The 108,589-nt window shown below is 51.9% G+C and overlaps 9 protein-coding genes across 12 annotated transcripts; 4 read left to right on the forward strand and 5 right to left on the reverse strand.

Annotated features, from left to right (window-relative positions):
- The first annotated feature begins 10,221 nt into the window (after window positions 1–10,221).
- On the forward strand, window positions 10,222–27,908 carry PLTP (phospholipid transfer protein). 2 transcript variants are annotated; one of them, XM_081865324.1, is made up of 16 exons: window positions 10,222–10,303; window positions 13,629–13,759; window positions 14,017–14,116; window positions 14,309–14,437; window positions 16,441–16,596; window positions 18,561–18,624; window positions 18,799–18,862; window positions 20,181–20,272; window positions 21,114–21,290; window positions 21,429–21,488; window positions 22,964–23,128; window positions 25,207–25,274; window positions 25,370–25,412; window positions 25,775–25,838; window positions 27,189–27,265; window positions 27,597–27,908. In XM_081865324.1, exons 2-16 carry the CDS (start codon window positions 13,642–13,644, stop codon window positions 27,702–27,704), a joined length of 1,485 nt encoding a protein of 494 aa, XP_081721450.1. In that variant the 5' UTR covers window positions 10,222–10,303; window positions 13,629–13,641; the 3' UTR covers window positions 27,705–27,908. The 2 variants fall into 2 exon arrangements, with proteins under 2 accessions (XP_081721450.1, XP_081721449.1); XM_081865323.1 differs by lacking the exon at window positions 10,222–10,303 and adding an exon at window positions 11,409–11,540.
- Window positions 27,909–30,596: 2,688 nt separating this feature from the next.
- On the reverse strand, window positions 30,597–41,692 carry CTSA (cathepsin A). The gene is made up of 14 exons (XM_081867862.1): window positions 41,504–41,692; window positions 40,679–40,793; window positions 38,980–39,030; window positions 38,475–38,561; window positions 38,234–38,389; window positions 36,906–36,997; window positions 36,342–36,426; window positions 36,097–36,188; window positions 35,757–35,835; window positions 34,798–34,946; window positions 34,590–34,665; window positions 34,322–34,411; window positions 31,598–31,702; window positions 30,597–31,168 (listed from the first exon to the last, which is right to left on the reverse strand). Exons 1-14 carry the CDS (start codon window positions 41,680–41,682, stop codon window positions 31,085–31,087), a joined length of 1,440 nt encoding a protein of 479 aa, XP_081723988.1. The 5' UTR covers window positions 41,683–41,692; the 3' UTR covers window positions 30,597–31,084.
- A 6,658-nt stretch (window positions 41,693–48,350) lies between these two features.
- NEURL2 (neuralized E3 ubiquitin protein ligase 2) lies at window positions 48,351–55,232 on the forward strand. The gene is made up of 2 exons (XM_081868040.1): window positions 48,351–49,072; window positions 54,294–55,232. The coding sequence occupies exons 1-2, from the start codon at window positions 48,385–48,387 to the stop codon at window positions 54,407–54,409; spliced, it is 804 nt and encodes a 267-aa protein (XP_081724166.1). The 5' UTR covers window positions 48,351–48,384; the 3' UTR covers window positions 54,410–55,232.
- Window positions 55,233–56,037: 805 nt separating this feature from the next.
- Window positions 56,038–57,756, forward strand: SPATA25 (spermatogenesis associated 25). The gene is made up of 2 exons (XM_081868213.1): window positions 56,038–56,173; window positions 56,913–57,756. The coding sequence occupies exons 1-2, from the start codon at window positions 56,053–56,055 to the stop codon at window positions 57,686–57,688; spliced, it is 897 nt and encodes a 298-aa protein (XP_081724339.1). The 5' UTR covers window positions 56,038–56,052; the 3' UTR covers window positions 57,689–57,756.
- A 398-nt stretch (window positions 57,757–58,154) lies between these two features.
- On the reverse strand, window positions 58,155–63,095 carry ZSWIM1 (zinc finger SWIM-type containing 1). Of its 3 annotated transcripts, none has more exons than XM_081867832.1 (2): window positions 63,027–63,095; window positions 58,155–60,266 (listed from the first exon to the last, which is right to left on the reverse strand). In XM_081867832.1, the coding sequence occupies exon 2, from the start codon at window positions 60,133–60,135 to the stop codon at window positions 58,606–58,608; it is 1,530 nt and encodes a 509-aa protein (XP_081723958.1). In that variant the 5' UTR covers window positions 60,136–60,266; window positions 63,027–63,095; the 3' UTR covers window positions 58,155–58,605. The 3 variants fall into 3 exon arrangements, with proteins under 3 accessions (XP_081723958.1, XP_081723960.1, XP_081723959.1); XM_081867834.1 differs by lacking the exon at window positions 63,027–63,095 and adding an exon at window positions 61,776–61,880; XM_081867833.1 differs by lacking the exon at window positions 63,027–63,095 and adding an exon at window positions 60,387–60,746.
- Window positions 63,096–65,556: 2,461 nt separating this feature from the next.
- On the reverse strand, window positions 65,557–68,797 carry LOC309345120 (uncharacterized protein). Its single transcript, XM_081868180.1, has 7 exons — window positions 68,545–68,797; window positions 68,268–68,384; window positions 67,361–67,454; window positions 66,953–67,027; window positions 66,326–66,430; window positions 65,990–66,041; window positions 65,557–65,809 (listed from the first exon to the last, which is right to left on the reverse strand). Exons 4-7 carry the CDS (start codon window positions 66,992–66,994, stop codon window positions 65,784–65,786), a joined length of 225 nt encoding a protein of 74 aa, XP_081724306.1. The 5' UTR covers window positions 66,995–67,027; window positions 67,361–67,454; window positions 68,268–68,384; window positions 68,545–68,797; the 3' UTR covers window positions 65,557–65,783.
- A 9,596-nt stretch (window positions 68,798–78,393) lies between these two features.
- ZSWIM3 (zinc finger SWIM-type containing 3) lies at window positions 78,394–82,152 on the reverse strand. The gene is made up of 2 exons (XM_081866711.1): window positions 81,866–82,152; window positions 78,394–81,275 (listed from the first exon to the last, which is right to left on the reverse strand). Exons 1-2 carry the CDS (start codon window positions 82,018–82,020, stop codon window positions 79,214–79,216), a joined length of 2,217 nt encoding a protein of 738 aa, XP_081722837.1. The 5' UTR covers window positions 82,021–82,152; the 3' UTR covers window positions 78,394–79,213.
- Window positions 82,153–82,813: 661 nt separating this feature from the next.
- Window positions 82,814–88,121, forward strand: ACOT8 (acyl-CoA thioesterase 8). The gene is made up of 6 exons (XM_081868041.1): window positions 82,814–82,990; window positions 84,686–84,822; window positions 85,671–85,896; window positions 86,830–86,987; window positions 87,440–87,631; window positions 87,757–88,121. Exons 1-6 carry the CDS (start codon window positions 82,836–82,838, stop codon window positions 87,873–87,875), a joined length of 987 nt encoding a protein of 328 aa, XP_081724167.1. The 5' UTR covers window positions 82,814–82,835; the 3' UTR covers window positions 87,876–88,121.
- On the reverse strand, window positions 88,027–93,496 carry SNX21 (sorting nexin family member 21). The gene is made up of 3 exons (XM_081868015.1): window positions 91,439–93,496; window positions 90,474–90,628; window positions 88,027–89,341 (listed from the first exon to the last, which is right to left on the reverse strand). Exons 1-3 carry the CDS (start codon window positions 91,707–91,709, stop codon window positions 88,670–88,672), a joined length of 1,098 nt encoding a protein of 365 aa, XP_081724141.1. The 5' UTR covers window positions 91,710–93,496; the 3' UTR covers window positions 88,027–88,669.
- Window positions 93,497–108,589: the final 15,093 nt, after the last annotated feature.

Genomic DNA, 108,589 nt, shown 5'->3' on the forward strand with positions numbered 1-108,589 from the left:
AAATGTTGCAGCCCTGGTCGTCCTCGAGGAAAGAACAGCTGCAGGCGGACTGCAAGTTGGCAGAAAAAGCGGAGCTTCCACAGTCTGTTTATATTTGGGTCAGTAAACAGTCCAGGAGTCACTGAGCTCTTGGTTTCCGTTTATTGGCGAAAAGAAATCAAGAAACGAGATGTGGGTGGGGGGTATCACGCAGAGCCTTCCCAGTACCCCGCCCGTTGTCACGATAGCTTAAGGCAGGGGTCAGCAAACTTCTTCAGCAGGGGGCTGGTCCACTGTCCCCCAGACCTTGTGGGGGGCCAGACTATATTTTTTGGGGGGGGAATGAATGAATTCCTATGCCCCACAAATAACCCAGAGCTGCATTTTAAATAAAAGGACACATTCTACTCATGTAAAAATACGCTGATGCCCAGAACTTCCTCGGGCCAGATTGAGAAGGCGATGGGGCCGGATCCAGCCCCCGGCCTTAGTTTGCCTACCCATAGTTTGACCTTGCCCTGCATTGGTAACCTCATGGTTGAATTCCTGCACTGTGCTCTTTGTGGGGCTACCCTTGGGCTCGATTCGGAGCCTGCAGCTGGTCAGAACGCAACAGCTAGCATGTTGGGGGGGGGGGATTACCACCAGCATATTCTTCTTCTGCGATCCCTTGTAGCCAAGTAAGATTGTCTTCCATAAACACAGTTTTAACAATGAGTCTGTTAGTGACTGGAGGCCAATTCTGGACCCACAAATCCTTCCACAGTGGGGACATTGGTTTCCGGGTGGGAGTTGATCACGGTGTGGATTTGCCAAGCATGCCTTCCTCTTAGCACATTTCTCCTTTGCGTCCTGAGTTCGAGTGTCTTCAAAGCCCATGACCCCTTTGGTAAAGGCTGTTCTCCAACTGGAGCACTCGCAAGCCAGTGTTTCCCAGTTGTCAGTGTTTATACTGCATTTTTTTAGATTTCCCTTGAGAGAGTCTTTAAACCTCTTTTGTTGACCACCAGCATTATGCTTTCCATTTTTAAGTTCGGAATGGAGTAGTTGCTTTGGAAGACGATCATCAGGCATCCGCACAACATGACCAGTCCAGCGAAGTTGATGTTGAAGAATCATTGCTTCCACACTGGTGATCTTTGCTTCTTCCAGTACACTGGCATTAATTCGCCTGTCTTCCCAAGTGATGTGTGAAATTTTTCGGAGACCCCGTTGATGGAATCTTTTGAGGCATATAACTCCCTACTTGCGGGATTTGCAATGGCTGTCAATGCACACCGCTTGCCATGTTCAAGTGCCTATGCAGCTCAGGACCTGATTGCTGGGGAGAGAGAGAGAAAGAGAGAGAAACTGCCTTGTCCCATACACACCTAGTTGATCACTGCAGTCGGTCGGCAGGCGAGGCTTCTCTGCCAAAGATGTCAGAAGCCCAGTCCTTAGCAGGGCTTGTAGTGTAGCTGCCCCTGTTCTGTGGAGCCACCGGCATCCATAGCCTGCAGTTTCGGGAAACAATTGAAGATATTTTTGTTCCTAAGGGGATAAATTTGCTGAATAAAATTATAACCAGGAACGCAGGAGCGGGAGATGTGAGGGAGTCCAAAGAAGTGAAAAGATCTATGTTAAGAGATGTGATATTGTATTGTTTTATTGGCATTGTGATTTAAACAAAAAATTGTTAATAAAAAATATTTAATTAAAAAAGAAGAAGAAGAAGAAGATATTTTTGTTCCAAAAGGTTTCCCTGGCTGGATAAGCAGGTCCTCTGGCCTGGGTTTTAGTCTTGTTAGAAGCCTATTTATTGTTTGCCTCTTACTTTATTTATAAAGGCGTTTATATACTGTATCGCTCAATCGCAAAACACGTCAAAGCAGTTTACAACGTTACAAAAAATAAAAGCATGAAAAAATAAAAATAATTTAAAAGCAAAAGGGTTTTTGATGGATGCAAACTGCCTTGAGAGATGGGCGTTTAGAAGGAGATTAATGAATCAATGGTCATCCCCCGGTAGTAATAAAGTTACTTTAGGAAGAGGGAGAAAATACTGACCCTTCTCAGCTGCTGCTGCTGCTGCTGCTGCTTCTCTTCAGGCACGCTGGACGCTGCCTTCGCCCGTTGACCCATCCAGCTCAGGATTGTCTACATGGAGTGGCAGTTGCTCTCCAGGATTTCTTGCCCAGCCCTGTCTGGAGATGCCACGGACCGGGTGGACCTTCGGCTGGCAGTGGTGGCTTTGCCCCTGAGCTGCGAGGGCCCTTCTTTAAGGGGCCATCTTGAAAGCACCCAACTTGGCGGCTGCATCCCCCTGTGTGCACTGCTCTGCAATCTGCTAAAGCTGTTTCCAAAAGAGCTAAAACATTGGATGTGACTTAGAAATGTCTCCCTATTATTATTATTATTATTATTATTCCTTATGGGTTTTGAAATTTGCTTGGGGCAGCCATGAGGCAGAGAATCTGCTTAGCCCTCTGCCTAAAAGCCGTATCCCCAAATTGTTACAGTAATACTTAATAGTCATACCTCGGGTTACAGATGCTTCAGGTTGCGTTTTTTCAGGTTACAGACGCTCCCAAACCCGGAAGTACTGGAACAGTTACTTCCTGGTTTCGGAGGTCACACATGCGCAGAAGCGCTAAATCATGCTTTGCGCAGAAGCACCAAATTGCAACCTGCATGTGTGCAGAAACGCCACTGCAGGTTGCGAACGTGCATCCCGCACGGATCACGTTCGCAACCCAAGCATCAATAATAATAATGGGAGTCCAGTATCTCTTCCACCACCTCCATGGGCTGGAAATCAGCTGGTGGGGATTTTGATGGGGGAAATGGCTTCCATTAATTCCCCACTCTTTTGCTCTTGGCTCAGCCTCATCCGCAGCGGTTCCTCCCTCCCTGTTGCTACATCCAAACGAAGAAATTGAAGCCCACGGGGACCCACCTGCATCAAATCTGGCTCTTGTGGTCAGAGCAAGGCTGGTGAGAATGGGCTGTTCCCCCACTGGCCCTCCCAGAGTGAGTCATTTCGTCCACAGCTATTTTGGTTTGCAAAGCCTTTCATCTCTCTGCCCTGCTGTGGTCCCTGCACCCGCAGCCGGTTTGCCTTGGGCTCTCCTTTGCCTCCTGCATCTCTTCCAGCTGGAGGCGTCTTGCAGAAGGGCAGCCCTCAAGAAAACGCTCCAGGCTTGGCCAGTACTTTCCAGGGCGGGGGCCTCTGGCACGCTCAGCCTTGCCCAAACCGTAGACCTCCTGGGCTAAATCTGCCACTGGCTGAGCAAAAGCCCCAAGGCGGAAAGGCCACTGAAAAGTTGGAGGGGACAAAAAGGAGTTTTGCTTCGGTGAAAACACAGTGCTGGGGATTTTTACTGTCTGCAATACAGTGATGGTGTATTTTTGCTTGTAATGAACTAGCAGCAGTGCTTTCCAAGGTGGGCAGTTGTGCCACTGGTTGATGAAGGGAATACCTGGGGGGGGGGACGCTAAGTGGCAGGAAAAACTCAAGCTCATCAATTTTCTTGAATTAATTAAATCACTTTCATTGAATTTTGAATTAACGTACAATTACCTGTTACTGTTTTGAATGTTATTGTCTTCCCTGGTGGGTCGTGCAAACCACTATTCTGAATAATGTTTTTAATAGGGTAGGGGGCACTAGGGATGAGTTTAACCAAGGGGATGAGGCCAGATAAAGTTTGGGAATCCTTGAATGAGTTGAGCAGACAGTTCGGGTGCCCAGAAGCAAGCACACAGGCCTTGCTCAAAGCAAAGAACAGCAGAGCAGCACATGCTAGCTCTGCTGGCTGAGGCTGATCAGAGCCCAAAACTGCTGGGGGAGGCCACTTTTCACTTTGACATTTTTTTAACGTGCCATTTCAGCTTTGTACTAAAAGGAAGCAAACATTTGTCAGCCCCGACATCTCGATTATCTGCACTATTCTTAGCATGTTGGCTGACCCATATAATTGCTGGAGAATCATCTGGCTACCATTTCAAAATGCTTCTCACCTGTGATAGGGCTGTCGTCAAAAGTTTTGAAGGCTCGTCCACCACCCCACCCACCTCCGATATTTACTCTGATCTCACAAGCCCCATCCAAGGCAGGGCCTCCCCAAGACATTTTGGCACTTGAGGTTAACCACAAAATGGCACATTCCCACGCCCACCAGGGAAGATCATCTGTGTTGGGAACAAGGTGTGTGGAATCAATTCAATCCTGTGGGTCTTCCCTAGAGGTAGGAGGAGACCAGCAGTGCAGCAATGCGGGGGGGAGGGAGGGGGGACTGCCAAGGATGCAGCTTAGAATAGCATTAGCCCCCCTTTTTTTTGCTAATGCTTAGTGAGTTGTTTCAGAAGAGCCTGCTGGATGAGGCCAGTCTATTACCTATTATTCTTTTATAAAAAGTATATACCGCTCAATCACAAAACGTATCAAAGTGGTTTACAACATTAAAGATGTAAAAACCATACAATAAAAGTATTAAAAACAATTTTAAGAAGCAAAGCGGTTAAAAGCGTCATTAAACCAATTGTGGGAGATGTGCTCTTAGTCACCTACACGGACCTGGAGAAATAGGAGTTTTCTTTTCTTTTTTTGAAGATAATCTTTATTGATTTTATGATTACATACAATACGTATACACATTACATATACACATTACATTTACTCCTAAGAGTTGACTTCCCTCCTTCCTTCTTCTGGCTTTTTTATGTCGGGTCTTAAGTTTTTCGCATTGTCTTTATTGATTTTGTATATTGTTGTTCTTCGTTCAACTTTATCCGTACAGTGTCTATATACAAATAAATCTTTCTGTGTATACACGTCTTGTTGTCTGTCTATATTCATTTACAGATACAATTTGTTACCTTGATTGTAATTTACATTTTAATTCATATTGTCCTTAATAGGAGTTTTCAGCAAGCATTTAAACGTTGGCACAGAAGGTGAGGGCTGGATCTCACAGGGACCAGCAGATGCCCACATGGGAAAAGCGCACAAGACCTGAGCACCAGAGTAACTCTCCCCTCCTGCGCTTTCCAGCAACTGGGATTCAGACACATTGCAGCCTCTGACTGCGGAGACAGGAGCATGGCCACCCTCTCCTACTCCATTGTTTTGTCCAACCCTCTTTTAAAGTCATCCAAGTTAGCAGGCATCCCTGCCTCCCATTTCTCTTCAAAACTTAGCAAAAGGAGCTGGAGAAGTAAAGTGGTAGAGAGGGGGGCCGTATAACCTGCCAAAGCCATTTCTCACCCTTCAGAACAAGACACCGTTCAAGAGCAGAGGCGGCCCAGGAAGCTGCCTTGTGCTGCGTTGGAGCAGTGGTCCAGCCTTTTCAGCCTTGCCTGCTCCTCTCCCAGGTTTCAGGCAAAGGAGCCCCTTCAGCCCCCACTGGAGACACCATTGGGGACTGAATCGGGGACCACCTGCCTGCAAATGCCACACACTCTGCGGCTGAAGCGTTGCATAACAGCCCTCGCAAGAACAAATTCCAGGGTTGCTTAAAGTACTAGCAGAGATTAGCTGATTAGTTGTGGATGGAGCCGCGGCCGGTCAGAGGCACAGAGAGGAAGAAGGGGCAATTGCCCGGCCAGGCCAGGCTGCTTTCCTGCTGCCACGGAGCCACAGTCCCAAACATGCTAAGAAAGGGATTCCCAGCATTTTTCACGTTCTCCCTTTTTCACGTTCTCTCCCCCCCCCCCCACAGGCTCATTGGAAGGGTCACTGAGGGATGGGGCAGGAGACAAAGGCAGAGCCATAAGGCCATAAGGGCAGGATGAAACTGGGACTAGGGACTGTCATTCCTGCATTGCAGGGAGTGGGCTAGATAATAATTATTAATATTATTAATATTTATTATTATTTGTACCCTGCCCATCTAGCTGGGTTTCCCCAGCCACTCTGGGCGGCTTCCAACAAAGATTAAAAATACATAAAAATGTCACACATTAAAAACTTCCCTGAACAGGGCTGCCTTCAGATGTTTTCTAAATGTCAGGTTGTTGTTTATCTCCTTGACATCGGTTGGGAGGGAGTTCCACAGGGCAGGTGCTACTGCCAAGAAGGCCCTCTGCCTGGTTGCCTGGAGCTTTGCTTCTCACAATAAGGGAACTGCCAGAAGGCCCTCGGCGCTGGACCTCAGTGTTCTGGCTGAACAGTGGGGGTGGAGACGCTCCTTCAGGGATACTGGACCGAGGCCATTTAGGGCTTTCAAGGTCAGCACCAACAATCTGAATTGTGCCCAGAAACGTACTGGGAGCCAATGCAGATCTCTCAGGACCGGTGTTATGTGGTCCCGGCAGCCACTCCCAGTCACCAGTCTAGCTGCCGCGTTCTGGATTAGTTGTAGTTTCCGGGTCCCCTTCAAAGGTAGCCCCACATAGAGCACATTGCAGCAGTCCAAGCGGGAGATAACCAGAGCATGCACCACTCTGGCAAGACAGTGCGCAGGCAGGGAGGGTCTCAGCCTGCGTACCAGATGGAGCTGGGAGACTGCTGCCCTGGACACAGATGTCTCTTGGGGTTCCCTTCCAACTCCATGATTGGGTCTGGCAGACAGGCATTTTAATTCCCCCCCAGGTGTAAAATGGGAATACTGGTGACCTACAAGAGCCCTCCAAGGAGGCTCTGTTCTTTCTTATTTTGTCCCTGGCTGCGAAAAAAGAAAGAAAAGAGGGGTAAGATAAGGTCTGCTGATTTCCCACCCCATTGCCTCCCCCGCAGTGAATCACAGGAAAGGTGTGTCGCTCCTGCAAGGACCTGCGCGGGCATTTGGGTGCCAAGCAGAAAGGCGGGCATCGGAGGCTGAGCCTGGGAGCATTTCAGAGGCACTGGATGTTCAGCACAGAAAACTCCGAAGTGGTATCTCTGGAATGCAGAGCCACACAGTGACGCCTTTCGCCCCAACCTCCAGTCTGGGAGGGATGATGGGGTTGTCTCTTAAGGTTAGCAGCAAAATGAGGAAGAAGCAGAACAGGGAGAGATGCTCTTTCCAGTGCCTGGGGAGCTGGCCTGCTTTCTTGCTCTCCTTTGTGATTCGGAGATGGTGCTGGAGCCAGAAAGATGCCCTTCATGTTTCCCAGCCCAGTTTGCCCCCATGACATCTCCCCCCTCCCTTTCAGGTGGTCTATCATGCAGTGACATGCAGTGAATTTTTTCATACGGGATCAGTTAGGGCCAGAGGCGCCAGCTTGCGAGGGCAATGGGGGGGGGGCGATGTCGTGCCTGTGACGTTGCACGCATGAGCATCACGCCTCCCTCCCTAAGCCAGCCAGAAGCTTCCCGGGCCTTGGGAAGGAGGCGCCAGGCTTTAATACTTTAATACAGTGGTACCTCAGGTTAAGTACTTAATTTGTTCCGGAGGTCCATACTTAACCTGAAACTGTTCTTAACCTGAAGCACCACTTTAGCTAATGGGGCCTCCTGCTGCCGCCGCGCCGCCAGAACACGATTTCTGTTCTCATCCTGAAGCAAAGTTCTTAACCTGAAGCACTATTTCTGGGTTAGCAGAGTCTGTAACCTGAAGCGTATGTAACCTGAAGCGTATGTAACCCGAGGTACCACTGCACTCTAATTTACTGGGAACATTTAGGGGGTTGGCCTAGTCCCCCAGTCCACTGACCACACGCCACTGCCATAATGGAACCAGCAAAGTCTCTGTTCAAACTCTCCTGCTCCTTTTGCTTTGGCTAACTTCACAAGACCGACACCAGCCCAAACATATCATGGGCACTGGCAGCACGGAAGAGAAACTTATTTTTAAAAGCGAAACATATCAGTTTTGCACCTAGTAAAAGAGACAGCCTTGGCTTCCATGAATTTGTCTGTCAATGGCAACTCCTTGGTTGTTTGCATGCACCTTTATCTCCATGGAACTTAATACGGTGTACGTGGTTCCTCCTCTCCGCATTTAATCCCCACAACAACCTTGTGAGGTAGGCTAGGCTGAGGGGCAATGGCAGGCCCCAGTGAGCTTCGTGGCCAAGTGGGGATTTGAACCCTAGTCTCTGCTGACCTGAACCCTGGCCTGACACTCTAACCATGACGCCATGCTGGTTTCTAGAAGCAGATGGGCCACTGGCCTGATTTAGCAGGCCCTTCTTCCAGCCTTATGTGCTGACTTGCCGCTGGAAGGCAGAGAGCTGGCCCTTTGCGGCTTCTTCCATGCCGGGAGACGTGCTTGCAGTCGCATCAGAAGCCTGGGAGGCGACAGGAAGGAAGGCAGGGCTTCTTGAGGAAGCTGCTTTGATAAGTGGTTTCAATGGCAGGAGGGAAGCAATGGCTCCCCCCCCCCCCTCAATGTGGGATTCATCAAAGCGCAGGAGGGCCAAGCCCAGCTAGCGGCAGAGTCGGGGGGGGCACTGCTGAGGCCCCCCTCCTCCCCCAGGAGCAAAACCTGTGGGATCCAGCTTGGAAGCAGGAAAAGGGGTGGGTGGGCAGGAAGCACGGGGACTCAACCCATGAGGACCCTGGCCCTTCAGTGTCCTCTCTCATGCCCTTCCCATGCTGTAGACTGGCTCCTCCTAAATAACCCCTTCCCCCACCTTGTGTCTAGAACTCCCCACGGCTCCAGGGACCCTTCAAGGCCTTCCTCTGTGGGTCTGCCTGGTCACCTGGGAAGCTCAGCGCCCTGGGGAGATGGGGCCAGGAGAGGAGTCTGCTGCTTTCTCTGAATCCAGAGAGGGCTATGGACCCCGTCAGGATGGCCGAGTCACACTGATGTCCCAGTGTCCGAGCAGTTAGGCCACCCCAGCCCACAAAAGGAAAGACAGCCAGGCCAGCCTTGCAACCCGATTCAGAAGGTGCAATTGAAGGGGAGGGAGGAAGGGAAAAAAGGAAGGCAGGGATTGGTGTCCAAATGGAGAAAGAAGCTGAATGGTTGACCCTGCAAGAGGCTCTGGATTAAATCTCAAGCACCTCCAGATTGGGAGGGCAAGAGAAAGACCCCTGCCTCAATTCCTCTGTGGGTGGGGGCCTGATTCTCTGCCATGTGACTTCCTGTGCTCTAAATTGTTGCCTCTTTGGGCTCTGCTTCTCTGGGCATCAAAAGTGAGACCCGGATTAGGTCCTGGAAGAGACCTGGGTTCAAATCCGCTCTCGGCCATGAAGCTCACTGGCCAACCACTGCCTCTCAGCCTAGCCTACCTCACAGGGCTGTTGTGAGGATTGAATGAAGAGGGGAAGAAGAATCATGTAGATTGCCTTAAACTGGAACGTGTCCAGAGGAGGGCATCCAAAATGGTCAAAGGCCTGGAAACGATGCCTTATGAGGAACGGCTAAGGGAGCTGGGCATGTTTAGCCTGGAGAAGAGGAGGTTAAGGGGTGATATGATAGCCATGTTCAAATATATAAAAGGATGTCACATAGAGGAGGGAGAAAAGTTGTTTTCTGCTGCTCCAGAGAAGCGGACATGGAGCAATGGTTCCAAACTACAAGAAAGAAGATTCCACCTAAACATTAGGAAGAACTTCCTGACAGTAAGAGCTGTTCGACGGTGGAATTTGCTGCCCAGGAGTGTGGTGGAGTCTCCTTCTTTGGAGGTCTTTAAGCAGAGGCTTGACAACCATATGTCAGGAGTGCTCTGATGGTGTTTCCTGCTTGGCAGGGGGTTGGACTCCATGGCCCTTGTGGTCTCTTCCAACTCTAGGATTCTATGATTCTTTGAAGAAAAAGTTGGGATAGGAATGCAAAAAGTTACTCATTTTTCACACAGCAAATCTGGTTTATTTATTTCCTGATGGAGCGTGGGGTGGGGCAGAGCAAGGGCCGGTTCCCTGCTCCGGGGGCGACTTCGCTCAGGCTGACCCAGCCTACAGGGTTGTTGTGAAGATAACCAAGTCAGAGAAACCCCCAAGGCGCTTTGGGAAGGGAAGGGGCAAGAAGGTGATTGCTCAGCTCCAGCAGGCAGGAGGGCCAGGCGGTGGAAAGGAGGCCCTTCTGGGACGGAGAGCTGCTGCCGGCCAGAGCTGACAACGCTGGCCTCCCAGCGCTCATTCCGGGGCGAAGCAGGCGCGGGTGGGGCAAGCCAGGCGCGGTCCGGAGAGCCTCCAGGCCAGCTCCTCGGGGCGCGGCGAGGGATGCGCGCAGCGAGGCTCCTGTTCTGCACACCCCGGGGCGCCAACCCCGGAGCAACTGCGCCCCGTTCCCTCGCCTGCCCGGCCCCGAGTGGCCTCGCCTCTCCCGCCCGGGCTGTCCCCTCCTCCGCTGGGGCGGGCGAGGAAGCGCCAGGAGGGAGTATAAAGGCGCCGGGCGGGCGCGCAGGCGGGCAAGCCGGGACGCGGGGCGAGGAGAGGCCGGAGCAGACGCCGCCGAGGGACCAGCGCAGCCGGCAAGTGCGCGGCGCCGCGCGGGGAGGAGGTGCCGCTCTCCCGGTTTGCAGAGGGGGGCCGCTTCTCCCGCTTGCAGGACCCTCCTTCGCCAGCCTCCCGGGGAACCCCTCGTTGGGTGGAGGGCAGGCGAGGACCCCCCGGCCCCAGCTGGTCCTGCAGGCAAGCTCCCCTCTCCGTTTCCCGCCGAGATTCCGGTTGCGGGGGGTGGAAGCATCGGCTGGGAAGCGACCACCCCCATCTCCCCTCTCTCCGTCGCGCGCGCGCGGGGATGCGCCGGGAGGCTGCTGGCTTGGCCAGGGCTTCGGGGGGACGGAGGGGAGTTAGCGGGCTTCGTCCGCAAGTCACGAGATATTTGCAGCGGGAGGGGGCGGGGGAGAAAGGAGCGTTGGGTCCCCGCCGCCGCCGCCTTCACACGGTCGCGGGCAACACGCGTGTGCGGGGGAGAGCCTTCCCTTCCCCGCGAGGAAGAGACAAAGCGCGGCGTCGCCCGCCAAGCTGCTAAGAAGGGGAAGCGCGGAGCCGGGGCTCGTGATGCGCGTCTGGCGAGGAGCCTTCGGGCGTCTGCAGCGGGCACGACCGGCCCAGACCTGCCCGCGATGGGGGGGAGGAGGAGGCGGCGGCGCGTTTCCAGAGGCCCCTTCCCAGCAGGGGGCATGGAGGGGGGGCGTCGAGGGGTGCGGGAAACTGGCATCCCACCCACAGCGCCTGGGGGTCTCGGGGACGGAGGCAGTTGCGCGGGGCTGGGTAGGGGGCAAGGGCCAGGTTCGTCTGCGCCCCCGGGTCCGGGTCCGGCTTGGGGGGGGGTGTGCTCCGGCTCAGGGACCAGACAGCCCCAGGTGGGGTGGGGGAAGCTCAGGGGGCTGCTGGAGAGAGCTGCCCCTCATCCCCGGGACTGCCCGGTGGAGCTCCTCTTTCTTGGGGGGCTGTATCACCCCAAACCCCCAGTCCCGCTCCCGCGCAGTGCGCAGCGAGCGGCCGGCGGGGCTGCGCCCGATGCTGCGCCCAAGTGGAGGAGAAGCGAGCCCGAAGGGAACCGCTGGGAAACTCTGGCCCCAGCCTGACCTCAAACTCCTGATCTTCCAGCAGCTCGCCAGATTCCCCCCCCCCCCCCGCCACACACACAAAGGACAAGCATAAGAAAGAGGAGAGTCCGCAGGCTGGACTCCCCCCTCCCTCGCAGAGCCCTCTGGGCCAGCGGCCAGATCTCCACAGTCCCGTTGGCCAGACGTTTGCGTCCCTGGTGTGTATTGCCCGTCCTCTGGAACTTAGTGGATAGCTGCCACTGAACATGGAGGCTCTGCTGAGCGCTCAGGGTAGCAGCTGTTGGAGGAGGACCCTCCCCATTCCTTAGAAGAGAAAGGTGGGCTTGGTGGGGTCCCGTCTAGAAGCTCCGGCTGAGGTCAAGAGAGGATCCTTCTTCCTTCCCAGCAAGGACCCCTGTGAGCCTCACCCCATGAACTGGGTCTGGCCTCCTGTCAGTCTTTAAAAAGCTTAGAATTTTATAACTGTGAAGTTGGAGGGGACCCCAAGGGTCATGTAGTCCAACCCCCTGCAATGCAGGAGTAGTGAACATCTGAAACCACGCAAGCCGCTGGCATGCTCCGAAGAAAATGCCCAGGGAGTCCCTCCCCACCAGCTCTGACCCAAAGGTCTGTCTTCTCCCGCCCTCTCAGCGTGGCCCAACGGACGGGTGCTCTGGGCGAAAGGAGCTTTGGGTCTTTCTTCACTTGTGGACCGACTGGTGTCCCTCCAGCACTTCACGAAAAACTGTTGCAAAAACAAGGCTCCTCCTAGAGGAGGAGTGGGAGACAAAACACCCAAACCCTAGAATGGTGGAGTCAGAAGGGACCCCGAGGGTCACCCAGTCCAACCCCCCTGCAATGCAGGGATCTCAGCTGAAGCCTCCAGGACAGACGGCCATCTGTCCTCTTCAAGGAAGGAGATAAATTCAATAAATACTGATACTGTCCTTTTCTGTGTATAAGACTAGGTTTTTTTACTCTAAAATAATGTTAAAAAACGGGGGCCGTCTTATACGTAGGGATCATCCATTTTCATAAATTTGAGTCCCCCAAAAGAGGGGTCGTGTTATACATGGAAAAATACGGTAAACAATTTCAAAAAATTAATCCTGTAAAAGTGTAATGTGCAATAATAATAATAATAAATTTTATTTACACCCTGCCCTCCCTGGCCAGAGCCGGGCTCAGGGCAGCAAACACCAGTAAAAATTACAGTAAAAACATAACGGGGCGGGGTGGGGAACCCAATTTAAAATACAGGTTAAAATGCAATTTAAAGTGCAGCCTTGTTTTAAAAGTAGCCCATAAAGATATAGAAACATTAAAATTACTGTGCCCCATAAAGAACATCATCCACACACCAGCCTTTAAGAACATGAGAAAAAGGTTCTTTTTTAAATCAGGCACCTAAAAGAAGATAAGGTTGGGAGGAGAAACACTTCAGTGGGGAGGTTATTTGACAGGCACAGAGCCCCCGCCAAAAAGGCTCTGTCCCACAGGCCCCACCCACAGTTCAGCATGGAGACCCCCCATAAGAGTCCCAGCCGAGGATCACAGCGCCTGGGCAGGTGGGGGCGGGAGGTGGCATTCTCTCGGGAATTGGGGCCCCAGGTCAGTCAGGGACTTTCTGAATTGGGCCCAGGAAGTTCTTGTCTTAGACTGGCACAGAGCCAGTTGCATCCAACCCCCCCCCCATCTGGAAGTTTCTGTTGCTCTGCCTGTAATGTGGAGGAGCGTTTCCTCGGAGGACTGTGCGCAGTGAATAGCGCTCAAGATGGCAAAGTGCCCATCAAATCACTGGCCCTCAGCACTGTGGGAGGGACTGGTGCCAGTTCTGTGTCCCGCGCAGCCCCTGGCACACATCCCTTGCTGGGGCGGGGGGGCGGGGAAGGAGAGGGAGCTGCTGCCCACGGACTGTAAAAACATAAGGGCAGCCCTACAGCTGGATTAGGCCAAAGAGGGCCCATCTAGTCCAGCCCCCTGTCCTCACAGTACCCAATGCGAAACCCGCAAGTGGGATTTGAGCACAAGGGAATGGATATTATTAAAAAATACTGATGTTTTAGACCTTGAAGGTCACGACAGTAGTTTTGGTTGGCATGCATCAAAGATGAAATGTAGCCCCAGAATCTACAACGTATTTGTGGTATGAAAAGGTTAAAGCACATAGAGCTTTCTTGAATCGTGTTGTAAGAAAATCGGTTTTGTCCAGTACTGTGGGAGGGAGTTCCACAGTTTAACGATGTGCTCCTGCATGAACCATGTTCTGGGGCCAACAACTTGCTCTCCTCCACCACCTCTTGCAGGTCAAGTGCCACCATGGTCCTGTGCCACTCTCTTCTCCTCTTCCTCCTCCTGCTGCCCTTCTTGGGCACAGCGGCTGCCGCTGCCACTCCAGGCTTCAAGATCAGGATGACAGCCAAGGGCTTGGACCTGGGTAAGGAGGCGGGAGGGCCAGGGGAGGGGATCCTGCAAAGCGGTTCTCTTTGGGGTACCTGCCTGGTCCTCAGCACTGCTCCTGCCAAGGACACCTCTGGCCTTGGGGTCCTGCCCCATTCTGCCTGCCAAAGGGGTCTTGGCGGGTCTCTTGGCCGGCACCTCCTGGCCCCAAGGGATGTGGGTGGCTGCTTGACCCCCCTCCTGGGTTTGTGAGGGGAGCAGCTGGCAGTGACACCCCTCTGGGGGCTTTTGCAGTGAAGCAGGAGGGGCTCCGCTTTGTGGAACAGGAGCTGGAGAACATCACCATCGCTGATTTCCACGGCAAGGAGGGCCAGTTCCACTACAACATCAGCAAGTGAGTTTATTTGGGGAGGGGCCTGCCCCACAGGGGCTTTGCTTCCTAGCTTAGAAGATGCTGTGCTTGGCCAGGGACCAATCACCCACCCTGGGTTGAAGGCTGTCTCCTGTGGCAGGGAGTTCCATAGTTTAGTTGCAGGCTGTAACTCTGCAATTCAGTACCAGGCTGCATCTCTCCCTCTCCCCGCAGGGTGAGAGTGACCCATCTCCACCTGTCCGCCTCCGACCTGCGCTTTGAGCCCAAGCAACACCTGGCCTTCAACATCAACAACGGGTCCATCAGCCTGCGCTTCCGCCGCCAGCTGCTCTACTGGTTCTTGTGAGTCACTCGCATTCTACTCTCGCGCCAGCCCAAACAGGGAGCCTTGGAGGAGGCCGGCTTGGGGGGGGGGGGGTAACTAAGCCGCAGTCCAGTATACTTGAAGGAGCATCTCCACCCCCATCATTCTGCCCGGACACTGAGGTCCAGTGCTGAGGGCCTTCTGGTGGTTCCCTTGCTGCGAGAAGCCAAGTTACAGGGAACCAGGCAGAGGGCCTTCTCGGTAGTGGCACCTGCCCTGTGGAACGCCCTCCCACCAGATGTCAAAGAGAACAACAACTACCAGATTTTTAGAAGACATCTAAAGGCAGCCCTGTTTAGGGAAGCTTTTAATGTTTAACAGACCACTGTACAGTGGTGCCCCGCAAGACGAATGCCTCGCAAGACGGAAAACTCGCTAGACGAAAGAGTTTTCCGTTTTGGAGGTGCTTCGCAAAATGAATTTCCTATGGGCTTGCTTCGCAAGACAAAAATGTCTTGCGAGTTCCTGCAGGTTCCCCCCCCCCCTTTTTTCTAAGCCGCTTATCCGCTAAGCCGATAAGCCGCTAAAAGCCGCTAAACCGCTAATAGCGCTAATCCGCTAAGCCGTCAATGGGCTTGCTTCGCAAGACGATAAAACCGCTAGACGAAGAGGCTCGCGGAACGGATTCTTTTCGTCTTGCGAGGCACCACTGTACTTTGTTGGAAGCCGCCCAGAGTGGCTGGGGAAAGCCAGCCAGATGGACGGGGTATAAATAATAAATTATTATTATTAAGCCCCCAGGGAGCCAGCTCCTTCCCACCACAGGCAGAGGGTCCTTGCAAGGAAGCTGTGAGCCCTGAAGTGGCAAGACCTCTTGTTAACTGGGATTCGTGCGTTGCAAAGCGTTGGACTAGCTGGCCTTGCAGCTCTACAGTTTGATGAGTCTGCCTGGATAGCATGTATCATGCATGGGAATGAGGCAAATATGAATCCCTGTGACCCACGTGTGTGGGGTAAATAACAAAAGAATTGAGTGGGTGCCTGGAATCAAAGTGCGGGGCTAAGCTCACCTTCCAGCAAGGGAGAGCCCCCAGTTGCAGAGTTTAAACTCGCAAAGTCAAGCAGCTCAGTGAATGAAGCGAGAGGAATATAAGCGGCTTGCATATCTTGTTTAGTCTGTTTGCAAAGCACTCCCCTCTTTCTAGCCCTTTGCAATGAACAGACCACACACTGTTAAGTAAGTTTAAAATGCTTTACTTACAAAATGTTCCAAAAGTCGGATTAATGCATTTATCCAAGCAGCGGCAAAGAGAGCACAGGCAGAATACTGTTGGGTAGAAAATGCAGAAATATTGTTTCAATCGCACAGTCTCTAAGCTTGGAGTTTGCTTAGGCACGTCTTCCTTGATCAGTTATATGGCACAGAGAGAGAGGGAACAGGAAGAGAAGGCTTAACTTCCTCCCTCTTCAGAGAAGAGGAGGCGTGACCTAGCTGAGTCTAGGAAAAGGACTCTGTAGTCTTAACCCCTTCCTGCACTAACTAGTATTTATGCATTATTATATTTGACTGCAATCTCCCACAGAAACCTCTGTCTAATGCAGGCATCCTCAACCTTCGGCCCTCCAGATGTTTTGGAATACAGTTCCCATCATCCCTGACCACTGGTCCTCTTAGCTAGGGATCATGGGAGTTGGAGGCCAAAACATCAGAAGGGCCGCAGGTTGGGGGTGCCTGGTCTAATGGGCCAATTGTGCCCTCCCAGCCTGATCCTCAGCGCTCTCTTCTGAGACCCTGGCCTGATCCTGGCATTGAAGGCTGGGCCTGGGGTTCCAAGTGCCCTGTGGTGGGCTCCCTTTGTGGCTGAATTGTGTGGCTGCTGGCCTAATCATCATCATCATCACCATCATTTAATTCTTTATGCCCCAGCCACTCTGGGCGGCTTCCAGCAAAGTATGGCGACTTGGGGGTTGGCCTCCTGTGGGACGCCTGGAGAGTCAGCCTTCCCACCCCCATGCCTACTTTTAACCCTTTCCGCCCCAGCTATGACATCGGCTCCATTAACACTTCGGCCGAGGGGGTCCACATCCACACTCAGCTGGAGCTCTCCAAGGACAACAGCGGCCGCCTCAAGATCTCCAACTTCAGCTGCAATGCCTCCATTGCCCGCATGCATGCCGGATTCAGCGGCACGCTCAGGTAGGCCTGACTCCTCCTCCTTGGTTGCTGCTTTGGGGGGAGTCCCCAGGGGTGCCTCTGAGCAGGGCTGAGAGAGGTGGCGAGCTGCTTCAGGGACCAGGCTGGACTGCCGAAGGGTGCTGGCAACTAAGCTGGCATCATGGTGGCATGGTTGGAAGGGGCGGGAGGGAGCCCATGGCAGCAATAGAGGAGCCCATGGTGGCTGAGGATGCTTTGGGGGCAGTGGCTGGAAGGTCCAGCAAGGAGTTAGGGTGGCTCATTCCCACTGGGCAGAATAGATGAGAAGAGCTGGCTGGATCAGGCCAGTGGCCCGTCTAATTTAGCATCCTCTTCTCACAGTGACCAAGCAGATGCCTCAATGGGAAACAAACCAGTAAGCAGGATCTGACCACGAGAGCAACTCTCCCCTTCCTGTGGTTCCCAGGGGCAGGCAGAGCACAGCCGTCCTGGCTAGCAGCCTTTGATAGCTCCTTACAGTCTTCTTTTAAGGCTTCTAGGGTGGTGGCCCCCTACTGTGGGAGGGAGTTCCACAGTTTAACTATGTGCTGAAGGACTTTCTCTCATCTGTCCCGAGTCTTCCGACATTCAGCATCCTTGAAGGTCCACAAAGCCTTGTGTTAGGAGATGCTGCGACAGGGAGGGGCATCATTCTGGGACTTCCCCTTGGAAAGGATCAAGGGGCTCCACCAAGGTGGTTTTGATTTAAATCAAATCGATTTAAATCACTATTCAGTAGGACTCAATTTATTATTATTATTATTATTATTATTATTATTATTATTATTATTATTATTACAGTGGTGCCCCGCAAGACAAACGCCTCGCAAGACGGAAAACCCGCTAGACGAAAGGGTTTTCCGTTTTGGAGGCGCTTCGCAAAATGAATTTGTCTATGGGCTTGCTTCGCAAGACAAAAAAATCTTGCCAGTTCCCGCGGGGGGTTTTCCGCTCCCCCCCCTCCCTAAGCCGCTAAGCCGCTTATCAGCTGTTCCGCTGATAAGCCGCTTAACAGCTGATCGCTAAAAGCTGCAATAGCGCTAATCCGCTAAGCTGTCAATGGGCTTGCTTTGCAAGACGAAAAAACCGCTAGACGAAGAGAATCGCGGAACGGATTCTTTTCGTCTTGCGAGGCACCACTGTATTATTATTATTATTATTTTACAGAAAGACTCATTCTTGTTTGTATACTCTTAATATATACAACCAGATGAAGGTTTCATTTTTGGAACAATACATTTTTAGAGTAGTTTTTACAGTTATATCAAAAATTACTGATTTGGTTATAGTTACAGATAGGTAGCCGTGTTGGTCTGCCATGGTCAAAACAAAATAAAAAAATTCCTTCCAGTAGCACCTTAAAGACCAACTGAGTTAGTTCTAGGTATGAGCTTTCGTGTGCATGCACACTTCTTCAGATACACTGAAACAGAAGTTTCATGCACACGAAGTGCATGCACACGAAAGCACACGAAAGCTCATACCAAGAACTGACTTAGTTGGTCTTTAAGGTGCTACTGGAAGGAATTTTTTTATTTTGTTTTGATTTGGTTATACTATTAGAAATACAGAGACAGGTCATTATGAAATTATTGTTTATATTTGGACAACTTTTCTGCTGAACTTTATCAGAAGGAGAAAAACAATCATTTCCTTAATAACAATTTAAACTATTTAACACAAAAACGTTATAGCATACGTATCCATGTTTGTTAACTGATGTGGTTAAACAATTAAAAACAAACAAAAAACTTAGACTGAGTTCTAGCACATATGAAAAACTTAAAACAAATCCTTATTTCCTGAACTATAATGTAACAAATAGAAAACTATCTTTAGAAAGATTTTTCCTCCGAAAGCATTTTATTATAAATATTTCCGATTTAAATAAAAAAATTTTTTTTAAAGAAAACCATTGATTTTTATCCCTTCTGGGCTCCACTCTCACGCTTCTGGGTTCTCTCCAGAAAGGTGTATGAATTCCTCGGCACTTTCCTCACCACGGGGATCCGCTACCTTCTCAACCAGCAGGTAAGAACAGAGGTAGGTGGGGCCGGGGACCTTTGGCAGCCCCTCTCGCCGACAGGGGCCAGGAAGAGGTCCCCAAGAGGAGAGTGGGAGAGACCCTCCCTTCCCTCCGCATTGCCCTGGGGGCTGTTGCTTCCTGCTCCCCACAGACTCCCCCACTCCCTTTCTCGCTTTCAGATCTGCCCGGTGCTGAACCACGCGGGGCTGGTGCTGATCAACTCTCTTCTGGACACGGTGCCAGGTGAGGAAGGCAGGGCCCCTGCTGCCTGCCTGAGCTCGAGGGTCAATAGTGGGGGGGGGGGGGACGTAGGAGAAGGCCAAGGGCCCATCAAGTCCAGCAGCCTGTTCTTTTTTATATATAATATTTTTTAGGAGGAATTTCAACAAAACATTTGATCAAAAAACATATCATCCTTAATTCCCCTTAATGTTATTCTCCGCATGTTACAAAATTATATAGATCCTTAATTTATCTGATTGGCTATTATCAATGAAAAGTTTGTGAGTGTTTATTCAAAACCTGCCAAGGAGTCCAGTTCATTTTGTTGTTTCTTTATGTTCTTTGTAAAGGGTTCCCATTCTTCCTTAAAATCACAGTTGTCCTTATCACGTAGTTTACCGTATTTTTCACCCCATAGGGCGCACCGGACCATAGGGGGCACCTAGTTTTTAGGGGGGGAAATAAAGAAAAAAAAATTGGCTTCCTCTTTAGCCACGCGCAACCTCTCCAGCCGGCAGAAGCTGCGCGTGCCTTTGTTTATAGCCACAGGGCTGGGACAGGGGAAGCCCGAGCTTGCCCTGACACCAGCCACCAGAACAGGTCGCTATCTGCAAGCCTTCGGAGCCCGGTGGGAACTCCCGCCGGGCTCAGAAGGCTTGCAGGTAGCTGCTTGAAGCCCGGGGAGCGCAGCGGGGTTCAGGCTGCAGGCTGCTATCCGCAAGCCTTCAGAGCGCTCTGAAGGCTTGCGGATAGCTGCCTGAAGCCTGGAGAGCGAGAGGGGTCGGTGCGCACCAACCCCTCTCACTCTCCAAGCTTCAGCGAAAGCCTGTATTCGCCCCATAGGATGCACACACATTTCCCCTTCATTTTTGGAGGGGAAAAAGTGTGTCCTATAGAGTGAAAAATACGGTATATGTCAGTTTCGCGAATTCCACATAGTCCATCAGTTTCTCTTGCCACAGTTCTTTAGTCGGGATTTCTTCATTCTTCCATCCCTGTGCTATTAAGACTCTTGACGCCATTGTCACATACATGAAAATGTTTTTCAGTTTCCTTGGCAGGTCTTTTCCTACAATCCCTAACAGAAAGGCTTCAGGTTTTTTTTACAAATGTTAATTGGAACATTTTCAAATCCAGCAGCCTGTTCTTACAGGTGCCGGCCAGAGGCCTGTGGGAAACCTGCAAGCAGGATTCGAACACAATTCCCAGCAACTGGGGTTCAGAGGCATCTTCACTCTGACCGTGGAGGTGGAACATGGCCATGTGGCTCAGGCAGGCAGGCAAGGGACGCTGTGGCCATCAGCTGCGCTCACTCACTCTCTCTCCCCCTGCCCTGCAGTGCGGAACCCGGTGGACGACCACATTGGGATAGACTACTCCCTGCTGAAGAATCCCGTTGTCACGTCTGACACCATGGACCTGGATTTTGAGGTGCCTCCTGCAGCAGAGCCCAGGGCTGGGGAACACCAGGACTTGGGTGGGGGTCCCGGGCAGGGAAGAGGGCTGAAGACTGTTGGGATACTGCCGGGGAGACGGGGGCATTTGGCAGGCCCCCAGCTGTCTCCAGCCACCGGCCGGCAGCCGGGCGACACTCCGGTTCCTGGTCAGCATCAATCAGCGACACGAGCCTCAGATACATTTAGAGACTCGTGCACACTCTATCAGCAGAGTGAATAAATTTTCTCACAATGGAAGAGGCGGACAGAGACATGTGTAAGCAGTAGTTACAGCATTTTATTCAGCATAGTTCAGGAACAAAGGAAAACATGCCTGCTTCCCTTCGTGTCCAGCAAAACAGCAGAAAACACAAAAGCTATATACAAACGGAAGTTCCCAGCAAGTGCCGGAAGTAAACAGGCATGTGACACACAAGTCATGCCTGTACCCTTTTAAGGTGGAACGGAACTATATCCTAACAAAAACATGGGGTGGAGCAGCTGAACAGGCTGTGCCCAACATCTGCCCAAGGGGGACAGGAGAAGTCTTTGCTCTCTGGGATTGGTGGCAGGCAGAGCCCAAGGAACCGGGGACTGATGTGCGCTCCGGCTGCACTCCCGGAAGAAGCCTTTGCCAATATTTAAATCCTAGAGGTTTGGTACAGGAAGGTATCCAGCTTGCGTCAGAAGGAGCAGCAAGATGCGGGCAAGGGATTGAATATTTGGGGAGTCAAAACCCACCCTGTGGTCCCAGGCAGGCGTGCTTGGGCCACGGGCGAGCTGCGAGCAGGTGGCTCCTGGCAGTTGGGTCTGACCGGGGTCGTCACCCCCCCCAGGGCAAATTCTTCTACTTGGGGGACGAGAACAAGACCCTCCCCAACCTGGCCGTGGAGCCTGTCGTGCTGGAGACGGAGCGCATGGTGTACCTGGCCGTCTCCGAGTACTTCTTCGATTCCGCCCTCTTCTCCTACTTCCAGGCTGGCGTTCTGAGCATGGAGATTGCCGACGAAAAGGTTTGTTGGGCAGAGAAGCCATGGGGCCGGGGTGGTGGTGGTGGTGGAGAGATGGTCAAAAGCCGTGCCAAGCGGGCAGAGGCCAGGGAACCCACAGCCACTGCTCTGACCCGCTGGAACGCTTCGCTCTCGTTCCAGGTGCCAAAGGATTTGGAGGTTCTGCTGAGAGCCACGTTTTTCGGAAGCATCGTCATGATGGTGAGTGGCGGCGGCAGGGAAGGAGCTTGCGCTGGGCCAGCTCCTTCCTTCCTTCATCCAGACTCCATGCTTCTCGCCCACCAGAGTGGCAGCAGAGCTCTAGGAGAGAGGCTGAGGTGTGGGCAAAGGGGCACAACACAGGCTTCCGCCACTCTCTCTCTCTCTGTGATCTGATAGTCTCCCTCAGCTCCGCCCCAGGAACTTGTTGTTGTTGTTTAGTCGTGTCCGCCTCTTCGTGACCCCCTGGACCAGAGCACGCCAGGCACTTCTGTCTTCCACTGCCTCCCGCAGTTTGGTCAAACTCATGTTTGTAGCTTCGAGAACACCGTCCATCCATCTCGTTCTCTGTCGTCCCCTTCTCCTTGTGCCCTCCATCTTCCCCAACATCAGGGTCTTTTCCAGGGAGTCTTCTCTTCTCAGGAGGTGGCCAAAGTCTTGGAGCCTCAGCTTCAGGATCTGTCCTTCCAGTGAGCACTCAGGGCTGATTTCCTTCAGAATGGAGAAGTTTGATCTTCTTGCAGTCCATGGGACTCTCAAGAGTCTCCTCCAGCAACATAATTCAAAAGCATCCATTCTTCGGCATTCAGCCTTCTTAATGGTCCAGCTCTCACTTCCATACATCACTACTGGGAAAACCATCGCTTTTACTATACGGACCTTTGTTGGCAAGGTGATGTCTCTGCTTTTTAAGATGCTGTCTAGGTTTGTCATTGCTTTTCTCCCAAGAAGCAGGCGTCTTTTAATTTCGTGACTGCTGTCACCATCTGCAGTGATCATGGAGCCCAAGAAAGTGAAATCTCCCACTGCCTCCATTTCTTCCTCTTCTATTTGCCAGGAGGTGATGGGCCCAGTGGCCATGATCTTCGTTTTTTTGATGTTGAGCTTCAGACCATATTTTGCGCTCTCCTCTTTCACCCTCATTAAAAGGTTCTTTAATTCCTCCTCACTTTCTGCCATCAAGGTTGTGTCATCTGCATATCTGAGGTTGTTTATATTTCTTCCGGCGATCTTAATTCCGGCTTGGGATTCATCCAGCCCAGCCTTTTGCATGATGAATACTGCATATAAGTTAAACAAGCAGGGAGACAATATACAGCCTTGTCGTACTCCTTTCCCAATTTTGAACCAATCAGTTGTTCCATATCCAGTTCTAACTGTAGCTTCTTGTCCCACATAAAGATTTCTCCAGGAACTAGCTCAAGGGATCTCCTTCAGCCTCACTGTCGCAAGAAGGGTGCCTGGGCTCCAGGCCAGGGCTGGATAGAGCTGGGTGGGCTGAGGCACAAGAAGGACTGAAGTCCAAAAGGATGAGGGTCCCCAGCTGGAAAAGCACATGGCACCTCCAAGCCCGTTCCCTGGTCCTCCTGGGCTTTCAGCAGGTTTCCCATAGGCAACAGTCCAGCTATTGTGAGAGCAAGATGCTGCGCTAGATCTGGCCTGATCCTGCAGGCTCTCCCCCTCCTTCTCTCCTCCAGAACCCCTCCGTGGTGGATGCTCCTCTGATGCTGAGGCTCCGGGTCTCCTCACCGCCCAGCTGCGCCATCAAGGCCTCGGGGATGTCCATCTCCGTCACAGCCACCCTCAACATCTTCTTGGCCCCCGTGGATCAGCCTCTGGTCCAGCTTTCCAGCATGACCATGGTGAGTGGTGCAGGCGAGGCCAGAGGTTGGGGAAACTGACCCCCACCAGGGACACAGCTCCTGGGGGGGGGGCACAAGAACCAGACTGGGGTGTGGAGGCCAGAGGTGTTTGTGGCAACGTGCCACCACCGTTGCAACAAGATCAAACGCAGGAGAAGTTTCCTCTCCTTCTCACACCACAGAACAAGGGGGTGCAATTCTTCTGGGGAAACCCATTCAGATGGGCGGTGTATAAATAAATAAATTATAATTATAATTATTATGCCCTTCCTCTCTGTGGACCCTTTGAGGACTTGGGTGGAATTATTTTATTTTATTTTATTTTATTTTATTTTATTTTATTTTATTTTATTTTATTTTATTTTATTTTATTTTATTTTATTTTATTAATTAATTATACCCCACCCATCTGGCTGAGTTTCCCCAGCCACTCTGGGCGGCTCCCAATCAAGTGTTAAAAACAATACAGCATTAAATATTAAAAACTTCCCTAAACAGGGCTGCTTTCACATGTCTTTCAAAGATAGGATAGCTGCTTATTTCCTTCACATCTGAAGGGACAGCGTTCCACAGAGGACGGGTGCCACTACTGAGAAGGCCCTCTGCCTGGTTCCCTGTAGCTTTGCTTCTCGCAATGAGGGAACCGCCAGAAGGCCCTCAGCATTGGACCTCAGTGTCTGGGTTGAACGATGGGGGTGGAGACGCTCCTTCAGGTATACTGGGCCGAGGCCGTTTAGGGCTTTAAAGGTCAGCACCAACACTTTGAATTGTGCTCGGAAACATACTGGGAGCCAATGTAGGTCTTTCAAGACCGGTGTTATGTGGTCTTAGTGGCCGCTCCCAGTCACCAGTCTGGCTGCCACATTCTGTATTCAAAACAAAACAAATTCCTTCCAGTAGCACCTTAAAGACCAACTAAGTCAGTTCTTGGTATGAGCTTTCGTGTGCATGCACACTTCTTCAGATACACAGTGTGCATGCACACGAAAGCTCATACCAAGAACTGACTTAGTTGGTCTTTAAGGTGCTACTGGAAGGAATTTGTTTTGTTTTGACTATGGCAGACCAACACGGCTACCTACCTGTAACTGGCATTCTGTATTAGTTATAGTTTCCAGGTCACCTTCAAAGGTGGCCCCACATAGAGCGCATTGCAGTAGTCCAAGCGAGAGATAACTAGAGCTGTAATTTCTAATGCAGCTATTGCAGTGACATGATTTTTCCAGGGGGGGTTGTGTGCTGATACAGCTCTTTGCCAAGGGCACAAAGGACCCCCAGGGCATCTCTGAGTGAGGCCAGAACTTCTTCTCCCCAGATTCCCTTCTGCTCACTTGGGTGTTTCCCCCCAGCTCAAAGGAGCTGCTGACTCTCTTGTGACCCCTTGTCCTCCTGCAGCGGCAATTCTTGCATCGCTGTGGGTTAGACTAGGTGGCCCCTGGGGTCCCTTCCCACTCGGCAATTCTACGATTCCTCCTCCTCCTCCATCTCCTTGTGGTGTGGTTCACCTGAGTCACCTGCAGCGGTTTCCACAGCAAGCTCCTTGTCTGTAGAAGAGCGTAACTCTGGAGACCCAAACGCTGGGAGGGTGGACTGTCATAGGGAGCAGTGCTGTTGGGGAGGGTCTGCTGTCATAGGATTAGGGCCCTGAGGGTCCCAGCTCATGGTCAAAGAGCTCTTAGAGGAGGCCGTGACAGTTCTTGGCCTCCAACTGCTGCTTCTGTCTCGGTTGGAAAGCTAAAGGGTGGCAGTCGCCTCCTTCCCAGGCAGGACGTCAGCCTCCTTTGAAACTGATCTGCCCCTTTTGGACTCCTTGGCAGGTTTCGAATAAACATGCACAATTTATTTGTTAACATAATAGATGGAAAATGTAGAGATTCTTACACTTTTGTAACATGCAGAGAACAATATATGCAAATAAATCAGAAAGAGGAACTGTGGGAAGTCGTAGGGGGGAGGGGGCATGTGAGGGGGGGAAATGGGGGAAAAATACAATTGTTGAAATAATTTGCTATGTGAAAATAACCAATAAAAAACTTTTTAAAAAAGAGAAACTGATTTGCCCCTTGTTTCCTTTCCAGGAAGCTCGGCTGAGCACAAAGGTGCTTCTGCGCAAGAAAGCTTTGCAGGTGCTGATGGACCTGAGAAGGTACCGGAAGATATCGCAGGATGGGGAGAAGGGGCAGCCATGGCCCACTATGGACAGCTGTCACTCACTTCTTCCTCTCTCTCTGCCTCGTTCAGGTTCCGGATCTACTCCAACCAGTCGGCGCTGGAATCCCTGGCCGTAAGTGCTGGGGAGGGACCTGGGGGAGATGGCCTGGGAGAGGCAAGGCAGGGCCGCAGCTCAGAGTCGGGGTCGCCTCCCATGTCTTGCCACGTGCCCAGGGGTGCTGGGGCTCCATTTCCTGTGTCTCTCCCCCCCCCCAAAGGACCTGGAAAGAGCTCCCTGCTCCTGCCGTCCTGAAGAGCCAGAGGGGAAACTGAGGCTGCTGACTCTCCTTCACGGAGGCTGTTTAAGCAGAGGCTGGGTGACCACCTGTCAGGAACCTGGCGATTTCTGTGTTATAGGGGTTGGGCTAGAGGACCTTTGGGAGTCCCTTCTGACCCTACGATTCTTCTATGGCTCTCTCTCTCCCTCCCTCCCAGCTGATCCCTCTGCAAGGGCCCCTGAAGACTCTGCTGCAGCTGACCATCATGCCCATCATCAACGGTAAGAGGCGTCGCATGCCTCTGCGCCTGGGAAAAGGAGAAACGTCCTTGTGCAGAGGCCCTGGACTGGCCTCTGACTCAGCCTGGCCACCGCAGCCAAGAACGAGAGCTTCCCTCTCTTCTCTCTTGAACTGGGGCAGCGGGGGGGGGGACGGGACACAATGCTGAGCATCAGGGTGGTCACTCTGTGCCCCACCACCAATTGCAGCTGGGTGGCAATTCCCCCCGTCACTTTTGGCCACGGGGGCCTCTGGGAGCCTAGAGACATCTCAAAGGCCACTCCTTCAGCACAAAGGCAGCAACTGTTCCTTGGCCCCAGATTTCAGCCTGGGTTCAGATCAAGCTGAATGTGAGAAGAGCCTGGCTGCTGGATCAGGGCGTGGGGGGGTGGGATCTAGTCCAGCACACTTTTTTCACAGCGGCCAATCAGATGCCTGTGGATCTGTGGCAGGATCTGAGCCCAAGAGCCCTCTTCTCTCCTGCTGTTTCCAGCAACTGGTATTTCAGAAGCATTGCTGCCCCCAACTGTGGAGACAGAGTAGAGCCATTGTGGTGTTAACGGAGAAATCTGAGGGCTCCCTTGGACAAAAAACAAGGACCCCAGCCAGGAATACCAGAGCAAAATAGCAGCCAGTCAGCTTGGTCTTGATTGAAGACTGTCTGACAGGACTCCCACCTGCCACCAGGTGGAACAAGATGGAAGCCCCGAACAAAAGAGCCCCCAAACTTTTATTAGCTGCTAATCCCCATGTTACACCCCCCAAACTACATCACTAATACATCATGGTTACATCACGAAAGGGGAAGTCTGGTGGGAGCATCCTGGTTCCCCTTGCCCTCCACCAAACACCCATCAAGTGGAACAAAAGAGATCTTTACATTTCCCTGTTTCCCAGCCAAGTTCATCCCACCCTTTTGCCTTCATCTGGGTTTGGTATTTCTGGAAGGGCTACCTCTCTGGCACTCAGGTATCAGGATGCCAGGGATTATCCCTCAGGCAGAGGGGCTGCTGAGGAGCTGAGCTCACATGTCTATAGGAATTTCTGAAGTTTTCCCAGGGAGCCAGTACACAGATACATTGATCAGTGAATTCTTACATTTGGTATCGTGCAGCAAAGGCCCTTGGAATAGATAGGAAGAAACTGTGATGAAGTGTTTTGTGGGGACAAACCACATAAGTCACAAAAGTGATTGTGGTGGTTTTGGTAGTGGGCTGCATGTGCAGGATATCTGCTGGAGGGGCAACCCCCCCCCAACCTATACATAAATTCCTGCAGCAGCGGCTAGTGGCCCCCGAGAGCCCTCTCCTCCATAACTCTTGCCTCAACTCTTTCTTTTCCTTTTCTTGCAGAGAGAACCAAGAAGGGGGTGCAGATCCCACTCCCCGAAGGCATGGATTTCATGAAGGAAGTGGTCACCTACCACAAGGTAGGCATAAGGATATGAGCAGGATCTGAGCCCTCCCCTCTTGAGGCTTCCGGAAGCACTCACTGTTTCCAACCACAGAGGCAGAGACCGAGCCAGCTGCCTCACAGCCCTCGACAGCCTTTATCCGCCATGCATTTTAGAGCCTCCTTTTGCAAAAAGAGCAAGAGTCCAGCTTCTCTGGCAGGATGCGGCCGTGCTGTTGCTGCTGTCACCGCCCCCGCCTCCCCTTTCCAGGAGCTCCAGTGTCTTCCCTCCCCTGGGAAGTGGCAGCAGCCGAAGCTTCAATCCTGCCCCAACTTTGCCCACCTCTCTCTGTCTCCTTCCTTTGCAGGGCTACCTGACCATTGGCGCAGACCTCCATTTCTCCAAAGGCCTGAGAGAGGTGGTAGAGAAGTACAGGACCCCGCAGGGCCCACCGCCGACCTCCGTGGCTGCCTGAGGGGCTCCACCAGCAGCCCCTTCTCTGGCCTCCTCCCCTCTGAAGGGCAGAGCGCTTGCCTGCCCTGGTTTGCCCTCCGCCAGCTCACGGCAGGACCAAGCAGGCAGCATCATCACCAGCAGGGCAGGACAAGGTGGCGGCAGCAGCTGCTGCCGCTTTGGGAACCTGAACCAATAAAACAGGTCAAAACCACTCATCTTTGGACACCTGCCTGCTGTCTTCTGTGGGGACGGGGCTGCTCCATTCCCAGTGTGCCAGGCTGCGGAGGTGCTTTGCCTGCTCTGTGGCTTAGCCCAGGACTGCTGAGGGCCTAGTGCCAAGGGGCAGCGTCTGGCAGGAAGGCGCCAGGCCTCCAGGGGGGATTTGCCACAGAGCAGGCACCCTGGCCCAAACAGCGTGGCAACACCCCGGGGGGCTGAATTCCCCTCTTTGGAAAGGCAAAGCCACGGAGATGGAGAGCCCTTATTATTTACATATGTGGGTTGATATGCAGGGGAGAAAAATCAGTCCAGAGTGGAAGGGCAAGCCGTGCCCCACTCCATGCCCACAGGCCTGTAACAACGGCTACCCACTTGGCACCCGCGCAGCCCAGCGCATCACCTGCATCCGCACCATCATGGTGCAAGTTACGACGACCCTAGAAGGTCGGCCAGGATCATTATCTCCATACTACAGATGGGGGCAGCAGGCCTGAGAGAATGTGGCTCCCTCCCCCAAGGCCAGCTGAGGAGGGGTTTGGAATGAGTTTCAGAGCAGCAGCAGCAGGTCCAGCCCTCTCTCTTTGCAGCTGCACTCGGATTAAAACATTTAGTAACAGACCCTAATCATTTACGGCATTTTCTCCTAAGGCTCCCACATTTCCAATCTGAAAAGCCACTTTCACCTTCGAGGTGCGCATCAATTGTAGATCTAAGGCAAGGTAATCTTGTGTGTTTGCAGGAGGAGCGTGTCCCAGCCCCTTCTTCAGTCACGTGACAACCCCCCCCCCCATAATAAAAAGCCTCTCTGGAAGTGGGGGAAGGAGTTCTCCTGGGATGGGAAGTGGGAAGAGAGATTTTCTTCCATAAACTTCCTTACACAAACAGGTCTTAGAATCCAAATCCTTGTCTACTTAGGCAGATGGATTCCTTTTTCAGAGCTGCAGAGTCCCTCTGTGCCCAGACCTTATATACCAGCCTGGCACCCCCCCCCCTAATATTCTGGGCTGCCATCCCCATCAGACCCAGCCAGGGGGGTCTGGGACACCGGGAGTTGCAGCCCAGAAGATTGGCCAGGGGAAGGCTGCTGCTTCTAAGGGCAGAACGCCGGCTGCTTATTTTTAAATCCCCTTCCTCATTAATCCTGGCTTGGTTACTTGGGGCTGTGACAGTCCAGTCTCCGTGGGCTTTATTGCTGTCAAGGGAGCCACAGGAACCTGCTTTGTGCCAAGTCAGTCAATGGGCCATCGAGCTCAGTCACTGACCCAGGCCGGCAGCAGGAGCCGCCCCCAAGGCCTCCCTAGCAAACCCAGGGCTGGCACTTTAGACCTTAGGAATGCCAGATCTCTTCTGCCACAGGGCCTCTCCTGGCCCCACCCAAGGCAGACTCTCCTCGCTCCACAGGAGGAAGTGGGCGTGGACTGAGCCGTGATTTAATGGGGAATAAACAAGCATTTCTGAGTTTAGGCGCTTGGGAGTTCTGCATTGTTATGGCTTGCTTGCAGAAACGGGTGATTTCTGCAAACGTAACGTCACTCGCTTACCAATGGATTCAAGTTACACGAAAGGAGGTTCTGGCTAAACATCAGGAGGAACTTTCCGGCGGCAGGAGCTGTTCAACAGTGGACCAGACTCTCTGGGAAGGAGGTGGTCTCTCCTTCACTGGGGGGGCTATCTGTCAGGGCTTCTTTAGCAGAGTTCCCCATGTTGCAGGGGGGCTGGATTAGATGACCCATAGGAGTCCCCTCCTAACTCTACAGTTCTATGATTCTATGGCACAACTAGTAAGTTAAATATAGCAGTGGCGGCCCTAACAATTTAGAGATTCACCTCCTTCTTTATGCTGTTACTATGGCCTTAGACATCTAGTGGAAGACTTTTGATGTTGACTAAAAAATGAAGCTGTTTCGTTTCTGAGCTTCAACATTTGGTGAATGACCCCAAAATGTGTTGAGAGGACAAAGCCAGAAGGCAGGTGGATTCACCGCATTGGATTCAGGATGCCAGGCATTTTCCAGGGCCTGTGGACAGGTGAGATTGGGAGACACAGGTAGCTGGTGCGAATGCTCCGCCCCCCCAACCAGGTAAAAGACACACCTGCAGCCACCTCTGGCGAGATGCATGCTTGAGCGTGTCAGCCCCACCCAAGGCCGCTCTTGGAAGGCAAAGTTCGGGAGCCAGAGCTCAGGGGAAATGGGCACAACCTGCCCCCCCCCCCGCTACAAAAGCCATCCCATAATGAGCCTCGGCTGAGTCATCACCTCCTCCAGCATCTAGAAATGGCCAAGGAGCAAGAGGGGAAGGAAGAGAAAGCACGCGAATGCGCTTCCTCCTGTTGCGTTTTCGACTAAGGCCATTTAAAAACAGCATCACCACAGAGGCCTGTAGGAAACCCACAAAGCAGAATCCGGCCGCAAGAGAAATCTCCCTTCCTTTGGTTTCGAGCAAGTGCTATTCGGAAGCATTGCTGGCTGAAGCTGTGGGGAAGGGGCTTGGCTGTCATTGCTGGCAGTCGTCAATCACTCTCCCCTCCAGGTTCTGCCATTTGGAGCAGGGAAGAGAAGGGCAGGCAGAGTCCTCTAGCCCCCATCCCTCCTCCCAAAACGCTGAATATAGCAAGAGCGGGAGGGAAGCCACAGAGCCAGGTGAGCACCCCCCCCCTCAGGTGCCTCCAGAGACAGACACAGAACTCCAGTCCCCTTAGAAAAATAAGTTTTAATCGAGGTGGGTGCAGCCCAGGAGTGGCTTTTCTTTCACCAGTGATTCAGATCCCTTCGTCAAGACTGACCGAGAACTAAGGCTGAGAGAGGTGGTCCCGTTAGGGGTGCAAGGGGGGAGAGGGAGGCAGGTCTCACCCTGCTCCCCAAAGGCAGTGCAAAAACCCCACAGGCAATGCTGGGGAGGGAGGGGAGGGCTGCCCCAGGAGGAGAGGAGGAAGAGGGGGCCCCGGCGGACCCCACCCCAACCCCCAGGGCAGCCTGGAAGCCCAGGAGAGCGGCCGGCAGGGCGGAGGGTCGGGAGAGTCCTTGTGCCTCCCCAGCGCCTGGCAATGGGGGGGGGGCAAGCGGCCCTGCGGGAGGTCCCAGCTGCCACCTTGGCACAGGGGGTGCGGGCGGAAGGGCCCACCGCGCACAGAGGACGCAGTTCCCCTCGGAGGCGGAAGAGGGCGCCACGAGGCGAGGGCTAGAAGGGCTGCCCCGTGATGAAGCGCTGGAACATGTTGAAGGCGGGTCTTGGGCGGTCCGAAGGCACCATGTGACCTGCTCCCTGTGGGTCGGAGATGGGAGAATACGGCAGGGTTATAATAAATAAATAAATAAATATTATAATAATAATACCCCAGCCAAGACCAGGCTCAGGGCAGCTAACATCAAATATAAAAACAACTGATTGAAATACAGCTTTAAAAAACAAAATTAAAATACAGCATTAAAACATTAAAATGCAGCCTCATTTCAGTGGAAACTCAATCAAAAACTTTTTTGGGGATGAAAACGTCAAGTCTTCACCAAGGCTAACTATCCAGACTGATCCTACGTGGGCCAGAAAAAGCCAGGGAAGTCCCCAAATAGAAGTTCCATCACAGAAGGAGAAAGGAAAAAGGAAAGAGGGGGTTGGGATGGCCGAGGGGTCTCCAGGGGGCAGAAATGATGCCCTGGCCGGGGGTCCAGCCACAGACCCACCTGGACCACTTACCTTGACGGTGAGGAAGGAGATGTTGGTGTACTCCTTCACGAAGCCGCCAATCTGGTCCTGCCCATTCTCATCGGTGTAGATCCAGGGCCGCCGGGCCACTTGCACCTGCCAAGCAGAGACCCTGTTCTTAGAACCAGAAGGGACCCCCCAGGGACCATCTAGTCCAACCCCCTGCAAGGCAGGAATCGCAGCTCAGGAATCCCTGGCAGATGGCCACCCAATCTCTGCTTTAATAAATAATTTTTTATTTATACCCCGCCCTTTGCGGTTCAGAAAACCGGGCTCAGGGTGGCTAACAACAGTTAAAACACTTAATTGATGCAACAAAAAACAGCATAAAATACCATATAAAACGTGAACAACAATAAATTCAGAATTAAAAATCAATTTATGGGGAATATTCATCCAATAAGCATTAGATGATCCCCAGGGCTAGCTGGCTAAATTAGTCGTATTTGGGCCAGTGAGGAGACCAGGGGAGAATTAGCTGTGGGATCCCAGAGCGGGTAATCTTCACAAAAAGGGGAGGGGGAGGGAAGGAAGGGGAATAAAAGATCAGGCCAAATTCAGATTAAAGGCCAGGCAGAATAGCTCTGTCTTACAGGCCCTGCGGAAGAAGGTTAAATCCTGCCGGGCCCTGGTCTCCTGGGACAGAGCATTCCACCAGGTCGGAGCCATCACTGAGAAGGCCCTGGCCCTGGTGGAGGATAGTCTGGCTTCCTTAGGGCCCGGGATCTCTAAACTATGGTTGTTCATGGACCTTAAAATCTTCCAAGGAAGGAGAGTCCTCAGACCACCACCTGAGGGAGTCTGCTCTTACTGTCTTAGGCAAAAAGCTGGCTGGACGTTAAGAGTGGTTCTTGCCAGCTTCTTGGTGGTGCTGAGGTTAAGTTAAAACCAGCTGGCTTCCTCAAAACATGCAAGGAGGGGCTCAGCATTTCGCGGCTCACTTCGGAAAGCAGAACCGAAAGAGAAAACGTGGAACAGAAAGCAAATGCAAAGCCTCTCGCCTCTCCATTCCTGGAAACAGACTGGGCTAGAGCAACATTTGAATGTTTGGGTTAACAGGAGGAAAGAGGAATGAAGTATTCCCCTCACAAATATGGGAGATGGCAGCCCCCAACTTTCCAAGTTCTTCCATTCCTGGTTTCCCAATTAGGGTCCATAAGAACCTGAGGAGAGCCTGCCGGATCAGACCAGTGGGGCCCCACCCAGTCCAGCACCCTGTTCTGGCTGTGGGACATAAGCGCCAGCTATAGGGGGTCCTGGGGCCCACGCACCCACAGCACAGGGTGGGAGTCAGGTTGGAGGTCTTGCGAGGCTCGGAGATCGCGTCCCAGGCCCTGCCAGGCACCATGAAGTCATGACGTCACATTAAGGTGCAGGTGCCATTGGGCACCCATAACCTGGGGCCCAAGTTGGTGCCCCTGCTGTGGGAAACCAGAAAAAGTACTGTTTTGGGGAGACAGGGGTCGGGCGGGTGTGGAGGATTCCCTGGTCCTGAATGGGGTAACTGTGCCCCTGAAGGACCAGGTGCACAGCCTGGGAGTCATTTTGGACTCACAGCTGTCCATGGAGGCGCAGGTCAATTCTGTGTCCAGGGCAGCTGTCTCCCAGCTCCATCTGGTACACAGGATGAGACCCTTCCTGCCTGCAGGTTGTTTCGCCAGAGTGGTGCATGCTCTGGTTATCTCCCGCTTAGACTACTGCCATGCGCTCTACATGGGGCTACCTTTGAAGGTGACCTGGAAACTGCAATTAATCCAGAATGCGGCAGCTAGACTGATGCCTGGGAGCGGCCGCTGAGACCACATAACACCGGTCCTGAGAGATCTGCATTGGTTCCCAGTACGTTTCCGAACACAATTCAAAGTATTGGTGCTGACCTTGAAAGCCCTAAACGGCCTTGGTCCTGTATACCTGAAGGAGCGTCTCCACCCCCATCATTCTGCCCGGACACTGAGGTCCAGCTCCGAGGGCCTTCTGGCGGTTCCCTCATTGCGAGAAGTGAGGTTACAGGGAACCAGGCAGAGGGCCTTCTTGGTAGTGGCGCCCTCCCTGTGGAACGCCCTCCCACCAGATGTGAAGGAAATAAGCAGCTATTCTATCTTTGAAAGACGTCTGAAGGCAGCCCTGTTTAGGGAAGTTTTTAATATTTAACACAGTATTGTTTTTAACACTCGATTGGGAGCTGCCCAGAGTGGCTGGGGAAACTCAGCCAGATGGGCGGGGTATAAATAAATGATGATGATGATGATGATGATGATGATGATGATATCTAATCCTTGTTTAAAGCCATCCAGGTTGGTGTTCTGTGGCAGTGAGTTCCACAGTGTGACAAGGCACTGTGTGAAAGACATTGTGGTTCACTGCAGAAGCGGCTGAGGCATTTCCCAAGATGCACACACCTGACTCAGCCTCAGTCCAGCCCAGTCTCCAGGGAGCAGTAGCCAGACGTCACCCCCCCCCCACCTCCAGAAGGGTGGGGAGTTTCACACCAAGGGAACTCCAGCCCTGCAAACTGGCTCCCTCCTTTCCAAAGGTTCTGGATGCCTAGTTTCCAGCAGAACCTGCAGGTGGAGGGGAGGAAGCACCCCAGGACCTTCTGAAGTCCTTCTGTCCATCAGTGGCCCTGGAGGGAAGGGGTCTGGCTGAAAGGCCCAGGGGCCCGTGGGTGCGCCCTCCTCCAAGCAGCCCCCCCCCACGGCTCCTGGCTCAACCCACCTTCTGGCGCAAGGAGTCCACAAACCACTCGTCCCCCAGGAAGTTGCAGGCCATGTCTACGTCGCCGTTGTAGATCAGGATGCGGTATTTCTGCGGGCGGGAGGGCCAGTCTGGAGTTAGTGGAGCCCCCTGGTGCACTCTGGGGCAGCCCCCCATGTCTCCCCCGCCCCCCAGGTCCTGAGGAGGGGTCCCAAGGGCCTAGCAGTCCACCCCCTGCAATGGAGAAATCCCCACAGGGGGCTCCCTCCCTCCACCTCCACGGACTCACCATGGTGCCAAGCAGTTTCAAGTACTGGTCGTTCATCGTCATGTAGATGCGCTTGTAACCACGGCTGACGGGGAAGCTGGAAGGGGGTTTGGCAAGGTGTGTTAGGAGGGGTGGGGTGAAGCTGCGCAGTCCCAGGCCAGGTCAAGGCCTCCTCCCCTCCAGAGGCCACCTTTGTGTCGTCCCCCCCCACACACCTGTCCTCTCTCACCTGCACATCTGCCATTCCGGGGCATTGTCCTTAACGTGCAAGGCCTTGCGCACCTGGGGGTCGTTCATGTAGGTGGTGGGGGACGAGGTGTTGATGCAGGGGGGGTCCAGGCGAGCCTTGTTACTTGCGACCGGCAAGGTGAGCAGGAACTGGGGGGGAGGGGGTGAACACATTTCAAAGTAAGTATGCTGAAGGTGCCAGCAGCTCCTCTGGTTGCTAGAAGCAGCCCTTTGACCCTCCCTGCCAAGACGGCACAAGTCTTTCCATGCCCAGGTTTGCTAGGCCACTGGAGGAAGAGACGGCTGAGGGAGGCGGGCAATTTTGTGGTGGTAACGGAGACAGGTGTCCTCTCACAAGCCACCCCCCCCCCAAGTTCTCTCTCTTCCGGGTCTGCCCAACTGGAAAGCATTGGGCTGGGCCTGTTGCCCCCTCTGCCTCTACAATAGTAATAATAATAATAAATTTTATTTATACCCCACCCTCCCCAGCCAAGACCGGGCTCAGGGTAGCTAACACCAAATATAAAAACAATTGATTAGAATATAGCTTTAAAAACAAGATTAAAATACAACATTAAAATGCAGCCTCATTTCAGTGGAACTCAATCAAAAACTTTTTTGGGGATGAAAACGTCAAATCTTCACCAAGGCCAACTATCCAGACTGGTCCTACGTGGGCCAGAAAAAGCCAGGGAAGTCCCCAGATAGGAGTTCCATTACAGAAGGAAAAAGGGAAAAAGAAAGAGGAGGAGGGCCATAAGTTGATTCCAAGCCAAAGGCCAGATAGAACAACTCTGAAATCAGATCCCGCAGGGCCCTGGTCTCACGAGACAGTGCGTTCCAACAGGCCGGAGCCAGTGTTGAAAAGGCCCTGCCTCTGGTTGAGGCGAGAGAGCCTGATGCCAAGCACAACTGGAGACTGAATCATGCCCCCCCCAACCTCTAGAGAGCTGCTCTCACCTCCCTCCAAGAGGAACGAAGCGGCTGCCGAATGAAGTTGTTGCCCAGGTCGTAGCTGACCAGCATCCCATCCTTGTACCTGGAAGCCAAAGAAGGGTCCCGCTTAGTGTCACCTCACTGGAGAGCCAGAAGGGTTCCCCAAGGGTCATCTAGCCCAACCCGCTGCCACACAGGGACCACAGCTGAAGAATCCCGGAGCTTCAGCTCTTGCCTGACGTTCTGGCACCTTCTGCCCCTGCCAGGGCAGGGCAGGGCAGCGGGCGCTGAAGTTGTGCGTGGCTTATAAGGCAGCCCCCCCCCCATCTCACTGGGGAGCGAACCTGCCAGCAGCCAAGCCTACCTGTAGCTTCCAGGCACTCCGCCAGCACACGGGGCATACAGGTTGTAGATGTTGAGGCCGGACTCGTCCACAATACGGATCACCTCCGCCATCTGCAACGAGACGCGGGGAAATGCAAGGATCCAGCCAGGAGGAAATGGAGAGAGAGAAAGAGATGACCCAGCCCCACTCCTCTGCCCAGGCAGTGCCCCACAAGTGGGTTTGGGGGCAGGGGGAGATGCCCTGGCCAGCCGCCCTCCACTCACCCCAAGAGTGCAGTTCAGGTTCTTGTTGTCGTGGAAGTTGCACTTCCCGCCAGAGCAACACGAGGCCTGCAAGTCCGACCAGAGCCTGCAGGAAGAGGCAGGACCAGAACCATTGTCACACCAAAGCCCTGGGCTTTGCCACCCCCCCCCCAGCCAAAGCAGACCCCCGTTTCTCCCCTTCCACTCCCTCCCCACTGCCCATCTTCTCCGTCAAAGAACTTAATTCTATCGATTTTTCACAATGCAAAAACATAAAGCTGTTGTCCTTCCGGCATCACATATTTGCACCGTGCATTCGCCACGACTAAAATGTTCCAAGTGTGCTCTTATCTCTGCATTCAGGAACTTAATTGCTGAGCTAGCCTCTCTGAAGATCTGTTTGTGCAGCAGGCAATGGGAAATCGCTTCCACGTTCCCCGATGTAAGAAACACGAGGGAAGTTCCTTTGGCAACCTTTGCGTGGCAAACAAGTCTTTCTGATAAGGCCCAATTGAACAGTAATTCAGATTGCCCATCTTCCACACCCAACGATGCAGCCCCCACCCCAAGCCGGCAGATTCTCACCTGCTCCCCAAGAGGCCGTGGTAGTAGGCGAAGTAAACCAGGGAGTTGTCGTTGGTCTCGTAGGAAGAGAGCCCATTGCCCACTGCGATTCCCTGGAAAACACAGGCACAGCCCCATCAGCCAGGAAGACCCCTTGGCACCCGAGGGAGAAGGGGCTGCCGTCCCAAAATGTGGCATGTTTCTCTTACGTTTGGAAAGCTGAGCTCTCCTTTGGTCTGCTGCCGTGGAAAACGTGTTGATGTATGTTCACCAACAGAGAGCTTATAGTGTTAAAACCACAGAATCATAGTGCTGGAAGGGAGCCGAGGGTCATCTAGTCCAACCCCCTGGAAAATGCCCCCCCCCCAACTCTGTTTATGACCCTCCAGAGCAGGAGAGTCCACTGTCTTCCCAGGGAGTCCGTTCCACTGCCCAACAACTCTTCCCATCAGAGAGTTCTTCAGAAAGCGGGAGAAAACAAGCTTGCTCCCTGGGCTGTTGTGAAAGGAGCCACAAGGTCCTCGGAAGACGCGAGTGAAGTAATTTTCCGCTGAGTTTCTGGCCCTGACGCTTCTTCCTCTGAGCCTGGGATCTCCCTTCTTGCTTGCCCAACCAGGCTGTTGCTTAGTTACCTGATGGCAACTCTGCCTTCTTTGTGACTTAATTTCCACAGGTGTGTCAAGCTAAGGCGAGAAAATGCCTCTGCAATTTACAGGCCGGCCCTCTCCAATTTTTTTGTGGCTTCCCCAGAGGCTGATGAGGCTCTGTCCTAGCAAAAGCTGCCTTAAACATCACAACCGTTGCCATGAACTGAACCGCCCAGAGATTCCACTAGGTACCCACAATGCCAGCGGTCTGAGGGTCAAACCTTTGTGCGCTTCTCTCCGTCCTCGTCCCCAAAGCTAAAGCAGCTTCCAGAATCAAAATCACGGGACTGTAGGGTTGGAAGGGACCCCCCAAGGTCATCCAGCCCAACCCCCCGGCGATGCAGGGATCTCAGCTCAAGCATCCCTGACAGATGGCCCTCCAAGCTCTGCTTAAAAACCAAGGAGGGCGAGGCCGCCACATTCCGAGGGAGTCTGTTCTTGTTCCTCTGGAAGGAGCTGCCAGCTGAGACTGGTTCCTCTGGAGCTCCTGGGACAGATGAAGCAGGCGGCCTTTGAGGAGCCTCTGCACGCGGCTGCCACCCACGACTCTTTCGAGCGCGGGCTCAGCGCCAGGATCTGGAAAACCTCCAGAGCAGGTGAGTGGCAGCCGCCTCCTTTGTCAAGCGGAGGTTGCAGAGGCCCCGATCCCCAGCCCAGCCCTTGGTCCTCCTCCTCCCTCTAGAGGACCCCGCAGACACACACCTTCAAGTTGAGGCTGGGGTCCTGCATGACCCACTGTGCCAGCGTGGGGATGTAGATCCCGCCGTAGCTCTCCCCGGTGAGAAAGAGGTCCTTGCTGCTGTATTCCGGGTAGAGGCGCAAGAACTCCTTCAAGGCCAGGTAGTTCACGCGAGCCACCTGCCGGGGGGAGGGGCAAAGTGAGAGCACGGCAGGTGAAGGAACGGGAGCCCCCAGGGCCCCCCTCCCAGTCCACCCTACCCACCTCGGTGTCGTTGGTCCGGTAGTCTTGGCTATCGGAGTAGGAGTAGCCCACCCCGACGGGGGACTCCAAGTACAGGATGTGTGCCAGCTGAAAGAGACGGGGACAGCAAGTCACTTTTCACCCACAAGGGGGTGACATACACCTGGTGCCCTCAAGCGCTTGGTTTCATTCATTTCACTGCACCTTTTTCCTCCAAGGAGCTCAAGGCAGTGTCCAGGATTCTCCCCCTCCTCATTTTATTCCCACAACAACCCTGTGAGGCAGCACTGACTGGTCACAGCCAATGGGCTGCATGTGGCCAAGTGGGGATTCAAAGCCTGGTCTGCCAGATCCTGTTCCGACACTCCAGCCACCACGCCAGACTGGCTCTCTAGCTGTCCAGAGACAGGCAACGGGATCCCTTGCTGCAAGTGCCCTTTCAGAAAGAGCCAGGAATTCTATTTTGATTCCCAACAAGTATTTCTTAGGGACCCCCTTGGCGGATGGGGGAGGAAGGAGGCCTCACCTTGTTCCAGGCATAGTTGTTGTATCCCAGAGTGGATCCATCAGGCTGAATCTGCCAAGGGAGGGAGAAGGGGCTGTTATTGCGACACAAGGCAAGGGGATTCCCTCTCCGGTGACCCAAATCGCAGCAGATCCTTATTTCAAGGCTCTGTGCGGAGCAGACCTGGGCAAATCAGGAGGCAGCCGGCCTCACGGTGAGAAATTTCCCACATTCAGGTTTCGAATCTGAGTCACCTCCTGGTGCATCATCCCAATTAACTTCCAATTCAGATTATTTATTTTGCAAAGGGAGCTGACAGGCCATTATTTGCGATGAGTGATACTGGAAAACAATTGCACTTCCAGGCTCTCAAGAGATTATCCTCCTCGTCACAAGCCGAGCGCAGGCGGGTGGCTGATCTCATAAATGCTGATTGAGTTCTCGTCACCCACGGCTGGCTTGCACCTTCCCACCCTGAAAGCGCCACAGTTTGTAGAACAAGGAACCGCTAGGCCAGTTGTGGCATCAACCTCAAAGATGCAGCCAGAGCCACAAACCTTGACGGCTTTACAAGAAGGTTAGACAAATTCTTAAGAGGCGAATAAGGCTAGCAATAGCTACTAGTCAGGATAGCTATACGGAATCTCCCCAGTGCGTTTCAAAGGAGCCTGCCTGAAACCCTCCAGGGATCCTTGGATCGGGACCGTTTAAACACATTATTACCCCACTCTGTGGAATTCGATCCACTATGTTTTAGCTGTACAATCACTAAAACATTCAGGAACCAAACTGCTTTTTCGGTGCAGCCCGAGCAGGAGCAGTCACCATTCAGAGAAAGAGGTTGGAATAGGCCAATATTTGGGTGGAATGTCTCTGGATCAATTGACTTTTCTGTTTTCGGTTCTCAAAGTTCTTAACCCGGCTCAAGACTGTCCTCTGAACTAGCCGGATGTTTAACTGAGAATCACAAGTCAGTCCGCCGTTTGAAAAATGAGACTTTAGAGCCGCCTTGGTCCCAAATGGCAACTAGACATTCCATTGAGACGACGGCAACCTTGGTTTAAGGAGCCATTTGGGGCCACCTTATATATATATATCTCTGAATTTCTAACTCCGGTCAGGAGCAACAGGCCTCTGCAAACCAGAGGCTGGAGGCTGTGTTGCACTGTGGCCCTGCTTGCGGACTTCTCGGGGGGCCCGGTTGGCCCCTGGGAAAACAGGATGCTGGGCTCTGGGGCCCCTTTGGCCAGATCCCACTGAACTCTTCTAAATTATTGCTATTGAGAAAGATGTTAATCGACCAAGTAAATTTTATGTGAAAATAGTTTTGGAAAACTGCTACAATGATTTATATGGAAACTCAGACAGGGGGACTTGAGGAAGGCACCCAACAATGTTAACAAAAGTGGAATTATTACAGTTAGGATGTTTTCTTTCTATTTATTTGTTATAAATATGGACAGCTAATAATTTTTTTTTGAAAGAAATTATTGCCATCAACTGTATCAAATCCATATGCTGCTGTTCTGCCCCCCCCCCCCAGGAACTCAAGGCAGCAATCACACCTCCAAAACAATTGCAACAGAAATGCAGATTTCCGTGCCTGGCTCTCTCCCACCTTGGCATAGCAAATGCCCAGAGCTTCCCCACTTGCTCCAGGGGAAAGGGATCTCCTGGCCCACCAGATCCGGCCCCCCCTCCATCAGTCCTGGATACTGACCGTGAAGGGCCCATGCTCTGTCAGGAGGCCGGCGATGGAGCTGCAGCCGGGCCCGCCGTTCAGCCAGAGCACCAGGGGCTTGTCTGTGGCACTGTTGCCCTGCGCCTCCACAAACCTGCAAGGGAGGCGGAAGGAGGGTGAGCAGCCCAACACACAGCTGTCAACCTCCCCTTTTTTTGCGGGAAATCCCCTTAGTCCAGCGCCGTTTCCCGCTGCTATCCTGGATTGTTAGATACAGTGGGACCTCAGGTTAAGTACTTAATTCGTTCCGGAGATCCGTTCTTAACCTGAAACTGTTCTTAACCTGAAGCACCACTTTAGCTAATGGGGCCTCCCGCTGCTGCTATGGCCCCGGAGCACAATTTCTGTTCTCATCCTGAAGCAAAGTTCTTAACCTGAAGCACTATTTCTGGCTTAGTGGAGTCTGTAACCTGAGGTACCACTGTATCCTGTAGACTGTCCCCGGGACAGGTGAGGCTGCTGATCCCCTATTTTGGAGGCTGCGGATCCCTTATTTTTGAGGCTGCGGATCCCCTAATTTTGAGGCTGCAGATCCCTTCTTTTGGAGGCTGCGGATCCCTTATTTTTGTGGCTGCAGATCCCCTATTTTGGAGGCTGCGGATCCCTTATTTTTGCAGCTGCAGATCCCTTCTTTTGGAGGCTGCAGATCCCCTATTTTGGAGGCTGCTGATCCCTTATTTTTGCAGCTGCAGATCCCTTCTTTTGGAGGCTGCGGATCCCTTCTTTTGGAGGCTGCAGATCCCTTCTTTTGGAGGCTCTGGGCGAGCGCCCTCCCTCCCTCCCTCCCCCCCCCCGCCCACCTACCAGTAGTGCAGGTGCTTGTCGCTCTCGGCGTCCAGGTAGCCCGAGTAGTGCTTGAAGGCGGGCTGCTTGGCCAGCCCGGGCAGGTAGGTGACCTCGTGCCCGGCGGGCGCCGCTTGGGCAGCGCAGCCGAGGAGCAGCAGCAGCAGCGGCGGCGGCGAGGCAGCGAGGAGAGGCGGCATCTGCAAGAGGCGAGAGATGGGCGGGCGCCCCGTCAGAGGACCCGGCAAGCGGGGCCCCGCGAGGGCAGCCAGCCCCACCCGACCCCCCCGACCCCGCCCCCCGCCCCCCGCCCGCTTGCCTCGGCTCGGCTCGGCTCGGCGCGGCAGCAGCTCCGGCGGCGCGACTGGGGCGGCGCGCGCGTGACCGGCGCTCATATGGCCCGGGCGGGTCAGCTGACGGCACGGAAGAGAGGGGCGGGGCCCCGGAGACGGGCGGCCAATCCGAGCCACGCGGGGCCGTAGTCACCCTAAGCGACGCGCCCTCGCTACCGTCATCCCCGGCGCGGAGAAGCGCGCGGCAAAAACAGGAAGAAGAAGAAGGATGATAATTATTTACAAAATTATTATTATTATTATTATTATTATTATTATTATTATTATTATTATTAGCTACATCGCCGACCTCCTGACAGAGCAAGAGCCCTTCACGGTCAGTATTATTATTACTATATTATTGTTTATTGTTTATTACTTATTTTTATTTAATATTATATTATATTATATTATATTATATTATATTATATTATATTATATTATATTATAATTTATTATAATTTATTGCTTATTATAATTTATTATTTATTGCTTATTATTTTTATTATTTTTATTTTTATTTCTATTATAATAAATTATATTATTATTTATTATTTATTGCTTATTGCTTATTATTTATTATTTATTTATTATTATTAGTGCTTTTTTCTAGGGGGACGGAAGGGGACACATACCCCTAAACATTTTCTAAATCTTTGTACTTTTGTCCATTTACTGTATTTATCTATTTATTTTTACTTTATTTACAACATAGTCCACAACAACTCATACAGACAATCAAACAAACCCACCCACCACCATCGACAATTTCATTCTCAAATTAAACTCCTATCGCCTTACAGAAAGAAAACATAAGCTAAAATTAAAGACTTCCTTTATCCTGTCAATGGCCTCCTTGTTTACTTCTTGTGTACTGTTTCCTTTATTTGGGATTATTAGAATTTTTCCTAATTATGACTTCAAAAACCGCAGTCTCCCGTATTCTACCCACCCCATTTGAACTATAAAATGATGATTTCTAGACTCAAAATGAGAACATCCCTAAATATTTATATATTTTTTAAGAAAAAAGCACTATTATTATTATTATTTCTTCAACTTATACGCCTCCCTAGAGAGGTCTCAGGGCAATCACAACATATAAAATCAAACCGAAAGCAGTAACCCCGTGTTGGCCAAACTTGGGTGCATATGCCCATCATCTGAATGGCAATGCCCATCAACTTGGGGTGGGGCTCAAATATTTTATTGGGGGCCCTGAAGGGACCTCAGCCCCTCAGAGTTGGCTCCTATGGTCGATGGAGTCCGACTCGGCCGAAGGCAGCTTCCTGCATGTTCCTAATATGCTGGGATGGCAGGGTAAGCAACACAGGTGGGGCTGTTGCCCTCCTTCCTCGGGGGGGGGGGGAGGCATCTGGGTGGCTCCTATTAGAAGCAGGCTATGGGACCTGCTATAGGGCCACTTGTCTGATGCAGCAGAACCCTTACTTGTAGCTTGTTTCCTTTTTAGTAATATATATGGAACAACTGATGGGTTCAAACTTGGGAAAGGAGTACGACAAGGCTGTATATTGTCTCCCTGCTTATTTAACTCATATGCAGAATTCATCATGCGAAAGGCTGGGCTGGATGAATCCCTAGCCGGAATTAAGATCACCAGAAGAAATATAAACAACCTCAGATATGCAGATGACACAACCTTGATGGCAGAAAGTGAGGAGGAATTAAAGAACCTTTTAATGAGGGTGAAAGAGGAGAGCGCAAAATATGGTCTTAAGCTCAACATCAAAAAAATGAAGATCATGGCCACTGGTCCCATCACCTCCTGGCAAATAGAAGGGGAAGAAATGGAGGCAGTGAGAGATTTTACTTTCTTGGGCTCCATGATCACTGCAGATGGTGACAGCAGCCATTAAATTAAAAGACGCCTGCTTCTTGGGAGAAAAGCAATGACAAACCTAGACAGCATCTTAAAAAGCAGAGACATCACCTTGCCATATAGTTAAAGCTATGGTTTTCCCAGTAGTGATGTATGGAAGTGAGAGCTGGACCATCAAGAAGGCTGATCGCCAAAGAATGGATGCTTTTGAATTCTGGTGCTGGAGGAGCATGGACCAGAGCACACCAGGCCCTCCTGTCTTCCGCTGCCTCCCGCAGTTTGGTCAAACTCCTGCTGGTAGCTTCAAGAACACTGTCCCACCATCTTGTCCTCTGTCGTCCCCTTCTCCTTGTGCCCTCCATTTTTCCCAACATCAGGGTCTTTTCCAGGGAGTCTTCTCTTCTCATGAGGTGGCCAAAGTCTTGGAGCCTCAGCTTCAGGATCTGTCCTTCCAGTGAGCACTCAGGGCTGATTTCCTTCAGAATGGAGAGGTTTGATCTTCTTGCAGTCCATGGGACTCTCAAGAGTCTCCTCCAGCACCAGAATTCAAAAGCATAAATTCTTCAGCGATCAGCCTTCTTGATGGTCCAGCTCTCACTTCCATACAGCACTACTGGGAAAACCATAGCTTTAACTATACGGACCTTTGTTGGCAAGGTGATGTCTCTGCCAGGGATCTACAGGTATTTTAATATTTTGTTGGAAGCCGCCCATAGTGGCTGGGGAAGCCCAGCCAGATGGGCGGGGTATAAATAAATTATTATTATTATTATTATTATTATTATTATTATTATTATTATTATCTACCGGTTGGACGTGCCTGAACAGAATGGCTGAGGATTCAAGAAAATGGCCAGTTGGAGACCTTCCTTGGGGAGCAGGCCAGCCATCTCAACTGACTTCAGCTGTCTGAGAGTAGGTGGAAGGAAGGTAGGTTTTTAGGGAAGGATGTTTGTGGCTTAAACCCCAAGTGTCACGTCAGTTGCCCTGTTGGGTCACAAGCAGCTGATCCCTGTTGTGCAAGCGTCACCCTCCAGATGCAAATGTCGCCATTTCAGGGAGCCTCTTCTCCACCCACACAAGAAGCACCTGCTGTTCTTTGAAGAGTCACTTCCTCCTCTGGGCACAGAACTCAAGTCACAAGGTCCCCCTGGGAGGGGACACGGGATTGTGATGGGGAAACTGGCCAGGCCAGTTGGGGTGGCCAAAGGCTTGCTGGGCAAATGGCCCATTGCCTCAGGCCGTCTGCTGAAAGGATACTCTTCCTTGCAGAAGATCATCCCCATCATGACTAAGCCTGTCAGTTTATCGGGTTCCACAGCACTCTTTGCCCCCCAACTCTGAATCATCCATGGCTGATTCTGGGGAGAGTGGCTCATGGACTGCTCACCGGGCGCCTGGTGCGCCGGAGAATTGGCGTAAGAACTGGAGGGCATCAGAAGAGACTGCTGGATCAGGCCAGGGGCCCATCCAGTCCAGCACCCTCTTCTCGCAGGGGCCGGCCAGATGTCTATTATCGGAAGCCCGCAAGCAGGATCTGAGCACCAGAGCAAAAGGAAAAGAAGTTTTTCAGCTATTTTAAAGGAAATACGGCAGAATCTGGCTAGACGCTGTTTCTGGTGGCTGAATCCCAGAAATGTAGGGGGAAGTCCTTTCGTGGGGCAACCCTTCCTCAAGGGTCATCTAATCCAAACCCCGGCAATGCCAGAACCACAGGGGAAGCATCCCTGGCAGATGGCCACCCAACCCCTGCTTAAAAATCAAGGACCCCCACCTCTTGTTAAACTTGTGGTCTCCAAAGAACCCCCCCCCCCCAATTCTTTCCTACTACTTGAAACAGGTGCCCCCCTCCAGCCTGTATCTGTGCATTAGAGGATTCCTGAGTGCAGAACCTGAGCTTTGATTGTCCCTATCGAAATTCATTTTCTTCATTTTAGTCTTCCTTCCCTCCCTCCTCTGAGCTCTTCAGGCAGCATGATAAGCTGGGCTTTGGCAAGGAACTCCGAGGGAGGGGGATCCCTTGCAAGCCAGACTCTTGTGAAACCATTCGAACTCAGGACGCAAGGGAAAACATGCTAGGAGGAAGGCACGCTTGGCATGACCAGCATGATCAGCTCCTGTCCGGAAACCAATGTCCCCACTGTGGAAGGACGTGTGGATCCAGAATTGGCCTCCATGGTCACTTACAGACTCAAGACCATGTTTATGGAAGACAATCTTACTTGGCTATGAGGGATCGCCAAAGAATAATGTGTGTTCCTGTTATGCCTCTCCCGTCCTGCAACAGTTGCTGGCTGCTGCTATACGATACGATAATCTTTATTGTCATTGTCCCATACAGAACAACGAAATTGGAAAAATCTACATAGGACATTCAAAACCCAACAAGCCTGCTATCCCAGCTATCCCAACCTGGATAGCCCCCTAAAAACTCTGATACCCCATTTTTAAATACAATATACTCCCATAGAGACTACCTTAAACTGTATTTAAAACCAAAATCGCATTTGGGTAGAAACTGTTTCTCAGGCGGCTAGTCCTAGTCTTTATAACACTGTGCCTTCTTTCAGAAGGCAGAAGCTGAAAGAGATCATTTCCGGGCTGCGCACTATCCTGCGCTATCTCTGCAGCTTTTTTATGGCACCTGGAAGCGTAGATTTGATCCAAGGTGGGAAGAGGGCACCCAATTACCGGTATTCTCTCCACTGTCTTTACAACCCTGGACAGCATTGTTTTTCCCCTGACCGTGCAGCTCCCAAACCACACGCACAGACCATAATACACTCTCCACAGTACAATGGTAAAATGCCATCAACAGGTCCTTTGTTTAGTTCATTTATGAGCAACTTCCTGGGATGCACCTCTGGGCGATGTGGCAATTGCTGCGTCACCGGCTGGCTGCCCCAAGGCAACCTCATCGCGCCTGGCAAGTTCCTGGGCAGTGCAAAGGACTTCATGGAGAGCTAAGGCTCATCCCGTCCAACCCCGGGCAGCACAGGAATCACAGCTCATCACGCTGGCAGCTTTTTTCACGCACAATAATTTTTCTGAGCCTCTCTTGCTTGTGTGTCCTCACAACCAAACGGTGTATTAGGAAGAAGACTTTGGAGCCCCCCCGGTTGGATCAGTCCCAAAGTCCTGCCTGTGCTTCCATGAAGCCCACAAACGGCCATAAAGGCAACAAGCTCACCCCGTGGTAGCTTCCAAGCAAGTGGATCCGCTGATAGACTGCCCCTGAACATGGAAGTTCTGTATAGCTGCCATGGCTAGCTGCTGTTACATCCGCAGAGTCTTCTGGATCAGGCCAATGAGGGCCCATCTGGACCAACATCCTGTTCTCACAGGGGCCAAGCAGATGCCCAAAGGGAAACCCACAAGCAGGATCCGAGCAAAAGAGCCTTCTCTCCTTCTGCTGTTTCCTGCAGTTGGTATTCAAAAGCTTTGCTGCCTCTGGCCAGGAGCCATGGAGAGCCTCTTTTAAAGCCACTAAGGTTGGTGGCCGTCACTGGCACCTGCAAGAGGGAGTTCCATATTTAAGGAGGAGCTGCTCCTGAAACTTCAGCTGGTGGTTAGTTTCCGGGCCCAATTCAAAGTGCTGCTCTTGACCTATAAAGCCTTAAACAGCTCAGGATATGATCCTTCCCAGACCCTGAGATCATCCTCCGAGGCCCTTCTTTGTGTGTCTCCTTCACGAGAGGTCCAGGGGGTGGAAACATGAGAAAGGGCCTTTTCTGTGGTGGCTCCCTGCTTGTGCAATGCTCTCCCCAGGGAGTCCCGCCTGGCGCCTTCCTCTTTTCTCTATCTATAGCTTTTAAAGGAGGGAGCAGGTGGTAGTTTCTGTTTGTTATTGTATTACACATTTCTGTGTTTTTATACTGTCAACCGCCCTGTGATCCTCGGATGAAGGGCGGTATACAAATCTAACAAATTCATTAAATAAATAAAATCTGCTCCGTGTTGATCCTCCTCTACCATCATTAATTTGTCTGTCCCCCTTCATCCCATCTAAGCTAGTGCCCATTACCTCCTTTAATTTATTAATTTGATTTAACCTCCTTCCTTCAGGCCTGTAAGACAGAGCTATTCCGCCTGGCCTTTAATTTGAATTCAGCCTGATCTTTTATTTCCCTTCCCTTCTCTTCCCTCCCCCTCCCCTTTTTTGAGACCCCACAGCTAATTCTCCCCTGGTCTCCTCGCTGGCCCAAGTAGGACTAATTCAGCCAGCTAGCCCTGGGGATTATCTAATGGTTATTAGATGGATTTCCCCTAAATTGATTTCTGAACTTTGAATTTTATTGTTATTCATGTTTTTATACTGTATTTTATGCTGCTTTTACAATTAGGTGTGTCAAATTTGTTGTTAGCTGCACTGAGCCCGGTTTTTGAACTGGGAAGGGCAGGGTATAAATAAAAATTCATTATTATTATTACCACACCTCATGGCATTGCCGTCCATCAAATAATTATACACTGGGTGAAAGCAAGCTGGCATTGCCCACACCCAAAAGCAGCACATTGCCCTCTGTTGTGCCACCCTGATGCTCAGGGCTTCCATTCTGTCGCAGGCCAGGCTGCCCTTTCCGTGCAACTCACAGGGCATTAGGACCTGGCTGGCTCCTACCAGCCCACACCGTTCCCTATTTGGAGACCTTGTGTGTCGGGCGACAGCAGCTGCCCTGACTCGGAGCCCCCTTAAAATAGCCTCAGTCCTGCCCGCGAGAAGCCCAGGGATGAGTGCTGCAGGCCACCCGCCCACCCGCTTCCACCAAATCCACGGGGCCAATGTCTGCGTCGACCCTTCGGGCACCCAGGCCACCCGCGTGGAGAGCTTTGCCAACGGCGTCTGCTTCAGCCGGGAGCCCCTGGCGCCCGGGCAGATCTTCCTGGTGGAGATCGAGGAGAAGGAGCTGGGCTGGTGCGGCCACCTGCGGGTGGGGCTGACCGCCCATGACCCTCGCAGCCTGGAGACGGTGCCCGAGTACTCCCTGCCAGACCTGGTCAACCTGGGCGACAGCTGGGTCTTCGCCATCACCCGCAACCACAACCGGGTCGCCCCAGACGCTGCCAGGGAAGAGGCCTCCGCCCGGGTGAGGGGCTTCCTCTCTGACCCCTACTTGCTGATCGAGAAGGTCAGGATCCCTCGGGACAAGCTGGTGGGCCGCAGCAGGCCAGGCCGCTATAGCCACCTCCTGGACGAACTGTACAGGACCAACGTACTCCCTGCCACGGCCCGGAGGAGCAGGATCGGGGTGCTGTTCGCCCCACAGCCGGACGGGACAGCTGACATGCACATTGTCATCAACGGCGAGGACATGGGTCCCAGCGCCAGGGGTCTCCCGGGCTCCCGGCCCCTTTACGCCGTGGTCGACATCTTCGCTTCCACCAAGAGTGTCCGCCTCATCCAGGTGGAATACGGATGTAGGTATTCTCAGCTCCCAAACTGGCATGGCCCCCCAGACCATGGGGCAAAGGGCCATAGCTCAAAGGTGGAGCAGCCTCTCCCGGTGGGGCTGGGAGAGACGACTCCTGCCTGGAACCCTGGAGGGGCATTGCTGCCAGCCAGTGCAGGCCGTACTAAGCTAGATAGACCAATGGGCAGACTGCACAACACAGCTTCCTAGGCAGATCAGAGCTGGTGACTGGCATTGTCACAGGAAGGGAGACTTTCTGGAGGTTCGGATCCTGATGGCCCCAAGGCAACAGTTGGGTGGGCTAGTGGGGTGAAGGGGAGAGGGAGAGAGGAGGAGGCCAAGCCCAGAAGCAGCCGGCTGCTGGGTCATCTTAGGAAGGGGGGGGGCGATGGACAGGGAAAGTGAGCCTTGCCCCAAAGGGGTCTGCAGCTGATATGAGATAAGAAGGCAGGAGGAGAGGGAGGTTTAACGCTGTCCATACAAATAAGGCACTTTGAAGAGCGGCTGGCAGGAGAATCCTAGAATTGTGGACCTGGGAGGGGTCCCAAGGGGTCTCAAGGGGTCATCTGGTCCCACCCCCTGCCATGCAGGAATCATAGCAGTTTGGTCTAGCATAGTGGCAGGAATGAGATGGAGCAATAACTCTGGATGTTCCAGGTGCGATTCTTGTCACTGGGAGACCTAAGCCCCTGCTCCCTCAGTCCGCACTAGGAGAATGATACTGATTCAATTTCTAAAGCTAGTGTAAGTGCAGTGGTACCTCGGGTTACAGACGCTTCAGGTTACAGACTCCGCTAACCCACAAATAGTACCTCAGGTTAAGAACTTTGCTTCAGAATGAGAACAGAAATTGTGCGGCAGCAGCGGGAGGCCCCATTAGCTAAAGTGGTACCACAGGTTAAGAACAGTGTCAGGTTAAGAACAGACCTCTAGAACAATTTAAGTTCTTAACCAGAGGTACCACTGTATTATGAGAAGACAACAAAGCGCCTTGAACGCTCTGAAACAGGCTGTCAGAATGTCAAGCCCAATCGCTTGGGAGCAGAGAGACCAGGAGGCAGCGGAGCGATAGAGGCAGGGATCCAGGAGGGAGCCTGACAAAGAGGGTCGCAGAATCCTAGGGTGAGGAGGGACCCCAAAGGGTCATCTAGCCCAGCCCCCTGCAAGGCTGGAAGCCAACAACTCTTGCCGCCAGAAAGATCTTCCTAAGGATTAGTCAGGCTCTCCTTTCTCGTAATCTGAATTCCGGGGCTAAAGGAGATCCAGGAGGTGTTTCTGCTCTGCATTATCTGTTGGCAAACAGAGCAGGGATATAATTAGCAAGCATCCCATGCTGGCCGCTCTCTTCAGTCCCATGGGTGCAAGGGGTCTATTTTTAGGGAGGGTTTGTTTTCTCTGCCGCACAGGCAAATCCCTTGTCCCTGCCTTCATGGCCAGTGGTTCTCCTGCCTGGGCAAGGAGGAATGTGGCGGACTGGGTGAGGGGTTCGGGGAGGCCATGGAATGCAGCCACCCCATGGGGCTTGCTGTGGCTTAGCTGCATGTGGCATTCAGTAGTTAACCTACGGAACTCCCTGTCAGCATCGCCCTTGAGCCAGTGCCACCGACTGGACTCACACACTTCAGCCCCGACTGGGCTAGGCAAGCTGGGTAGCACTTCCAGAGACCACCTTCTGCACAGGAACAGGTCAAAGTGCTGTGGACTCACAACTTAGAGTTGTGAGCACCGGATTCACTTGCACAAGACAGTCGCCGCACACAGCAGAGTATAGCAGAGCATAAACGACTCGGAGAGGAGCTCTGTAGAATATCTTCTTTATTCTATCTACAACTATTATACACAATTATATACAGAGCTAAATGAGGTCTAAACAAAAAATGCTGAACTGGACTGAGTGCCTGCAGCTGCTCTTAGCAGCAACCTTATCTACAGAGATCACACACAGTCTCTCTCTAACACTCAGTCTCTCTCTCTCTTTGATGTGAGGCTGGAGCGGAATAAGTAGAGAGCAGAAACCGCCCCCTCCTCTCTGGAGAATCAGCAGAGAACATCAGCAGATTCTTGGATATGGGAGGGGTGAAATCTCCTCACTCCCTTCCACAGGAGGCAGCGATGGCCATCAACTTAATAATAATAATAAAAAAATAATAATAAAATTTTATTTATATCCCGCCCTCTCCAGCTGAAGCCGGGCTCAGGGCAGCTAACAACAATAAAAGTAACACAGCATTCTAAAATCAATTCATTCTGAAATCAATTCAGAGTCAAATTCATGGCAACCATTGGGCTAGAGTTCTGTGAGGATTACCAAAGGAGCGGGTCAGACGATGCCCTGGCCAAAGGCCAGGCGGAACAGCTCTGTTTTGCAGGCCCTGCGGAAAGATGTCAAGTCCCGCAGGGCCCTAATCTCTTATGGCAGAGCGTTCCACCAGATCGGGGCCACAGCTGAAAAAGCCCTGGCTCTGGTTAGGCCAGCCTAACCTCCCTGTGGCCCGGGATCTCCCAAGATGTTTTGGTTTTCAAGGAGGATTGGTCCAATTCATAGAAGAAAATAAAGCTACTGATGGCTACCAACTGCAGTGGCTCTGCTCTGCCTCCACAATGTCCTTGTGCCTGAATCCTGTTTGAGTGTTTTTCTGCTCAGTGACTGTGAGAACTGGATGCTGGGCCAGGCGGGCCATGGGCCTGATCCAGCACCCTCTTCCTATGGAGGCTTGTTGTGATAGCAGCACCTCCAGGCCCAGGGACAGTCTATCTCTGAACACTAGATTATGGGGAACAACCATTGGAGAACGCTTTGGCACTCGGGTCCTGCTTGTGGGCTCGGATCTTGCTGGCCTCTGTGAGGCTGGGATGCTGGACTAGATGGGTCCCTGGCCTGATCCAGCAGGCTCTTCTGGTGTTAACAGACCATAATAACATGTTAAAAAGAGAGCGAGCCCTGCAGAGAGAGGCTGCGAAGGGCCAGGCACGAGGGCTCATTCCTCCAGGTTTTGGCCATTCCATGCCCAACCCCAATTCCCGGAGGTCCTTGCCTGGCTTTGCCAGCTGTGCCCCATGAAGCTGCAAAGACAGATGAGCTGGGATGTGTGGGAATCCTCTTGCAATGCAAGACCTTCCTTTGCCAGAAAGGACCCTTTCCTTCTCTAGCTGACATTCACACAGAGAGGGTGCGAGGCAAAAGGCGCTTTCAGCGTCGTGTGTGGGAACAGTGGGAGGCTCCACAGATTTGCTGGAACCAGGGAATATAGAACCACAGAATCAGAGCTACAGAGTTGGAAGGGATCCCTCAAGGTCATCCAGACCAACCCCCAGCCATGCAGGAATCACACCTAACAAGCCCCCCCCCCAACCTCTGCTTAAAAACCTCCAGTGAAGGAGAGCAGCTTCCGAGTAACTTGGAGCGTTTACTTTCCGCCTTTTAGGGTGGTCTTTAAAAGATATCTGGAGGTTACATTTCTTCTTGAAACGGGGAGGGGCATCCGCTTTGCAGTCAAAAAACTGAGTATGCATTTCCGAGCATCAATTTCTCAAGTTAAATATCTGATGCCTCTTAGCAACAATGTTCTGCTGCAGCGCAGCTTCCTTCTATTATTATTATTATTATTATTATTATTATTATTATTATTATTATTATATTTTATTAAATGTTACCCAAAAAATGAAAAGAAAAAAAGAAATAGAAAAAATACATAACCATACAGTAAAACATTCATCTACACAATTTTTCAGAATGCAGACTAGAAAAGAAGAAAGACAAAAGGTAAAAGAAAGAAACAAGAAAAAGAATGAAGGGGGGAAAATACTTTCCATAATCAATTATTCCAAATTCATACTTCAAACATTACAATATATAAATCCTAGTTACAATATTATAAAAGACTTCCACTGCATTCTTTCGCAAGGAGTTTCGCCAAAACATGCTGAGAACTGGCTCTAGCTCCGCAAAGGCCTTTTTTTTTGTTTGTCTCTGGGATGTCATGCTGTGAACAAACCTCCTTGGAGAGGTGTGCCAATTTCCTCTTTGGCCTGCATGCAAATTCCTCCTCCCTCTGCTTCCTGGTAACCTGGGAAAGGCATGCAAGAAGCATTAAGCCCAAGGCAGGGTTGATGCCCCACCTCAGTTCAGCCCCCCCCCCCCACCTCTGGATGAGAGCTGTCCAAACAAGGCGGCTTCTGTGGCTGCAGAGACCAATAGGGGAGAGACATGTTTTGTTGCAGCTGGGGCAAAGGAAGGCGACCGGTTGTGCTGGTACAGCTGCGCCAGGGGGGTATTTTCCTTTCCTTGCTTCTCCCGGCGGTCGTTCCTCCTCTGCTTCCTGCTATGAATGTCTGCCTCCAGGCACCGCGGTCATCTGCAAAGGATTCCCACACAATGGGGTTGATGTTGCCAGCTTCGTGTCACAATTGATACAGCAGACCTTATGGTAACCAAACGACAGAGTCTTGCATTGCTAGAGGACTCAGCTCACACTTCGAAAGCAGTCCAAGTGTATTAGCAGAGTGGCAGGCCGCTTGGTGTTTTTCAGTCTTCAGGAGCCTTTAGGGCGTTGAAAGGGAGGCAGCGGCGTTGGCAAAACAAGCCCGGTTGTTGTGTTAGGAACATGGAAGTTATGTCTGGAAGCACCGGGAGGTGAAGAGAGATGCTGCCTCTGACAGGGAGCCAAAGGGAGGTTTTCACCCAAGGTGTGAGCGCAGCTTGTCTTTGGCATGTACATACTGGCAAAGTGGGTGAGGAATGAAGGGGGAAGTTGGTCCCCCATGCCAAAGTGGCGTGGTGCCACCCCACGGGCTGGCCCTCCATGGGCTTATAAGTATCAAGCCTTCATCTTAACAAAAACATTCCCAAGCCCAGGGCCGTCTTAACCATAAGCGCCAGGGGTGCAAGGCACCCGGGCGCCGGGCTCTCAGGGGCGCCAGGCCGAGAGTCCGAGGCCCGAGAATTGGCGGCCGGGAAAGAGCCTGCCCGTCGGTCGGAGCGCCACAGCGGGCTCTTCTGCTATGGGCAGCTCTGTGCTGCGAGTTTGGGGGCAAGCGAGTCTGCGAGGTGCCAAGGCAGCCAGTTGGCTCCCCCCTCCTGCGTGCCTGGGATTGGCGTGGGGCCGTGGAGAGGCCTGCTCAGCACACACTGCTTACACCATGAGGCGCCACAAGGGGAATGGGTCCCAATCCTCATGCTGAGGTTGTCTCACAGCCAAGTCCCCTTCTTTCTCTTCTTTTCCTCCCAGTCCCCTCCCTGCAGACCCTCTGCCGGCTGGCAATCCAGAAGCACATTGCCCACCGGCTAGACATCGATGGGCTCGACCTCCCTCCGTCACTGAAGAACTTCTGCAAATACGAGTGAAGTGACCAAGGCTGCTTCTTCGCCTGCACGAGTCGCCCACCCAAGAGACTTGACGGAGGGTCCGCAAGGACGAGCCGAGAGCAGTGAAGCCGCGCATCGTCCTTGCTCTGTCCCCAGAATGCCAGCCTTATGGGTTTCACTTCCAACGTAGCCGCTGGGGCAGCCACGTATATGGTGAGAGACTCACTGAAGGGGCAAGACCACCACCACCAGCCCTCCAAACAACAGCAGGACCCTGAAATAGCAGAAACAGTCCAAGGGAGGATTTGATTTTCAGATGGCAAGATGTAGCAATGAACTGGAAGCACCGGCCAACTGCCCCGTTTCTAGGTATACTGGGAACTACAGAATATGCTCTGACAGACAGCCTACATGCAAAGAGATTTTTAAAAAAAGATCACTAGGGGAATCTGCTTACTCGGAACATGCCAAGAATGTTTCTGCAGGAAAAATTCAGCCTTGAGCGAGTGAGGAAGTGCCCTATTTTTCTCGCTGATCCAGCTCTCAGAACAAAGGCATGCTTTCCCTACGAGAAGGTGACTTAACGTCTACACACGTGTAAAGCTAAGGCGAGGAGCAGCTCTACGCAAGCATGTGAAGTTTGTAGGACCACGGGCTCCACTTTTGTGGGTTCCCCAGCGGCCCACTGTTGCTCTGACCCGACATCACAGTTGTGCGTTTATGGAGGAAATGCACTATGTAGACCATTCTGTGACGTGAACTCTGAGGCCCAGAGGGTGTTGCTGCTATGGGGAAAGGGGGGCACACTAGGCTTTATGGAAGTCATGCCAGTTCAATAAAAGCTGCCTTAGAACAGCAACAAGTCCTGGGAGTGTCCCTTTCCTGCAACCTCAGCTCCCTTTCCCTCCTGGTTATGCAGCAGAAGACTCCCAAGCGAGGGAGGCTCGGTTTTATTGCCCTGATACTGCAGTACATAAATAGCAATGAAACAATCAAAGGGTGGAGAACGGCTGCAGTGTTTGGGACTTTTGCAGCGGTTCTCAACCTGTGGGTCCCCAGATGTTGTTGGACTACAACTCCCATCATCCCTGAGCTCTGGCCTTGCTAGCTCGGGGTGATGGGAGTTGTAGTTCAACAACATCTGGGGACCCACAGGTTGAGAAAGGGTGGTTTAGAGAAAATGCAGGGAAGAGGCATTGTGCATGGAGAAAAGGAGAGAAAAGGTTTTCCCCATCTTTGCTAACACTAGAATCTGTGGGCATCCCATGAAGGCTCAGGGAAGGGAAAATAAGCAATTTCTTCACACAGCACATAACCCATGGAACTCGCTCCCACAGGAGGCAGCATTGCTTGACTGCCAGCTGCTGGAAACCACAAGAGGGGAGAATCGCTCATGTGCTCGGATCCTGCTTCTGGGATTCCCATAATGGGCATCTGGTTGGCTGCTGTGAGAACAGGAGGCTGGACTCGATGGGCCCTTGGCCTGATCCAGCAGGCTCTCCTTATGGGGAAGGCAAATGTTGGGGGCCGGAAGAGGCTTAGCAACCTGCCGGCTTCACCAGATTTCCCTCCTCCTCTGCCATTGAGCCAAGTGGCCCCAACTCCTTGGAGCAGCCGAGGGGCAAGGCTGCCCAGGGACTCTGTGTGAGGTAAGGGCCAAGCCCTGTGACGCTGGTTCTAGAATGGGGAGAGTTCAGGACAGGCACAGCACTGAGGCAGCCACAGGCCAGCTCTCAGCCGACACCATGTCCTATTATGGGATGGGGAAACCTTCCACAGGCTTCTTTCCATCTCCAAGTCCAGGTAACGGCTCCCCTTCCGTCCTGAGGCGTTTTGTGCAGACAATGCCCTCCTATGTGCGGCCCCACACATTTTCCTCCCCCCTCCGCCAAACTGGTGTGTGGAGGGAGCTCTTCATGCCACCCCGGAGATGGGTGGCTGTCTTCTTAGACTCACAGAAGTGGAGTTGGGACCCCCAACGGTCATCTGATCCACCCCCCCCCCCCGGGCAATGCAGGAATCACAGCCAGAGGGCCAGGGATGAAAACCTGCAATGGACAAGAATCCACCCCCTTCTGAGGTGGTCCATTCTGCTGCCAAACACTTCTTTGACAAGGCCAGAGAACAGGCCCCAGCGCTACAGGGATGAGGCCCGAGGAGAGGCAGGCCTGGGGGGGGGGGAGGGCAGCTGATATGGGCCGCACGGAACCATCTCCTAAGCTCTCTGGTTGCTTCTGGGGCGGAGTGGGAAGCCGGGAACCCATGGAATGAAAATTGCAGCTGCAGCTCGACTCTCGCTCCAGTTTATCATCCTCTTGGGAAAGAGATTACTCAGCACCAGGAGGCAAGTGAGTGTGTGGGCAATGGAAACTGGTATCGAGGGCACGGAAGGAATTTAGCACCCTCAATTCACCCTGCCTTCAATCTAGCCTGAGAACCAGAGTCCCCAAGTCCCTCCTCACACACCCTCCCCGCCAATTCACCTCTGCCCCAGACACTCCAGTTGGTGCCCCCCCAACACACACGCCTTTATTTTGGACAGGAGAATCGGCACCGAGTGGCCCGTCAAGCCTCTACCCTGGGATGCCAAGGGAGACCCCGGCTTCGGGGGGCCTCTCCTCTGCCATCGGGCTCCTGAGGAGGAAGCTGCAAGCCAAGCAGGGGGCTCCGCACCAGCTCAGCGGCCCCCAGCTGCTCCAGGATCCGGATGCCAAGCCGCCTTGCGGAGGAGCCTGCTGGTCACCGGGCACACCTGGGCAAGGGGCGCCGGAAAGGTGGGAGCCACACCAAGGCCTCTGCTGCAGGAAGCTGTGCCCGCAGGGACCGGACCGGGAATATGCCGCCGAGCAGACGGGCGACCGGTGGCTCTTCCTCTCCTCTGTGCCGCCGCCCCTTCCTCTCAGCCAGCCCCCCAAGGACTTTGCCAGCTCCGGCGGAGACTTTGCGCTGGCCAGGTGGGGATTCTTGCCCAGCGGGGTCTTCCTGATGTCGGCCAAGTTTGGCAAGGACAGAGAGGCCCAGCCCCCGCTGCACCTGCCCCCCAACATCTGCATCCTGACCCTGGCCATGATGATCGCTGGCATTCCCACGGTCCCCGTGCCGGGCGTGCGAGAGGAAGACATGGTCCACGCTGCCCAGTGTTTTGTGGCAGAGCACCTGGAGCCTGGCACCGCGCAAGGGGAGGCAGCACAGAGGAGGAGGAGGAGGTGGGCTGCCATGCAGCACCTGGGGCCTTCCTGCAAGAGGGGGGACAAGCAGAGGAAGAGGGCCACCCACAGGAGCCTCCTGCCCCTGTTCCTGGCGCAGCTGGAGAAGTGAGTGCAGAGAGGAAAGAAACGCTTAATTCTGCTTTGAAAAGCCAACATAAAAGGGTTTGTGAAAAGCGAGGCTCTTTGCTTATGTCCGTGTTTCTGCTTCTGTAAGCAGGTTGTTGGCCAGATCCTCTGCCCAAGCCTCCAAGCACCTGTCTGGACTGGACCCCAGGCAGCCCTTCCTTCCCATTCCCACACCACCACAGGGGTTACCCAGCCAGGCTCCTTGGGACCAAGCAAAAGGTACAACCCAGCTCTCCGCATAACAGCCCAAATGGCAGCTGCTTCCTGAGCTCCTGCCCCTCTCCCCTCGTGTCCTTATGTCACCAGTGTTTCCAGTCTGACACAACGCCCATGGAGCGCTTCCACTGAGCCCGGCACCAGCCGCCTGGCAGAGCCACAGCAGAGAAGCCCTGCCCTGTTTCTTAATGAGATTTTGAATGGTATTTAAAGGCTGGTGTTGGGAAATGACAAACAGGAAAGACTTGTTTATTGACGACATTTACAAAAGAGAAGTCCTGCTCTCGCTGGGTGCAGGGGGCCCCATTTCAATAATCAAGGGGGGGGGGGAGAGGGAGAGGAAAAAAGGACCTGGGGATACACCTGGTCCCCTTTGACATGGAGAACCAGACATGCTGGTGGGGTTAAAACCAACTGACTTAGAGGAATAGTAATGCAGAGAGATGAGGGGGTGGACTTCACGGGACTGTAGGTCATGTCAGGCACCCCTGAGCCGCCACTGAGTTGTCGGCAAAGTCTCAGACAAGAGCACAGGTTTGCAGTTGTGTGCACAGTCTTGGGCTGCTCATCAAAGCTCCCCCCGCAAAGGAGGAGCCCCACAGACACTTGGAGCTGAATGAAATGTTAACCTCAAGTCTCCGGCCGAGCCCAAGGGTCTGCTCCCAGTAGCGCCCCTGAGCTCAATTACAACTTCACCTGCACGTAAGGCCCAATCCAGCTGTCGGCCAGCTCGCGGAGGGTGCTGTACCTGCGATCAAACTCCTCGTGACTGCACTGGCTCAGAAGCCGGCTGATCTCCGCAGTGAGAAACGACACAGCCAGGTACTTGTCCAACAACTTGTCCCACGAGCAACTCAGGACGTCCAGCAGCCCGTCGGTGCTGCTCTGTCCCTCTTGGGATGTGCCGTTTCCCTTGCGCCACCGCGCTGGGATCCTGCCAGGCTCGAAATCCTTCCCTTCGGAGTTCAGCACAGCCAGGACGTGCCGGCAGGGCAGCTGGAAGGTCTGGCTGAAGTGGCAGGTGCAGCTGCTGAGGCCCTTGTGGCGCACGGCCTGGGCGTCTTCCAGGATCTGTATGCTGGCAACCTCTCCATTGTTTCCCATCAACTGCGCAGAGCTCTGGACAACCGCAAACTCGTTCAAGCACAGCCTGGCCGCCGGCTCTGTGCAGATGTCGCTCAAGGACTGCTTGATCCGCTCCTCAGCCTCTCTGGAAGTCGCCTCTGCCTCCTCCTCGCGAGCCGACTCTTCAGCAGCAACCCCTGCCGCCGGCTTCAGGGGAGTCGGCGCGGCGGTCGGAGCAGAATCCCTTGGAAGCAGAAACCTCTGAGAGTTTGCAGCAGAGCAGCGAAGAACCAGCAGGTTCTGGATGGAGGAGCCGTTGTCTCTGAGCAAAGGGCCTGGGCCTGGCACAGACTCCATGGAGCTCTTCTGGACAACCTTCTGGTAAGTCTTTGCTATTTTGGTGATGCAGGTCTCCAGGGATGGTCCTATGCAGAAGATCTGGCTTAAGCTGTGCGTGAGCATCTCCAGATCTTTGAAATACTGGCTGCACTGGCCCCAGGTCCGCCAGCGGTGAAAGGCCCAGATCTTCTCGTTGAGCAGCCACTCTTTGTGGAGCTGGGGCAAGCGGTTTGGCTTCACAAAGCCACACAGGATGGTGTACAGCTTCCTCAAGTTGCTCTCGCTGGGGGCACACATGGCGTTCCTCAAGGCGCTCAGAACCAGCCTTTCCGCGTGGGCTTCCAGGGAGACCTGCTGGATCTTGTGCTGCAAGTGTTTGCATATGTGGAAGACAGACAGCTGGACGTCCACAGAGGGGAACGCTTCCGACAGCGCCGGCAGCCACCGGAAGCGCGGGTCAACCAGGAAGGTCTTGATCTGCTTCCATTCGGGGTTGAAGGCCTTGAAGGTGCGGTACATTTGAGCCAGGCCTTCCGCCGACTCCCTGGTGGGGACCGCGAAGTGGATCACTTTGGTTATCTCCCCTTCCAGCTGCATGAAAGGCTGGTCCACCATGAAGGTGTAGAGGGCCTTGCCCCATGGGTTGTGGGTTCGATGAATGAGCACAACCTCAGGGTGCTGTAAGAAGACGTCCCTCATTTGGCTGGTCTGAAAGCTGATGGACTCCAGCTGGGAGCTTTTGTACACCTGGTAAGCCACCAGCAAGCCGCAGTCAAAGCTCAAGAGCTCCTTCACAGTTTCCAGGGCCATCGTGCCCTCTCTTCCTGAACGTCTGCCTTGGAGAGCTTTTCCCAGGGATTCCTGCCAGGGAAAGAGTTCAAGTTTCTGCTGCTCTTACACCGGGGTCAAGAGTGGCCAAGGTTTGTCTCAGACCGAAGGACCTAGAGTGAAAGAAAAGGGTGAAGCCAAGTCAGTTCTCCCGATTGGTGGTTCTGTTTTGGTGTGTAAAGGGATCTTCTTATGAGATCTAGAAGGTGACAAATTCAACATTTTTAACCCACCAAAGAGAGTGAAGATGCTGTACCAGTAGCAATGGAAAAGGCACATTGTGTGGGATTTTTTTAAATGGAGTCCATTGTGTTTCCCATTGTTTTTTTAAAAAATGTATTTTTAGAGTCAAGCTTCACATCTATATTTTTCAGTGTGTTCTACAAACTTGGCTTACAAAGAGTTTTGGTTTACACAAAGCAGCAGGATCTGGTTAACAAAAAACCACACAGAGCCAGGAGAAGGCCCAGTTAGGTCAACTTGTTCTCCCAATGACATCAGAGGCACTGAGGTGCAACGGGAAGGTGGAGAAAATGTCACCAGGGCCTCATCTATTTCTTCTGCTGAAATACAAAGCGGCTTAGGCAGTCCCTTCAGTTCTGGGCACCACAAGAAGGACACTGACAAACTGGAACGTGTCCAGAGGAGGGCAACCAAAATGGTCAAAGGCCTGGAAACGATGCCTTATGAGGAACGGCTAAGGGAGCTGGGCATGTTTAGCCTGGAGAAGAGGAGGTTAAGGGGTGATATGATAGCCATGTTCAAATATATAAAAGGATGTCACATAGAGGAGGGAGAAAGGTTGTTTTCTGCTGCTCCAGAGAAGCGGACACGGAGCAATGGTTCCAAACTACAAGAAAAAAGATTCCACCTAAACATTAGGAAGAACTTCCTGACAGTAAGAGCTGTTTGACAGTGGAATTTGCTGCCAAGGAGTGTGGTGGAGTCTCCTTCTTTGGAGGTCTTTAAGCAGAGGCTTGACAACCATATGTCAGGAGTGCTCTGATGGAGTTTCCTGCTTGGCAGGGGGTTGGACTCGATGGCCCTTGTGGTCTCTTCCAACTCTATGATTCTAGGCTATTTATCTGTTTATTTGCAAGGCTAAGTTTTTTTTTATTTTACATATATGAAAGTTTGGGAGCTATACAGAAGAGAGCGTACCCTCCTGCACAGAAGCTGAGCAAAACAGTGGCATCACACGACTGTATTCTATGAAGCAGCACCAAACAGGATTTGACTGCCTGGGCACATCTCTACCAAGAGCCGCCACACATCCTCCTGCGCCACAAACGGCAGCCGAGTGCCTTCTGCCACGACACGAGGGCAATGTGCACAAGGGGCTTCGCTGCAGCCCAGTGGGAAAAGCGGGTGCGCAGGAGGCCCCGGCTTTGACCCCAGGGAGGGCTGGGTGGGGATAAAGGCCCCCCCCCGGAAGTCCAGCTTCCTAGGCTCCTACTCAGAACCTTATCTTTACTACTCTCTGGATTGGTCCGTGGCTTCATCTTGCCCAGGAGAAGCCAAAGCAACTTGGGATGTCTGGCCCGCCAACCAGGCCAGTGCTGCCGCCGCAGAGGCATTAAAAGCAAGGGGGGGGGACGGGGGGGGTGTTTTTAAGCTGCTGCCCTTTCCTCTCGGAGTTGATTTCTCAAGGTGGGCATCCACAGCAGCGAGCAGAGGAGGAATGGTGGCAGGGAGGAGCGCAGAGAGGAGGAGGAGGAGGAGGAGAAGAAGAAGAAGAAAGAAGCAGAAGAAGAAAGAAGAAGCAGAGGAGGAGGAGGAGGAAGAGAAGCAGAAGAAGAAAGAAGAAGCAGAGGAGGAGGAGGAGGAGGAGGAAGAAGAAGAAAGAAGCAGAAGAAAGAAGCAGCAGAGGAGGAGGAGGAGGAAGAGAAGCAGAAGAAGAAAGAAGAAGCAGAGGAGGAGGAGGAGGAGGAGGAAGAAGAAGAAAGAAGCAGAAGAAAGAAGCAGCAGAGGAGGAGGAGGAGGAAGAGAAGCAGAAGAAGAAAGAAGAAGCAGAGGAGGAGGAGGAGGAGGAGGAAGAAGAAGAAAGAAGCAGAAGAAGAAAGAAGCAGCAGAGGAGGAGGAGGAGGAGGAGGAAGAAGAAGAAAGAAGCAGAAGAAGAAAGAAGAAGCAGAAGCAGGAGGAGGAGGAAGAGAAGCAGAAGAAGAAAGAAGAAGCAGAGGAGGAGGAGGAGGAGGAGGAAGAAGAAGAAAGAAGCAGAAGAAGAAAGAAGAAGCAGAGGAGGAGGAGGAGGAGGAGGAAGAAGAAGAAAGAAGCAGAAGAAGAAAGAAGAAGCAGAGGAGGAGGAGGAGGAGGAGGAAGAAGAAGAAAGAAGCAGAAGAAGAAAGAAGAAGCAGAAGCAGGAGGAGGAGGAAGAGAAGCAGAAGAAGAAAGAAGAAGCAGAGGAGGAGGAGGAGGAGGAGGAAGAGAAGGAGAAGCAGAATACAGTGGTACCTCGGGTTAAGAACTTAATTCGTTCCAGAGGTCCGTTCTTAACCTGAAACTGTTCTTAACCTGAAGCACCACTTTAGCTAATGGGGCCTCCCGCTGCCAGTGCACAATTTCTGTTCTCATCCTGAAGCAAAGTTCTTAACCCGAGGTACTATTTCTGGGTGAGCGGAGTCTGTAACCCGAGGTACCACGGTAAGAAGAAGGAAAATGCAGAAGCAGCAACAGGAGGAGGAGGAGGAGGAGGAGGAACTGAAGCAGCGGAAGCAGCAGCCTCTCCCTGGCGCCCCTGCCAAGCCGGGCTCCTCCTCCTCCTCCTCCTCCCTCTCTCCCCGGCCGGCCTCTGCAGCCCCTTGGCTGGCCTGGTCCCGCGGGAGGGACACGGGGAGACCCCCCTCCCCTCCCGCCCCCGCCCCGCGCCCCCTCACCGGCCCCCGGCGCCGCCATCTTGCCGCCGCCGCCTCCGCCCTCGCTCTCGCCAGGCCCCGCCCCTCGCCCCCGAGGCCCGCGCGCCATTGCGCCGTCGCCAAGGAAACGCGTGACGTCCGCCCGCCATTCCCGCCCCGGGCTGCAGCGCGGCGGGCGGGCGGGCGGCCCGGCAGAGGGCGCTGTGGCGGCGCTCATTGAGTTCTTGGTCAGGGCAGGCCTAGGCCAAGGCGGCCCTCCAGCTGTCTGGGGACTACAACTCCCATCATGCCTAGCTCTCAGGACCAGTGCTCAGGGATGATAGGAGCTGTAGTCCCATCTGGAGGGCCGAGTTGGCCTATGTCGGAGCCATGGTTTTCTTTCTGGAATGGGCATTGCACCCTCCGGCCGGAGAAGACGCCAAATGCAGGGCAAAAGGAAGCCCCCCAACACGTGTGTGTCCAAGGGATACAGGGGGATCTTGATGGCCTCTGGGCAAGGAGGGCTCCAGGCCAGGCTGCCTCGGAGCGGAGAGACCTGCATTCCCCGGGTTGGACTAGATGACCCCGGGACCCCTCCCAGCTCGCCGGGCAAGGACTCTGCAAGTGCTCCTTCACCCAGTGCATAGTTAACTAGTGGAACTCCCTGCTGCAGGAGTCTGAGTCGTCCATCATCTTGGGACGCCTTCCAAAGAGGGTCTGGCAGGGGCCAGGAGGAGGAGGAGGAGACCGCTGGATGCCTCTGAATACCAGTTGCTGGAACCCCTGGGAGGGGAGAGTCACTTGTGGGCATCCCACGGGGGCATCCATCTCTGCCTTCCGTCAGCTTGACACCAAGACGTAAGGAGTTACACAGGGAGTAGAGGATATCTCCTAAGGAACTGAAAAAGCCATAAATCCGTGAGATCTTTTCAGGCAAAATAATGTTAATGCTTTTTGGACTTCTTCATCCAGCCTGGTTTTATCAGTTCTTTCATGACCATTCACAATCTCTCACCTCTGTGTGTTATTCAATCGACAAATAGGGCGTCCTCTTGGTTTTCTATTCACTTAATTAATTCTAGGAGTGAGTAGCTGACTCTAAGTCTACAACAGTTTGGAGCTGATTTCTGTCCCCAATCTGAGCATCCTTGGGTCTTTCTGGTGGGCTTAGTCTTCCCCAATTGCTCTAGAAGACAGATGCTTCTTCAGAACTTTTGTGGTTTGCTCTTCAACCCTTTCTTATTGAAAGAAAGGGGAATTAGCCACCAGACTGTAGTCTGGATGCTTTTACATCACTGCTTCACCGCCTTAGAAGACAGAGGTCAGCAAAAGACGTCTTCAGCCAGCCATCACTCTCCGGAAACACCTCCAAGTGAGATTTTTCTTGTGCCTGAAGCTCTTTCCACATTCTTGAAGTTCTGTTCACCCTCTTGACACTGAAAATGTTTATTCCCTCTGTGAATTCTTTGATGTTGGTAGAAGTGTGAGCCTGTGGGAAATCTCTTCCCGCATTCCAAGCACCAATATGGTTTCTCCCCTTTCTGAAATCTTTCATGGGAAGCAAGACTTTTGTTTGTTACAGAAATTAGGGGGGGCACAACTTTGAAGTTGTTAAATGTTACAAATATTATGCCTGAATGTATCCTTTCGACTTGACAGCTCAGGGAAGTTACCTAGCTTTAACAATCATATAAAATCAACTCCTTTGCCAGTTTCCTTCATTTCAGGGCTATTTTGCCCTTGGAAAAAGGACTCTTTTCCCTACCACCTCCCCAAGCGTGAAAACATGTATACACACCTCCTACCCCAGGAAGTGCCCAGAGGTGGCAATTGCTGAGCTGATTGTTGGCCAAGGAAAGCCTAATCCCATCACCAGACTTGCCAAGGGGTCCAGACATGCAAAGGAAGTTCTATTGTACTTTAGGTGCAGTTACAGATGGGTAGCCGTGTTGGTCTGCCATAGTCAAAACAAAATAAAAAAATTCCTTCCAGTAGCACCTTAATACTTAGTTGGTCTTTAAGGTGCTACTGGAAGGAATTTTTTTATTTTGTTTTGTACTTTAGGTGGTGGGACTTCAGAGCTGTTTGCCTATGCTAATCTTATACCCTTATGCTAATCTTGTACCAAGGACTTGTCTGGACATGTTTGCCAAGGTTAAACTAGTGTAACCCTTGTCTATCCCACCCCTTTTGTGACATGTCAGTGATGTAAGGAGGATTTACAGATAGATAAATTGAGGATCATTACAATTTCATAACATTTAGATAAAAACATATGTTGAGAAACCAGAGATAGGAGCTGAGGGAAGTCGCGGGGAGGGATTGGGAGGGTGGGCATATGTTCGGGGGGAGGGGGGAAATGAGGGGGAACAATGTGGATGATTACAGATAGGTAGCCGTGTTGGTCTGCCATAGTCAAAACAAAATACAAGATACCTGAAGAAGTGTGCATGCACACGAAAGCTCATACCAAGAACTAACTTAGTTGGTCTTTAAGGTGCTACTGGAAGGAATTTTTTTATTTTGTTTTGAATGTGGATGATGTATTTTTGTTAAAATTATTGTGTTGAAATTTTTAATAAAAATATTTATTTTTTAAAAGAAGTCCTTGTCATCCCATCCTCGGGGTTCAAAAATCCTCTTTGAACGTGTTGCGCAATAAACTTTGGTCTACAGCTATTTGCTGGACTCCTTCCTTTATTCCGAAGGGACCTGTGGGCTCTGTCCGACCAGCTGGGTGACTAAGCAGCCTCACACCTAGATTTTTCCATATCACCTTCTGCGAGAGGTCTGCACTGACTACAAGTCTTCAAGGATGATGTCGTCTGGATGGAAGAGAATGGAAATGAGAGTCGGTCCGGGCGCTGCCCTCCCCGGCCAGGTGGGAAAGGCCTGCCAGGTAGGGAGCAGGTGCTGCAGGATCCCAGCAAGAAAACCTGGGAAGAACGGACCTTCAAGCAAACAAGGGACATGGGAGTTCTCCGTCTCCAAGGTGTGGGGCTTACCTTCTTTGGGTCTCCTCCAGAAGCAGGCCAGGTGTGGCTGAATTACTGTCATCTGCAAAGAAAAATCCGGGTCAGATGATACTACGAAATCCACCCTGAATGGGTGCAAGAGAGCACAGAAGCAGCCCCAAGCCAGGAAGGACGGGCCTCCCTCTGCCTTGGGCCCAATCCCTTGTCCCAGAGGACCTCCCCGGGCAACAGCAGCAGGAAAGGCCTCTGGCCTCATCCTGGTCCCCCGGGACACACAGCGCATCATCTGCGATAAAGGTCAGTGGGGGATGTGCTCTTGTGGGGATGGAAGCAACCAGAGAAATGAAGTGAAGGCGAGGTACTTACTCTGAGTTGGGAGAATCTCTGTGCCACGGCCAGAAGCAGGGAAATGCAGCCAGCCGCTAGTGTTTGAGCCTCCCTGGTTTCGCCAAGGGCGTATCCTCGGAGGTCCTGCGGGAGGAAAGAGCGTCTCAGTTGGGGCCAGTTGGGGCCAAAGCAGTAGGGCAGATGTTATGTACTGAGTTGAATAGGTTCCAAAATGCAGTGGTCTGATTGGTCCTAGAACAATAGGGTCCAGAATGCAGCAGCCTGATTGGTCCTAGAACAATAGGATTCAGAATGCAGCAGTCTGATTGGTCCTAGAACAATAGGATTCAGAATGCAACAGTCTGATTGGTCCTAGAACAATAGGACCCAGAATGCAGCAATCTGTTTGGTCCAGAGGAGCCACCCAATCCAGCTCCAGGTGGAAGTGAATCTGCAACCTGATTGGCCTACAGGAGAATCCTGGAATTAGCCAATCACGTGGGGCCCATTGTGTAAATACTGTATATAAAGCAGACATTCTGGGGGAACTTCCATTCCTCCTCACCACTATGAGCTGAATAAAGAGCAAGAAATCCACTCTCGACTCCGAGTATATTTCAGCAGGCTCAAGGGCCTCAGCCCCAAGCAAGTTGGGGGGACACTTACACTGAGCAGCTGGAGGAGGGTGCCAGGATTGGGGGCTTCCATCAGGAGACTCCCCAGCAGGAGTCAGAAGTGCCGCTTCCTGTGGGAAAAGAGAGAAAAGAATTTGAGTGCTGGGTTAGATCCTGCATATGTTTGAAGAAGAAGAAGAAGAAGGTAAGTCCAGACCAAGGACATACCTCTCTGTCCTCCTTTTGTGGGCCCCCCAAAACAGCCTCCAGGGTCCTGTGAAGGATGGCACTGAGCATGTCTCCACGAAACTTTGGCCTCATGAAGGGAAGGGGTTAGATGCTGCCCCCTCCCAGTCTCCCTTGCCCCTTCTCCCTCCTGCCTGCTCTTCCCCACCTGGAGCTCCCCCTGGAGTTCTGCCCCCCTCACCCACCCCCTACAAACCCCACCCATCCCAAGGACCCCACTCACCTCAGCTGGATGAGGGCCTCCAAGTCCAGAGCCAGGCTCGGGGGGGGGGGGCATCCCTGAAGCGCTCCAGGTGGCCAAAGATGTCCTGGAAGAGAACAGAGGAGGAAAGTCAGGTCTCACGACATACTCTACACTTCTGTTATAAATTCATAGAAAATCAACCATACATCAGATCTGCACCGTTCCACTTTTATTTTACTCCATGAAGGAAGGACTACAAAATGGGGAAGGTTTGATACAGGGCAGCCATAATCCCTTGAGCATACCAGCACATACACAGCCCTGCCCCGTTGCTATGCCAACCCTGATGGTCCTAGACAGAAGACCATCAAGATCACAAAGAACTTGCATATAGGAGTGGATTCAGCACTGACTGGAATAAAGGACAATGATCAGCTCTTCCCTCTGGGGGCAGGAAACTGCCAGCTTCCCTTTGTCACCTGGAAAGTACTCACGGGGAGGGGGAAAGGGGGAACCAGCCAGGTGACAGGACACTCAGGTTACCACCACAACTCCTCCCTCAACCCCTCCTTTTTGTGATGTGTCAATGATGTAGTCATGATGTAGTTGTGATGTAGTTCTAGGAGTGTAGTTTGGGGGATTAGCCACTAATAAAAGTTGGGGTCTTCTTTTGTTTGGGGCTTCCATCTTGTTCCACCTGGTGGCAGGTGGGAGTCCTGTCTCGACAGTCTTCAATCAAGACCAAGCCCACTGGCTGCTGTTTTGCTCTGGTATTCCTGGCTGGGGTCCTTGTTTTTTTGTCCAAGGGAGCCCTCGGATTTCTCCGTTAACACCCTATGCCCTAAGCCGGCAGAGTCCTCCTCTCTGGGGGATGCACAACCCCTTCCCCAAAGCCCCTCCCTCCCCGTGGGGGTCCCTCACACCACCCATCACTCACAAGAATGGTTTGGGCCATCTCCTGCTTGGAGCACTTCAGGGTTCGGAAACCACTGAGCTCAGCTGCCTGGCACCCTTGGATCACCCCCAGGAGGTACCTCTGTCCGTCCTCCAGCAGCTTAAATACAAAAAATCAGGCTGTCAGTCTTTGATGCGTGGGGTGGGGGCTTCTCTGCATCTGAGAGGGGAGAGTTTGGGGCAAAATAGCCCAGGCAATGGGGACAGGGAGGGCAGGTCTGAGGGGTCCACTCCCTGCTCTTGTTTTCTCCAGTACTCACCCCTGGGGCAGAGATGTGGAACCGCAGCAGAACTGCAAAGAGAAGGGCATGGGAAGAGGTGAGTTCGTCCCTGAGCCCCTGGCAAGGCTATTCCAAGAGTTTTCTCCTGGTTCCAAGTCCTACTAAATGGGAGGGACACCCCAGGCCTTGGGGGCCAATCCCAGCCTCCTTCCCCCAGAACGTGGCTTCCCAGGGAAGGTGCCCCTCCGGCTGACAACTGCCCCCCAGCCCAGCCCCCTGCTTCCTTCATTGGACCCCACAAAACAGGTTGGCCGCTGGGGGGGGGGGTTCCAGCCACTGACCCAGATGGACCTTGGGTCGGATCTAGCCGTCTGGCTCTCTGCATCTTGATGTTTGATGTTGACATTTCCATTCCATCTTAAGGACCAGACATGGGAGTGTCTGTTTACTTACATTCCAGCACAGGTTGCTGGGAACTTCCATTGTGTATTGAGGCATCTGATCAAGGCCTGTATTTTAAAATGAGCTTAAAGATTTGCAAATGTTTCATGCCAGGCAGAAAACCAGCTGGCTAAGGACTTTGGTAGTTGTTTATCCTCCTGGACAAGGGCCCCCCTGATTTATAGTAGTAGCAGGAGACAGGTTTCTCAAGGTTGTAAAAGGGAAATACAGGCTGGGAGCAAAGGTTACACTGACCCTACATATTACAGAATACAGTACGATCAAGCTGCAAAAACACTAATTAAGAGTTGGTAAATAGTGAGATCTCTGTTTAGATAGAACTTTTATTTTTTTAAATAATATTTATTAAAGTTTCCAGAATGAGAAAGGAAAGATAGGAAAAAAAGACAGATGCAGTTTACACTTAAATTCATTGACATCTTTCCAGGACCCCCCCCTCCCCTCTTGTATTCCATTTCCATTAAATTAATTCCACAAATTCTTACCCCAAATTCTAAAGCCTTATTATAATTATAAATAACCCATTTATTCAAAATTAATTTATCTTATTTAACCATTTCTCCTTGTATTTTTTATATTTCCCTAAGATCGACCCCAATTCCCTTCCGCGAATTCCCCTATTTTCATAAAACCAGAAAGAAAAAAGAAAAGAAAGAAAAGATATGTAATTTTACAGCCTTTGGGTTCCAAATCTCCCCCCCCCCTTCCCCGGTCCCGATCCCCAAAGTTCATCCATCTGACTACTGCCAGGCTGGAGAACCCACGTCCATGTCTCAGTTCCACTTTGCCGTCTTTTGATAACTTTTAATTTTAGAAAGTCCAATCTCGGAGAAACTCTCAGAAAAGATCATTCTTCTTCCAACCAGACCTCTATGTTTAAGAGTATAGCTCAAATTCTGTTTCTTGGTCCTTTTAAAGTCTGGATGTCCCAAATGTTCCAGCTTCGAGTTTAGTCCAGCTCTTATTCCTCAGGTTTCTTTTTCCTGTTCTGCTGCAAAAATCTTCTAATTCAGAAACTTCTTGTTCTCCACAGAGGCTTTATTTATTCAGGAACATAAACTTACGTCAAGTCCCTTCCTTTCTTCAATTGATAAATCCATTGTCTCCTTTAGTGTAGAGACCTCTGTAGACAAAATAATACTTCATTTTTGCAGCTTTCCCAAGAGATAACGAATCCTGCTCCATTTCATAGTATTTTTCCACTTGCTGCCACTGTTGCAATGTCCTGACCTCCCTCTAGAGGGAATATGGTAACTTAATTTCTTTCCAGATCAGACCCAAAAGTCAAATAACTTGTTGCCTTTATTTCCAATAATTTATGTCCAAATTGTAACAAATCTAACAAGCAAAGCCATCGTAACAAAGTTCTCTTTTATTTTACTGCTTTGACAGCTACTTTGACAGCTGTCAAAGTTTCTGTGTCTCTTCACCAGTCTCTCATAGCGGATCGTTCCCGGTTCCCGGGGGGTTGCATTTTAGTTCCCACAAACCAATCTTCTCCTCCAGCACAATTCTTGTAATTTCCCTTCGTGAAGTTAATTTTTTTCCCAAATAAGCAAGTTCATCTCTCGATCTTAGTTGTCAAATCCTTGTGTTAAAACATCTACAACGGGGGGGGGGGGGACTTCTTTTTGCACCTCCCCCGCTCGCTCCAAATTCGTAAATCAAATTTTCCTTTTAAGTCTGATAAATTTACTCACGGGTTGTTCTTTTTAATCCAAATCCAAAATTTCCAAAGAAGAAGTCATTGCTCTCCGCCGAATGGCATGCGGCTTCGCTAGGCAGGGGAAGCAGTGGACTCATAGCACCCCCCCCCCCCGTCACCCGCTCCGCAGCCTTTAAAAAGGCTCCTTCGCGGGTCGGGGGGGTGCCAACGGTGCCCGCCGAGTCACCAAGTCCATGGGCATCTCCGCCCATGGTTTTTGAGGGTCCCCGCGTCGCCGGCGCGGCGGGACACAACCCCTACCCAGCAGGCTCCCTCCGGAGCTCGGAGGGAGTCCGCCATTCGGCGATGGCGCCGGCCCGGAAGTCCACTGTTTAGATAGAACTTAATACCACGAGCCATCTGTTTTAGCCATTTGTTTTGGAATGTAGGGGCAACAGGGCAAAAGGGGCAAAAGGTGATCTGGTAATTAAGGTGCCTTGTCGAGGCAAATGTAAGATATATGGCTACTTGTCTGCCATTTATGGATAGAAGGAAATATAGCTCTTTGTCTCCCATAAAAGGTAATAGGAAATGGGTGTATCTTTTATGATTGGTTCTAGCAAACAGCCAATAGGAATTTCAACCAGGCTGATTGGACAGAGGCAGCCAAAGGAGGAGCAAGGGGGCTGGGCTGAGGAAATATAAGTGCTGGCCATCAGGGCTGGAAGGGCGGCAGAGCTTTGGTAACCATATACCACTGTGCCTATCATTTATTTGTCTGACAAATAAATTATTATTTTAATTTCTCTATTGCTGCGTTGAATATTTCATTCCAGCTAAGTGTTAACCACAAGCAGGGTGCTACAGTATTGCTTTTGCTGTTCTCTCTGAGACGACATGTAAGCGCGACGACATGTTTCTTTGTCCTGATTTATGATTAATAAATCTGTGGTTCTACTTCTAGAAGCCTCACACCTATTCTGTGTGCGCAGTTCAATCTGCTGATAATGTGCCCTGGCTGAGTAAGCCTGGGTCACTGATTTATGTCAGACCAGAGGTGATGGTCTTTGCCACGGGCTGCTGGAAGGAGACGGCCCAGCTGGGGCTAGCCAGCTGGCCTCCTGGCCCTCTGCACACCCACACTTTTGTCTAGCTGCCCCCCATGCCCATTCCTGCCCTCCTCTGTCCCCCAAAGGAGGCCACTTGCTCACCTGGCTCCACAGGCTGCTCCAGGGCTTGTTGGGGGGCCACCCTGTTGCAGCGTCTGAACAGACGCCTTATGCACCTGATCCTAGAAGAGACGAGCAGAGAGAGCGACTCAGAAGCCGGCAGCCCCAACTGCCTGATTTTCATTTTCCAAAGCAATGACTCTATTCCAAACTTGAAAATGGGAAGCATAATGCTCGTGGTCAACAAAAGAGGTTTAGAGACTCTATCAAGGCCAGTCTAAAAACATGTAGTGTAAACACCAACGACTGGGAAACACTGGCCTGTGAGAGCTCCGGTTGGAGCCTTTTCCAAAGGTGTCCTGGGCTTTGAAGACACTTGAACTCAGGATGCAAGGGAGAAACGTGCTAAGAGGAAGGCACGCTTGGCAAACCCTCACCGGGATCAACTCTCGCCCGGAAACCTATGTCCCCAGTGTGGAAGACAATCTTCCTCAGCTATGAGGGGTCACAAAAGAAGAAGAAGCAGAAGGAGAGGAGGAGGAGGAGGAGGAGGAGGAGGAGGAGGAGGAGAAGAAGAAGAAGAAGAAGAAGAAGAAGAAAGAAGAAGGAGAAGAAGTCTTTTGTGTCTTGTTCAAGTTTGCCTAGTATCTGGTTGTAGCACTTGCCTACTCTTGCAGCGGGAAAAGCTTCAAAGATTCCTGTAAAAGCAATCCAACCTCGGATCGACACTGTTCCAATGCTGTTCTGCTCCGAAGGAAGAGGGCTCCCAGAGGAGGCACTGTCAACGTTTTCGCTTTTTAAAGGGAAATTCCCTTATTCCGAATAGGATTCCTTGCAAGAAAAGGGAAAAGTTGACAGCTATGCTTGGGATATGGCTAGGGGCAGCCCTGATCCCTGAAGCAGGAGACCACGTCCACAGCAAGCCTTCTGCCTGGGTGAGAATCCCTGCCATCCTGGTCTCTGAGGGCCAGACAGGTTGCCATCTCAAGGACAAGAGTGGACCCAACCTCCATGGACTGGGGAATTGGCCAGGACAAGAGCGGGGACTCAACTGGGCTGGGAAACGGGGACATGTCTCTATTCCCCTTTGATTTAGTCAATGGGTGGAAGGTGGAGGTCAAGGCAGGGACTGGGGCAAACCTGAGACTCAGATTTCCGCCAGAAAAACCCTCCTAGTTTGTGACACAGATGTGATGCACGTAGGATGTTGTGGGTAAAATGGACTTCTGTCTGCTTCTTCCTTGTGGCAGTTGCAACAGTTCATTGAATAAAGACCAGAGAGCCAAGACTCTGCAGGGGACCCCAGGACTCACCCCCCCACACACACGAAGAGAAAGGAAGGAATGCTACTTACAGCCTGCCCATTTCCTCCACGAAAAAAGTCCCACCCTCCTCTCTAAACTACCGTATTTTTCCTTCTATAACACGCAGATTTTTTCTTCTAAAAAGGAAGGGGAAATGTCTGTGCGTGTTATAGAGCGAATGTGTGGTCCCTGGAGCTGAAAAATCAGGCAAAAACCAAATCGCGGCGCTGCACGCTGCACGGAGAAGCGAAACCTGAAAAGAGGAAGCGGCTGCTTTTCTGCATTCTGCCTCAGGGTCTTACTGCCCACCCTCCTCTGTTTCGTTGCTGTGTTTGCTGAAACAGAACAAAGAGCAGGGAAAGCCCCTCCCCTCCAGGCAAGCTCCGGTGCTGCTGGGGGAGAGGGAGAGAGAGGGGGGAAGGGAGAGAGAGGGGGGAGGGGGAGGGAGAGAGAGAGGGAGGAGGGAGGGAGAGAGAGAGGGGGAGGGAGGGAGGGAGGGGGAGAGAGAGAGAGAGAGAGAGAGAGAGAGAGAGAGGGCTGGCTTGGGTGGGGGGAAACTTTTGCCTTTCTTTCCTCCCTCCCGTTAAATCCCTCTCCTGCATTCTTAGCCAGCTGCTTCTCTGCACACCCCTCTAATGTCCCTTCTTTGTTTTTCCTTCGCTCCCCACTTAAAATGTGGTTACAAAGCATGGATCCACAGGGATCCTCAGGATCTTTGCATTGGGTCACCCCAAATTCACCATCAGATCACATAGCATGTCCATGGCTACAGCCTGCACCAAAAAATCACGCACCCACTGTGCCTGGGGCTGCAATGGTGCAAAAATGTGGTTACAAAGCATGGATCCACAGGGATTCTCAGGATCTTTGCATTGGGTCACCCCAAATTCACCATCAGATCACATAGCATGTCCATGGCTACAGCCTGCCCCCCCAAAATCACGCACCCACTGTTGCCTGGGGCTGCAATGGTGCAAAAATGTGGTTAAAAAGCATGGATCCCCAGGGATTCTCAGGATCCTTGCATTGGGTCACCCCAAATTCACCATCAGATCACATAGCATGTCCATGGCTACAGCCTGCCCCCCCAAAATCACGCACCCACTGTTGCCTGGGGCTGCAATGGTGCAAAAATGTGGTTAAAAAGCATGGATCCCCAGGGATTCTCAGGATCCTTGCATTGGGTCACCCCAAATTCACCATCAGATCACATAGCATGTCCATGGCTACAGCCTGCCCCCCCAAAATCACGCACCCACTGTTGCCTGGGGCTGCAATGGTGCAAAAACGTGGTTACAAACCATGGATCCACATGGATCCTCAGGATCTTTGCATTGGGTCAGCCCAAATTCACCATCAGAGCACATAGCATGTCCATGGCTACAGCCTGCCCCCAAAAAATCACGCACCCACTGTTGCCTGGGGCTGCAATGGTGCAAAAACGTGGTTACAAACCATGGATGCACAGGGATTCTCAGGATTTTTGCATTGGGTCAGCCCAAATTCACCATCAGATCACATGTCTGTGGCCACAGCATGAAGCACAAAAATGATACATCCACTGTTTCATTCAGAATGTTTTTTCCCTTGTTTTCCTCCTCTAAAAACGATGTGCGTGTTATGGTCAGGTGCGTGTTATAGAGCGAAAAATACGGTAGTTAACTATCTAAAATGCCCACCCAAGCCTAACTCTCACCCCAACCCAACCCCAGCCCTAACCCTAACCCTAACTACTCCTCTACAAACAAAATAAATATATACAAAATAGGCACAGATGTGCACTAAATAAAAACAAAAATAAAAATCGTAAAATAAAGAAAAGTAAAGTAAAATGTTAAAATAAAGGAGTAAAATAATAAATCAACGGATTATTAAAAACACGTGAGGTAAATTTTTAAAAAACACACTTTATTTACGGTAGATAAGGACAAGATGAAATTATACAATTGAATATAAATATAGATGGGAAACGGCTATGTATTGTGAGTACTTATCTACTTTTTAAAATTTTCACCTATGATCTTTTTCTTTTACTATTTATTCTTTCTTTGCTCTTTTTTTCGTTTTTCTGATATCTTTCATTTCACTGCTTTATTGTGAATAGCATTTTATAGAAGTATAAATAACTGTAAATATGAAAAGAGACAAAATATTCTCTAATTTTTTTCCCCTTGGTTAGATGTATTTTCTTTTTCTTTTGTATTTTCTTTTGTTGTGAATATGTATGTTTTCTAATTTGTACTTAATAAAAATATTATTGTAAAATAATAATAATAATAAATAAATCAAATCAAAATAAAATAAATCAAATGAATCAAATAAAAGTCATAAATCAAATCAAAATCAAAATAACCAAACCAAACTCCTCTCCTAATCGCCACCGACTGCCACTAACTCCTGTCTCTCTCCTGGCCTCACTGCTAACCCACAATGCCACCTGCAAGCGGTTGGCTTTTAGAGAAGCAAGGGGGGGTCACAAAGGAGGGCGGGTCCTGGTCACCATGGCAACCCACCTGGCCCCTCCCAAGAGGGGAGGCTCCTCTCTCAGATCTCAGCTGGGCTGCATCTTCCTTCCCCAAGGGAGACCATCCCCGCATCCTCCCAGGCAGGCTAGGAGTCTCCATAGCGCAGGACTGGACCATCTCCAAGATGGCGGTGCGTGCAGATGCTGCGGCTGAGCGCTCCCTGGAGGGGAGTCAGGGTTTGTTAGGACAAATTATTTATTTTAAAATGGGGTATCAGAGTTTTTAGGGGGCTAACCAGGTTGGGATAGCTGGGATAGCAGGCTTGTTGGTTTTTGAATGTCTGATGTAGATTTTTCAATTTCGTTGTTCTGTATGGGACAATGACAATAAAGATTATCGTATCGTAAGTGTGTGTGTGTCTCAGCAAACTCCAAAGAGCCTTCTGGTGCTCATGATTCTGAGCCAAACAGCCCTTCCTTTCAAGCAGCTCAGAGAAGGAGCTTCCTCACAGCCTTCTCACAGCCGTAGAGCAACAAAGCCGCTTCTGTGTGTGTCACTCTTCAGAGTCACGCCATGGACCCCCAGCACGAAACTGCGATTTGCGGAGCACAATTTGGGCACCTCTGGCATGCACTAACTGGCAGTGGCTGTCCAGGATTTCAGACGGGTGTGGGGTGGGTGTGTTTGTCTCCCAGCTCTCTGTCTAGATATTGTGGGTTCTTTTGGGAGGGGTATAAATTAGAGAAATAACTGAACCAGCCTGTGCTCTGCCAACCATCCATAGCCCTTCGCCATTAAGGCGGCGGAAATGTCCTGGAAGGTCTGCTAATGAGGGTGACCAAGGTGATCAAGGGTCTGGAAACCAAGCCTGATGAGGAACGGTTGAGGCAGTTGGGTGTGCTTAGGCTAGAGATGACTGAGGGGAGATGTGGTAGCCACCTTCAAAGGTCACGAGGGCTGTCACGTGGAAGAGGGAGCACAATCGATTGGTATAAGGGGCGACCTCTAAAAGTCCAGGAGGCCTGAAATTAGCAACTGCGATGTCCAGAACTGAACTCCCAAGAAGGGCTGAACTGCTGCTGAGCAGAGAGGAAGGCTCTCAGCGCAAGGTGTGAGGACAGTCTCCTCTATTCACAGAGCCAGTGTGGTGTAGTGGTTAGAGCGGTGGACTCGTAATCTGGTGAACTGGGTTCGCTTCCCTGCTCCTCCACATGCAGCTGCTGAGTGACCTTGGGCCAGTCACACTTCTTTGAAGTCTTTCAGCCCCACTCACATCACAGAGTGTTTGCTGTGGGGGAATGTGAGCCACCTTGAGACTCCTTTGGGTAGTGATAAAGCGGGATATCAAATCCAAACTCTTCTTCACTTGCCTATTCTTCAGGCGTTCCTTTACGTCACTTGAGAAGAGGGGGCTTATGTATTTCCCCACACCTCTGCTCTACATTGGGTGCCCCAACCACCTTCCCCTAGCAAACACAAGTGGAAACCCAAGGTGGGTGGGAGAAATATAGCTTCTAAAAGTGCAATTCAGAGCAGAGAAGCTGCGAGTGGGGAAAAGTATTGTGTACCACCACACATTCTCATCACCCTCTCCCAAAACCTTTTCTATCCTTCTGGCAAATCAAACGCCGCTGGGTTGCACACAGTAAAGGTAAAGTGACCCCTGACCATTAGGTCCAGTCGCGGACGGCTCTGGCGTTGCGGTGCTCATCTCACTTTATTGGCCGAAGGAGCCGGCGTACAGCCGCTTCTGGCGAACCAGAGCAGCGCACGGAGACGCCGTTTACCTTCTCACCGGAGCAGTACCTATTTACAGTGGTGCCCTGCAAGATGGAAAACCCGCTAGACGAAAGGGTTTTCCGTTTTGGAGGCGCTTCGCAAAACGAATTTCCCTATGGGCTTGCTTCGCAAGACGAAAATGTCTTGTGAGTTCCTGCGGGTTCCCCCCCCCTTTTTCGAAGCTGCTAAGCCGCTTATCAGCTGATAGATAGATAGATAGATAGATAGATAGATAGATTCTTTATTGTCATTACACAAGTGCAACATTGCACAAGTGCAACGAAATTGGATGCCATCCCTTAAAAACAACAAAAGCAAAACAACAACAACAACCAAACAAACCACATTCCAGCCACACCCACACCCACACCCATCAAACTCCCAGGTCACACTATCGAGTTACTGCATTTAAGAAGGCCACAGCTCTTGGATAGAAACTATTTTTCAGTCTATTTGTCCTTGACTTGATGTTTCTGTATCTCCTGCCAGAAGGCAGTAGTACAAACAGACTGTGTCCCGGGTGAGATGCATCCTGATCCGCTAAGCCGCTAATAGTGCTAATCCGCTAAGCCGTCAATGGGCTTGCTTCACAAGACGAAAAAACCGCTAGACGAAGAGAATCGCGGAACGGATTCTTTTCGTCTTGTGAGGCACCACTGTATCAACTTGCACTTTGACGTGCTTTTGAACTGCTAGGTTGGCAGGAGCAGGGACCGAGCAACAGGAGCTCACCCCATCATGGGAATTTGAACCGCCGAACTTCTGATCAGCAAGTCCTAGGCTCTGTGGTTTAACCCACAGCGCAGTAGTTTAGGCCTTTAACTGGTCTGTGAGTCTTAAATGAAAAGCCTTTGCTCTGTTGCCCCAGCTTTCTGAACTAATTACCTTCCCAAAAGGCAGAGAAACAGTGTGCTTCACAAACCCACTTTTGGAGTTCTGCTTGGAGATTTGGCTACAAGGATATCCTGGCCACCTGGTCTTTTGTTTCACTTTTTAACAGCAAACAGAGAGGAGAGAATTGAAACACAAGGTAAACGGAAAAGTATGTTCAGGTACCAAAGGAGGACGGTTAGACTTTTATTTCCAACAATAAATTTGGTCTAAGTACATAGCAGCAAAACTAGTCCCTGCTGGGAAAGGCTTCAGGATAAACAAAGAAAGCAGCAACTCAGCATCGCCTTTCCCTGCCACTGAAGCCAGGCGGGGGGGCCCAGCCTCCACCCCAGAAGCATTACAGTAAAAATACAGCTAGAACCAAGACAGCAATTCTTTGCATGCATCAGGCCCAGAGAGTCACGTCACGTTGAAGCAGCCAAACACGACTACCCCGGAAGGTGGGCTCTCCTTCCTCGGAGGTCTTCAGCAGAGGTTGGACGGCCATCTGCCCTGGAGCTGAGATTCCTGCATAGCAGGAGGTAGGAGGTGATGGCCCTCGGGATTCCTTCCAACTCTTAAAATGACCTGCGTTAAAGAAGAAAAAACAAGGGAGACGGCAAAGAGGAAACAAGATGTGTGAGTCAAGAGTGACGGACGAAGGTTTGGCAAGGAAGATGCCCTGGAGAAGGCCCCCCGTGGGAAGGAGACCTTCCCTGATTGTCAAGCCTGCAGCCGTGGGCTGCAAAACCTGGAGAATGCGTGTGTGCGTCAGAGTCAGTCAAGGGGGACCTTTGTAGCACACAGGTCAGGAGGAACGGTTGTGCCCACCACCTGCACGCCAAGTCCTCATAAAGAGCAGCCACCAAAGGAGGACCAGAATAGAGTCTGCTTTCTTGCTGCAAAACTGAGCAGCAACCCTGAGTTTCTTTAGCTGGGAAAAACCACGGTGGGCTCGGAACACAGTCAAGGTTGCTTCCAGTTGCTCACGACTCCACACTGGCGTGGATTTCAAGCCAGGGAAGTCTGGACATCTTCAACGGTTGGGCTGGACATTCCTGAAGTCACCTCAACTTCTTCCATCTCTTCCTTTTTCACCCAGAGAAAGGGGAGGTCTCCTACGTTCCGGACGCTGAGGGGCTTCTTCTCCGGCCCCTCCCCGCCCTGCAGCTCGCAACACTTAGTCCAGATGTTGACAATCATCTTGAGGGTGGAGGTGCGCTCCTCCAGCTCCTCCCCCTCGCTCTGCAGCAAGAGGTTCCCAAGTTCCTTGCTGAGAGACTGGATCTTGTCCCCCCGCTCCCCTGAGGCCGCCCCCACTGCCCCCAGCGGGCCTGCGGAGGGCTCTGTAAACTCGAGCAGGTTCTCCCCCATGACGGAAAGGTGCTGGTATTCCTTCTGCCAGCGCTTGCCCACCATGGCTTCCCCCACCACCTCCCGGTTGGCCAGCAGCATGGACAAGATGTGCCGGCAGGGCAGCTGGTAGCGGCAGTGGAAGTAGCAGCTGCAGCTCTTGCCGTCCCTGCTGACCTGGTGGGTGTCCTCCAGCAGCTGCACCGTGGTCTTGAACCTGGCGAAGCTCAGAAGCTGGACAGACTTCTGTACCACGTCCCACTCGTTCAGACACAGCTGGTAGGCAACGTCCGTGCAGGTGTTCCGCAGGGCCGACAGCATGGTGGCAACAGGCTTGGCTGGGCTGTATTTGGTGAACTGCTTCGGAGGCTCCTCTGCTGCGTTCCCGGGCAATGGCTGCTGCTGCTGCGAGGCGGTCCTGGAGCTGCGTCTCACGGCGGGCCGGGCCAGGACTTTCAGCTCCTGCATGAGGCCGCTGCGGCTGTCCTCCGCCAGGCCCTGGGTCAGGTTCTCCAGGCCTTTGGTGTTGAAGCTGTCGGCGTACTCCACGAAGCGAAGGATGCTGGTCTCTAACGACGGCTGGGTGCCGAAAATCTGGGACAGCTTTTGAGCGACGAGGTCCAAGCTGTCGATGTAAGTGCTGCAGGAATGGAGGCCCTTTTTGGCGTGCATGTACCAGAGCATCTCGCAGGAGAACCAGTTAGTCCGCAGGTACTTGTACAAGTCCTGGTCCACCACGTGCCTCACCTGCTGGGACAAGGCGTCCAGGTTTGAGGTGGAGGTGGAGAAGACGGCGTCCTTCAGGGCCAGCTTGAAGTTGTACTTGAAGGAGAAAGAAGCGTGGGACTCCTTCAGCTTCTTCTCCAGGAGCCGCACGGTGTGGTAGACGGAGAGGAGGACCTGTGCCGAAGGGAAGAGCTCCTGCAAACTGGCCCGGTGGAGGAAGGACATGTCCATGAAGACCACCTTGACCTTCTGCCACTCGGGGTTGAACTCTTTGAAGACGGAGAACATCTTCCGCGTGTTCCCCTGCGTGTCCTCCTTCAAGATGGCAAGGTGGACCAACTTCCCCACCCTCTCCTTGCTCTCCACGAGGAAAGCGTACAGGGTGTGGCCCTTCTTGCTCTGGACCCGGTGTAGCAGAAGGCTCTCGGGGAACTTGACAAAGAGGCTCCTCATCTTGCTGGTCTGGAAGCTCAGCCTCTCCAGGTCCTGGTCGCTGCCAACGCTGATGGAGGCCAAGGAGCCCATGTCCACCCGCAGGAAGTTTTTCATCACTTCGGCGACTTGGAGGAAAGCAGGGCTGGAGGAGCCATCTTCCCCCGCCTGAGGAGGAACCTCGGCTTCCTTGCGTGGGGAGGGCGGGAGCAGCGGAGGCTCGTCAGAGTCCACTTCGACCTCCACGCTCACGTCGCTGTCCCTTTCACAGGCTTCTACCTCCGTTGGCTCCTCCCGGCGCAGCTTAGCTGGGGGGCTGCCGGGAGCTTTGGGGGGGCCAGGCAGCTTCGTTGCCATCCTGGTCCCAGGTGGGGCATTGGAGCTGACCAAGGAAGCCTTGGACTCTGTGTGGACGTGGTTGCCATTCAGCTCGCTGATCACCAGTCGGTCTATTTCCTCGTTGTATTGCAGGACGAAATACGCCGGGCACAAGCTGGTTTGCTGCCTCCTCTTCTTGCTGGAGTCTCTCGACCGGGAGCAACCAAACTTCGCCTGCATAAACCTGGCAAATGGAAGAGGAACGGGGATGTCAAGAAGGCAAGGCATCGCCCCGGCAGCCTAACTAATGGGATTATCAGGAGAATCAATGAGATAATGCTACAGTTCCCTGAGATTATCATTCTAGGATTACTATACAGTGGTGCCCCGCAAGACAAACGCCTCGCAAGACGGAAAACCCGCTAGACGAAAGGGTTTTCCGTTTTGGAGGCGCTTCGCAAAACGAATTTCCCTATGGGCTTGCTTCGCAAGACGAAAATGTCTTGCGAGTTCCTGCGGGTTTCCCCCCCCTTTTTCTAAGCAGCTAATCCGCTAAACTGATAAGCCGCTAAAAGCCGCTAAACCGCTAAGCTGTCAATGGGCTTGCTTCGCAAGACGAAAAAACTGCTATACGAAGAGACTCACGGAACGGATTAATTTCGTCTTGTGAGGCACCACTGTACGTGATTAGCGGTAGAATAAACCTACTGGACCATCAGACCAACCCCTCATAAACGCAGCAGAAGTCCTACCAAAAGGTATCTTAGATGTGGGAATTCTGAAAAGGGCACCCTCCCCTTCCCGCCCGAGAGGCTGAAGCGCCGGCCTCCTTACGTGACGTCCTCTCGGATGTTGGTCCCGTTCTTGCGGTTGTGGAAGCGGATGGAGACGCAGCTCCTCAAGCCGTACTGGAGCCGGTTCTCCTTCTTGTAGGTGCTGAAGCACTCCCGGAAGTCCTCGTAGTTCTTGAAGCAGGAGCCCAGCTCCATGGCTGCCCAGGGCAAAGGGTCAGGATGCTACCCCGAGGCACATCCCTACCCTAGAGCATCTCCCCTCAGGATAACTGGGGTGTGGAAGGTTGGGGAGAAGGGAGCCCCCTCCCCAGGCCCCTTTGCTGCCCTCCCCCCCCCGAGGCCCCCTTCCCAACCCACCCAAAGGGAACAATGGGTCCGAATGAGGAGGGGTTAACCCCTTCCTGCCTGGAAGCTCCCAAAACCCACCCAGTCCCACCCAAAGGGAATAAGGATTTCTCTCTTTTTCGTGTGGGGAGAGGGGAAATAATGGGGTTTTTTTGGGGGGGCTTAACCCCTTCCTGCCTGGCCTCCCTCTGCCCTGAGCGTGTGGCCCATTAACCCCTCTCCTTCGGCTCTCCCCTCCTCCGCTCTCCCTGCCGCTCCGCCCCGCTCTCTCTCTCTCTCTCCCCCCCTCCGGCTCCTTCCCTCCAGGCCGCCCCGCAGAAGGAGACCCGCTCGGCTCGCCGGCATCCCACAGGGGACGGAGCCCGCCCCTCGCCCGAGACCCACCAATCAGGGGCCGCGCCGCAGGATGGGCAGCCTCTCGGCCAACGGGGAGGCCACGAGACCAGGGACCGGCGAGCGGATTGGCCCATCGCGAGGCACGACCCGCCTCCGCCTCCGGAAAGGGAGCTTCCGCTTTCCGGACGCCGCGTCAGGAAGCGAGTGGGCGGGGCCACCGCCTCCCCTCCCCCCCCCGCGCGCAGCCAATGGGAGAGAGCGAGGGAGAGAGCGCTTCCGGGTTCGGCCGCGCGGACTTCCGGCGGCCTCCTGTCAGGTGACGGTTCAAGATGGCGTCGCCTGCGGACCCCGGCCGGCCTGAGGCTCCCCAGCGGCAGGCGAAGGGCGAGGCGGGCGGGGAGGAGGCCTCGCAGGAGGGCGACCTGCGCAGCGTCCTGGTCACCAGCGTCCTCAGCCTGGAGCCGCTGGACTTGGACCTCTTTCGGTCAGCGGGGGCGGAGGAGGGCGGCCGGGGAGGGAGGGACGCAGGCCGGGCCCTTCCTGTGGGGCGATGGTGTGGACCTAGGGTCTCGGAATTGTAGGGGTGGAAGGGTCATTAATAATAATAATAATAATAATAATAGTAATATATTATTTATTACTTATACCCCACCCATGTGGCTGGGTTTCCCCAGCCACTCTGGGCGGCTTCCTACAAAATATTAAAATACTGTAATCCATTAAACATTAAAAGCTTCCCTAAACAGGGCTGCCTTCAGATGTCTTCTAAAAGTCTGATAGTTGTTATCTTTGACATCTGGTGGGAGGGCGTTCCACAGGGCAGGCGCCACCACCAAGAAGGCCCTTTGCCTGGTTCCCTGTAACTTGACTTCTCACGGTCAGGAAACTGCCAGAAGGCCCTCGGTGCTGGACCTCAGTGTCCGGGCAGAACAATGGGGGAGGAGACGCTCCTTCAGGTATACTAGACCGAAGCCCAACCCCCTGCGATGCAGGAATCTCAGCTGAAGCATCCCTGGCAGGAGGCTGTCCAACGTCTGTTTCAAATCCTATAATAATAATAATAATAATAATAATAATAATAATAATGTATACCCCGCCCATCAGGCTGGGTTTCCCCAGCCACCCTGGGCGGCTCCCAACCGAATATTAAAAACACAATACAGCATTAAACGTAAACAACTTCCCTAAACAAAGCTCTCCAAGGAAGGAGAGTACACAACCTTCCCAAGGGAGATCCTGCCACTGCCAAGCTGTTCTTACTGTCAGAAAGTTTTTCCTGAGGTTTATTCAGAATCTTCTTTCATGCAATTTGAATCAATCGGTTCCTCCCCTGCAGAAAGCAAGTTTGCTCCATCTTCCATGGGACAACCCTTCAGATAGTTGAAGATGGCTATCGTATTGAGATCTCAATCTTCTCTTCTCCAAGTTTCTGGAAGGTTTCTTCCCGTCTTGCAGCACCAAATGGCACTGAAGCCCTTATGTTTTTGGTTGTTTGATTAAAAAAAAGCCCCCCTTTAATTTTTTGTCTGCAAGTAGGATCATAAGACAGCTGCTTATCAGTGTTTCTGTCTGTGGGGGTCTCTGAGAGCCGGACAGTGAGCTAGATGGGCCTTCTTTTGCCTGATCCAGCAGTCAGGCTGTACTTCTATTTCCACAGCATAGGCAACAAAGGCAACAGTGTAATCAAAGTCTTGTTGATGGATTCATATCTATCTTGCAAACAAATGAAACAAAAATGGCCATCTCACACAAAGCGGCAAAGCCCAAGTATGTCTCTTTGACAGGTGACAATTTGAGTGGGTGGCTTTGCCCTTTGAAAGACAGGCCCTTGGTCTGGAATAACACAAGAAACAAAATGGGCTCTCTTGCTTCCCTGTCTTTTCTGAAAACAAGCCAAGCTTCGTGCTGGGAATTGCTTTTGGGAGAAATTCAAATGTCCTGGGCCCTGACCCGATAGTTGTGAGAGTGAGCTGCAAGGTTCTGATTTGCAATGCTATCAGAACTATGCAAGAACTATTGCAAGAACTATGTGGGCCTGACTTGACTGCACACTATCCACCTTGTCCCCACAGGCCACCCTATAGTATGCTAAAAAAACAACAAAAAAAAGCAGGAATCAGGGCCGACAGAAAGGTGCCATATTTTGGGGAATAACCTCACTTTGTTGTCTTTCTCCTAGTGGGAGGCACTACTGGGTGCCAGTCACACAGCGACTCTTCGGTGGACAGATAGTGGGCCAGGCCTTGGTGGCAGCTGCAAAGGCTGTGAGTGAGGATGTACAAGTCCATTCATTGCATTGCTACTTCGTGAGAGCAGGTAATAACAGGTTCTGGGAAAGGAGGGGGTGGGAAGGGTGGAGTTCTTGAGCAGCGCCTTTTAAGCAGACCCTAGTAAGCTGCAGAACTGGCAGTAGAAGCTGATGACTCACACAACCACACCCAAAGTGTTACCAGTGGCCAGGTAAAGATCCAAAGGAAGCTCACAGGCAAGGTGGGATGGACGGAGATGGCCATTTGTGGCCACTGGGCCTCCGCATCTAATCACCCAAGGGAGGCTGTTTCTGGTCACACAGATTCCACTGCTGGAGTAGATGGACCACTGGCCTGATCCAGCAGGCTCGTCTTACGTTCTTACTCTCTCTCTCCTTTCAGTATCCCCCCAAAGCCAGTAAATACAATTACTCATTGTAGCTGTGATTCCCATTAATTCCTCAGTGCAGCATCTAAGTACAACCTACTTTTTTTTGCCTTAAGCCTGCTGCTTTTAGTGGATGGTGGTTTGTGTGTTGTTGGCCACTGGGGGACGCTCCTGCTTCTCCTTCCAGGCCCAGACAGGCCACATCTTAGCAGGCAGAGTGTCCCAGGAAGCTGCAACAGCAGCTGTAAGGGTGGTGGCATCAGACCCAGTTCATCACCACTTTTGGTCTGACTGGGACTGAAAACAACAGAGGGAGGAAATCCTGAACCTTGTCCCTGCCCACTTCAGAAGCTGCTGCTGCTCCCACCAGCCCAGCCGTGCCCACCCCCGTTTGACTGTCATGCTCCTAGTGTTATTCCGGGGCACAGCCCAGACGCTGCCTGCTTGTATAGCAGCCATAATGCTCCCATCGCTCTCCCTTTCCTGGGGCGGCAAGTGAGCTGACCGAAGGCCCTTCCTGCTTCCAGGGGACCCCACGGTGCCGGTTCTGTACCAGGTGGAGCGCACTCGCACAGGGAAGAGCTTCTCGGTGCGGTCGGTCAAGGCCATCCAGCATGGGAAGCCCATCCTCATTTGCCAGGCCTCCTTCCAGCAGGACCAGCCCAGCCCCGTCAAGCACCAGTTCCACATGCCGGACGTGCCCCTTCCAGAGGAACTGCTGACCCAGGAAGAGCTCATCCAGAAGTACCTGCAGTGAGTGGCACGGGGTGGGTCCCCACCTCTCTTCCAGAAGAGACAGTCCGCTTGGAGACGTACCTAGAGAAGCTGAAGTCTTCCTGAGGCCGAAGTTACCGGCCTTGCCCTTGGCTCCTGCCTGGCCCAGGGAGCCAGCTGTGATGTGGGAAAAGTGTGTCCTCCAGGAGGGCAATGGGCTTTCCTGGAGCAGCTGCACTGACCTCAGCTCTGGGTTTGCTCGCAGTTCAGAACTCTCCCCTGGATCTGCCACAGCTCCAGCAAACTTGGGTTGGCCAGGCTAGTCTGTGGAACTCCTTCCCACAAGAGGGAGTGGTAGCCACCAACTTGGGTGGCCTTGAAAGAGGATCAGGAAGTGAGGGCTCTCAATGGAGACTAGCCAGGATGGAAACTGCAGGAGGGGAGAGGGCTCTGCCTTTAGCCCATGACAGCTTCTACCCAGTGCTATTTTTCTGGTGCCAGAGCTCACCATGAACACCTCCCTTGTTCTTTTGTAAGAAGGCTCCAGTGAGTTCTGGTGGAAAAAAGCCCTGCTTCTACCAGTCTTGGTTGGTATGCCTGGCTGAGCAAGTGAGAATGAGACCCAACATTTTCCTCCAGACCGTCCCTGTCCCCATTTTCTTCCAGACCCTCCCAGGGGTGTTGGGGCTGCAGCTCCATCCCTGGACATTTCCCAGGCTGCCTGGGACCCGTGGGCAAAGGCTCCCTGCTCGCCTGCAATGGCGCCCCCCTTATGCCCCCAGCCAGCTCACTGCTTGTGTCTGCTCTTTTTTCTTAAAATAATTTTTATTAATTTTCAACACAAATATACAATCTTATCCAAATTTTCACAAATTTAACTCTGTTTGGACTTCCTTCAGCTTCTCTGACAATCATCCGTATTTACCTCTCAATTGTTACGCATTTCTTCTGTGTCTGCTCTTTTTTTCAAAGGGACCCAAACCTTCTGGACAGATACAGGCAAGGGCTCAACAAGATGCTGGCCCAAGAAGTTCCTATTGAGATTAAGCCAGTGAACCCCCCAGACTTCTTCCACCGGAGACCCCAGGAGCCCAAGCAGCTCTTGTGGGTGAGAGCCAGAGGCCACATAGGTAAGCTCTTTGGCACCTGCCCCCCCCCCCCCGTTAGCATACCAGGGATTGGTCTGAGGCCCAGAAAAGTCCTCTAAATCAGGTATCAATGTGAATCTGCATCCTTTCACTTGAATCAGTATTCAATTTACAGAATCTTAAAAAGGAAAAAAACCCCAAACACACATTTTGGGGTAAGGGAGGAGAATTATGGGGTGGGGAGGGATGTGTGGAACACGCAGGCTTCTGCCCGGGGACCTGGTCTCTGGAGAGATTGCTGCACAATGCTGAGGCCGAGGAACTTGCTTTGGGAGATCATTTGGGTCTCCCCAAACGTTTGCCTGGGGCTGCACCACCTTCTCTCCAGCTCGTACAGGGGCACCTGGCCCCCATCTTGCCCCCTCCGCAGGCTCTCTGCCACCCGCCCCTCTGCGCCTTGCTCTCTCCTCCAGCCAGCGCTGTCTGTTTGGCAGGTGAGTGCGACATGAAGCTGCATTGCTGTGTGGCTGCCTACATCTCGGATTACGCCTTCCTGCAGACGGCCCTCTTCCCCCACCAGCACTACAGGGTCAGCTTCATGGTCTCCCTGGACCACTCCATGTGGTTCCACGCCCCCTTCAGGGCCGACCACTGGATGCTGTATGAGTGCGAGAGCCCCTGGGCAGGTAGGTGCCAGGCAGGGAGCATGGGGGGCGGGCTGTGCGGGGAAGAGACGCCCGAGGGCTGTTCTGCATCACAGCAGACAGTCCTCAGCCACCGCCCTCCTCCTCCTCCTCTCTCTGACACGCAGGGGGGTCCCGGGGCCTCGTGCACGGGCGTCTGTGGCGCAGGGACGGCGTCTTGGCTGCCAGCTGTGCCCAGGAAGGCGTCATCCGCGTGAAGGAGCAGCCCTCCGGCAGCAAGCTGTAGCGAGGAAGAGAGCGGTTCTGCTCAGAGGCGCGGCCCTTGTGGACTTGGGCGGGCCCTGCAGGCCTCATGCTGGAACGGCAGCAGCTCTCCAGCCAGATGGAAGCCAGCTGGTCTGGGCGGCTTTTGCACAGAGACCCACAAACAGAAGCACTGACGAGCATCCTTTTTATTGGGTGAAGAGAGTTACAAGACTGGCCCTTGGCTTTCCCTGTCGCTAATAAAGGGGCGGCAGCCCCTCCCTCCAAGGCTCTGGTCTCCTGAGGCTGCAAGGGGAGGGAGGGAGGGACCTGGTTTCCACCCGATTTCCCTTTGACGCCCTGCCCCATTGCAAGAGGCGGGAGCAGGCAGCCCCTCTTCCCTGGAAACCACTCTAAAATCTTCCCTTTTTCAGCCTGGGGGCTGGAACCTCAGCTCCCCTCTCCCCAGTTGGCTGGAACCCCAACTAGCAGCAACAGCACCACCCACCTCTGGAGACCCCCAGGCTTCCACTTGGGGGGCGGAGCTGTGCCCTTCTGCCTACCGTAACAGCTATTAGTGTCAGACAAACACGGCAGGTGGATGCTGCTATCCCTTTCCTCCTTGAGGCATTCAAGCATTACAAAAAAGTCCCTTTCAGAAGCCAGGGAGGCATCTAATTCCTCTACGGAGCCCCAAATAAACAGCCCTAGCAGCTGTTCCTTGCGGGGGCACGGCGGTCCTTGGGAGGGACGAGTTTAGCGTGCCCTAAAACAACGGTCCGGTTTCTGCCTGGGCTGCTCCCCTCCCACGATCCAAAGTGAAGCCAGCCGGCCTCCTCAGGGCAGGGGCTGTTTGATGAGCAGTTCCTTCAGGGTGGGCGGGTGCATCTCTGCTCCGCCGGCCTCCTGCAGTCGCTGCAGCCGGGCCTCTGCCTGGCGCTTGTCCCTGCCCAGCACCCAGGAGAGGCGGATGTGGGCCTGCAGGAAGGGGGCCAGCAGCGGGTGACTGTCCTGCGCCTCCAGGAGACACAGGGCCCGTTCGCAGGCCGCGTGCGCCTCCCCGGCCTGGCCCAGCTCCTGGTGGCAGACAGCCAGCCCGGCCAGCGTCAGCAGGAAGTGGCCCGAGCGGCAGGCGCCCAGCCTCTCCTGCAGCTGGTGGGCGTTGGCCCAGGTCGCCAGGGCCTCTGGGTACCTCCCAGAGCACGTCAGGCTCTGCGCCGCTTGCAGGTCGCGCAGGAAGAAGAACTCCAGGTAGTCGGCTGAGCGCCGGATCTCCGGCAGCGAGTGCAGGTGGGACAGGAACTGCTCGAAGGCGCGGCTGCGCTTGGCGATGGTCTCGGCCGTGAAGTTGCGCCGCAGCCGCTTCCGGGGGAAGGAGACGCCCGCCATGTCGCCGCAGAAGCGCCGGCGCAGGTGCCGGTTCAGCCGCTCGAAGTCAGAGTAGCGGCGGGAGATGCAGGCGGGCGCTTTGTCGAACTGCCCCGCGCGGATCAAGTAGATGGTGTAGAGCTGTGGGGTGGGACAGGGAGGGGGCAGTAGTGAGAGGGGCTGCCTGGAAAGGGAGAGAATCCAGTAACCCCCTCCCCACCCCACAGCAAGACAAAGAGGGAGGCACGCCCCTCTCCCTGGCTTCCCGCTGCGTGAGCCTACCTCCCCCCTTCCGCGGACAGATCCCCAAGCAGCAGGGAAAGGGCTGGGAAAGGCAGGCAGGTGAAGCAGCAGCAGCCAAGGGGAAAGTTACCTGAGGCTCTTCTGCCCAAACCGTGGCAGCACAAGGAAAAAGAGAAAATAGTCAGGGCCAGGCACCCTACAAGACACCCCCCACCCTCCCAATAAGGCATGGCGGGTGCGAGAAGAGGCAACTCCAGTCTTAATAATAATAATAATAATAATAATAATAATAATAATAATAATAATATTTATACCCTGCCTAGCTGGCTGGGTTTCCCCAGCCACTCTGGGTGGCTCCCAACAGAATATTAAAAACACGATAAAACATCAAACATTAAAAACCTCCCTAAACAAGGCTTCCTGCAGATGTCTTCTAAAAGTCAGATACAGTCATAACTCAGGATTAATACGCTTCAGCTTAAATACTTTTGGTGTGCGCTCTGCGGCAACCTGGAAGTTACAGAGCGCGTTACTTCTGGGTTTCGCTGCTTGCCCATGCACAGATGCTCAAAATGACGTCATGCCCGGAAGTGGCGAAACGTGACCCATGCATCTTACGCTCACTTCAGGACGTGAACGGGGCTCCGGAATGGATCCCGTTCGCATCCAGAGGTACCACTGTAGTTGTTTATTTCCTTGACATCCGATGGGAGGGCGTTCCACAGGGCGGGTGCCACCACCGAGAAGGCAGAGGAGGGTGGGGCAGGCAAAGTCTGACCGCCCCCTTTTTTCTCCAGGTCGTAGAGTTGGAACTTCCTCAGGGACGGGGGGGGGGGGGACCCAAGAACACCTGTCCATGGGCGTTTGGCTGACTTAAGGCCAGGAGAGGCAGCTTCTCTCTACAATATCCCTCCCTCTAGATGTTGGGTCCTTCTTCTGTTTTGTTTTTGCTGCCCTTCCAATCCCAGGTTCTTTACAGTCTGCGGGGGGGGGGGTTCCTTCCTTTGCCCCCACCCCCCATCTCACTCACCACGTACTTGGAGTTCCGCTCGCTGACCACCTGGGCGCTGGTGACCTCGAACAGGAGGCGCTGGGGCACGAAGCTGCCCCGCGATTTCCTCCAGAGCTCCTGCAGCTGCCGGGTGAGCAGGTTGCTGCCCCTGCGCTCCGTCGGGGGGCTGTGCTCTGCAGCGGGGGGGGGGGGGGTGGAGGAGGCAGAAAAGGAAGAAAGCAGATGTCAAGCTCTGGGAGGGGGTCCCTGCTTCCTGGTCAGCAAGAGCTCAAGCTGAAGATTTGGTGGCTCCTCTTTCTGGCATGGAGAAGAGCTGGGACCAAACACAGAAGAAGAACCTGCAGGATCAGGCCATCTTCTTCTCCCAGATGCCCATTATAGGAAACCCAAAGACAGGATCTGAGCACAAGAGCCACACTCTCCACTCCTGGGATTCAGAAGCAAGTCTTTCTCCTCCCTGAATTTGTCTAATCCACTTTTAAAGCCCCCTGAGTTCTAGTGTTCCGAGAGAGGAAGGCAAACTCTTCTCTATCCCATTTCCCTGTGGAAGCATCACTTCCACAAACTTCTGTCATGTGACCTCTTGCTCGCCTTCTCTCTAAAAAGCCCCTCCATAGGGGAGTCCCTCCATCCCCTGGATTCTCTTGGCTGCCCTTCTCTGAACCTTTTCCAACTCTTCAGCATCCTTTTGGGGGCGAGGCGACCAGAACCGTACACAGTGCTCTGTAGCGCCGCACCTGTGAGTGATCTAGTTGCTTTTGAAGGGGCTGAGCCATGGCTGGCATCACGGGACGGGCACTGCCCCCTTCCCCCTCGACACACTTGCAAGGAATAATAATGATAATGGAGAGGGCCCCTTGGCTCCTTCCCGTTTCGGGTTCAGGCAGTTCCCTTAACTGCAAGCCCCTGCCCAATGTGCTCTCCTATGCACCTGCGCACTGACCATGTGCCCGCAAACCACCCTCTCTGCTGCCGGGCCCTACCAGCGTCCTCCGTGTCTTCGCCCAGCAGGTCTGGCTCTGGGGGCTGGCCTTGCCCAGCCACGCCAATGTCCTCGTCCTCCTCTTCCTCCTCCTCATCGTTGCTAGTGAAGCTCAGTGTCCCGCTGAGCCGCGTGGAGAGGCCCTCGGTGTCATCCTCCAGCTCGGAGCTTTCTGGGAACTCTTCCGCTTCCGAGCTGCAGCCTGCCAGGCCGTCCCGCTCGCCCTCTCCGGTCAGGGCATGCCGCAGTCGGTGCAGGATGCGGGAGGCCATGGAGATGCCGGGGCGGGGGGAGCCCTGCAGGGAAGAAGAGGCAGTTAGGTCACTCTCAGCAGGCCTCCCCCCCCTACGCCATGGGGCAGGGGTTTCCCCAGTGGAGCCCAGTTTCTCTGCTTCCCTCTTTAGCACTTCCTTATATATATTATTGGCTTCTCAACACACACAGAAAAGTGAAAATGTAACAAAAAGAAAACAGAGATTTAAACCCATAAAGCGTCACACCCCAAAAGGACAAAGTACAAAGACCCAGCACAGCTTCAAAGGGGGGTAGTAAAAGCATTGACTCGTACAAAGATTCCCTTCGCAAATAATAAAGATTCATAACAGTAAAAGTATTCTCTGCCTGCGACTTCCATCATTATTGAGTATGAAGGTTCTACATAGTCCTAAATGAGCCAGACATATGCATGTTCTGATGGCACTGAGCTTCCACATGCTGCAGTATCTCTGTAAGAAGTAAGACCATGCCATACATTTTACAAACAGTGATCCAAACTCTGCCTTTTAGATACTCAAGAAGGGCTGTTTGCCAAACTCTTGAATGCCAGCAATCCAAACTATTACGGTAAGTTTAAAGGTCTTCCCAGCCTGCTGTTAAGAGATGGGAAGTAAGTGCTTTTCGAATCCCGTTCTGTTTCCATATGCAGGCTCCAAAGCGCCAGGTGGAAAGAAGGGAGTAATAGTTTGTTTTGTTATCCAAGAGAACTTGGCAAACACCTCTTTCCAAAATTCAGCCACGTTTGAGCAGCCGCACCACATGTGCTTCTAGGTACCAGCTACACAGCTGCCCTCCAACATGGTGAAGATGTACCTGGATGCACAAAGGAGAGAAATTTTGGCGTAAGGCAGCAGCCGTGGACTAACTTCAGAGACAGCTCTCCAGGTTGGACTGACAAAGACCTGTATGAAGTCTTGGCCCACAGGCCATTCTGTGGCACTTTCTTTGTGACCCACCTCAGTCCTCTTGCTCTCTGGGCCTGTGGTGGCCACCAGCAAAGGAAGGAACCCTAACAGATTCCTCAAGCTGCTCCCACAAAGCTTAAGAGGCACCCCTTATGTAGGAAAAGACAGCGCAAAAATCTCAAAACTTACTGAGTATAAACGGTTGCTAAGGGAAGACTGAAGCTGCTTTTGTCTTGGGACAAAATTTAGTTCAATTGATTCAACAAAACTGATGAACTTGATCCAGGGAGATCAGCTTTTCAAAGTCTGAGAGAGATTAAGAGTCTTAGATTCCACATTGAGTAACAACTTCACTGGTCAGTAAATTCTTAATGTGGTGGGTGGCCTAGATGACGGGATCACAGGTTCCCCATGTCTGGTTTCAAGTCTCTTAGCAGGCAGGCATCTTAAATCGCCACCTCCGGAGCCTGCTCCCTCGCCTCTTGGCACCCCTAGGTAACCCCCCAGCCCCCCAGCGGGCAGTATTGTCCACTTTGGGAGCCAGTGACCTATAGGAAACGGCTGAGTGAGTCACCTGGAGGTTTGCTGGGCTGCTGTGTCACCTGTCAGCAGGTGACCAGCAGCTCTACCTCGTTTCTGCCGTTAAGCCAGGGAGGCGATAGAAGTTCAGAACAAGAAGTTTCTGGAGCTGTTTGGGGATGGATGATGGATATGGGTGGGGAAACCCACTGATGTGGGTCCACTGATCTGGATGGATTTGTGCAACCTGTCTTACATGGGAGTTGCATGGGGGGTGTTACATGGTTTGGGGATGGTCCTGGATTTGATACTCTCAGGGCAGGAATCAGTGGCCAGGGATGCTTTTTAGAAGCTTCTGGAGAAAACACGGCTCTCTGTCTGCATCCAGGCTGGGTGACTCTAACACAGGGCTAGGCAGACTTCCGGCATGTGGGATCTGCTCCGTGGTTTTGCTGGAACTCCACAATCCACCAACCAGAGCCAGCTGCAAAAAGGTCTCTTGGGGAACGGATCCCGTTAGCCACTGTTCTCCATAAACCATGCACTGGAATTATCTGTGCAGAAAACTGCCATCTTGCACCTGCTCAGGGATTTGCAAAACTCTCAAGACAAGGCAGCCAATTGGCACCCATATTTTATGGGAAAGAAATGGGGTGAAAAGTGAATGGCCCTCATATAGTTTTTACTTGCTATGCTAATATTATTAGAACTTAGTTAATCCCTCAAAGGTCCACCAGCAGATCCTGATTTACCTTGTTCCCACTCCGGATACTACGATGCCCACTCTGCCTTGGAAGACAGTTTGGAAACACCAATGTCACAGATTCATCAGATCTCAGAATTGCAGAGCTGGAAGGGAACCCCAAGGGTCATCTAGTCCAATGTGGGAATATGGCAGCGAGAGTGCTGGTTGGGGCCAAGCCCCCCACCAATTCTCTACAGTTAGATGGGCTGCCTCCTTTGTTTTGGGACCCAATTTAAAGCTCGAAGTTTGGCTTCTAAAGCCCTGAACTCAGAGGCGAGGATCCTGTGGCCCTGCAGATGTTCTTTGGGCTCCCGCTCCCATCAAGTCCAGCCAACATCTGGAGGGCTGCAGATTGCCCTGCCCCACCCTGCACCCCCTACAAGCCTGCCTGGGCTTTTGCATTCAGCCAAGGAGGTCCTGGGTTCCGGCCTGCCTGTAGGAGAAAGAAAGCTGCCAGATGTGAGGGTCAGGGACTGGGGGGGGGGTGGCAGCAGCTGCCCTGCACTTAATGGTGCTCTTGCGCAAGTAGGAGTCATTTTGGACTAACAGCTGTCCATGGAGGCGCAGGTCAATTCTGTGTCCAGGGCAGCTGTCTACCAGCTCCATCTGGTATGCAGGATGAGACCCTCCCTGCCCGTGGACTGTCTGGCCAGAGTGGTGCATGCTCTGGTTATCTCTTGCTTGGACTACTGCCATGCGCTCTACGTGGGGCTACCTTTGAAGGTGACCCGGAAACTACAACTAATCCAGAATGCAGCAGCTAGACGGGTGACTGGGAGTGGCCGCCAGGACCACATAACACCGGTCTTGAAAGATCTACATTGGCTACCAGTACGTTTCCGAGCACAATTCAAAGTGTTGGTGCTGACCTTTAAAGCCCTAAACGGCCTCGGTCCTGTATACCTGAAGGAGCGTCTCCACCCCCATCATTCTGCCCAGACACTGAGGTCCAGCGCTGAGGGCCTTCTGGTGGTTCCCTCATTGCGAGAAGCCAAGTTACAGAGAACCAGGCAGAGGGCCTTCTTGGTAGTGGCACCCGCCATGTGGAATGCCCTCCCACCAGATGTCAAAGAGAAGAACTACTACCAGATTTTTAGAAGACATCTGAAGGCAGCCCTCTTTAGGGAAACTTTTAATGTTTGATGTATTACAGTATTATAATATTTTTTTGGAAGCTGCCCAGAGTGGCTGGGGAAGCCCAGCCAGATGGGCGGGGTATAAATAATAAATTATTATTATTGTTGTTATTAACCCTCCCCGCCAGCCTTGTTTTGGAAGTTTTTGACAAGAATATGCAAACCATTTTCATTTCAATCTGCTCTGCATTAACCGCTGCTTTATTAATAATGGCTGTTAATCGCTGCTCCATTTTAAGGGGGTGTCACGTGGTCTTAACTGGACAATTGCTTAATTTTTAATATTTTGTGACCCTTGTGTTTCTCATGGTGCCTTGTGCACTATTTTGGAGGGGCAACTGTGCCCTAAAATGTGGTTTCGAAAGCCCATAACAATTGGAGTCAGTGCAGAGTGCTGGTTAGGGTGTTAGACTAGGACTTGGGGGAGCCCAGGGCTCAAAGCCCAATACAGCCATGAAGCTCACCTTGGGGCCCAGTCGCTACCTCCCAGCCTGACCCGCCTCACAGGGTTGTTGCGGGGATTAAACAGGGAAGGGGGAGGACCACGCACACCCCCTTGAGCTCCTTGGAGATATAAATGCAATGCAACAAAATGAAACATGATGATGAATCTTTAGTTTGCGTGGCTTTTCTTTATATATATATAATTTTCATTATAGTTTCTGTTTGACAATTTAAAATACTCATTTTTACATCTTTAGGATATCAAGGACTTCTTCTCTTTCCATGTACAGGTAGGTAGCCGTGTTGGTCTGCCGTAGTCGAAACAAAATAAAAAAAATCCTTCCAGTAGCACCTTAGAGACCAACTCAGTTTGTTATTGGTATGAGCTTTCGTGTGCATGCAAAGTGTATCTGAAGAAGTGTGCATGCACACGAAAACTCATAGCAATAACAAACTTAGTTGGTCTCTAAGGAGCTACTGGAAGGAATTTTTTAATTTTGTTTCTCTTTCCATGGTTCATTTTACAAATCATAAATCCCTGTGTTTTTACAAAAACTAAAACATTCAGTATTATTGCATCCATCAAAACTTATTTACACTGCTTAATTTCTCTTAATTCTGCCAATGCAGTTTCGGGGCTTTTCTGCCCTTTTCTGCCAGAGAGAGGGTCTCCCTGCAGAGGGTACAGACTGGATGTAGAAGGAAGGGAGGGAGGAAGGAAGGAAGGAGGGAAGGAAAGGCCAGCCTGAAGAGAAGAGGCGGCGGCAGCTGCATGCCAGAGCTAGCCCGAGGCGTCCTGCCTGGCATGGGAGAATGCCCGCCCCATGCACACCCAGCGAGGAAGAGCAAAACAAGGCTGGCACTCAGCACCCTCCCGTCCCCAGAGGTTTCGTGGTTCTTGTCCCAAGGGAGCAGCAGGAAGCTGAGCACCCACAGGGGCAACCTGGGGCCTCAACGTGATGCCAAGGTGCCTCAGCCCCAGGGCACCCACAGGTGAGGCAGGGCACGCCCGGCTCTTCCAGCTCATCATCATCATCATTTTATCTGCATGCTGCCTTTCCATGGTTAAAACAACGCTCAAGGCGGCTGACAAGATTTACATAATTGCCAACGTAACAAATGTCATAAACAGTAAATAAAACACATGAAAGCCCAGCCCATCTTGCTCTGGGGCGGCAGGTGCCAGGGCGGGCCTTGCCCTCCCCCCCCCGCAAGGTACAAGGGAGCAGGAGGGTGGGTGGGGTCGCAAGCTACCCCCCGCCCCACTTTCTTTGGCAGGTATTGCCAAAGGCGCAGGGGCGCAGCCCTGCCCTGGAAACCCTCCACCCCAGAAAGCGCGTAGGATCAGTCGGCAGGGGGCACTCTGCACATGCCCCGGGGCCCCTTTGGCGCAGCCCCACCCATGGCAGGCCCGAGCCGCGGCCCCGTCCGGGAAAAGGTCCGGGGGCTTGGCGGGCGAGGAAGATTGCGCGCAAAGGGATGCGCGCTCTGCACATGCCCGGAGGAAGCGCGCTTGCAGCTCGCCCCGCCGAGGATGAAGCCCGGCTGGGGGGCACAGGCTGGGGGACCCCCGCCCGGTCCCCCCCCCCCGGCTCTTGGCGAGCGGGCAGTTCCCCGGGCGCGGCTCACCTGGAGGCAAAGGCGGCTGGGGGCGCCGGCGTCTCCGTCCTCCTCCTCCTCCTCCTGCGATGGCCGCTCGGGCTGCGGCGGCTCCTCCTCCTCCTCCAGCCGCCTCCTCCCGGCTCTCCGTGACCGGCCTCTCCCTCGGCTCCCCCCGCGCGCCGGGAAGGAAGCGCCGCCCCCGCCGCCCGCGCCCGGGAGCCGGGGGAGGCGTGCGCCCCGACGGGCTCCCTTTCCCGAGGCGCCCCTTGGAGACGGGGCGAAGAAATCGCAGGCGCGCCCTGAGCTTTGGAGAGGGCGCAGCGCAAAGGCAACAAAGGAATTCCGTGGCGCGGAGCCGCAGGGCTGGCAGCGCAGGCGGCGATTCCCCGGGGGCGCGCAGCACCCACCAAAATCCCCACCAAGGGGCCGGGCACCCACAGATTTCAGTGCCAGGGTCGTGCGCGCCGCCTGGCACCCACAGGCCCGGGGCCAAGCTGGCGCTCCTGATGGGAAGAAGGGACCCCCGGGGCTCCAGATGCGTTGGCTCACCTTCCGTGACTGACCTGTGTTTTGGCCCTAAGATTAGTCACTCTCTCTTGACGCCTGGAAAATAGAAGCAGAAGCTTCTTTATGGCAGGAGGGCAGGGAGCTGGTGAGCCGGACCGTCGTCCACAAAAACCTGCGCAGCAATAAATGGGTCATTCGAAGTGCCCTAAACCTTGGATTGTTTTTCTCTAAAGTTATTTATCTTATTGCATTTACATGTCATCTCCAAGGAGCTCCAGGAGGCTCTCGCCCTCCTCGATGAATCCTCACAATAACCCTGTGAAGTAGTTACAGATAGGTAGCCGTGTTGGTCTGCCATGGTCAGAACAAAATAAAAAAATTCCTTCCAGTAGCACCTTAAAGACCAACTGAGTTAGTTCTAGGTATGAGCTTTCGTGTGCATGCACACGTATATCTGAAGAACGTGTATCTGAAGAAGTGTGCATGCACACGAAAGCTCATACCTAGAACTAACTCAGTTGGTCTTTAAGGTGCTACTGGAAGGAATTTTTTTTATTTTATTTTGTCCTGTGAAGTAGGTTAGGCTGAAAGGGAGGGACTGGCCCAAGGTCACCCCCATGAGCTATTATTATTATTATTATTATTATTATTATTATTATTATTTAGTATTTATACCCGTCCATCTGGCTGGGTTTCCCCAGTCACTCTGGGCGGCTTCCAGCAAAATAATTAAATACAGTTATTCATCAAACATTAAAAGATTCATGGCCAGGTGGAGGCTCAAACCCTGGTTTCCCAGGTCTTAGTCTGATGCTCTAACCACTACACAGCGCTGCCTCACCACACTTCAACAGGCTACACCAGTGAGCCTCTATAAATAATATTGTGCTTGGAGAATAGTTTTTCTCCTCCCAGCACTTGAACTTGTGGTCACCCAATGAAGCTGACCATAGGAAGATTCGGGACAGAGAAAAGAAAGTGATTGTTCACACAGCTCCTAGTTACCGTATTTTTTGCTCTATAAGACTCACTTTTTCCCTCCTAAAAAGTAAGGGGAAATGTGTGTGCGTCTTATGGAGCAAATGCAGGCTGCGCAGCTATCCCAGAAGCCAGCACAGCAAGAGGGACTGCTGCTTTCACTGCGCAGCGATCCCTCTGGCTTCTGAGATTCAGAATATTTTTTTTCTTGTTTTCCTCCTCTAAAAACTAGGTGTGTCTTGTGGTCTGGTGCGTCTTATAGAGCGAAAAATACGGTAACCCATGGAACTCGCCCCCCCCGTAGGAAGCATTGATGGCCAACTTGATGGTTTGAAAGAGAATTGGACAAATTCACAGAGGGGGATAAGGCTACCTAGTGGCTTCTAGCTAGCGGAGCTCTCTTCTCCCTTCCCTTTCAGTTGTCATGTGCATTGAAATAATAATAAAAAAGGTCTTATATATATATAAAATAATAAATGTTCATAAATGTATCAAGCAAACACATACATAAATATATAACCCACATGTCTGAAGCAGCACTCGAAAACAGCCATGAAGCCATTTTGGCTCCCAAACTGAGCAAATGTTTTCTCTTCAAGGTCAAAGGGAAATGGAAAAGCCTCCCCATTGTCTTTTCCTTCACAAATCCTGTCTTAAGGGTATGTCAGTGTATGAATAGGGTGTGAGCCTGGCTCAGGAACCTGGCTCAGGAACCAAGTAGTTACCATTACAAAAGACTCGCCAGGCTCCCCAGGGTATCCAGTCAAGTGAGCATTAATAGGTAACCTGCCAGACAGGAGATAAACAACACATTCAGATTTCTGCTGTAAACAGCCCCTTCTGTGATGTAGGTATGATGTAGCTGGGGGTGGTCTTGGACTCCAGGGTGGGCAATTTAAAATGTCTATATAAGGGCAGGCACACCTGGGTTTGGAGTCCTCCTCCTTTCTCCTGCGTGTGAGGGGAGCACCCTGTTGCAACAGATCAGTAAAGATCAGGCTTCCGAGCTGCTTTGCTTCTCCATATTCTCTGGTTGGCCTCTGTTATTTTCTCCTACTGATGGAGAACCTGCAAAGGACTCTATAAGGGCCCTTGTGTCCCCCATAAGGGAATAAGGGCAGATTTCCATTTATTACAGCATCTTGAACAACAGTTCAGGTCCTGCTTTCGGAGTTGGCTGCTGTGAGAACAGAGGGCTGGCCAGGAGGGGCTTGGGCCTGATCCAACAGGCTCTTACACTGCCAATGACAATGATCTTGTACAGCTTCCTTTGTGAATGTTGAGGTTCACTGTTGGTTAAACAACCTTGTCCCTGGGTGGCCTCCTCCTGCCTCCACCCTCCCTGTCAGGTGTCACTCAGCTGGTTCTTCCTTCCCTCCTTAACTTCTGCCTCCTTTTTGGGTGCACTTAGGACGGCTGTGGAAAGGCCAGAAACGCCTTGAGAGAATATTTGGGCAATAGGGGTTCAGTGGACCCATGCAAGTCAGCACATGTTAAGAGGTTCTCGGGCACCCTTCAAGAAACTTCTGCCTGCAGATGAGCCTCTGGAGGGGGCGCAGACTTAGAGGACCCCCACAAAGGCCACCTTGCCAAGGGCTCCTCAGACCTGGAGTTGGCCCTGTGGAAAATGGTGTCTCCATTTTTTTAAAGTTTTTTTTATTAACAATTTCCACATATCAAAATATCAAAACATATTATATTCATTATTTCCCCCCTTTTTCTTTCCCACCTTCCTATCAAGTCCCCCCCCCAGACTTCCCCCAGCTCCTTTCTCTGATTTCTCATCACATATTGTTCTCTGCATACTGTAAAAATGTATAAAACCTTATATTATCTATCTACTATATTAACAATCAATAAAATTGTGTATGTTTATTCAAAACCTGCCAAGGAGTCTAGTTCTTTTTGTTGTCTTTTTAGATAATTTGCAAAAAGCTCCCTTTCTTCCTTAAAGCCACAGTTGTCCTTGTCCCGCAGTTTGTATGTCAGTTTAGCCAGTTCTGCATAACTCATCAATTTCCCTTGCCACTCTTCTTTTGTTGAGATTTCCTCGTTCTTCTATCCTTGTGCTATCAAGACTCCATTTCCCATAAAGACCTGCCCTCCTCCCCCCCCCCAAAAAAATCTTTCTGTGCTGAATAAGGGGACGGAGTGGCTACTCTTTGCAGAAAGGTTGCCATGTTTGGGACTTTTTCGTTCAGGGAAAGGGTGAGCAAGAGGCCGCGTGATAGAAGTTTCAAATCCCTGCTGTGGACAGAGAGAAGTCTTCCTCCCTCTCTCCTAACATGGGAACTGAGGGGCGCCCAATGAATGTCAGGAGATTCAGGGCAGAGAAAAGAAATGACTTCTTCACACAGCACAGAGCTAAACTGGGGGATTTGCTTCCACAAGCAAGTCATCAGGGTGTAATAAACGAAAAATCTGTCCTTATTCCCTTATTGGGGACACAAGAGCCCTTATAGAGTCCTTTGCAGGTTCTCCATCTGTGGGAGAAAAGAACAGAGGCCAAGCAGAGAGTATGGAGAAGCAAAGCAGCTAGGAAGCCTGGTCTTTATTAAAGCTGTTGCAACAGGGTGCCCCCTTCACATGCAGGAGGAGGACCCTGAACAAAGGTGTGCCCGCCCTTATATAGACATTTTAAATTGCCCACCCTGGAGTCCAAGACCACCCCCAGAAACATCATACATACATCACAGAAAGGGCTGTCTACAACAGAAATCTGAGTGCATTGTTTATTTCCTGTCTGGCAGGTTACCTGTTAATGCTCACTTGGGGAGCCTGGCCAGTCTTTTGTAGTGACAAATACTTATTTCCTGAGTCAGGTCACAGGCTCACACCCTATTCATACACAGACATACCCTTAAGACAGGATTTGTGAAGGAAAAGACAATGGGGAGGCTCTTCCATTTTCCTTGACCTTGCAGAGAAATCATTTGGTCAGTGTGGGAGTCAGAATGGTTCCAGGGCTGTTTTCCTGTGCTGCTTCAGACACGGAGCAATGGATCCAAACTACAAGAAAGAAGATTCCACCTAAACATTAGGAAGAACTTCCTGACACTAAGAGGTGTTCGACAGTGGGATTTGCTGCCAAGGAGTGTGGTGGAGTCTCCTTCTTTGGAGGTCTTTAAGCAGAGGCTTGACAACCATATGTCAGGAGTGCTCTGATGGTGTTTCCTGCTTGGCAGGGGGTTGGACTCGATGGCCCTTGTGGTCTCTTCCAACTCTAGGATTCTAGGATTCTATGTGGTTTATATATTTAAGTACATGTTTGCTTAGTACATTTATGAACATTTATTAAGACCTTATTTTTTTTATTTCAAGGGCCACCAACTTGGATGGCTTTAAAAGAGGATCAGGCAAATTCGTGGCGGAGGAGAGGGCTCTGGAGGGCTCCCGGCCAGGGTGGCTCTGCTGTGCCTCCGCAGCTGGTGAGCTGGAAAGTGGAGGAAGGGAGAGGGATCTTGTGCTCGATTCCTGTTTGCAGGTTTCCCAGAACTGGCATCCAGTGGGCCACCGTGAGAAGACGATGCAGCCAGGAGCTTCTAACATTCTTACATAAATCTGTAAAACTCCTCATTCTGGAGAGACATCATAGAATGGTAGAGTTGGAAGGGATCCCCAAAGGTCATCTAGGCCAACCCCCTGCAATGCAGGAATCTCAGCTGAAACATCCATCTGCAGAAGAGGGGCTGTGAGTGACAGCATGGCAGGGGCAGTCTCCAGACCAAGGGGAAACTGTCAAGCTCCCTTGTTATTTTTGTTACCGGATGCTGAATGTTGTTTATGCAATCTTGTTGTATTTAGAGTTCTGAAATATTGTTTTCCCCCCCCATATTATATTTGCTATTGAGTTGTTTTGATATGTTATTAGGAAATTCTTTTTGCACTGTTTGGTGTTGAAATACATTTCGGTTTTCTTTGCCACGTGTTTCTTTGAGCATTATTGTTTTTTGCGAGTGGAAAAGTAGCAAAGAAATGAAATAAGTATTACCGCATTTTTCCGTGTATAAGACGCCCCCTATTTTTTGGGACTCAAACTTAAGAAACCGCACTGCACTCTCCATGTATAAGACGACCCCTTATTTTAAACTTCCAAAGTTTAGGAAAATATAGAGTCTTATACACGGGAAAATACGGCATACGCTTGACTGCACTTTGACAAGAACATCTCGCCCGTGTTTGGGAAGAACTCTGAGTTGTGTGCAAGTTCCGGTTATGGAAACATAATGTTCCATGCACATTCTGACCTGATTTCCCTGGTGCACAAGACAAGAGCCCTTCTGCGAGGCCAAGGACCCACCTTCTTCATCAAACTCGCTTGACTGCCTGATTTCCTTTGGCGTTTGTCACCGGGCCAGCCTGGCTTGTTCAAAACACACCTGCAGCCAAGGAGGCCAGGGGGTGTGACCCAAATTCCAGGCAAGAGGAAGATTCCTTCCTTCCTGTGGAAAAGAAGCAGTGGGGAGAAGATTGGGGCGTGAGCAATGCACAGTAAGAGAGCTGGGGGTTAACTCCCTGTGGAAGATTCCTTTCCTCCTGTGGAGCATTCCTTTAAAACAAGAAGAACTGCACCACCCCACAGGTCATTTACGATACAATAATCTTTATTGTCATTTGTCCCATACAGAACAACGAAATTGAAAATTCTACATAAGACATTCAAAACCCAACCAGCCTGCTATCCAAGCTATCCCAACCTGGTTAGCCCCCTAAAAACTCTGATAAAGTAAAGGTAAAGGGACCCCTGACCATTAGGTCCAGTCGTGGCCGACTCTGGGGTTGCGGCGCTCATCTCGCTTTATTGGCCGAGGGAGCCGGCGCACAGCTTCTGGGTCATGTGGCCAGCAGGACTAAGCCGCTTCTGGCGAACCAGAGCAGCGCACGGAAACGCCGTTTACCTTCCTGCCGGAGTAGTACCTATTTATCTACTTGCACTTTGAGGTGCTTTCGAACTGCTGGGTTGGCAGGAGCAGGGACCGAGCAAAGGGAGCTCACCCCGTCATTGCGGGGATTCGAACTGCCGACCTTCTGATTGGCAAGTCCAAGGCTCTGTGCTTTAACCCACAGCCCCACCTGCGTCCCTTAAAAAACAAACAAACAAAAAACAACTCTGATACCCCATTTTTAAATATACTCCCATAGAGACTCCTTGCACCGCGTATTTCTTTTCCAGGAGGACGATGAGCCGTTGGAGAGCACTCTCTTTGGGTTACTGTTGTTATTATTATTTATTAGATTTGCATACCGCCCTTCATGGGCTTAGCCAAGGGGGGCAGGGGGGGCAGCTGCCCCCCCAATCAATTGAAACAATATAAATGCTTCACTAACTGACTGATCACATTGGTTCTGCCCCATCCTAACTAAAGTTCTGCCCGCCCCCGAACAAAAATCCTGGCTATGCCCATTCCGCCCTTTATCCAAAGATCCCAGGGCTGTTCACAACAGATTTTTTTTTTTTAAATGAGAACACAAAGTACATAATAAAACGAAAACAAACCAATGAACTGCCTCCCACAAACACATTTAAAAGGCCATGACCTGTTAATCAGCCCAATACCTAGTTGATGGAGAAGTCGAGCTGAGGGTCATCTGCATATTGCTGACAATGTTCTCCCAAACTCCGAACTGATGCTTTAATGAAATAAATGGGTGTTACTTTCCCCCCAGCTGTGTGTGTGCTTCCTTGGCCTTGAGGCTTTGGCAGTTGGGTCTCCCTGTAGGTTGTGGAGGTAAAGTTGGTGGTGGGAAAGCAAGACTGTCCTTCCGAATGCAAGAAATACCGCATTTTTCACTCCATAAGATGCACCTGACCATAAGACGCACCTAGTTTTTAGAGGAGGAAAACAAGAAAATAAATATTCTGAACGAAACAGTGGATGTATGATTTTTGTGGTTCATGTTGTGGCCACAGATGTGAGATGTGATTTGATGGTTTGATTTGATGGTGAGTTTGGGGTAGCCCAATGCAAAAATCCTGAGAATCCATGTGGATCCGTGCTTTGTAACCACGTTTTTGCCCCATTGCGGCCCCACAAAACAGTGGGTACGTGATTTTTTTGATGTAGGCTGTAGCCATGGACATGCTATGTGATCTGATGGAGAATTTGGGGTGACCCAATGCAAAAATCCTGAGGATCCATGTGCTTTTACCTCCCCCATCCCAGGCAGCCTCCTTTATCGCTAGAGTCCTTTATCTCCCTCCGATCGCTTGCTGCTCAGCTGCTCAGCGGCTTCGTTTCAACACCCCCTTCCCTCTTTCTAAAAAAAAAAAAAAAAAGCAGGACCTGCTTTTTGGCCCTGGGCTCCAGGGACCACGCATTCCCACTGTAAGACGCACAGACATTTCCCCTTACTTTTTAGGAGGAAAAAAGTGCTGGAGGGAGTCATCAACCAAGTAGCTGCTTCTAGGTACTGGGCTGCAGTCCTGAGCACCCTGACTATTCTGGGAGACCACCTTCCTTCTGCACAAAGCTCCTTTCCGTTTTGCTTTTGCTTTTAGTCCTGTTACTTCTGCGAATTTCTGCAGGAAATTGCTCTATGTACTAGAGGACGCTGGGAAATGAAATAGTGAATTGGTTCTGGGAACCTAATATGACATAATAGGCATCACTGAAACCTGGTGGGATAAGTCCCACGACTGGAATGCAATAATGGAGGGATACAATCTATTTCAGAGAAACAGACCAGACAAGAAAGGAGGAGGAGTGGCGTTATATGTCAGGGATGTGTATACCTGTGAAGAGATCCAAGATTTAGAACCTCAAAGCCAAAGTGAGAGCATTTGGGTCAAAATTAAGGGAGAGAGAATAACAGGGACCTCATTGTAGGAGTTTACTATAGATCCCCAAGCCAAACGGAGGACATAGATGATGCCTTCCTGGAACAGATGGCCAAGCATGCAAAAGGAAGGGAGATAGTAGTAATGGGGGACTTCAATTACCCGGATATTTGCTGGATGTCAAACTCAGCCAAGAGCATAAGGTCAAACAGATTCCTCACTGGCCTTGCAGACAACTTCATTGTCCAGAAAGTGGGAGAAGCAACAAGAGGAACAGCCATTTTAGATCTGGTCCTAACCAATGTTGATGACCTGGTTAGTGGGGTAGAAGTGGAAGGATCATTAGGCGTGAGTGATCAGGCTCTTCTGAATTTTACTATACAGCGGAAAGGAGCAGCCAAGCATACTAGGACTCAATTTCTTGACTTTAGGAAAGCCGACTTCATAAAACTTAGGGAAGTGCTGGGTGAGATCCCGTGGACAGTAATACTAAAGGGAAAGGGAGCTCATGATGGCTGGGAGTTTGTTAAGAGGGAGATAGTAAAAGCACAACTTCAGGCAATACCAATGAGACGGAAACATGGAAGGTGCCTAAAGAAGCCAGGGTGGCGATCTAAAGAACTTTTAACTGAGTTAAGATTAAAAAAGGATGTGTACAAAAAAATGGAAAAGGGGGGAAACCACCAAAGAGGAATTCAAACAAATAGCCAGCACGTGTAGACACAAAGTCAGAAAAGCTAAAGCACAGAATGAACTCAGGCTTGCTAGAGAGGTTAAAAGCAACAAAAAAGGCTTTTATGGGTATGTTCGTAGCAAAAGGAAGAACAAAGAAACAGTGGGGTCACTCAGAGGAGAAGATGGTGAAATGCAAACAGGGGAAACAGAATGGGCTGAACTCCTCAATGCCTTCTTTGCCTCAGTCTTCTCCGATAAAGAAAACAATGCCCGACCTGAAGAATTTGGAGCAAATGATTCAGCAGAGGAAACACAGCCCAGAATAACTAAGGAGATAGTACAAGAATACTTGGCTACTTTAGATGTATTCAAGTCTCCAGGGCCAGATGAACTGCATCCAAGAGTATTAAAAGAACTGGCAGATGTGATCTCAGAACCACTGGCAGTCATCTTTGAGAATTCCTGGAGAACAGGCGAAGTCCCGGCAGACTGGAGGAGGGCAAATGTTGTCCCTATTTTCACAAAGGGGAAAAGAGAGGACCCAAATAATTACCGTCCAGTCAGTCTGACATCAATACCAGGGAAGATTCTGGAGCAGATCATTAAGCAAACAGTCTGTGAGCACCTAGAAAGGAATGCTGTGATCACCAATAGTCAGCATGGATTTCTGAAAAATAAGTCATGTCAGACTAAGCTGATCTCGTTTTTTGACAGAATTACAAGCCTGGTAGATGAAGGGAACGCAGTGGATGTAGTCTACCTTGATTTCAGCAAGGCATTTGACAAGGTGCCCCATGATATTCTTGTAAAGAAGCTGGTAAAATGCGGTCTTGACTATGCTACCACTCAGTGGATTTGTAACTGGCTGACTGACCGAACCCAAAGGGTGCTCATCAATGGTTCCTCTTCATCCTGGAGAAGAGTGACTAGTGGGGTGCCACAGGGTTCTGTCTTGGGCCCGGTCTTATTCAACATCTTTATCAATGACTTGGATGATGAACTCAAGGGCATCCTGATCAAATTTGCAGATGACACCAAACTGGGAGGGGTGGCTAACACCCCAGAGGACAGGATCACACTTCAAAACGACCTTGACAGATTAGAGAACTGGGCCAAAACAAACAAGATGAATTTTAACAGGGAGAAATGTAAAGTATTGCACTTGGGCAAAAAAAATGAGAGGCATAAATACAAGATGGGTGACACCTGGCTTGAGAGCAGTACATGTGAAAAGGATCTAGGAGTCTTGGTTGACCACAAACTTGACATGAGCCAACAGTGTGACGCGGCAGCTAAAAAAGCCAATGCAATTCTGGGCTGCATCAATAGGAGTATAGCATCTAGATCAAGGGAAGTAATAGTGCCACTGTATTCTGCTCTGGTCAGACCTCACCTGGAGTACCGTGTCCAGTTCTGGGCACCACAGTTCAAGAAGGACACTGACAAACTGGAACGTGTCCAGAGGAGGGCAACCAAAATGGTCAAAGGCCTGGAAACGATGCCTTATGAAGAACGGCTAAGGGAGCTGGGCATGTTTAGCCTGGAGAAGAGGAGGTTAAGGGGGGATATGATAGCCATGTTCAAATATATAAAAGGATGTCACATAGAGGAGGGAGAAAGGTTGTTTTCTGCTGCTCCAGAGAAGCGGACACGGAGCAATGGATCCAAACTACAAGAAAGAAGATTCCACCTAAACATTAGGAAGAACTTCCTGACAGTAAGAGCTGTTCGACAGTGGAATTTGCTGCCAAGGAGTGTGGTGGAGTCTCCTTCTTTGGAGGTCTTTAAGCAGAGGCTTCACAACCATATGTCAGGAGTGCTCTGATGGTGTTTCCTGCTTGGCAGGGGGTTGGACTCGATGGCCCTTGGGGTCTCTTCCAACTCTAGGATTCTATGATTCTATGATTCTAGTAAGAAGACGAGGTTTTAGATTGGATAGCAAGTGTGACACCTGTTCTGCCTGTGACTTTGGGCCTTTGGGGCCAGAAGTGGTTCTGCGCCTGCTTTTGTCTCTGATGCAGCTTTGCGGAGGTCTTACTGGCCTCCAGGAAGGCTGAGGCCAGCGGGTCGGATCCTGTTTCACTGTGGACACAGACCTCTTTGCATGGGTTTGCAGGATGAGCCCTGACGTGGATGCCCCCGAGCTTTCATGTTTAGCCAGCTTCCCTTGGTGTTCTTTTCTATCTGGCCTGTTTCTTCTCTTTGCATGGGTGTGTTTTTAAGCGTTTTATTTCCTGTTCGTGGCAACTGGTTTTAGGGCTGAGCCCGTGTTGTAAGTCACTTTGAAACATGCAATCTGAGTGAGAGTATCCTTGGAATGCAGTTACAACCCCCAGAAGAGCCCTGCAGGGCCCAGCACAGCCGCCTCTTTTTTTTTTTTTTTTTTTTTAAATCTAATTATTCAACAAAAGGTTTCCACTCCTCCTTCAAGCCTACCTCTTCTCCAATTTTCAGAGTTAAGTTTGCCAATTCCAGCTTCTTCTTTCAAATGGTGACCAAGCAGACGCCTCCAGGAAGCCCGTAAAGGAGGCCTTTCTCCTGTTTCTCTGCAGCGACTGGCATGTAGAGATAGACTGCTGCTGGACAT

Source organism: Podarcis erhardii (genome assembly GCF_964252035.2).
Source record: "Podarcis erhardii genome assembly, chromosome: 6".
NCBI lineage: Eukaryota > Metazoa > Chordata > Lepidosauria > Squamata > Lacertidae > Podarcis > Podarcis erhardii.

What these genes read in the sequence shown, in the direction of transcription:
- PLTP (XM_081865324.1), top strand. Translation starts at nt 13,642, where the DNA reads ATGGTCCTGTGCCACTCTCTTCTCCTCTTCCTCCTCCTGCTGCCCTTC. An exon ending in TCGGAAGCATCGTCATGATG is followed by an intron (nt 21,489 to 22,963) that starts GTGAGTGGCGGC and finishes TCTCTCCTCCAG; the next exon opens with AACCCCTCCGTGGTGGATGC. An exon ending in AAGTGGTCACCTACCACAAG is followed by an intron (nt 27,266 to 27,596) that starts GTAGGCATAAGG and finishes CTTCCTTTGCAG; the next exon opens with GGCTACCTGACCATTGGCGC.
- CTSA (XM_081867862.1), bottom strand. Translation starts at nt 41,682, where the DNA reads ATGCCGCCTCTCCTCGCTGCCTCGCCGCCGCCGCTGCTGCTGCTGCTC. An exon ending in TGGACTCCTTGCGCCAGAAG is followed by an intron (nt 31,703 to 34,321) that starts GTGGGTTGAGCC and finishes TCTGCTTGGCAG; the next exon opens with GTGCAAGTGGCCCGGCGGCC. An exon ending in TCTCCTTCCTCACCGTCAAG is followed by an intron (nt 31,169 to 31,597) that starts GTAAGTGGTCCA and finishes TCCGACCCACAG; the next exon opens with GGAGCAGGTCACATGGTGCC.
- NEURL2 (XM_081868040.1), top strand. Translation starts at nt 48,385, where the DNA reads ATGAGTGCTGCAGGCCACCCGCCCACCCGCTTCCACCAAATCCACGGG. An exon ending in CATCCAGGTGGAATACGGAT is followed by an intron (nt 49,073 to 54,293) that starts GTAGGTATTCTC and finishes TTTTCCTCCCAG; the next exon opens with TCCCCTCCCTGCAGACCCTC.
- SPATA25 (XM_081868213.1), top strand. Translation starts at nt 56,053, where the DNA reads ATGGGGAGAGTTCAGGACAGGCACAGCACTGAGGCAGCCACAGGCCAG. An exon ending in CTTTCCATCTCCAAGTCCAG is followed by an intron (nt 56,174 to 56,912) that starts GTAACGGCTCCC and finishes TATTTTGGACAG; the next exon opens with GAGAATCGGCACCGAGTGGC.
- ZSWIM1 (XM_081867832.1), bottom strand. Translation starts at nt 60,135, where the DNA reads ATGGCCCTGGAAACTGTGAAGGAGCTCTTGAGCTTTGACTGCGGCTTG.
- LOC309345120 (XM_081868180.1), bottom strand. Translation starts at nt 66,994, where the DNA reads ATGGAAGCCCCCAATCCTGGCACCCTCCTCCAGCTGCTCAGT. An exon ending in CCCTCCTCCAGCTGCTCAGT is followed by an intron (nt 66,431 to 66,952) that starts GTAAGTGTCCCC and finishes TTCCTCCCGCAG; the next exon opens with GACCTCCGAGGATACGCCCT. An exon ending in CTGGAGGAGACCCAAAGAAG is followed by an intron (nt 65,810 to 65,989) that starts GTAAGCCCCACA and finishes TCTTCCATCCAG; the next exon opens with ACGACATCATCCTTGAAGAC.
- ZSWIM3 (XM_081866711.1), bottom strand. Translation starts at nt 82,020, where the DNA reads ATGGAGCTGGGCTCCTGCTTCAAGAACTACGAGGACTTCCGGGAGTGC. An exon ending in AACATCCGAGAGGACGTCAC is followed by an intron (nt 81,276 to 81,865) that starts GTAAGGAGGCCG and finishes TCCATTTGCCAG; the next exon opens with GTTTATGCAGGCGAAGTTTG.
- ACOT8 (XM_081868041.1), top strand. Translation starts at nt 82,836, where the DNA reads ATGGCGTCGCCTGCGGACCCCGGCCGGCCTGAGGCTCCCCAGCGGCAG. An exon ending in CTCATCCAGAAGTACCTGCA is followed by an intron (nt 85,897 to 86,829) that starts GTGAGTGGCACG and finishes TTTTTTTCAAAG; the next exon opens with GGACCCAAACCTTCTGGACA. An exon ending in GAGAGCCAGAGGCCACATAG is followed by an intron (nt 86,988 to 87,439) that starts GTAAGCTCTTTG and finishes TCTGTTTGGCAG; the next exon opens with GTGAGTGCGACATGAAGCTG.
- SNX21 (XM_081868015.1), bottom strand. Translation starts at nt 91,709, where the DNA reads ATGGCCTCCCGCATCCTGCACCGACTGCGGCATGCCCTGACCGGAGAG. An exon ending in CGAAGACACGGAGGACGCTG is followed by an intron (nt 90,629 to 91,438) that starts GTAGGGCCCGGC and finishes CCCCCGCTGCAG; the next exon opens with AGCACAGCCCCCCGACGGAG. An exon ending in AGCGGAACTCCAAGTACGTG is followed by an intron (nt 89,342 to 90,473) that starts GTGAGTGAGATG and finishes CCCACCCCACAG; the next exon opens with CTCTACACCATCTACTTGAT.